The sequence below is a fragment of the Ischnura elegans genome, chromosome 4 (assembly GCF_921293095.1).
Source record: "Ischnura elegans chromosome 4, ioIscEleg1.1, whole genome shotgun sequence".
NCBI lineage: Eukaryota > Metazoa > Arthropoda > Insecta > Odonata > Coenagrionidae > Ischnura > Ischnura elegans.
In genome coordinates this window covers 8,899,018-9,014,003 of record NC_060249.1, presented here as the reverse complement: position 1 = coordinate 9,014,003, position 114,986 = coordinate 8,899,018, and the positions used below count along the sequence as shown (strand labels likewise).

Genomic DNA, 114,986 nt, shown 5'->3' with positions numbered 1-114,986 from the left:
AAGAAATGTATAATGCACTGCATGTTTAAAATATTTCATGTACATTGAAAATAAACCAAAGCCATGCTAATTTTAACATTATTTTAACCAAACTTTGCACTAATTTTCTCCTAAACTAAGTGCGTTCGACAGATCATTATTCTATGGTCAATTTATTGCTAATTTTTTATAGAGTCTGGCATTAACTCGTCAGGGTAGCCAGAGGAGTCAGAAAGAAATGAATTGCAGTCAGGTCTGCATTGAAAATTGTTAGAAAGGTACTCATTCATGATGAGGGTATAGACATAATTCAATGGAGTGATTCACTCAGACTCCTATGTTGCAATTCATTTTAAGACAGTGAAAAGATATGATGGCAAAAAAGAAATCCTCTGAATTTAGTCACACTGTTGTAAATAAAAAAGCAAGATTTACTGCCCCCGTTTTTCATGAGTTGGTTAGCTAATAGAACTCTGGTCCATTAACTAGGTAGTTGAGGGAGAATCTTTCACTAAGGTGAGGATCACTCTCTCGAGAGCACACAACAATGAACCACACAAGACCCTTGCAGAGGGATGAGGAGCAGGTGAGTAGTGTGCATCCACTCAGCATGAATTCCTTATTTCATCAACTTATCAGTCAAAAGGTTTAATTAAGGCTGCTTATTTTTCGTGGGCTTGAGAAGTAGGCGACAGATCGTAGAATGTAAAAATACACGTCTCTTTATTTTACAAATATTTAGACAATTGACAACAATGAAATATTTAATGACAGGTCTACTCCACTGAAATAATCGCTGTCATGCCATACCCAAGTTGTAGCTGTCTTCAGGGTAGAAGTAACAGAGACCCCATCCTATAGTATGTACCTAACTGACTGGAAAATCACGCGAGGAATAAGGAAATGATATTTTTATGAACAGAGGAAATATTGGAAAATTGGAGAAATAACACTGAACAACTGTAGGGACTTCTCCAAATTCATGGGCAACACTAAAAGACAAGGTTATACCAAGTAACTTGAGACAATATTCAGAGAAATAGTAAAATGTATTAACAAACTTTAAAAATTCATAAAAAATTGGAGATTGCATTTTAATTTTAAACATCTCTCAATAAAAAGATAACAGCAACAATTTTTTCATAGCATGAAATGCATGTAGATTAATCTGATACATATCATCAACATGGAATACTGTTTAAAGCTCATAATTAACAAATTACATGCATAATGCATATGATAGTATATGTATAAGCATTCTTGTACACCTAAACAAGAGGAGATAAATTCATACAAAATTTGAAAAACCCTATACAAAAGTTTAAAGATGATTTAATTAGGTACCTATGCATCAGCAGAAATACTTCTTCAATGAATGCCTGGACTCATAACAGAAAGCTTGCTTTATAATTGCCTTGATATAAGTTCACTTATAAATATAAAGTAGCTTGCATTGATAAACTTAAGTGAGATTCATTCATGGAGTGTGGATTGCCAAGAGAGAAAAAAACAAAAATGGTGGAATGCAAAGAGGAGATAAGGAAGAAACGCGAGTGAGACAACTGCAGCTGCCACAAATAAATACCATGTTGTCCACTTGAGGATGCCACTGCGCACGTTTTGACACATTTGTATGGCTGTGTACACTTGTGCCTGATCACGCAAACACATTTGAGTACATATACACACTATTAAATAATTTACAGATCATTATACAAAGATCTCTTTCCCTCCTATATATAATATAAATGGACATATTCAGCTTTGTGCAGCTTTAATGAGTAAGTGGGACTAGATATTTTGGTTAAACAACGCCTTGAAACCAATACAAGCCACCAGCATATGAATAAAATAAAGCTGATAATAAATAACACTATATACCATGAAAATACCTCACCTGATGCAGCTTCTACTACCAAATATATCCCTTACTTTGGCTAAACACAGTCGAAGGTCAAAATAACCCTTCGGCATCTCTGACACTCCTCAAACTGCACACATACATATTTGGCTGGAATGTACACACACAACAACACAGGTGATGCATAGTGATAGTAGCTCTCCCACACAAAGCTGGCCTCCACCACCCAATCATTTCCTCAAAAAATATAGAAATAAAAGAGCAGCCAACAAAATGACTTTCACTTGAGATCCTGCTATGCAATTGTTCCGAGTTTTAACTAGACAGTAGCAAACAAATGCCTTCAGCTTAAAGCCCCCGACAGTAGGGGGCTGAGGCCCACAAACATAAGAACATGAAAGACACGCAATATAAATTTTGTAGCGTGCGCACATCACAGCCCTTCCACTATCCATACCACAGCTCGTACATACATACACACACTCTTAGGTGAAACATAACAACAACATCGGCACGCACAAGCCGCAGGCAAGATACAAATCAGCCACAAGTGTATCCCCTCCAGACCGTACGCACTGACCCAACTCCTCCCCATGGTAACTCCCGCCAGGCCACCGAACCACAGCGCAATCAAAACAACAACAATGACAGAGAGAGATAGAGGGAGAGAGCAGCAACTCCCGTGTCCAATACAACCGCGCGCACAGCCCAGGAAGCAATAGCTAGAGCGATGTGAGGTTGAGGAACTTAGGGGTTTTGCTGATGCCTCCTTTGGAACCGGCTGCCTCCCAAATCACCACACAACCATCGGCAGACGATGCGTACAGGTGCTGCGAGTCATGAGAATACGCAATGCTGCAAAGAGAAGCCCAGCACATTCAGTCAAACAAGGGAGTCCAACAGCTTGAAATTTGAGAATTTCCTGAGATTACTATGTCTTTAAGGCATGATTTTCATTAGTTGTAACAACCAATATATTCACCACTGGTAACTTCTCGAAAGACATTACTACATTGCGTTGCCACATTCCTGATGAACTGCAAGTGGCTGACATATCACATCTTGAGTCTCACTAGAATTGGCAAGGGAATCAAGGAACCTGGATAGCATAGTGGCCTGGAAAGCCTAAGGTCCATGGCTCCACCCATAGTATTTTTATTCCCACAGCTATTACTGTGAATTACTCTACCATTCACACGGCAGGCTTGAAATATTACACAGTAGACCCAAAATTCTTCAACCAATTTGATTCATCTTTCAAGGCTTCAACTGATGCATTAAATCCAGAGAACACACTTGTAGCAGAGAGGAGGCTGATGGAATATGTGAAGGGTGCAAAGGTGATGGGATATGTGGTGAGGAGTAGGAAGAGGGAACTCGAGGGACGAATTCTGCAATAAGAAACCCATGGAAATGCCATAGCCATAGTGCCATGCCTAATGGGCCAATCAACTATCCACCAAAATATGAAATAATAGATGTGGTTGGAAAGCAAAAATTACCCTTCCTCCACACTAAAGCATCTTATTTCAGCTGAACTCACCTCTGCTCCTGAGCCATTGGAAATTTTAATTGGGACTAGGAAATTCAAAAGGAAACCTGATGAGGTTTATTGAAGTTTTGATCTAGAAGGATACTAGCTAGTTCAAAAAAGTGTGAACATGTTGTTGACGTCCTCGTAGAATCAAAAAGTGCAAATGTACAGAATGCTACATAGATATATGAGTATAGTCAATAAAAATTCATTGCAGTCAAAATTAATTTATGGGAGCAATTTTTTTAGAAGCCATCTCATTAAATATTGACGGAATTAATCAAAATCTTTCCAGACAACATCAAGAAATCATGGAAATCTCATGTGCTCAATCAGATTTATTCACAAGATCACCCTTCAAGGCTTTGGTTGATGGGCACTAGGTGTCATACTCATAGATTTGAATCCTTGAATAGTACCTAAACGTTCATATGAGCACCAGGCATTGGGATGGATTTGATGCATTTTCAAACTACCACAAGGATGGCAGCAACATTCGCAATCATTGCAATGAAAAAAATTCCCCAGAAATGGGAATCAAGGACTCTGGATCGCAGAGTGGAATGCCCATTGGCCCACCCAGAAAGCAGTAGGGTACACGGCCAGGTCCAGGGGAATTTTTCCACATAGAAATTATTGTGATTTGAGCAAGGTAATGCATTACTCACCTGATTATTGGCTTAGTCAGCATATCACAGGCTATTTCCCGAATTAAACATAAGTCCCATGTGCTCCACAGCCTGTAAGGAAAGAGAGAATGTAACACATAAATAAATGAACGCACTTCTTGACCACTTATTCCATAGGAAATGCTATAATTTCTCTTTAGTGTTGGCCAAAATAAGGAATATACTAATTCCCCTTGAACGTTTTGACAATTATACAGTAACCCTCAGCGATTGGACCTAAATTATGAAACTGAAGAGACAATATCAATTATTTATTACTATAGAAAGTACATAAAAATTAAAAATTTCATAACTACTCAGTTCTGACATTGGTCACGTCTGGAAAAGACATGGAATTGTAGCTCCAGATCTGAAACATACTCAGCAGTCCCTCACTTTATGATATCAATCCTGTCAAGTGGACTGATTAAAGTGCATTTTGTCGTACGTTAACCCTGTAATATTTCTGGACAAGGAATAAGTTGAAAAGTATTAGCATAGGTCATTGCTGATACGTTAACATGTATTTCTCTAACAAATTACACATTTAAATATTAAAATTGATGATACTTCCTGTGAGTGGAGACTAAAATAAGCAAAATTTGATATTTTAAAAAGCACTACAGAGATTTTACCCTGAATCTATTATTAGTCGAAACCATCATAAAACAAGGGTCTACTGTACAGAACTTAGGTTCCTGATCTGGAATTTATGGGTAAAAGGAAAAACTGGTTATTTGTTCAACTCCAGTTCCAGATTGTTTCCATGAAAACGATGTTCCATATTGTGCAATTACCGGTCTGAAATTTATTTTATTAAAGATATAGAGATGAAGCCGCTATCTTCAAGTTTCTATCCAAACTCGATTTTTTCAACTTCAATCTCGAACATTCCTTTTTCACTTCCGGCCTATAATAGCGTCATCTGTCCTGTGTGGGAGGCTTTTCTCTAAGGCCGGTAAATGGGCCTCAATCATCAATAAAGCATCTCACTCAGTTGATCTTATTAGAAAATTTAAGGAAAGCCAAATGGTTCCAAGCAGTGATTCCAAAACTTTTATGTGCAACCATTTGTAAATTTTTACTACTACAGTAAACTCTTGATTTTACGAAGCAGGATTTTACGAAGTTTTCGATTATACGAAGTGATATTGCGGTCCCGGTGAAAAGCCTATGCTAAATACATGGCGCTATTCGATTATACGAAGTTTTGATTATACGAAATTTTTTGAATTTACGAACCTCGGCTCGGTCCCTAGTAACAAATGGCATTCGTTTATACGAACTACGGCGAAAAATTTGTCAACAAAACTAGTTACGCCGGCGTAAGTAGCTAAAAAATCAGCGCTTCCAACTGTGGTCCATCAAAAGTGCGAAATCTTAAATGATAATGCAACTTTGGAGAGAAATGGGTCGCCAAAAAACTCACTGTGGGAATTTAGGGGGAGTAGGAGTTCAGTTAAAATATCGCGGCTGACATTATGCCCCTATTTACGTGCCTGTTCGTAAACATAGCATCGACAATAATTCGTAGTTTAACATGTCAGGAAGGTCGCGCGGAGTATTTCGTACACCCCTAATTAACCCTTTGCACTGCTGTGAACGTACTTCGAAGACTACTTGACTACTTTTCGCCGAAGCACTTCGAAGGGTCCCTAATCCGGGACCCTTTCCTCGACGAGCTTACCCTCGCTTGCCCCTGAAACTGGGCTATTTTTTAATGCATTACCTGACGCAACCCTGGGTTTCAAAGGGCAAAGGTGCCGTGGGGGGGAAAAGAGTAAAGTGCGTGTTACTGTGGGGCTGTGCGTCAACCAAACGGGCACGGACAAAATAAGCCCGTTGTCATTGGGAAATTTGAAAGGCCACGGTGCTTAAAACATGTAAAATTGGAAGCCCTCCCCGTTTTTTACCATGCAAATGAAAACAGCTGGATGACCCGAGAAATTTTCCAGCAAACGGTTATACGTCTACAGAGAAAAATTGCTGGAGAGAACAGCAAAATTGTTTTAATAATGGATAATGCCACCGTTCATAAATACGTGGAAGATCTAAAATTGGCTAATGTTGGAGTCCTCTTTTTACCCCCGAACTCGACTAGCAAGTCCCAGCCCTTGGACCAAGGAATTATCCAAGATTTTAAAGTCCTGTACCGGAAGAAGCTTGAGCGGCATTACTTGCGATGGATCGGTATGTATATACATTCATCTATTTTGCTCATGTGCGTTTGGATATCGATTTAGATATTTTTATTCATGATTACCATTCTTTTAAATCTATTTGCTACTTTTATAAATGGGAACAGAAATTAATAACATCCCGAAATGGACGTTGATACATGCAATCCGCGCCATAATATCTTTTCGTGTATATATTGGCCTTTGTGAATGAACAACTTAAATATCTTAAGTATTGGGATCTATTTACCGCCAATTTATATTTCAGGCTTCTCGTAATGAAGACGCACTTCCAAGTCTAACCATGAAATTTCTTCTCACGCGCTTCCCCGTTCTCCCATGCTGGGGTTCTGTCTTTCAAAAGCCTTTGTCCCTTCCCTCCTGCCGCCTTTGGCTGATCTTGCTGACACCCACCTTACGCATCCCAAACCCCTCCTTTCCCAGCATTTCCCATTCACTCCCTCCCTAAGGTGACTGAGCTTGTGTGAGTCGAAAAAAAATACGGCCCCCAAAAGTAGACTGAGGCAGAGCTGAAGGCCATTTCCCCACCCTTCTTTGTCCTGCCCCCTTCACCAGTCCTTGTGATGACCACACTTCTTCCCTCAGGCAATCCCCATCCCACTCTTATTCACCCCACCCACTGGGAACGTTCCCCGATTGTGGAGAAGGGCATGGTTCATCTTTACCTGCAACGGGGGGAAGTTATTAACCGGAGAGAGGCGGAAGAAGTATCTTCCACTATCGGGAAAATGGTGCCGCGCTTATAATTGTCTCTCTTCTTCTCAGCTGACTTTTCAATTGAAATTATTTTCTTTGCTCTTTCCACACTATATTTATTTACGATTATGGCGCGACTATTTTTTAGTGCTAAAACTAAGAAAATCTTTTCTCTATGTCAATGATCCTTTGCCTAACTTTCAATACGGCGGAGAAAGGAACACGAAAACTAAATGAGGTGACGGTACAGGTTTTTGCGTGCCATTTTTTGGGAATTCACGCTAGTGAACCAATACTTAACCACGTTGAGAAATGATAAAACGTCTCTTGTAGGAAAACAATCAATGTGGATAATAACGTTTCTATCTATCTTTCTCCGATACTGTAAGATGTTTCTCCTGTCGTTTTCCGGTTGGAACCTTGCCCCTGTTGGCATAAAAGGAGAGAAACATACTACAGTAAAACTTTGATTTTACGCAGTTGGAGGGACCAAAATATGGGCACTGTGTAAAATCAAAGTGTGTAAAATCAAGAGTTGGTATTGAGGAGGAGTATAGTTTTCAGGATAACACTAGCTCCTTATTGCTCAGAAAATGAAGCCTAGTAATCTTATTTACTCAAAAGCAACACCACAGATGACGTGTTACCTTAAGAGAAACAACTTTGCATTCCTGAACAGTGTTTCGGATGGTTGAACAAAATGGTTGAAATGCTTTCTGACACTAAGATTACTTCTGTTACCCAGGAGAAATTTCGGAATGGTGATACTAAATGGTCGCAGAGAAGCTAATTTTCGAAAATATTCTCATTAGAAGCAGTTTTCAGGATATCCGTTTAACCACCAGCAGATAAACAAAGATTGGAGATTGAAGAAATGAGATACCTGAGGATAGTCATCCAAATTAACCCCATTAACAGGGTGCAAAATTTTGGTAATACATCACAAAGGCTTTACACCCTGTGGGCCTGGGTTCAAGTCCTGGCAGTAGCAGAGACTTATCAGAGATGGCCCTATCCCTACTTGAGTCTAATGTGGAGGGCACTTCCAGTGCACCACTCTGTCCATCAGATGGGAAGTTAAGTCCTGGTCCCTTTTGAGCTTATCATTACAACCTGGCTAATGCCAACATAGGGTACCTATCCCCCCAGCCCTTACTTCATGGCGCTAATGACCCAAGTTGTTGGTTACCTCCAAATAGCATACCATAGATAATACGGAGCACACAGGACCCGGGATATTCGGAAATTCAGATTTTTCCGGTGCTTAGATCACTTTTTTTAAGTGAGCTATTTAAATGACCACGCAACTGCCGTCATGCCGCCCGTGATGAATAAAAAATGACTAATAGTCCTGAAAAATGTTCCTTCTTTATAATTTATATGCATTAAAAAAGCATTTCCCCATGAAATTTTAGCATTAGTAGATTGACTCTTCCGGGAATAGCTTCTCTGTCGGCATTCTTCCGCGAATTCAGCGCCGGGACCTTCGACTCACAAGCCGTGTGACTCAGCTTCACGTAATATTTTGCTTCCCCATATCTGATAACAACACCGGACACTTTTTGTATTTCGATTTAATGGTACTAAGCCATTCCTGAGTTTAAAGGGACTGCCTTATCTCTCACGTCTTGAATTTGAATTCAATGATTACATGACGATTGACGACGCGAGTTATTTTCCGAGGGCATTAACTCCCGTTCCGTTAAAACGCTTGCCACCAGCGGAGTTAAGCTAATAGCTATTTAAGTTCCAACCATGTTTAACTTAAACTGTCTGACAATGAGATACAAGTTGAGTCGGTTCTGATAAGCGCGCAGCGCAAGCAATTTTCCCTCGCCTCCATTTGTCCCGCAGATGTGGGGTTAGCCTGGGAATGAGACAATGCAGGCTGCTTTTACCATCGTGTTGAATCACCATCGACTTACGTCCATACTAGAAGTACGACTATCTTTTCTGGATCACCTTGGAAGCCAAAATTTTGGCACGGGAGTATTTTTAACGACTCGAGTGATCATTTCGCGGTTATATTTCGCAGGGGCGACGGAAAACATAGCGTTGGCAAAATTCTAGAAAGCCTTGCGTTGGGGATAGATATTCCGTAGCTCATAATTGTGGATATAGACAGCGTCGATCAATAAGTCGAATAATAAACGAAAGGTGATAATGTTAATATATCCAGCGATCATGTCTTAATCAAAAGTAGTTACGCATACACGGCGATTGCCGTGTGTTTTAGGTTTCGATATCCTTCTACGGCGAATTTGAACTAAGAGCGACATTCGCGTTCGTAATGGAGCCTGAAATATTACTGAGAGGGCTCACGGGGAAGCAATAATTAGATTCGCGATGTATTTAGTTTCACGCTCAACAGCGCGATGTCATTTCAACGGTTCCTGTATTCATTTTTGCAACTCATTGAGACGAAATAATAACCTAACTGCATATTGATCTAGTCGGATTTTCAAAACAAGCCGAAAGACAACTGCGTAAAATCAAGATTAGCGACCTCTTAGGGGTTGGGGTTATGCTGCACAAAATCGAAAAACTGCGTAAAATCAAGAAAAGATGTAAAATCGAAGTTTCACCATTGCAATTCCCTATGCTTTCCGGCCGGACTTGAGTGCCGCTGCGTAAAAACGAGACTTGATGTAAAATCGAAGTGCGTAAAATCGAAGTTTTACTGTATATGAACAGGTCACCTCACACCCGGTATGAAGAATACAGTCCTGATGAAGAATTAAGTCTTTTATGGCAACGTCTGCGAAGATGTTGGAACACAGTAGTCGGACGGAGAACTCAAACAGAATTTACTTCAAATATTCGCCAGAAGATAATCACATCCTACGTTATTTATGATCGTAATTGAATCTCAGTGAAAATAGAGCACATTCTGCTGAAAATACGAAGTAACTCGAAATATTAACTTACGAAGGTTATTTTGGAAACGGGCTAAGACCCTTGTTTTTCTTTTTTTTCTCGTCACTGAACGATAGAGGGCGACATAAATGGCGGTTAGGCCGGCTGCCGCTAAAATTCCGTGGGTGTCAGAAACAAATATCTATCGTTTGCATACTTAATAGTAGCTATTGGCTCCTAACCACAAATTTATTGCTGTAAATTCTTATAATAAACATTGCAATTCATTATTTGATTACGTTTTCTAAACTGGTCGGGAATTTCTTTAGCGATCGTTGATGTTGAAGTATGAACAAGAAATGGGAATTTTATGGTGGTATAGTTATTTAACGATTTTTCACATCATAAATCGATAGCAAAAAGCCTTTTCTATGAATTATACCGAGAATAACCACCGAAAACATTTAAATAAGACCACTAAAGACAAAAAACGGCGGAAGAAACAAAAACGAACATTTTTTTCGTGACTTATGAAAAAGGTTTGAATTTACGAAACTCGATTTTACGAAGTGCCAATTTTCCGGTCCCACTGACTTCGTAAAATCAAGAGTTTACTGTAATAATTCAAGAATTCATTTTAAGTTGATTTTTTCTACAACCCAAATGTGTATTTCGAGTGTTTTCCGAATGAACAATAAACATATTTTGTACCAACTTTTTCTTAGAAATAACTGAAGAGTTTTTAGGTAAATCAATCTTTCGGTTCAAATTTTGATTCTTTTTCAAAACGTCTATCTTTTTTTATTTTAATTAAAAATCCATTGCCAGAAAAATCGATCGAAATTTTTCCAATCACTAGTCTTGGAGTGAGGTCATGTAATACATGGAATGTTTGCATTTCATGCAAAATTGCATACCAATAGGTTTTCTTTGATGGTAAGTGGTGGGCCAAGTTACGAATGGACGGTCATTTCCTGTGGCACCAAATGTGTGGTGGTCCGGTTCGAGATTAACCAATCAACCAATATGCCCTCAAATGGTGTGGGGGACTAGTGGATGCACCAGTGGGTCATGGTGCAGAGAAAACGTGTTAAATATGTATACGGGATGGAGGAGAGTGGAAAGGAAGGACCGCTGCCGTTGTTACCTGATGATGCCACTGGACAGCCCTGCCACCACTGCATTCACCGAGATGCCCTCTGGAGCCGTTGAGAAGCACAAGGAGGTCACCTGCAGCCCCTTGCCCACTTCCACTCTGCCGAGGGGCCTGGCATTCACCGAGTACAATCGAATGCAGCTGGAGCCCCCTGGCGCATCACTCACGGTTGCTATGTCACCCAGCGTCTCGCTCACGCTCACCAACTTCACCGGCACCCCTTCGCCAGGAATGTCTCGAACGTATGCGAGGCTGCAATGACACCAACATGCTTATTACATCGCAATTCTTCAACAGAAATAAACTACACATTCAGGCCTACACTGAACTATTCTTACTCCCAATGTTACACAGAATTACTCATAATAGTCAAATTTTACTGTGCATATTCTACTTGCAATTTCTTTTTGTTCTAAGAGGATATAGAGGACATGCTGCTTGAGCAATTAATTCTCTTCAAATACATAACTCAAGGCACTGAAATGAATCAAACGGAGAAACAACTTTGCGATTTTCCACACTCTTGTTTCTTCGCAACCCATTCTGATGTACTTGATGTCAATCTCAAGAGCTGTCTTGAAAATGACCTGAAGACGAACGACTTGAAGTATGCTGAAACTAATTTACGAAAAGATATTGTGGAAAATTACAAATTCGTCTCTCTATTTGTAGTGATTAATTTCCACAGCATAAACTCCTTGAATATCAATTTGAACAAAAAGATAACTTATCGTAATGATAAGTAATTTTAATAGTAAAAAAATTTAGTAAACCAAAGTTTCAATGTGGATATGCATCATCATCAGGCCTAGAAAAATAGGAAAGTTAAGGAGTTCTTATAAGTGCTGGTTTGTTTTGTGAATTGTCACACTATTTGGGAGAATAGAAACAGCAATTTGCCATTCAAATTCTTTTTCTTTCTAAAAAAATAAAGAGAAACAAATGTATGTTTATTTACCAGCTATAACTTGAAGGCAACACTTAATTAAATACTGAGCCAACCAGTAACCAACCAACAAAGGTTGGAGCAATCCACATACTTGTTCAGATCCCAGATGATGGCTGTTCCATCTTGCGAGGCTGTGACAACAATGCTGAAGCTTCGGTTGATGCACAGACTGAGCACCCCAGCAGAATGACCTTGGAGGATGACGGGCGGCCTGCCAAAGTCAAGTTGGCCTTTCAGCGGGCTGAAGTTGTACTTGTAAACAACCACCTTTCCAGAGGAGTGGCCAACCCATAGCTGACAGCAATCGGGCACACTGCCACATATCCAAATCTAAAGAGCAAGATGTGAGTCCAATCATTATGAGACATGAAATATCTAAAACTATCACCAAAAATCCACACTAACACTAATATTCCACAATAAATATACATTTATTACACAAATTCCAAAGCAGAAATACCATTTGCCTAGACCAGAATGTGTACTTGTGTGTAGCTCAAAAAAGGCAATTCTTGATTGGAGATTTTGGAGCTCATGAATTAGATAATCGAATGTACGCAGAGTGATGCATCAGGATATTTGGTTAAACTTTTCATGACACACTGTTGTGGGATCCAACTCGTTAAACATAAATAGTGCCTCTTATGGTGAGTGCTAATTTAATTTTCGACAGTTTTTCTTGACAATTATTTTCATTGCACTCAATCCTGCTCACAAGTAAACAATTGGAACGGCTATAAAAGTAAGCATGAGGGAGTGAGGAGGGGGAGAGGATAAACATACCGGGTCAAGATTTGACGAGCGTATCACAGGCCACGGGGGCTGCTCCTTGCGCAGCTTGATGCGCACGATGCCATCTGAGTGACCCCATGTGACAAGGGCTGCTCCCTGCACGCACGGCGTGTTCAGCATTGACATGCCTAGTTTACGTGAAAAGAAAAATAAAATATTCACTCAATGAATTCACACACCTCTGGGTATGTTCATAGTCATGTTACTTTTTCAAAAAAGTATTTTTCAACTCGAAACGTTCTTAATGATCAAGCAATCTCTGAAAAATCTCTACCATTGCCTGGATTGGAACCCAGGCCCACAGAGAGGTGAGCCAGGACTCAAGCCAACCCAACTACATCCAGACTTGGGAAGTATGGAATACGAATAGGTAATGCATTAAAAATGTTTGTTGCCGTTTCCACAGAATTTTAATTAAACAACCAGTTACATCACGCACCCGACATCATCAGGCCTTGATGAAGTCGTCCACGCCACGAAATTAGTCTGAGAATAAAAATTCTAGGGAAAAAGTACCAAATAGTTTGAATACATCACAATGGATTTCCACCAGGATAAGCCTCAAACCACCAAGTTAAAGTATGGAATGTGTTGAGATACTCACTCTTTGACTTTCCATAGCAGAGCAAGATTGAGGTGAGAGGTGCCAAGCCAAAGACATCGTTGGTGATGAGTGGAATGAGGGTGGCCACTGTGTTCCGATGCTGCTGACGCCATACAACCCTGGGAGGAGGGTCGGCTGGTGAACCAACATAGCTGCCCCATTGCAAGCCTCGCACGAATGGCAAGACATTTGGCTGAAAGGATATTGAGAATAATAATAACGATGATAACATCACCTCCTTGGACAAGATAAGTTTATAACAAATAGGGAATTTTACAACTGAGGTTCGGAACAGTCTCCAAAAGAGTATTAAGAGGACCTATGCCTCCCGTTTGACCATTCTTTTCGGTGAAGGAGGATAAATTGCTTAAAACATACTCTATCGATTTGAAATTTTCATGGTAAAAAGAGTAGACCCAGGGTAAAAATTAGCCAATAACTCAAATTCAAAAATGTTACCTTTTACCAAGTAAGTATTTTCCCTGATATAATTTTTTAATATTTGAGATACAGGCAAATGTTGAACATACTCTGCTTACTCTGAAAATTCAAGATCAAAACATAAGTTTAACGGGAGTCATTCATCACAAAAATGGACCAGTCAAGAGGGAGGTATGCTTAAGGAAAAAGGCTCACTTGAGCTGAATTGGGAGTTGAGAAAGCTAACCACTACACCACGACGACTCAATATCAATATATTTGCTCAGCTAGTTTAATATGCAGGAGAGTAACTGGATAAAGGACAACCAAATCAACCTTTGAGTGGGGAAAACTTACCGTGTTGATGGATGAAGCCTTGGAAAGAAGCGTTTGGACGACCATGGGGTGGGCAGATCGAAAGAGCTGTCGTGGAGTCTGTCCATACGTATTGATCATTGTCTCCCACGCCTCTCTCTCCAGGGGATCCAGGATCGATTCCACGTCAAAACCATAGTACGTCTGAAAACAAATGAGATCCACAGAAGTCAAAGAAATGGTAGAGTAATAGGGTTGTTCCCCAAGACCAGTAATCACTATGGGCTTCATTTACTGATAACTTTTTTAAATCAAAGACTGCAATAGAGTTTGCTAAATAACCACAACTTATATTTTAAGGCTTTACATCCGTTGCCTAATTCCTGAGCTATTACGGTCAATAAATTGGAGGCCTTAACCCTTTTGCAGATAAGTTGATGACATATCAAATTCAGGGGTCTTCAATTTACTAGGCCACGAGGGCTACATTCCAAGTTCCGAATCGTCCCGCGGGCCGGATAGCAAATTTACCGATGACTGAAGTGTTCCATTCCAATGTCTACTGAAGTATCCGGTGGCGTATTTCTTATTTATGAACAGTTGAAGGCAACTTTGATGTGTAGTACAGCGCTGCAATGCTCCTAGCGGCGTCTCACAGAGTTAAACGAGCGAGAATCGTGCTCCTTGAAATGAGTGTGCGGGCTGGATCCGGCCTGTGGGCTGTATTTTGGAGACCCCTGATCTAATTCATATCTAGCATGTCACCATGACTGTAATATTGCTCAGTCTTGTGAATGGGAAAACAATACCGACCTCGTGTCAACTACAGTCACACGGTTTGCATGGATGAAGATGCCCAAGGATGGGGTGACTAAGGAAATATATACACAGGGTTAATTATTGAGTGATAATTTCTTTATAAATATTTTTAATTCAAAAGATTCTGCCATCAAGTAATAAGCTTAATTCCTGTTGAATCAAGGTGACCCACTAATTACCAAACGTAAATTGGCCGTATGATAAGTACTCTTTAGAATTTCAGAGATACGAACGTTCGAAAAATTCATGTGTGCCTGAAATTTAATGCATGCAACATTTTATAAAATCATAAAATATTAACAACAAAAAAATTCTGTGTCAGAGTGAATGATGCCATTTATTTAAAAAATTCAGTGCATGGAAGGGAAAAGTTGTGCCATAAAGTATCTTCTTTCACCCATATGTTTTAAACATGAGAGAATGGGTGAAAAAATAAGAAAAACAAAAAAACCTTTAGTACCCCTATGACATGGTATTGACAACATGAAATATAATAAGAGTTTGGGCTCAGTAACACTAGCTGGCGGGACTAGGCCAACCCCCTTCAACTGCCGAGGGGAACAAATTGATTCCCTCTTTGTTAGCTGCTCATACATGCTGTAAGCAACAATGATGTTTCTGAGGAACTACTCCAAACCGGAGAGCCAAAAACTTTAATTTGCAAAAGAAATTACTTCATATTAACCTTCTTCTCTTCAAAATAAAATCTTTCTAGAAGACAGATCAAATTTACGTTGTGTCCTTCTAAGGTAAATTTGACACTTCCGTTCAAAGTAGTCCTGCTTTTACGAATGAACTACAAAATAATAGAAAACCACAAAATAAAATGACTCCAAGGCCCACCATTTCCAAATGGCTTTCATCTCAAATTGAAAAAGACCACATTGATGCCCCTAGCAGTTCTAGCTTTAACTCATTCAAATACATTCATTCAATGATGCAAGGAATCTCTCCTGAGAAAGAACAATGAACCCCAAATGAGAATCAAGCACGACGCCGAAAAGTAGCTGAGAAGCAGCAACTTGCTCGGCAGGAGTCATCAACTTATAAACCATCACATTATTTGCAAATGGATTAAGGCCATCAATTTTTTACTACAAACGGCTGAAAATGTAGGTGACAGATCAAAAAATCGACAAATACATGTCTATTTAATTCTCCAACTCCATTGCTATAGACAATAAAATAAAGTTGGTGAACAAGCCCACTGTCCCATACAAGTAGAAGCCAATGGAGTACACTTGAAGTTTAAATTCTATTTCAAACAAAATACTAATGAAGATGAGAGATGCATGAGGATGAAAGTGGCCTTCATTTTTGAAAACGTAACCAGAATGTTTAAAAGGGTAATGAATTGCCTACACTACCTAGATGAGTGAGCCATATATACATAAAAAATTCTCCATGGCACTATCAGGATTGCCACCCTGGCTTTATAAAATAAAACATATGGAAAAATGGACCCCTGCATGGATTTCTCATAGCAAGCTTTTGTCACTAAATACAGTAAAACCTCTCTTAAACGAAACTCAAGGGACCGAAATTTTGCCGTTTCGTTGATCGGGAGTTCGTTCCCCGGAGGTGATACGCACGTTGCATCATCCCAGGGGCACGGAAATTGAAGCAAGTCTGCATGCGTTATCTTCATTCTACCTTCGTATACTTCAAAACAGTGCTTATTTCTTCAGCTGCAATGCAAATCGCGGGCAATAGACCACATTTAGGAAGCCTCAGTTCGTATTATTCAATCACTTCGCATGCTTTTTCATCAGTTTTCAAAAATGCATGCAACGTAGCGGTGAGTGCGAGGCCATCCCTTTATTCTCAATATTTGAAATAGAGTACATGTATTCGCGAAGTTTACACTGAAAAATTAAGAATTCGATAGATTTGACCATTACTAATACAAAGTTAAAGTAACAGCGCCAATTATAGCTTCATCATGAAATTAAGATCGCTCTACCATAACGGCGCGAGTGCGACTTTCGTCGACCCATTAAAGCTCAGTGGGTGGCAGCATTTCTTTATAGTAGTCGAATCCAGAATACTCCATAGCAATATTTGCGGTCGCGGGCTTCGTAAATAATTCATTGTACTAGCATCATTTCCATCGCATTCCGGATAGACAACTGCCGATAAGAACACATCTTGAAAGGCCCTATGCAGGAGTTCTCGAAGTAAAATACGTCACCATTTTGAAAAATGAGTTTTCGAGAAATTATATTCTGCAACCCTCAGTTCGCTGACTTCGCGGATTATGAAATTTGAGTCTATTCTAGTGAACTCATCAAACGACCCTTCAATATTCATGACTTTTGAGAGACCCTGCCAGGATTCACGGCTTTCGTCATCACTCTCCATCGCGTGGTCGCAGTTGACTGCAAACCGGATTGACAACTCCCGATAAGAAAACAGCTTGGAAGGCCTCATGCAGGAGTTCTTGAAGTAAAATAAGTCACGATAATGATGCTGTTGACTGCAAACCCGGTTTTTGCAAAATAACTAAATATGGTGACAGGTGCGACACGCTTCCAAGCTTTGCAAAGCCCTTGCATTACCTGCAAAATGGTCCTCTTCAATTTCGCCGATCCCTTACATCCATTCGACAAACCAAAAACTCCACAAAAATCCGACGGTAATGCCGCTTTGCCGCAGAAATGACCCCTCGGTCGAGAGGTCGCAACTTAGCTATTGCAGTTGGGGGGAAGAAAATAACACGCACATTTTTTATTGTTAGTCCTATGTTTGGGCCCGTGCAGCGATCGAGGAAGAAATCTACTTTCCCCATGAGTGCATCAACTCCCGCCAACCACTGCTGAATTAATCCCGCTGTCATTCATGAATTTTTGCTGCTACCACAGGGGTGAGGCATCACCATTGGCCCAGTCTAAACATGGCATGTTTAGACTGTCGTCTTCTTCATGCAACAATTGACGGCCGTCGCAAACCTTTTTCTCAGGAGAAAATCAACACCGCTTCACATCACGTTAGGACATCGCTACAATCGCCGACAGACAGACACTGTCCTTTAGTATAAAGCACTCAATTCAAGTAACGTCTAGATCAATGGGAAATGTTGGCTTTCGTGTCTTAAGTGCGAATATTTTTTATCCAAGATTGCGGCAAATGCAAAAGTTTCTCCTATTTTTTAGATGATGTTGAAATAAACAATGTGAATGAAACAAGAGTAACTACTGAGTCATATATTAAAGATAATTAAGAGATGCAAATTTTGGCTTTCATCTTCTAGCGCGCACATTGTATCTTCCGTAATTTAGTTAAATTTTAAAGAAGTTATCCAAGATGGCGGCGAGTGAAAAAAAATGCTTCTCGGAATTTACGCGTTGTAATTCTGTAAAGTATCTTAAACAACCGTCAAAACAATGCGATCGAAGTACATAGCTCTAGATATCATATCTTTGAGCGTGTAAATATTGGGACATTGAGTTATTTACGAAAGTCAGCATTAACATTTTTTGCAATTCGCCGCGAGCCGCGAGTTGGGGTCGGCGGAAACACACGACGGAAGGCTATGGTTACGGTTAATAATGATGATTCTGATTGGCTTATTCAGTGGAAGTCTCTGATTTGCCCTCCAACGCTACGAATATTAAATTATTCATATGAAAATAAAAATTTTACCGTAAAAATTAGTTATTGGGAGGTGAATTTCACTCGATCGCGCCGAAATTTCATTTCGTTGATCGAGAGTTTTCGTAAAAGAGGAGTTCGTTCATCGGGGTTTTTCACTAATGTGTTTACATAGGCAATTGGCCGGACCAATAGCATTTGTTCGTTGAACGGAGTTCTTCGTTTAGCGGGAGTTCGTTAAGGTGAGGTTTTACTGTATGCAGTTTAAGGATTGATTGTTGCCATTGTTCAGCTAAAGTGATTGTATGTACGTGACTTAAGTGGCTATACACTATGACTATTATGCACCTCTGCTGCAAATACAAAATTCCATTATAATAGAGCTTTTTCATAATTTAAAATTAATACTTAGGAATACCAGAATATAATTTAAAAAATTATTAAAATTTGTTAAGAATATGGTAAAAAGCATTTGTTTAAAAAAAGTGCTATCAGAATCATCAAGTTGACATAAAAAATTCTTGTAGATGATTATTTAGGACTAATCACATTTTCATGCAAATACATTTATAAATCATGTATTTCAATTAAGGTTAACCTTCACATATCTAAGGTTGATAGAGACATTAATAAATACTTGACTGAAGTGGACATGTCACTCTTCATGGAAACAAAATTACCTCAAGGAGCCCCATATTGCAATACTCTAAATTTACTCCCATGATATTAAAGATGTATCATTCCATCAAATAAGTTCAAAGCTAAAAGTAAATAAAACAACATTTTGCAAGATGAAACTGCAACAGCTCAAATGAGTTAGATGATATTATTATTATCACCCCACCTCAATTTTTCATTATTTTGTGATTTATTATTTGTGAAGTATTTTTTCTTTACTAGTTGAAAAATATTACAGTGAAACCTCGATCTGTCGTTTTTCAGGGGGATGGATGAAAAGAACGATGAATGCGGGAAAACGATAAATGCGGGAATGTTTGCCCGGGTTGCCTATGTCCCAGGATCCGCTGGATTTTTGCGAATTATGACATTCATTAATGGATTCAAACGAGATTTCAGATGATTTCAGGAATATTATTACTTTATCGAAAAACTTAGGTCATATTGTTGATTCGACTTATCTCTCTTTCTAATATCCTAAGGGAACAAGCCGCCTTGCTAAAAAATTTTTGAACTCAACTCGGAATTTTCACTGCTATTTCACTGTAAACATTCTTATCCATCAAATGCCATTTCAAGTACACGTATTTACGCGAGAAATGTGCGTGTTATGCCTCAAACAACTGATTTCGCCGTCGCAGTGATTGGTTATGAGATGGATCAAGAAGGCCAAAAATAGTTTATTATTGGAAATGTTCCTTTCTAGCAATGAAATTTTTATTATGATTGAGGCAATGTGGCGTTAATCGTCAGCGGCACGCCCACCTGATCCTCGGCTTCATCCCACTTCTTGTTTTCACCTGGGATCTCGCTCTACCCCCCCACCCCTGCCGTGATGTGCTACCGGACAAACCGAGGCGTTCTGCAATATTAACGCATTCTAGCCCGGATTTTTTTCTTCATCATCAATTATTTTGAGTCCATCTTTTAAAGTTCTCACTTGTATCTTCGGAAGGGCCATGGTCCGAAGACGAATAAGAATAAAACTAATAAATATGAAACCGGACTCCATTGAACCCACACGGAAAACACTCGCTAGTTTTAAGTCAACCCACCCCGGAAAGTACGGAACCACTCGTACGAGGTGAAGTTCGGCACTAATGCTATCGCGTACGGCATAGGCAGAGCTTACTGCAGAGGGTGAAGCATGACCATATGACTGCGCAATTAAATTTTTTATCCTATAGAGAAGGCAACTTACCCACTCATTTCTAACAATAAGTAGCGTAGCTCTAGATGAGCAGATGAATTCAGATTGCTAGTCGAGAGAAACAAAATATCCTGAGAAGACATCGCTTCGTTAGCAACTCAGACAAGTGAAACTTGTAGCATAACTCGTAAATTGTAACCAGACTCGTAATTGTTTTCGAAAAAAATCGCATCAACTTCCGTGAAGCTCACTATCAGCTGCGAGGATATCGGTACATATTCGCCAGAAATCACCATCGTATTATTCCAACTATTTCCTTGCTTAAAATGCTTAAATAACGTTAGAAATACGTCGTGTTTGGTATCAATCTTTACTAAATTATGTGCACATCACTAATATCTCAATATAATAAAAGTATAATACCAATTGCCGAAATTCATTTTTAGATACCTTTTGGGCTAATAGGTGATTCATGCAGCAGTTGACCTCCCACCTTTGAAGCGAGTCGGCTAAAAAAAAGTTAGCGGTCGAGAGAGGGGGAGGCGTGAAAAAGGTTTCTTTTGTTCTCGAGTAACTTGATATTTTCTTTCGAAGCTAAGGTCGTCGTAATACGATCCCTGATCGAGCTGGGACCTTTTTTTTCGGAGAAGAAGAAAGCTTCAACCGGGGAGGGGGGATACCGAATCTTGGGAAATGCGCTTATGTAACTATCCCACGGCACTCTGCTTCTCCCTATCGCATTTCAATGTCCTGGGGAAGATTCAAACTATGTGTCTGTCGTAATTAGCCATAAATAACACGTAGTAAACACTTCGTCTCATTTTTATCAAACGATGAATGCGGGAAAATTATTCGACGGGACCGCGATCTTCAAACGATAAATGCGGGAAAACGATACTTCGGGGAACGATAGATGCGGGAAAAAATTACATTGTCTTTATGGAACTTAATTTGGGACCAGGAGCGGCGAACGATGAATGCGGGAAAACGATGAATGCGGGAACGATAAATCGGGGTTCCACTGTATATTTTGATCATTTCACTTTTGATAAGTCTTCTTTCAATGCAATGGGTACCCACTCTGTCATACGATCCTTGGATAAATAAAATGATAATAATTATTATTATTATTACCATGTTACAAAGTAGTTTGTTCCATTGTGGTTCCACTATAATTTTACAATGTCAATAGATTGTGAGGCGGGTGGTAAGAGAGGGGTGGTTGGGAACTCACGGCAGGATGGAAGACATTGATGGCATCCACGGCAGCCCTCCCCGTCTGCTTGTAACCAAAGACAAGGTCGATCCAGTGATGGATGTGCTCCCGTACATGGTCCGACTCCAGCGCCTGACGATTGACCAGCACAAACTTACGTGGGTCACCCTCACACCACGGTGGCAAGTACACATCGTCCACTCTCTCACCACACTGGCGGATGCCAAAGTTGAATCCTGAAGTAGAGAATCAAAAGTTAGGAGAGGGAAATGTGACAGGAGAAGAGGCAATCCATCACAAACGGATAGAAAGTGCAGAGTTGGGTGAATAATGATAAAAAAACCATATAAGGACAATGTAACACATATTTCATTATTTACTGTACGACATGGATCTTCATCATCATAAATCAACAATCCAAAGATAATTTCGAAGCAACTCTCCGCTCCACTGTCTCATCAGGTAACCTTTTCATACTTATATTAGTTCTCTTTTACATCCTTAATAACTCGTCCACGAACTGTTGAAGGAATTTCAATTTTCAACTTTTTTGAATCAATTTACTGAGACATCTAATTTTGATTCACAGAATCATTTAAAAACTTTGAACAAAATATGCACTTGTAGGTGACCTAAAAACATTGGTTTGTCAGTGGTCATTTCCATGAATGATGAAATTCATAAGTATTTCATAAATGCAGATACTACACAAAGCATGCAAACATAATAGGTTTCCAGGAATATTGATCGAAACTTATGAATACAGTCATATCTTTGTTTTAAACATTATGATTCTTTACCCTTCTCTTTTCCACTATCCCAGTGATGATAGTTGGGCCTACAATGAACATTGAACTTAATCAATTGAGTTTTTTTTTCATCTCTCGACCTCTATATATAATGTTCATTATCAATATTATTTTGTCATTAAAAAAACACCAAATTCAGAGTAAAATAATGCCACCCATTGCATATATCTCGACTTATAAGGACTGGAAAATATGAGAGTGAGATACATTCACTTCAAGTCCCGAGTGGCACAAATTGCGGATAACATAAAATCTTGCAGACACACAGGGAGAAGACATCGGGACTTAAGTTAGAAGATGCTACATGGTAGGAAAAATGATGAGTGCAGAATTTACAGGAAAGAAAAATGGAATACCATACCTTCCGAGTTACGAAGAAATTCTGGCAAGAAGAAAAATTCTGGGATTAATTCCTTAACATCGGAGGTTGAATCAGTGCTTGTTAATCTCCAAGTGGTTTGAAGAGAATGGAATGTCCGATCAGGAATGTCAAAGTTTTTATCTGGAAATAAGTGAGATTTAATTATGCAGTACGAAAAAATTGCACAGACTAAAAATGACAATAAAACAAAAAACTGATGACTCTTGACACTAAACAACCTGAGAAAGTCATAAGTTTTAATTTATGACTGAAATTTCGTTCAAAATTAATTTACACACAAGGATGGACTGTTCTAGTATTTTTTCAGATCCTTCATTTTAGGTGTCAGGTCTAGAGATATTTAAAGGCCCATGCTAGATTTTAATAGCCTGATAGAACAAGAATCTATTAAAGAAATCAAGTTTCTTTTGGGCTTAAAACACTAAAACAACGCCACAGTAAGGAATGTGAGAGAGCACTATTATTTATTTATCAGGCTATACAAGCACAAAAATGTGTAAGACAACTATGTACACTGTTTCATAATGAAAAGTGATTTCATGGCTTCGTAATGAAAAAAAAGAAAGCGATTAGGCTTTCTTTACCACTTCACGGACATTAAAGACCCCATTGCACTCCACCTCTACTTTTCAACCACATATTGTCCTTCCTATTGTTTCATAATGCTCCCTAATTTGGCCCATGTCAGCCCTGACTAATCCTTTGCCAAAATATTTAGATATAGAGTCCCAACGTTTACGCAATACGTCCTCTGATGCTGTGCTGTCTTCTCTCTCCTTATCCAACCTGCAGACTTAAAATGGATTTAAAATTAGCACTTCATTTTATCTTAAACTCGACTTCTGACTGCCCTGAACTTCTTTCTCTGTTGAATTTTAGGATTCTAACTTGTTCCATCCGCTCGCTCTCCCTACTCCATCCACCTTTTTCCCATTACCACCCTAACAAAGTGCTCACCTTTCTATCGACGGTCACAGGGAAAAACTTGGTAAGTCATTGAAACCAAATTTTAAAAGGGAGCAATTTCAGGGTTCCCACTCTGACTACATCATAAAATTCACAGTTTTTTCCTGGTTTTCACGGTCTAAATGTAATCAAATTTACGGTTTATAGATAAGGCATTTTAGGCAGAAATATTTATCATGTAACAATCATCAGCTGCACGTTAATTAAAAATGTAACAAACGCAACAGATGTCTTGAATGCAAACGCAGCAATGAAACTGCTACCTCTCATGACGTCAACTATCGTTAGAAAAATTCAGGTCCGGCTAAAGGTTGTGTGTGGGAAAATAGAGAGAGCAGGGTGGCAGGGAAGTGAAGAAGCGCCTGATTTTTTTTCAGGGTCAATTTCTTCCAATCACAGGCTTAAGGCCGATGTGCTGCCATGACACAAGGACCAATTAATAATTGTGCTTTGAAATCACGTGTGCAGGTAAATGCGTGGACAGCGTCTGCACGTGACTCAGCCTTGAAACATGATCCAAAAATCAATTCTTCTTTTAATCTGTCAATCGTAGTCCTACAATCAAGTTTGAGAGATTTTTAAGGTTTTAATGATGAAATCCACGGCTTTTTCTAGGTTTTTTAATGGTAGACGAAATTCACAGCTTATTCACGGGTTTAAGGTTTTCAGAGGTTGAGTGGGAACCCTGAATTTTAAACTTTGAAGACTTCATCGAAAATAGTCCACCCTTTACCATAGTTAGTTTATATATACCACATAGAGTAAGTATGTATATACAGGCGGTCCCCGACTTTCGTACACAATGCGTTCCCGAAAACTTGTACGAAAGTCGAATGTACGAAAGTCGAACCATTGACTTCCATACTAATTAGGGCTTACGTTCCAAAAGAGCGGAATATACGTACTAAAACCTTTTTTTTCACGGAATTCATTTCAATTGACTTAATTTTAATAATATGTTAATAAAACTCCTCAAATCATATAATTTCTTTCGAAAATATGCAGAAAATGCAAATAAAAGTTTAAAAAACAAGAACTCCGTTGGCTATCGAGTGAAACTTCCTCTTGGCGTTTAAGTTGACATTCCACTTATTACGTCCACTATAAATAAAAGGACATATCAAGAAGCATAACAAAATGTATTTGTTGAACCCGCACTCTGGATACCTTTTAATTTTTACACCAAAATTCGATATTTGGCAGGTGACATTCGTGATCGCGTATATTCCGCATGTTATTCAAAAAAGACAAAAGACAAACGGAATTCGGGTGATATTTCGTGCAATATCGTTGCTGAAGGTTTACATGAATTAAACAGCACTCAAACGAAAAAACACAATTAGAAAGAAGGTCTTACTAGTTTTATTGAAAGCTATTCGATGATGTCTAGTCAACTTCTTTTGAAAAATATCTTCAATGAAGGCTTTCTTCTTCTCTTGATAAAGGAGCATATAGCAGGCAGTCTCTCTCCCAAATAAATCACCTAGATTAGAGTCAATTACCAACAATTCCCTTCATTATATACGTTCGTATTGTTCGCATATACTGCCGATACTGCCATTTGAAACAATTGAATGTTGGGATGCGCAATAAACATCGCGGGAATTTTTAAAAAATTACAGACCAGCGTCCGAAAGTCCGAATTTAGCGTACGAAAGTCGAGTAAAAGGTGTCAATTTTGAACGTACGAAAGTGCGAATTGTACGAAAGTCGAGTGTACGAAAGTCGAGTGTACGAAAGTCGAGGACCGCCTGTACTCACTCTATGGTAAAGGTTAGACGATTTTTGATACGTCTTTGAAGTTTAAAATTGCTTCCCTGTAAAATTTGGTTTCAATGACCTGCCAAGTTTTTCCCCGTGACTGTCGATATCTCCTCTCCTCCCTTCCAAACTCACCCACACCCTCCCTCCCTCCATCAATCCTTTCCACTTGTCATGCAAGAATTTTGCAATACAATTGATGTGTACTATTTTCCTCTCTCCTCTGGATTACTTTTTCTTAGTTTTTATACTGGTATTGTATTTTGCCTCATTCATGTTTTGCCAAAACTTTCACTGCAAATTGGCATCACGGCTGTACTTAAAAAATTATTTATATCAAATAAAAAAATAACACTGTTAGCATCAAATGTAAGTTTTCAGTCCCAGATATTTTCACATACTGATTACAGGCATCCCCCGAGTTACGTATGTCTCGACTTACGTAAATCCGTACTTACCTAAGCGATAACCGTATTTCAAATGATTACGTTAATTTTTGAATGCGAGCGCGAAGAAGTAGATATTCGCTCGTACAACCTATGGTAGAAAAAATATCGAATAGTTATTGAGCTTTTTACGTGCTAAAAATAACAAAGTGACCCATTTTTGAAATTCCGCGAAGGAATTTTCATTAATTTCTGTAGAAAAATCGCTTATAAATCCCAAGTCAGCAATCAACATGAAAATTTGCAGTTCTAGCGATGGATGTGGTTGCGCTCATTCCTGTACGATACAACTTGTTATACAGCATGCACACCCGAACTCCGACTTTCAACTATTTAAAAATTGTATCCTTAAGTTTGGACATTTCCATCTGTGGAATTAAAAGAAAATGAAGTTCAAGCAGAAATCTTTATTGTGGAAAAGAATTGTTTAGTACCCACGTAACAGTATTGAAATTTTGAGTGTTGGCAATGAACGCCACGAAAAAGTTAAGAAAAAGTTGACACACGATATTAATTGCGTAATTGTTTACATGTTTCTGGCAGAAAATTTTATTAAGCTGCATTTTCTCGTTCTCTCGTATTGTGTGCAACTATAAATGAATATTGCATCATTAAAAGCTTTTCCCCACTAACTTTGTTGCACGTTAATGACGGAGTTGGCTGAATAAAAGCTCACTTTTAATTAGCTTTGTGCTTTGGAAATACTCTTTTATGTTTCCAGCGAAGTAAATATTCAAATGATGATATTTTCACGTTATTTTATTGAGATATGAGAGAATGAAAGTATGTTTCCGTGCGTGAAAGATTGAGTGTATGTGTGTGTGAATGTATCTAAGAATATAGTAATTTACTGGTATTTTTTTGTGTGTTATTTGCTCGTAATCCTAGACACTCCTCCTCCGTGTATTCACTGTGACAGTGAAACCACCAGATTCATCGATCAACGTAATATATAAAATGCAGAAGATATAATGATTATAGGTAGGTAGACGATGCATTCTTTGAGCCCTTATATCGCAGTATAACATAATGAATCAAATTATTACGGAGGCTTCCACGGTGAGTTGATTGGTGATAGTTTTCCGGGTTGTTGATTCATGTTTTTTGCGGACAAAAAAACATGAATCAACAGGGTGTGAACCCGGAAAACTATCACCATAATGAATCAATTGAAGTATTCAGTTTAGTAATGTAGCGTTGAGATACCGTACTTTCCCGAATCCACGCGATCGGTTAACTCTGAGAATAATATTACGCATTTTGATTGGCAATGCTCGAGATGCAACTCTCAGACTATATTATTGTTTATCGATTTTGTAACTAATAACGTAAGAATACGCGGTAGAGTTCATGAATATTGCAGTGAATTGAATGAAACTTCACCGAGAATTTACCGCGCATTTCTCCGCTGAGAATTTCACTGCGCCGATCGCAATCTCTGAAGCACTAACGCAAAGGTTCGACTTATGCAGAGTCTGCCGGAACGCATCTCTTACGTAACTCGGGGGATGCCTGTATTACTACATTTTTCTCCAAGTAGTTTTCTGCTATGAACCAATAAGTTTGGCTGATGAAAACCGCCAATCTCTTGTAATGTGAAACGAACAATATGTTGTCATCAAAAACAGGAATGAACTCGGAGGCAACTCACCTTGATAATTGAGAAACATTCCAGTGAAGGGTGGCAAGCGAACAAGGAAGTGCAGGACAGTTCCCGAGTTGGAATAGTGTGAGCCATAGTGGTACGGCTCCTGGTTGAGGCTGATGGAGTTGAACACATCTTGCAATTCCTCCTTCAGATACTTTAATATAGAATGGCAAGAACATATGATGACTCGACAACACAAATTGCCACGAGGGATATCTTGAGGATAAATCATCACGATTCAAAACAAATATGTGCCAACAGAAGTGTGAAAATTCCAGGGAAAAAAATCATTTGCTAAGACTGGGATTCACACAGGAAATAGATGCTTCGGTGGTTCAAATGGAGATGGTGCAAATGGGGAAGATCCCAATTCCAATAGCAGTGAAGACAAATTACAATTCTCTCTGGAATTTTTGCCCTTAATGTCAAGGTACAAAGGTGTGGCTAGTCTATTGGTATTTTCTCAAACCTTTAATAACAAAGAAATCATACGAATTTATAGTAAGAATGGGTCGATTCAGTTCTTTGGTTCCTGGTCCCAAATTAAAAATTCAAAGTTCTGGGAACACATTAATTCTGTACTAATTATTCTATCATTCATATAATAGAAATGTATTAATATATAGGGACTAGAGTGTCTATAGTCAAGCATGCAGGTACAAAGTGATCGTTGGATGCTAAACAAAAATATGGATGGTCATTGAAATGGTTGCTTCTTAAATTACTAGTTCCAATATACTATGGAGATGTAACTAATTTTCCCAATGACAGATATTAGCATGGCTAGGCTTTTTTCACAGTACCACAGGGTAAGTCATGCAACTAAGAGTCGTACAATTGAGAGTGACTTCCCAAGGAGATACATGTATTTATGCTGGGCAAATCCACTTTTGCCATTTAACTCGGGTTCCAAAGTATTTCATGAAAATAACTATCACATACTTGGTAACCGAGTGAAATCACTTTTAAGTAAGATATTATTATAGCAATTGTTTAACCCTATAATCAATACTTACATTGTAGTGGCGCACGTAGTGCTGCTCATTTTTCTTCTCTTGCACGGCCATCGGCTTTTTCAAGTTACTACAAATGAAATGGAGTCAATGAAGTCAGGGTGCTTACATCACATCATTCCACAAACAATCATCATGACCTTACTACACACAATCAAATTAAGAAATTAAAGACTGCTGGGTAAAATGAGTAACCTGTATATGGTAATAGGTAGGCTTCTGATGTTAAAATTAATCATTGCACTAGCTCCGTCCTCAGAGTGTGGCTGCAGTACAGTGATAGTAAACAGTGACAATTTGACGTGGCTTCACCCTGATGACTGAGATAGTGTAATGATTAACATGTATACGGGTTTTCCAAATTCTATTCGACAAAAGTTTGGCCCAAGGGATCTCAGTTTTTTTATAAAATTTCTGTATAGGTGTGCATTCATTTGACACTAAATACTCCAAGACCAATAGCATTAAAAAACACTGAGGGATTTGGACATTTCAGTTTTTTTTACGTAAAAGCCCTAATATTCCAAATGTAAAATTTATAGTCAATTCATGCATAGATCTTTCTAAAATATCTAAAAATTTACATTTCTCTACCACAAGATGTTATGGTTCACCCACAAGATATGAATACAGTAGGCTAAGTCCATGACTTTGATAATTGTTCCAAACTGCAGTAATATGATCAATGACTTAAATGATAAACAATCAATGCAACCAATAAGGGCGGTCCTCGACTTTCGTACACTCGACTTTCGTACAATTCGCACTTTCGTACGTTCCAAATTGATACCTTTTACTTGACTTTCGTACCATAAATTCGGACTTTCGAACGTTTGTCTACAAGCAATTTTTTAAAGTCCCACGATGTTTACTGCGCATCTCAACTTTCAAATGTTTCATAAAGCAGTATATGCTGATAATACGAACGTGGGAAGTGTTGGTTTTACTTAAGGCGATTTTTTTGTATCTCCTCAATTTCTCTATTTGAAGTGATGAAAATTGCGTGAAAAATGTAAGACTGAGGAGGTAGACATCAGTGGAAGTAAGCGAAGGTTGCATAAACTGACACCATCGAGCAAAAGTTAAACATTATTACACGTGCCGAAAGTGGGGAATCATTTGCTGCAATCGGACGTTCTTTGAAAATAAGCCGTTCCACAGAGTGCTCGATTGTGAAGGAGAAAGAAAATATTAGAGAACATGTTAGAAATGCTGGGAACATATCGTCGACCATTGTCAGCAGGCGGCGAGGTGTAGTGATGGAAGAGATGGAAAAATCGCTGATAGTTTGGATCGAAGATCAACATCAAAAAAATCTACCTCTTAGCATTGCAGTAATTCAAGCAAAGGCTCGCAGTCTGTATGAGGATTGGAAGCTGCAATTGAGAGAAGAAGATGCTGATACACCCGAATTTCAGGCGAGCAAAGGGTAGTTCGACCGCTTCAAGAAAAGGGCGTGCTAGCACAATGTAAAATTCACAGGTGAATCTGCAAGTGCTAATAAAGAAGCAGCAACAGAATTTGTTTAAGTTTTTTCCGAAATTGTCGAAGAAGAAGGCTATTCTGCTCATCAAATATTTAATGTTGACGAAACGGGATTATTTTGGAAGAAAATGCCTGATAGAACATATTTGGCGAAAGAAGAAAAAGTTGCTCTCGGGCATAAGGCATCCAAGGTCAGGCTCACATTGCTTCTTGGAGGCAATGCATCCGGAGACATGAAGTTAAAGCCGATGGTTGTCTATCACTCGGAAAACCCAAGAGTACTGAAGGGGAAGAACAAGGGATTGCTGCCAGTAATTTGGAAGTAGAATTCAAATGCATGGGTGACCGCAACGATTTTTCAAGATTGGTTTACCAGTTATTTTGTACCAACAGTCAGGCAGTATTGCCAAAAAAATGGTTTACCTTTCAAAATACTGCTAATTTTGGATAATGCTCCGGAACATCTGAAATCATTGCAAGATCTTTAACCCGAAATTAAAATAATGTTCCTGCCTCCGAACACCACGAGCAAAATCCAGCCCATGGATCAAACTGTTATAGCCACTTTCAAGCGGTACTACATGAGGAGAACCATCAGCCAGGCTATCCGAATGACTAAAAAGGAAGATGGACCTACCTTAAAAGAATTCTGGAAAGGTTATAGCATCTGGAACGCAATCAATAATATTAACAAATCTTGGGCAGAAATCAAGGAATCTACTATGATAGGCTACTGGAATAAGTTATGTCCTGAGTTTGCACCAAATTTTAAAAGCTTCGACAAGACACCTGAAGTGGCCACGGAGGAAGTTGTTGAGCTAATGAATCAACTGGGCCTAGACGTAAACACGGAGGACGTAGATGAATTGATTGATTCTCATGGACAGACAATGTCAAACGAAGACCTTATCACCATCCAAGCAGAGGAGGAAAAAGAAAAAGATGATGAACAACCAGAAGATGGTCAGAGTCAACCAGCCCAAACTTTGACGGCGAAGAAAATGAGTGAAGCATTCACTCATCTTGAGAAATTTTTTAACATAATGGAGGAATGTGATCCAAACACGGAGAGAAGTTCACAGGTCCGAAGAGCCGTCGAGAGAGACACTGCTTGCTATAGGCTTTTATATCAAGAGAAAAAGAAAGCTGTAGTTCAGCCTTCATTGCATAGATTTTTTTTTTAATGCTGACTAGACATTTATTATAAAGACATTAATATTGTTATAAACAGATTTAAATACAATTAATATATAAAAGTGATTCCTTCCGATGGTGATTTTTCATTGTGCTGTTTAATTCATGTATGAGATTCACACTAGCAGCAATGATGTTGGACGAAATATCATCCGAATTCCGTATGTCTTTTGTCTTTATTGTAGTGATCACGAGATGCGCTGTGACGAGGTGTTACCAGTGTTACCAGCAGAAGAATTATGATGTAAAAATTTAAAGGCATCAATGAAAGTCAGGGTTCAAAATTGCATTTTGTTTTGCTTCTTTGAATGTTTTGTTTTAGTCATAGAGAAAATTATTTGTGGAATGTCAACTTAATCACCGAGAGGAAGTTTCGGCACTCATCGGAATTCCTGTTTTTTTTAACTTCTATTTACACTTTTCTGCGTATTTTAAAAAGAAATTGCATACTGTGAGGAATGGTATTAATTCATTATTAAAATTAATGCACGAAAATAAAATCTGTGTATAAAATGAGGTTTTAGCATGTATATTTCGCTCTTTTGGAACGTAACCCCTAATTAGTATGGAACTCAATGGTTCGACTTTTGTGCATTTGACTATTGTACACGTTTTCAGGAACGCATTGTGTATGAAAGTCGGGGACCGCCTGTATTTGTTATTTACAATTAAAACTGATTTTTTGGAAATTTTTGGAAGAAGAAAACTGAAAAAAGGGGTTGGCTATGAGCTTGAATACAAACAGAAAATATAAAACTCCTTCTGTATCCTTGCATTAAAATCTGATTATACAGGCAGTCCTCGACTGTCGTTCAATTCACACTTTCGTACGTTCCAAATTGGCACCTTTTACTTGACTTTCATACACTAACTTTGGACTTTCGAATGTTTGTCAGCAAGTAATTTTTGTTGGTATTCCTGCAATGTTTACTCCACATCCCAACATTCAACTGTTTCATATGGCAGTACAGTGGAACCCCGATTTGTCGTTCCCGCATTGATCGTTTTCCCGCATTCATCGTTTTTTTCATCCATCCCCCTGAAAAACGATAGATCGAGGTTCCACTGTATATGCGGACAATACAAACGTATACGATTGAGGGCAGTGTTGCCTTTAATGAAGGTGATTTTTTTTTTGAGAAAGAAACTGCCTGCTACAGGCTCCTTTATCGAGAAAAGAAGAAAGCTGTACTTCAGCCTTCATTGCAGAGATTTTTCAAAAAAGTTGACAAGACACCATGAAACAGCTTTTAATATAATTATAAGTTGCTTGTTTCTGTGTTTCTCCGTTTGAGTGCTGTTTAATCCATGAACGACATTTATACCTTTGGCAACGATATTGCACGAAATATCATCTGAAAACTGTATGTCCTTTGTCTTTTTTGAATTCAAAAAACATTCAAAATATACGTCACCACGAAATACTCTGTGATGAGATGTCACCCGCTGAGGAATTTTGACATAAAAATTTAAAGGTATCAAGAGTGAGAGTTCAACAATGCATTTTGTTATGCTTCTTTATATGTCTTTTTATTTATAGTGGACGTTGTAAGTGGATTGTCAATTTAGAGGAAGTTTCACTCGGTACCCAAAAGAATGTTCCTGTTTTTTTTTAACTTTTACGGCAGACTCCCGATTATCTGGATTGAGTTTCATGCTAATTAGGGGTTAAGTTCCAAAAGAGCAAAATATACATACTAAAACCTTATTTCATGCACGGATTCTATTTTTTATAGACTAATTTTTAATAATAAATTAATAAAGTTCCTCACATTATTTAATTTCTTTTGAAAATAAGCAGAAAATGTGAATACAGTACACTTATCCCGATCATCCAAATGGGCTGATAATGGTGGGGGAGAGATGGAAAATACGGATAACTCAAACTTTCACTTTAATGTCCTGTAATGTCCATAATTTACCTAAAACAAACAATATATTATTATATAAGCAGTTTGTTCTGTTATTTTAGAGTGCTTCCCGGACTAAATGAGAGCTTTCTTTGCAAGTTCGCGACGTTTTTAGCGGCAATAACATGGTTGTACTCATATCATTAATGCTCCATGTAAGGCCTGGTTTCGAGAACCACACATCCATGGCAGTGAGTTCACGGATACAGTAAAGTGGTTTGCCCAAGTGCTTCAAAACCACTGCTCGACGTCGGAAACTACATTCTCAGGCACCACGCCACGTAGTCGCGTCTCGCACAAGTTGCCCAGGTTGCAACTGCTGCGGGACGTGTATCCGTGATTACGGAGTGCGGTTACGCAATGCGAGGCTTGGAAAACAGGAACATGGTGCTCCCGCGAATGCAGCTAGCGCGCGATCGCTTACAAAGGGGATTCTAACGGAAATAATAAGCCCGGTTTTTATCCTAGCATTAATGCCGTGATTCCGATGATTTTGCATCCGATTTCATTTTTTTATAAAGATCGAGGAGAATATTGAGCAACAGTGAAAATCACGCACGGAAAATCCGCAACGGAACGGATAATCTGTGCACGAATAATTGGGAGTTTATTGTGATCCGATTTCCCAGCCATCTTCCATGACTTCCTGTCGCAATTTTTATTTCCCCAATTGCCATGGACCCTGTTTAGTAAAAAATTACTCAAAGACATTTGTTGGACAAGGAATCATATTTTCTTAATTATTAACAACATAACAAGGAGGAAGGCATGCCTACCGATAAACTTTGGTATCCTGCAGATCCAGGGTCTGACTTGTGTAATCAGCTAATATGAATGGGAAGACAGGATACTGCATGAGGTCATTGAAAGACCTGCCAGACATCTTGTTGAGCTGAGTCAGATACTCATAATTTGTGATGAGTCCCTCACGCCACATCTGCATCACACTGCTCAGGTTGTCGCTCGGCAGCTGATTGGGCAGCTGGCACCGTGACAACTCGGCCACAAATGAGTCTCGTTCCTGATGACACAAATAAACGATGATAAAGCTTCAGCAAACATACAAACAGGAGGAGATGACGAGGGGATTAGAAGCAGCACAGGCATAATCACATTATCCTGAACTTTCTACATAACACCATAATAATATTTGTGTTTTTTGGTGAATTTCTCATGTCCATATTTTGAGGTCATAAGTACAATTAAATATTGATAATCACCTTGGTTGATGTCTAAGACAAATGATTCTTCCTTGGGGGAATGTTTTTGAAATTTGATGGGCACTTGCAGATGACTACATGAAGTTATACTACTGGCTATCATCCCCCACAAGGGTGGAATGCCCACAATTGCCAGGAATCCTCACCAGGGCCCCAAGGCCTCTTACCCACATTATACAATTATGCTGACCCGTGAGCCCAAGTGTCTAGTGAAGGGGGTTTTTAACTCAGGAAACTAATATTCAGGTTGTACAAATCTTTGTCTCACAAAAAGTGTGATCCCATAGTTTTTATGAGTGATGAATTACGTTTAGCTTTTTAGGCAGACAAAAATAAAATTGTGGACAAATTTACTCAAACACAAGAACTGACAACACATTACTTTTAAATGTTTAATTGAACTCTTTTGTAGGGATGAGTCGATTCCAAATGTCGATTCTCGATTCCACCGATTCTCGGGCACGGAATCGGAATCGAGAATCGATCGCCTAAAGTCGATTCCGATTCCATCGATTCCAGGAAGATAAATGTTTTGAGCATAGACTATAAGTTTGGGGCACAAAGGCTGCCACACATCTAAGCGGCCGCGGTGTCAGCCTTGCCCGCGCGGAGGATACGCCCGGCACGCGGGTGCTGCGACTAGCATACCTAAGCGGCCTCGGAAACATGAAAATGTCGGCAAGAGCGACAAACCGACGAACCCTGAAATGGCGCGTGATCATGAGCAACTCTAAGAGAAAAAAAAATTGGAAACCTCGGGATCGGGAAGCAATGCATGCGTTTTCCGTTCTTTTATTAGCCGCTGGTCACGGCAAATCAAAGTATTGCGATTATGAATCACATTCGGAGAATTCATCTCGACCACCAATTTTAAAGCATAATAGATCGAAATATATTTTTTTTATTTTCGAATGATATTTGAAGTCTGATGATAATAAAAACGTGCAGAGAGCGAGTTTTCCTGTGAAAAAAGTTTCTTATAAATACGCGCTGAGAGCGGGTTTTTTTATATACGTAACTTTTTTAGAATAACACGCGTCTGCGTCAATAATAAAAAAATTAGACACATTCGCGTTTGTATAGCCCAGTTTCATCAATGCAACCCTTGAGGAAGTTGATACTTGCTTGGCATAAGCCGCCGTGGACTCGACAGGTTGCGTTCGGCCGCCACCGCGCACCCGCCAGGCTGCTCTAGTGTGCATGGACGCAATGAACGCTACATTCTTGTTTAGCCACCGCGGCCAAACGAGAATGTAGCCACCACGGCTATTGTTATTTTTAGGGATGGTCGGATCGGATACCTCGGATCCAAATATACGAGGATATTGCCCTACATCGGATCCAAAGTCGCGGAAGACATCGGATTGGATCCGAAATTTTAAATAATAGATTCAGTGAATGCAACGCCCCATCAGGGTGGAAAGAGTTCCGATTCTCTCTTCGAATGCCTCGTCGCATGCGATTCTTGTCCTACTCATCAACCGTTTTGTTTGAAAGCTCTCGCAGAGGTTGCGAGTAGAATTTCAGCCGTGGCCAGGATTTTCAGCCAGAAAATAAAAAAGGCAAAATACGACTGGCACATAGTGTAACTTCTTCCCAAGAGATTGAACAATCATCGGAGGAATTTCAGCGCCGTAGGATAATAACCACGTCAAAAGTAACTACGTCGCAGATTTCAGAAAACCACCCTCGGCCGTCCACCAGCCCTTGCCTCTGTTGTTTTTTTTTGTATCCGAAATCACACGGTCCAAAAATCATTGTCTTCTAAGGAAAATATCAAATCACACGAAAACAATTGAAGCATGTTTCATCCCTAACTCGCCTCACCAACTGACCTTTTTTGGCCTACCTGCTTCAATTCTGTTTCTAGACGACAAATGCTAGGAGAGTGACTTTTTGGGCCCGAAGATATCTTGATAGCTTCGACAATTAGATGATATGCACGGGATTTAAAAAAGAATTAGACCAAACGAGACGCATTCCTGACGATATTTCTGTTTATTTTTCAGCTCTAATTGATCGCCAATAAGTTTTCTATCTACAATTCTACAATTACACTTTACCGATTGTCCAAACAGCATAATTTTCAAAGAAACAAGCGCAGCATTAACCCCTCAAACAATTAGAGACGGATTGGAAACGCCAACTATATATATATCACGTAGCGCACCCGGCTTCGCTTTGAAGGCAACGACGTCACTGAAGCAAGATCTGATTTCTTCGTCCGACTCCCTCATTTGTAGCCTTGTTGTTTGAAATACGGAGGGAGCGCGCTCCTTCCTCTCCACCTCTCCTTCATGTGCTCCTTCCCAGTGGCGTAGCCATGGGGATGGTCCGGACCTCACCCCCCGAAATATAAAAACACAGTTATTGTCCTTCACAAAAGAAAACAAAATATTGAAAAATCAGGAATTTACAAAATTTTTCTTTAACAAATTAAGTTTTTCGATTATAAAAAGTGTTAAAATTAGTTTAAAACCCATTATTTAGTGCCCGGTTTTTTTTTTTAATTTCCCCCCTGGTTTTGAATCCCCCCCGAACGAAAATCCTGGCTAAGCCACCTCTCCTTTACGTGCTTCTGCTGCCCACTTCTTCCTCATGCTAAGCGGTTGAGCACCTCGTCACACATGACGTTAATGCTGTTTTAAATACTGTTAATTGTGTTGCTAACTGCACAGTTGCAATTCAATTTAATGATACGCCGATAAAAATGTCTTGCGTGTAAACATTTCCACTGAGATAAGGAGAACCAATGAATGCCATGTGCGTGCACTGTGGCGTAAGTTATCCCGAGGATGTGCTAAATCCACCTCACCATACTGAAGCATTTTCGGATGAAACACAAGTCCGTAAGTGATGAGAAAGTAAAATTCGGGGGAAACGTGCATGAGGAAAATTGGAATTAAGTCGATGGCAGGGGGGTACCCAGGAATTTTGTTAAGGGGGGATCCAAAACCAGGGGGAAAATTTTTAAACAACAGGGTACAAAGGAGAGGGTTTCAAACTAATTTTAACGCCCTTCATAATAGAAAAACTTCATTTTTCAAAGATTCATTTTTTTCATTTTTGTAAATTCATGATTTTTAAATATTTTGTTTCCTTTTATGAAGGAAAGTAATTGTGTTTTTTATATTTATATTCCTCTCGCTACACCACTGGTCAGTGGTTCATCCTAAGATTTTTCCTATTTTCATTTCCAAACCCAAGCGTAACAGTATAGGCCCTGAGTGTGTGAATATGTTTTTAAAAAACAACTTGAAAGCCCATAAAATAATTTTTAATTTATAAAAATATTAGAATGTGAATGAAAATCTAAGAAGCATTCCATTGATTGTATGTACCCACAATAAACTTGAATAATGACTTTGTTTAATGGCAGGAATTTGAAAATGCATTTGGATTCGAAAATATCCGATTCGAAAGATCTGGCTCCAAAAATCCTGGATCCGTCCATCCCTAGTTATTTTATTCCATTCAATTCTTAAAGTTTAATGACGGCGATGCTACAGATAAATCAAAATCCCACCAGTTAGAATGAACAAGAATCGATGGAATCGGAATCGAGAATCGGGAATCGATTTGAAGGAATCGAAATTGGAATCGGAATCGAAAAAAAAGTGGAATCGACTCATCCCTACTCTTTTGTTTAAGTCTTAAATAATGCTCATATCTAAATGTTTCATCCCACTCTACGAGGGAGGGTTTGCCTTTTGGGTTCCTAGGATAACCACTTCCCTCAAACGCATTTAAAATTTACACAAACATGTGGCTCAACTCACTTGGGATGAAGCAAAAGCGATGAGGTAGGTCTTGCCATTGATGAGGAATATCTCAAGGGCCCTCTCCTGGAGACGGAATCGGCGGTTATAGACTCCGAGGACGTCCTCAAGTGGCCACACCATGGACGAGGATGACAAGGGGGGGTGGACAGAGTCAGGACCCAAACTGGAACTTGCACGCTTCCTGTCACTGCCTTTACCACTACCGCGTTTCTTGTCAGCCCCTTTGCCACCAGCAGTGCTGCCACCTTCATCCGCCACAAAGTACAGACTGCTCTCCCCAACCAGAATTTCGCCTGGGATTTCCACTGCCGGAGCCACAATGCATGCCGGGCAGTTGTGGCGGATCTTCTCGTCCATCAAGAGGCGCTCAATGAGGACGGAGGAGCCGTGGGGGCGGCAGGACTTCTTCTCTTGCACAAACAGGTAAGACAACGGAGGAGGCTGGCTGAATGCATCTGCAGAGGGAGGAGGACATTCATGACCAAGATGTTAGCATGTCAGAAGAGCATTATGTCAAGGGGATTGATTGGCAAGCATACAGTAGTAACTATGTCAAATACACAAATAAAAAGGCTGCCGCAAGTGAAAAAACAAACAAACACATGTGCTTATATGTAGATTCTAATTAATATGAACAAAGTTATTATGAAGTTCTTGTTTTTACGAAGAAAATCGTTGGTCCTGCTTAAAATTCTAATCCAATCCATAGTAAAAGAAACGTTATTACAAAATTTTCTATATTATGAAATTATGAAACTCCCCAGCGGTTATTAAATTAATTTTATCACGAAGTTCCACCGAGTTACCCAATATTGTAATGCAGTATTGCATTCAGCAGGATAACTACACTTTTCGATGTCTAACTTAGATTTATCAACTAAGAAACAACGTCTAGGCATGCATTTTCTTTGTATGCTGAGGTCTTACTGTATTTGTGCATAATTTCATCATTTTTTTCAACACATAACTATGAAGCTTTCCGCAGCACGACTATATGTACAGGAAATTGAAGAGTGTAGGAATTTTGGCAAGGTAGGTATATTCTTTTGCAATGATTTCTGAAAGATACATTCTTACAAATTTCGTTATTGCAAACAGCCAGTTTTTCGATCCTGTGAACTTCGTAATAACAAGAGTTTACAGTATAAGTTGAAACAAAGAGATAGGAGAGAAACACCCTCCCCCCCTCTTTTCACTTCTCAAGTCCCACCCCTTTCCTCCCATGCACTTGGCGCATGACTAAGCCAAGGATAAACAAGCATCAAAACAAAAAAAATATTGAAAAATTTCAGCATGTTAAATACAATATTAGTCAGTAATGAGCATACTATATGGTGCTGACAGTACTTTAAAATACCCATTATGCATTCAAATAAAAAGAACAGCAGAGTATTCTTCAGCAACAATTTTTGGCACAAATACAATTATAAAAAAAGTACTGCTCTCGGACATCCACTGTCTGCTTTCACAAGGTTTGGACTCTTGATTGAATTAATGCTTCGAAAAGTGTTTGAAAAATAAGTGTTAGAAGAGCAACCATTTTCTTAGTACCAAAAACTGTGCCTTTTTTAATACAAAGCTGAATAAAAAAATACTTAAATTATGATGAGTAGCTTGCAGCATTGAGGAAATGTAAAACTAGGATTCCAGCTCATTTCAATGCAACACATTGAGTATTTATCAACTTTGAACTTAGGTAATGGGGACTTTTCACAAGGAAAAGCACGTAGTGAGAAACTTTCAAGCTCTTGGTGTTAATGGACAACAGGGATGAGGGGGAACTAAAAATAGACACCTGAGCAATCACATACTTTGTCTTGAATGGCATGATATTCCCTTCTTGCCACAATGCTCAACATAAATGTACATTTGATCATGTTCTCTGTAGTCGTCAAGGCCTTACCCAGCTTGTCCTGGTGGTCCTTCATCAGAAACTTCTTCTGAATGGCCAAGTGGCACCTCTGCAGGCGAATTCGCATCCTTCCAGGGCCCTCTGTTGGATCCAGCTGCCACGACCTGCAACACACCCCTCGCATACTTAAATGGTACATAATGGACTGAACGATGAGAACAAAAAATAAGAAAAAAAAACAACTGAATTTCATGATTAGTACAACAACTTTTGCTTTTTAAAGCATCGTCCGAGATATGCCCAAAATACAGGCCTTTACTAAAGTGACTCAATAGCTACCCAGGTTGTGAATACAGGTTGTGCTAGTAGCCTATGGAAAATTTCCTTAGGATTGCCTCACTGAGTTTTTCAAGCATAATATGTAGTGACACTGAAAAAAGGTAAAAATTACCATGAGAAAAGCTGTATAAAAATAACACAGGCCTTGCACCTGATGATGCTGTAAAAGCAAAAAAAGTGGCATTCAACATTTTTAAAATTGGAAGTTGTCTATAGATCATTCCTTGACAACTCTGACTTGACTCTACACCTTTCAGATTCTGTGCACAAGATACACAATATATAAGAAGCACTTTGCAAATATTTTAGTTTCTTTCTGGAATAAATTTAAATATCCATAATAATAATATGAGGCAGATATCAGAACCAATTTTCATAAAATTCTGTAAGGTCATGGTTCAACTGCAGCCCAAGATGGCACGGAATGACTCCTTTTCTCACCCACACTCTCACCAAAGTTTCAACTTGTGTCGAAATTACTAGAGGAAGCCCAAACCCAAGATAGAGGATAAATCAAACCTTGGATATGATTTGGGGAAGAACCAGACTGCTCTTTCGTGGGTGAACTGCCGCACGATATCCTGCCACTTGGTCTTGATTTGAATGTCAGTGCTGTACACCAGCTTCACATGCTCCATGAAAGTCTTCCGCTCCACATTCTGTGCATCCACTACAATCCTCGTGACGTCCAATGCAGACTCTGTTATGCTCTTGGCTAGGCCCTCAAACTTGTGAACACTCCTGCGACACGGATGGAAATGTTGGGATTGGAAATTAATGCACTAAATCATACTCAGTTTTGAGGTTAGGTAAACAAAACATCACTTCAGCTTTACTAGATTGGTATCACGAAGCCAATTATCCAGCCCACTCAAGACTAACCTTACAACACATAAAAAACAGTAGCTAACTCCTTAACAGTTGCAGAATAAATTCTTGTTTTGAAGCAGGATGTGAAGGAGTTTGGTTATCAAATTTAATAACTGAATTGGGTTCCACAAAAACTATTAACTATAATCACCACCTTAGCTCATCAAAAACATATGCTCTCAGCCACATGACAGTGTGTGATTAATATGATTTTTTATTCGTGGCATGAATTTTCCCTGACAGCATGGATGAGATTTCTGGACTTCTCCCTGATTTCCCTCACCCATCCACAATCTCTTGACTTCGCCCTGAATTCTCTGGTCTATAACAACCCTGGATAAAAGAAACAAGCAGGGCTGGGAAAAATACAGCCTGAAGAATATTTGAAATACAAAATACCGCTCCAAATGTATTTGAAATGAAAAATACAAATTATCTCTGACTTGTGTATTTGAAAAAAAACTACAAAATATGTAGTATTTTAAATACCTTTAAAAAAAAAAAAATACATTTGTATGGAAAGTAAGAGATCTTAAAAAAATATAATACCTTGACATGTTATGGATGGTTCCAAATAAGAAGAAAACGATTCTAATGAAAACAGATTATTTCTGAAGCATAATTTTACAGAAGTGTTTTCAGAGCCACTTCAAAAGTATTTTACAAATGTATTTATTATTTTGGAATGAGAAAATACCAAATACCTGTATTTGAAATACCAAATAAAAGTTACAAATGTATTTCAAATATGTATTTTAAAATACTTGTACTTGAAATATTGCCCAGCTGCGGACACAAGAAAGAAGAGCATCAGGGGGCTGAAGCAACTGGCTGGAGAGACATTCAGGGCACCACGCAATACGTACAAGGGATAGAAGAGGGCATGTGAGGGCTCACCTGAGCTGCGCTCCCTCGTTCTGCTTCTGCCACTGCACCCTCTGCTTGTGCATCTCTTCCTGCAAGAGCGACACCTCCTCATCCCACAGGGGATGGCCGGGGCCAATTGGCTGACACGGACCGTTGCCAGGGGTGCCGTTGGCTGCGGGCAGTACGGAGGCTGCCGGAATGCCCAGAGCCTCTGCCCTCTCCGCCACATCCCCCCCTCCGCCGCTGCGTGCGTGGTGGACCACGTCCTGACAGAACACGGTCAGTCTGTGCTCCACCTGGCAATCAAAAGTGACACTTCTTCACATACAGGTTATCACCATGTTTCGGATGACTTAAGTCTACCTGAACCCCCAAGAGAATGATCATACATCAGATTTTTGCATAACTTGGATTCTAATGAGCAGTGAAAGAGGATAATTTTAACATAATCAGTATTTTTCAAAAATGTCTACTGTGTAATTTGAAAAAAATTAGCATGAAAACAACGTCGTACAGAAAGCTAGACAGGAAAAATTCACAATGATAATAAATGCATAGTTATCTAATGCTGTACCTGAGGCTTTTTCAGTTCCACTTTTTACAGTTTTACTTTCGTTCCTGACTTCAGTTCTCGGTTCCAGTCCTTAATTTTGTATTTAACCGCTCAATTTTCGATAGCATACAGAGTGTTTTGCCTGATTAGTTACATTAATTGCAACTTTGAGAAAGTTTTCCTTTTCTTTAGCTGAAACCATACTAAAGTATCATATTTCAATGAGTTCACAGGGTTCAAACAGGTTTTCTCACCATTTGTTTCCGTACCAGTTCTTTTTAGTATCAGTTCCAGTTCCAACCTCAACAAAAGGTGGAATTGAGAACCAAACCAAACAGAGCTTCGTTATATCCATAGTTTGCTTACAGAGAGTAAAGTGCTAAACCTGGGTCTCAGGTGATATGCTAATTTATCATTGTTGGACAATTCACACAAACCACGAGGATACTACAGGCAGCGAAATTATCAAAAAACACCAAAATAATTTTTGTGAGTCCTTTGATTAGTACTGCATAAACTCGTGTAAGAAATGCACCTTTTTTCCCAGAAATTGCAGCCGAAAATGGGGGTGCGTCTCTTTCAGGAATTTCTTACCTGCCCATCGGTAGCAAGTCCAAAGGAGAACTGAAAGGCCTTGGTTTTCAGCGTGAGTCATTCATCTAAAAACCTAGGTCAAAAACAAGCAGGAGGCAGGGGATTTTCTCCCTTGGAGGCATATTTTTACAATGCTCCTGTTTGTGTTTCTAACTCGTAAGTATGCTCATAAGCATCATGCCCTCGCATCAATACCTCAGAGGTGAGCAAAAGATCCCGTGGGGTTTTTCACTAATCCTTCAGTGGGTGCACTAAATTTTCTGCCATGACTGGGCATCCCACAGCATATACATATACCACAAATAGTAATCGCACATCAAAATTAGAGAAAAATGTAGTTTTGAAGGACAATAGCTAGTTAATAGTCAGCATCTGTCTGGCCGAGTAATTTTCATTACGCGAAAGGCCTTATTTTTCCAAAACCATCTTCAGATGCTATCACAAGGATGATAGCAATTGAAAATTATATTGGTGTTAAAACTTGCAGTTTAAAAAATTCACATGAGTGTGTTTAATGTTGGACTCAATGATGGTTAGAGGAAATCAAGTATGTTTCTAATTGAAGACCGCTTGCAAATTCTCTAATCCGGTAAATTAAACACCAAGCCTACAGCACAGAAGCTGAACTTTGCCGTAGGCACCTACTGAAAGATTTCCATTATGCTTCCACTTACGCTAGCATTTCTTAACATGAACATTTATCCCTTAAAGGAGAGATAGAGGGGAAGGAGCGAGCTCACTCAATCTTTCAATCAACAAAGGAGCAAGGGACGAACACATCCGACCTTGCAAGTGACGTCGCTGCTACAAAGAGAAGATGAAAACTCCTTCCACTCCCTCATATAGGACCCTGCTATCACGAAAGCATTCATTTAAAATTTCAGATTCAATTTCTTCAGCAAATTTGGATCCGAAGCATCCAGTGCAGAGAACTATTTGCAGGAATTTGAATCCGAAGTATCCGGTGTAGGGATATTTATCCACGTATATTCAGATCCGATTCGACCATCCCTCATACGCATCACTAGGTTAAGACTACCAGTAATTACCAATTTATCTGCGGGCACCATATCTATCACATTAATTTAGCTGTAAAATGCTGTGTAAATTTTTAGCATTGAAAGTGAAAAATTTGATAATTGTACTATGTCCAGGCATACGTCTGCAACACCTCGCGATGAGAGAAAGAAAAATGGCATAAAAATGATTTTACTTAAGCTCTGACGCTCAAAATAGGGGTGCATGTCTTACACGAGTTAATACGGTAAGTTGCATGCCACATCATTGGCAATCATGTAATAAGTTTTAACTGCCGAGGTAAGTCATATCATAGCTGAATATGATATGCTTGAGAATCTTAACGAAAATAAATGTTGACAACCTGTGTCAATAATTTCATAGGCCTATTCCCTTTTTTTTATTGGTGTGATTTTTGCTGTTTTCAAATTTTTTGATACCTTTCCTTCAAGACTTAATGAAATATTTTGGAGAGCTGAGAGGATGGGCTTCAATGTTTATCCTATTTATCTAATTTTGTGATGTAAAGGAAGTAGAGTTATATTTAGGTGAATTATTCTTGGGTTGGTGACCAGTTTGAAGTCTGCATGATGGATGACCACATTTTGTTGAAGACATACACATCATTGGTCCTGAGGTTGTTAGGAAAGTCTTCCGATGAAAGATAGCCTCCATCACTTATAGGGCCGGACTGACCAGAGTGGGCAGCGGGATGACCCCTCCAGGGCCCCCTACCTGGTGAGGGCCAAGGGCCTGTATCTGTGCATAAAATGCATTTGTGCAGACTTTGCTGGGTCATTCCATGTCAGTTCACCCAGGCATGGCACCCACCGACTCGGATTTTAATGAATTTTTTGTCACTGGCTACTATCACCTATCTAATAACCCATGTAAAATATTTCCACTCTCACTCTCATAGTTTGCAAGATATGAGGAGTCAAAGTTTGAGATGTTTGCTCAGAAGTGGCGCTAGTGGGAGTCAAATTCCAGAGTGCAGGGCACAGGGTAAAAATTCATAACTCAGAAACCACATAATATATTTGAATGAAATTTTGACCCCCTGTCTATCCAAGTGCATAGCTTCCATAGTAATGTCTTTTATTCCCCTTGCATTGTTATGTTAGCCAAAATGATGTCAACAGTGATTAATTAACCGATTTTTTTAGCTCAAAAACATTACTTCATATTTTCAGAATTATCACCAAAAGGCAGAGCAGTTAACTCATCCAATTTTTTTTTAAATTGATGGTTAATATATGCTCCAATATACTGTGAAATAAAAATGGTGGTGTTTTGACTGCCACTATGAGTATTTCAGGTTTTACTTTTTTTTTCTGCCCCCGTGAGAGGGATTTTGGACACGTACTGTAAGATAATAAGTATAAGTGTATCCATACCTTCATGAGGATATATTTGAAAAAATGGGTAAATTCCAGGAAAAAGCATCATTTCACATTTCTGAGCCATTTGGACTCTTTTCCCCTCCGCTGCCACAAGCCAAGTATTGTTATTTAAAAAAATTGTATGAACAAGATCCACATTCACTAGACTACATGTTTGGTCTTAGATTTACTGACCAATATTTCAAATATATCCTCATGAAGGTATGGATACACTTATACTTATTATCTTACAGTACGTGTCCAAAATCCCTCTCACGGGGGCAGAAAAAAAAAGTAAAACCTGAAATACTCATAGTGGCAGTCAAAACACCACCATTTTTATTTCACAGTATATTGGAGCATATATTAACCTTCAATTTAAAAAAAAATTGGATGAGTTAACTGCTCTGCCTTTTGGTGATAATTCTGAAAATATGAAGTAATGTTTTTGAGCTAAAAAAATCGGTTAATTAATCACTGTTGACATCATTTTGGCTAACATAACAATGCAAGGGGAATAAAAGACATTACTATGGAAGCTATGCACTTGGATAGACAGGGGGTCAAAATTTCATTCAAATATATTATGTGGTTTCTGAGTTATGAATTTTTACCCTGTGCCCTGCACTCTGGAATTTGACTCCCACTAGCGCCACTTCTGAGCAAACATCTCAAACTTTGACTCCTCATATCTTGCAAACTATGAGAGTGAGAGTGGAAATATTTTACATGGGTTATTAGATAGGTGATAGTAGCTAGTGACAAAAATTTCATTAAAATCCGAGTCGGTGGGTGTCATTTTGAAAATTTTTGGGTGATTTGACGTGGAATGACCCTGCTGTGCACCTGAGCAACATGAGGGCTAATATCCTTCAAGTTCAAGATACCATCTTGTGTCCATGTTTACTTAGACATCAGAAGAACTAAAAAAAAATGTTCCTTTCAATTTTAAATTAGTGATGGGTCGATTCCAAAATTTTATCGATTCCGATCCCGATTCCGATTCTGACATTTCGATTCCGATTCTACCGATACCGATTCCATCGATTCTGATGCCATAGGCTCCAAGAAAAATACCACTTAATTCCAGGCAACAAGAAAACCACTTTAAAAAATATTACTCTGTGAAAGAGTCAGTTGACAAAAGCATCTTTCATATCATCACTATGTAATTAAAATATAATAGCTAAATTTCAAAACAGAACATACCTGAAAAGTGGTGTTACATGATAGGTATTACTTTAGAATATTGGCACTCATAATATGTCGACCATATCTATGTATCCAAACTACAAGGGAGAGCCCTGAGTACAGAAATTTTCATAGCTGTAATAAAGATTACATATTACGCATATGAATTATGAAATATTTTCCCTTTCAAATTCTCAAGCAGAAAAACCAATTATTCTACATGCTCAGCCAGCAGGTTTTGACGTCTCCATGTTACAGTATTACTGCCTGCAGAAAATTGCCTTTGCTACACACTTGTGTGATTGGGAAAGTACTTTCCTACCAAAATTGCAAGATTTCTGAGACTTTGGAATTTTTATTACAAATTATATCAACGATTTTTTTTGGATCTTGAATCCTCATGGAATTCAAGTGGACGAAGCGAACGAACTATAGAACTAAAACTTTAGTTTTGTAGAGCCAAAAAAATTCTATACTTCTCATATCATTTAATCAACCTTAAAATCTCTTGCTTTTTATGAGTTCAAGAAAGAAACTAAACGCTGCGAATGAATATCACATCGGACGGACGCAGTAATAAAAAGGCTAAAAGAGCCTTGTGGTGTGAAAACTCCCCCTTCCGCGCGACTCACCTCGGCAAAGGTGGAAAGGGAAAAAGGGAATCGGTTGTTGCCTTTCACGGAAACAGTTCATTTTTCTCTCTCCTAAGAATGCTCACTTAATCTCTTCACTTTACTTCAATACCCGAGGCATATTCCTTATGCGTGGGATGGTTCCGAAAAATATCCAATCCTTAGTATTTTCACTCGAGTAATGCGCTGAATGTTCTAGTCGATCTATACATAATCCTTTTTAGCATCCTCAGTTTAGTGTTTGAAGTCAATGAAGACGATTATCCATGCTTTAAATGACGACTAATGTTTTTAAAAACTTGAAAAATCGGCCTCAGTTACTGAGCCTCAGAGTTCCGCGGCGTGTAGCTGAGCCTTGACGCGCGATTGAAAAATCGCTCTTATTTCCTTCGTCGCACTTTTTTTTCCCAAGATTTCTAATAAGTACTCTTTATAAATCTCTACTTTATATTGTGGTTCAAAGTTTCCGAGTTATATTTTTCGTAAACGAAAGATAATATCTACTTTATGTCAAATTTCACGTGAAAAACGGGTCGGCCATTTTGCGTTGTATAACCAGACAGATGAGAGCCAAAATCTTCATAAGTCATTGAAAGTATAGGCTATAAGCACCAGATCAAAGGAATATTGCGTTTTTTATGCCATAAAACTCATACCAACGCAAAACCACTGGATAAATTCAAAGATTTTTTGAGGAAAAACGATATCTCGCGTGGCATTGAAAAATTGGTCATGCTTTGGCCTCTGTATCTCTCTTAAGGTTCGTATTTATTTAAAATGGCATATACATCTCTGTAAGGTAATGATTTAAGAGTATTTACGCTAAGTTTCAAGTCTCTATCCCCAAAAAGGTCATTTTGGACTTTATTCCAGCTTTTTCCGATTTCGGACCAGTGTGCGCCGGGTAGGAAGACGATCGGCCGCCGCGGCTGGCGTAAAGGTATTCAGCGCCCACGTCGACAACTATAGTGTATACAGCAAGCTGAAACTACCAGGCCAAGGCATTAGAATGACTTATAGGCTTTAAAAACTGCATTATTACATGAGTTTCATGATAGTGCTTCCTGTCGGCAGATTCCTGGACCTACTAGCCTCGAAAGCTCTGTAACCTTAACTACTCGACTCGACATTTGTAATGCTACTCGAAACGCTTGAGTCGAGTACCAACTACTCGATCAACTTGAATTTTCGAGTACTCACACATCCCTAAAAGATATGTGTTTTGTTATTACGGTTACGTGGCACGAAAATTCAAATGACTGTTGGAAACGCGGTCGTATATTTTGTTGTTTGAAGTACTACTGGAATTGGAATCGATTTTTCACCTTGGCAAGTACTCGTTTTCGATTCCGGTTCTTGGCCGAGAATCGAGGAATCGAACTGACCCATCACTATTTTAAATAGAATTTTGCAGTTTGAATTCCAAAAATTCTCATGAAAATTTTTTTTTTCACATTTTTAATGGGAAAATTTATCTTCTCAGACCCCTTCACCATGTCTCCGTCAGGATTAGCTGGCACCGCAAAAGCACAAAAAAGTCAACTTTCATAGTTTGGCATGAAGATTAACGACATCACATACATTTGTTTCAATGTATTTTTATAGACTCCCTGAAAATCCTAGTTTTTTCCCATTTCTTGCTAGAAGTGTACTTATAAACAAATTGAAATTACAAATGAATCACATTGTTCCCAGCTTGTCATTATTAGTCACTCTAGCTTCACTCTTCCAGCATGTAAGGGAAGGGAGGGAAGATCTTGAGGAATGTTGTGCGAATCAAGCTACGCATGGCACGGCAGGTGGCAGGATGCATGTTTGCAGGCGCATTTGAGTCAGCATTTTGGCATGAAGTGATAAAAATATGACAAAACGGTTGAAATTTTTAGCACATAGAATTCTATAAGTCATCTTTACCTCAGAAAATGTTTTATCTGGGTCGAAAACCTCAACATTCAAAATAACTGCAATTAGACCCTTTAGGCACGGCTATCCAATGTCGCACGAGCCAGCGGCATTCCTCGTATTTTTCTCATCGGTTCATCATACATTTTGAGACCAGGAATTCTTCAATGGTTAATTTTTGAAATATAAATGCCGTCCTACCACCAGGGCCCTTGAGTGACCACTTCTCCACCAATCATTCAGACTCTAACCAGGGGCCGTATTCTGTAACTCCAAACCGATCGCTGCGGCACCGATTCGTCGGGTGCGACGTCACACCGACTCCCGGTAAGAAGTCGTGCGATTCTGTACGAACCCGATCGGTGCGGCACCGACGTGAGGGCGAGAGATCGTCGGTAGCCGTACCGACAGCAAAAAGGTGTCGGTACGGCCACCGACTAGTGGGTTTCATCAACTCCCCGGTGCGCATTGTACGTTTTATTTTGTTTTTATCTCATCACCGAGTAAATAATAAGGTTTGCTGCAATGTTATCTTTTTCTGCCCCTTCGAATAGGCCTCTATAATTCACTGTGTCAACATCTATATTGATTACCTTGACATAAATATAAGATATTGGTTAATAAACATTAGGTTTGCCACTATATAATGACTTTCTCTCATTTATGTTACCACTTTCACTCGCTTGTAATAGGATTTCTTTCACTCTATCATCATTTATTTGCTCCTTTGACATAAAAAAGATATTTTTGATTAAATATGAGTTTTGCCGCAATGTTATCACTTTATCTCACTCTGAATAGGCAACTATTATTTCACTCAATCATCATTTGGCGTTTCTCTCGGCAAAGAAATAAGATCTTTTTATTTAAGTATGAAGTTTGCCACAACGGTATCAGTTTCTTTCATCTGTAACAGGCAACTATATTTCATTTTATCGTCAGCCATTGATTCCCTTGACGATGAAAGAAGATATTTGTTAATAAGTATGAGGTTTACCGCAATATTATAATTTTCTCTCACTTGGATTGCGCAACTTAAACATATGTATTTCACCCAATCACAATTTCTTTACTTCCTCGTCATTACACTTCTTTTAATTACACCCAGTTCCATATTTTTATAACAATTTCATAACTTGTTCCTCTAATATGACATTTACATTTGCTTTTGAATCCTACGTTCACGTTCCATGGAATTTTCGTCTGCTACGGTGCCAATGGCATAACCTTCCGTTGATAACATTTAGACGGAACTTACTTAATGACAACTATATTACCAAATCATGAATAAATAGCAATATACGGAACCAATATTTAAAAAAAGAAACTACGATCTCAAGGATAGTTTCAATAATTCATTCCAGCAACAACAATCTCCATCACATACAAACTTTATTGTGATGTTGTAATATTGTTTCCTTCGATTCTGTATGTACAGCATTACTACCACACATTATATAAGCATTGTTAACAACTTATTCAATATCTTTTATCTTAATCTAGCAATAAGTCGTAATTTCCGCAAATAAAAAGATTGAGAATGACGACAACAAACTGTGCCAATGAGTCTTCACTTGTTTTTACCCTTCTTTCATTGGTGGAGACACGTTAGATGACTTCTAACTTCGGATATATTCGGATTTTCCCTGTTTGAGAAGGAGGGGGATCCGTACAGACTGGTTTGATACCGACGACCATACTGAATCGCTGAATTAGCCGTCGTCGGTATGGAAACCATCGTCGGTACGGAATGATGTGCTGTCGGTGGGCTGGGAAGGGAAACCGACCGATGCGGTACCGACGAAATACAGAATACGGCCCCAGGTTGAAAACACAAGAATATGTAATTCATCCTAATCATTTACTGGGGAATCCTTAGATCCTAGTTATATTCAGAATAGTTATTCGATTCAGTCAACACAGACACTTCCATTGCAATTTCTTCAGTGAGAGATAATTTTTGACTCCAGGGCTTCAAAAATCAAAACAGCAAAGCGTACCTGGGGGTGTGTCTGTAGAACCATGGCAAGTATTTCGCGTCCGTTGTGCTCCTCACTCAGGGCATACAACGTGTGGATTCTCTGTGCAATGGGCTGGCATGGTGAGAGGAGAAAGGCAAGCAGACGACCCGCCTGTATACGCAGGCAATCTCTGGATGCCCAAGCAAAGTGCCACATGCTACTCTCACCGCTTGCCGAAGAAGAGGACCTTGGGTATTGGGATCCATGCCTGCAAAGTCAAAGGTCATTAGATGTGACCAGGGACGACCACATGCACCAACATTTCAATGTCCCATTTTGATTCTCACCACGTCCCACTGCCAATGATGTTCCTATTTTTGCCTCGGGTTGTTTTCTCCAACACGGTTGCCAAGCCTTGAATGATGAGAGACAGGACAAACCTCGAGAAATTTAATTCACTCTTGCTCACTTCGTAGCGGCCATCAGTGGGCTCTGCAAGGAAAGGAAAATGATGGAAACTGAAATCTTTACCAGGGAAAACAAGTAACAAAATCTAACACAAATGAAGTGTTACCCAAAAAGAACACATGTAAATTGAAACATGAATAGCTATCCGCTTCAGGTGAACTATGCAAAAATACTGCGCAAGTAAAAGACTCCCCACAGCAGACAGAGTTCAAAGGGGCTGAAGTCATCAATGAATTCCCATCAAACCATTGTAGTGGCTGTAGTCGGAAAATAACTCATATTGTCAGTCGTTAGGTAATAATTTCAGTCTAATTTAAAAAGAATGAAGCAAAAGAAGGTAGCCTCTCCTGTTCAAAGATGATTAAGCACCATTGGATGGAATTAAAAAAAAACTAACTGCCATTACAATCAGGAGGGGGAGAATGATGTACAGTGGAACCATGTTAAAGTGAGTATGGGCTATTGCAAGACCCCCGTCATTATAATAGATAGCCAAGGCACCATCAATTGACCCTATGATTAGCATGTAAAAAAAATTTCTTTTTTACAAGGCCCTTTTGGTGTTGGAACTCGCCATAGCAAGAGTTTCCATCACCGGAAAACCATCACCAATAGTCCCTAATCTCAGTAATTGTTGGCGATCTGTTGGAAATGAAGTTGACATGGTGTGCTTAGTCTCAAATTCATGTGTTAAACTGTCATTCGATAAGTGAGTAGTTCATTTTAGTGAAAATATTGTGGCATTAACATTTGCGAATGCTCAATCTTCTTTTGTTCTTTGGGTGGCAGAAAGCAGCCGACAGAATACCCACACTTCCGTGTGTCGCGTGAATATAAAGCATTTGAGAGTAGACAGCATGGCCAAAAAAAGGTAAGATTTAAGTAATATGACGTAACATATAAGTAATTGAAATTAACAAGAGCTATACATATTTGAAGTTTGCATTAAGTGAAGACTTACCAGTGTTGATCAAGAAGTCCACCGACTTCTGCAAAAGCAAGCGGAATCTTTCGTTGATTTCGCTCTTGGGTAAGTCCTTGGAGGGACCAGGTGGTTTGGAGTAGCTCAAGTTGGTATCACTGATGGCATATGGTGAGGAGTAAGCACCGCTCGTCAGGCTGCTACTGCTCAATGTTGTATGGCCCTCCATCAGGTGGCAGTCATCGTAACTGGTGGACAGCACTGTTTCAATGAAGTCTAAGCATGAATTTGCCAGAAGTCCAGAGATGAACACAATCAAGAGACTCTCCAGTGTAGTAATGGCATTCTATCCAGGGATTCAATAATTCAAGGTACAAATGTATCTTTTTATTGCACATTAAAAGGAAGTGGGAGTCTCGGATTACCGTATATCTCCGAATATAGTCCCCCTCTGAATATAGTCCCCCCCCCCCCCAATTTTGAGACCTCAATTTTGGGAAAAAATTTAAAATGCAAAGGAAGGCAATTTTTCTGTGGTTAGCAAGTTAAGATTCTAGAGTCGATAAAAACTATTATTTTCTGTGAAGATTAAGAACAAATCTGTTCACATATTTTCCATCACAACAAAATAACTATACCTAAAACATGTTGTGATCCATTGCATGTATCAGTAATTTATAGTTCCTTAACCAGATGTAATGAAGAAATGAGAAAATTTTTTAAGTATCCAAGGCTATTGTATTTTTTAAACATTCACAAATTATTAATATTTTTGATTTCCAAATGACTACAAACAATGTCAATATATAAGCTTTAACTTAAATCCCATAAACAGTATTGCGTTTGGCCCTGAAACTTCCATAGATCCAGTGTAACACACCCATCAAGTCATCACAAATCCACGTGACCTGAAGAATTTAGGAAATCTAAATAAAATTGTGTTAAATAAATTATAAACATTATGAAAATATTGCCATCAAATGCCTGCTAAGCAAAATAATTAAACTACAGGACTTACAAATATCAAAGTAATAAAATTAAGAAATAAACTTTTTCCAACAAACATTAAAACTAAAAAAAATATTATATCAATTTTCAATGCCTCGTCGCGAATCATTGCATAAGTTACACAAAGAGCTTTTGCTCTGCATTTGCGCACAAATTCGACGATATTTTCCTCTAATTCTTTGAATCTGCCGCATCGAGACCCCCGAAATGACTTCCGCGATGTTCTAGCGCTTTGCAAGCGCTGTGAATACTATGATTTACGGCGTATTCTGCAACGGCTATTTTTAAATTGGCATCGAAACTCCGTCTTTGATGGCCTATAATCTGCCGCAGGATTGATCCTCATCTTTCTACTTGATTCATCACCTCACTGTTGAACGTAAAATTATTTTTAATGAAGAAAATATCGCTGAAATAATTGCAAAACGTTATGTGACGTAATTTATCGATCCTACTTACCCTGGGGAATTGAATATATTCCTCAATAAATTGATCACACTTTCGATGCTGAGTCGCTGGATTCCGATCAAATGAAATAATGCCGGCGCTTCTGGTTTAAAGTCGTCGATTATTGCGCCTTTTCAGAAACAAATGCATCACCTATCGCGCATTCTTGCTCTGTGAAGGCGGTAAAGGCAGTGGTTGTAAACACGAACCGCACGGACGTATAGCAGCTACGGACGCAATGAAATGCTAAATCGTCACGAAAGGTTCACTTTCTCTGTTTATTTTTCGCAATTATTTAAATCGTGTAACTATTAAATGAGCGACGGGTACATATACTATTGATTCAATTCAAGTGTTCGATTGATGTAATGATAGTGTGTGTTTAGTTTTCATTTTAATTATTTACTGTTTTGCGTCATTAAGTGATCAGTGTCGATTGAATCATTCTAACAATACTTTTCCAAGAAAAATTAACGGCTACCTGATGGATTCCGTGAAAACGCATATTCGATATGCTATTTGAATCGGAAGAATCGTATCTTTACAACATTTGTGGTAAAAATTGTCTAAATTTCCGGTAAAATGTGGCAGTACTTACTAATATCTCTGATTATAATCCTCATAAATATACTCAAATAGAAAGACTACGAGAACATTAGCCATTATGCCGTTATTTATAATTTTATGGTCACCTTTAGTATGCTAAACTCGATTACACTCGATTATAGTCCCCCCCCCTTACTTTTCCGCGGCCATTTTTGGAAAAAAAGGGGGGACTATATTCGGAGATATACGGTAATTAACTCATAATAAATAAGAAAAGTCTTGGAACACACGTTATGATATATCTGTGAGGTAAACCTGCATGGGTAGAGCACACACATGCCAAAGTAAACAGGAATTATTTTTAACTCAGACAACAGAAGGCAACCACACAAGAAGACGATGAGATTGCTTAAGTGTGTTTGCTAGTGATCATTGAGTTTGAAAAGAAGCAAAAATGCTAGTGAAAAGCTTGGCTTAAAAAGAGAAAGGAATGCACACCTAAAAGATTATAAACGGAGTTAAGTTCAGATCTAGAAGACAACTTCAATTACTAACAAATGAATGAAGAAGGCACAAAAATACAAATATGACTGATGCTTTCTACTAAAAGAACACAACAGATATAAATAAAAAACAGTACAGGTGTGCAGGAGTAACTCACACCAACACACACTCACGTCCACATGCCTACAAAGGTAAAAAGGAGTGGATTTTGATTCTTCTCTGGTCACCTTCACAGGTTGCCTGCTACAGATTGTTACACATGCTCTCATTTTACCTGTTCAGGTGACCTGTGCAGGCAAGCCCCACTGATATTCGGGAGCATGTGTGCCGGGCTGAACTTAAAAATACAGTGTTATTTGGGGCCTTAAGTCAACAAAATATCTGCATCATAAGTCATCATGTATCACCTGAGGAGAGGGCGGAAGAGATGCTCCTCTGCACTTTGAATTGTGCATGATGCTGATGGTGCTGCTGAGCGACACCCTGTGACGATGCCATCCGAACCTGTATGGCGTCAATTGCCCCATTCAGCACAGCCAGGTGGGCCTCATGCAAAACCTGCACGCACAGCGCCTTTGGTCCACAAGATCCCTTCTCCAGAGATTCAACAAAATTCAGGAGGTGCTGGATATCGTTCATTATCTAACAAAGATAAAAATAAGAGAGAATATTTGATGAAGTAACCGTCGAAATCATACGAGCTAATGTTAATGCTTGAGCGGTTGGGCCTCCTGGTGAAACATAAGCAATTGCTCGGTACAAAGGGTGCACCAACAATAATTTTGAAACATGTTTCTTGAAAGCAACTAATTCCTGCACTTTTTGCGGTCACATTAGTTTGAAATCTATTTTTTTCATTTCTTATTCAATATATTTTTACTGATACATAAATAGAAAAAAATCAGGATTATTTACTTGAAAATTATGTCCAAAAGTAGCTAGATGATATTCTGCAAAATTATATCTTTAGTTTTATGGTTGGAAGGAAATTACTTAGCTTTTCTACACAAAAACACACACTTTATTGCAGACTAGTTTCGGTTACACTGTACCATTTTCAAGACTAGTGATACACATAAGAATTTGCCGGTATATATACTCTGTGGTCGGGTGATTGGAGGGGAAGGGGAGAGGTAAGTGACGGGAAGGGTGACGGTAGGAAGGGATAGGGGAAAAACCAGAGGTAGTTACAAAGAAGAGCGTGGGTTGGCGTCACAAGGATTTTTTGGGGTGTAATAGTGGAATGTCTAGGAGGGGGGAGTGGAAAGGGAAAAGGTGGTCATTAGCAATGGTTTCTTTCCTCTTTAAAATTTTTAAAATTTCCAACTGTTCTCTGATATCCAGCTGTGTTCCTTTTTTGACTCGGTGCAGCAATTCCGGGGTAAAATCCGCTTGGTGACCTTCCTCCCGAAGATGGGTAGCGAATTGGGACATCCCCGTGTTGTTGTAGTAATCGCGCCGGTGTTCCTCCGCTCGTACGGTCAGACTTCTTCCTGTTTGTCCTATGTATTTGGAGTCACAATCACCACACCTTAATTGGTAGACCCCGCTCTTGAGGGCTGAGTCAATGGGGTCTTTGACTGAAGGTAGCATGCTCCTCAGGTTAGAATTATTGTAAAAGGCCGGTTTTATGTTGATTACTTTGAGTAATTTTTCCAATTTAATAGAAGGTTGGCCTAAATATTTTATGCGTCGCCATGACTGTTGATCCGTGGGGGTGGTAGAGTAAATACCTCTGAGTAAGAATTTTCTCTTTTTGCTTTCAAACAAATCGTTGATCAATTTTTCGGTGTAACCATTGGCTATCGTGATTTTTTTGATCGTGGTAATTTCTGAAAGGAGATCTGAGGGTTCTAAAGGGATCGACAAAGCTCTATGCAGCATGCAATGAAAGGCTGACAATTTTTGGGTTATGGCATGCTTGGAAGTTGCGTGGATGACTTGGTCTGTATAAGTTGACTTTCGGTAAATGGAGAACTTATGCTCGCCGTCTTTAATGGAAATATTATATATATATCTATATTGTACCGTATTTGCACGAATCTAAGGCGAACACGATTCTAAGACGACCCCCCCTTTTTTGGAACTCCACTATGGGAAAAAAGTTTTCTAGGGGAAAAAAATCAATGCGCGAATGTTTGGCTATGTTGCCTATGTCCCAGGAAACGCATGATTTTTGGCGCGTGATGAAAGGAATAGTGGTACTTAATCGAGACACTTAGGTCTTATTGTTGATTCGACTAATAGTTTCTTCGGAGGGGCCATGGTCCGAAGACGAATAAAATTAAACTAGTGAAAATGAAACCTGACTTTATTAAACCCACACGGAAAACACTCCGTGGTATGAAGGCAAGCCACCCTGGAAAGTATGTAACCACTCGTATGAGCTATGCTATCGCGTTCGGCGTACACAGAGCATACTGCAGGGGGTGAAGCATGACCATATGACTGCGCCATGAAATTTTTGTCCATTACTTACCCATTACTCTCTAATTAGCGTAGCGTCAGATGGGCGGATGAATTCGGATTGTTAGTAGGGAGGAACAAAATATCCTGAGAAGATATCCCTTCCTCAGTAACTCTGACAAGTGAGACTTATGGTATAACTCGTAAATTGATAACTGATAATAACCTGATATCCTGTTTTCGGAAAAAATGCCGCATTAACTGCCGAGAAGCTCAGCAACGAGGATATCGAGTTTCGCCATAAATCACCTTCGTATTTTTCCAAATAGTTCCTTGCTTAAAAATGCTTAAATAACGTTAGAAATACGTCGTGTTTGGTCTCGTTCTTTTTTGAATTACTAGCACATTGCAAATATTCCAGCCTAATAAAAGTATAATACCAATTGCCGAAATTCATTGTTAAACACCTTTTGAGCTAATACGTTATTGGATGCAGCGGTTGACCTCCAGAAACCGGGAACTTTAACCAAGTAGGCTGAAAAAGGTCAGTGGGTGAGAAAAGGGGGGCGTGAAACGCGTTTCTATTGTTCTCGTGTAACTTGATATTTTTTTCGAAGCTAAGGTCTTCGTAATACGATCCCTGCGCTAGCTGGGACCTTTTGTTTGATTTTGGAAAAGAGGAAAGCGTCAGAGGGGGGAGGCGAGAGATGTATGGAGGTGGATAGCGGATCTTGGGAAATGCGCTTATGCTACTACCCCAAGGCTTTTAGCTTCTCTCAATGGTAATTTCATTTCGTGGGGAATATTTAATCTATGTGCCTGTAGTTATTAGCCATAAATGACACATTGTATTTATTTCGTCTCATTTTCGTCAAAAGATTGATGTGGGAATATTATACGTCGGGACCACGATCTTTACACGATCAATGCGTAAAAACGATACTTTTGAGATGCGGGAAAAAATTACATCGTCTATATGGAACCTTATTTGTGACCAGAAACGGCGAACGATGAATGCAGGAAAATGATCAATACGGGTACGATAGATCGGAGTTCCACTTAATACCTTTTCTTTTGAAAGCGGCAGTGTAATAATTACTTTTCTCTGCCATCGTAATACTCTGAAAGGCACGGAATCACAACTAAATTGATTTCTCTAATCAGAGGCAAATCATGTTGCCATCTTACCGTTGCTCTGAGAAAAATGCGACGACTTTGTAGCAGTTTATGCCACTACGGCATTGAGGCTTTAACGTTACAATTTAGGTAAATTGTAACCGATCACACGAACATTTTGTGAGTTGATCAAGCTTTAACTTGAATGGAGCCGAACCCAGGGTAAAGCAGGCAATCTCGCGGACTCGGCAGAAGTGCACCCGGCGACTGATCGGCACGCGCCGAATCTTTGCCTGCTGCCCAAAAATGAATTTCTTTTTACTTGAACGCAAAATTAAATATGCTAAATTACTGTTAATCTATTTTTGACGTTGATTTTTCGTTGTATTGCAATCAGGTGGCAACCTCAGGTGTCCATAATTTTTCCGGCGTGAATTATGCAACCCGCTTGACGTCAAAAATTTTGCATCCGATTCTAAGACGAACCCTCTTTTCCGCAGGAGTTGCGAGGGCAAAAAACCTCGTCTTAGATTCGTGCAAATACAGTATATATATATAACATTTCCATAATATTTGGTCCTATATTATATATAATATAGATCCAAATAATTTAGAGTGCTGCCCTTTTGTAACTCCATAGTGAACTTGATATTTGAATTTAAACCATTGATAAGGTGTAAAAAAATTTTTATTTAAGAAATATAAAAGAAATTTTTTATTTATTTACAGATTTATTAAAAATTTTAATGATGATAGTAATAATAATTTTATTTTGCAGTGAGTAAAGTAATTCATGGTTTCATCAAAATTTAATGACAGGGCATTACAAAAAAATACAAAGAATCATACCTAAAATACCTAAGTCATAGTTTCACACAGACCAACAACATCATAATATAAAAAGACACAGTTGAACAAGAAATACAATCATATTGAGAATTCTATCACATTGCAGAAGCCTTTCTAGGCAAAATCTTTGACTCTTCTCTCATTTGTAATTGAAGAGTTAATAGTAGAGATGCTGTTGGCAATTTATTGTATACCATTGAGACCTAATGATTAGTTCCTTTTGCAAAAAAAACATGAATATTGACTAGAATGTCTGATTGAATTGGAGTGGGTGTAGAAGTCATGTAGTTCAAGAAGAGTTCAGTAGAAATTTATCCTTGACAAAGAAAACACATGATGAGATGTTAACAGAGAGCATTTTAGCACATTAATTAGAGAGCTACATAATGTTGCTGCACCGACACAAGACTAATGTTCAAAATTTTTTCTCTGAAAATACAACATCACTGAAAAAGCGTCATGGAACAAGATCCTGTTGGATGAAGCCTCAGGCATTGCAAGAACATCTGTACATTATCCACAGCTAATTACAGAGGTAGTCAAGATATCTAAATGGCATTTGAATTTTAATAGGTGTAATGGCTACCGACAGAGCAGCGTGTGGAAAAGATAACTTTCCAAAAGCGTGGATATGGCAATCAACACTTAATAAATTTCTATTTTCTTTTCTATACTTGATTTTTAATGAGTAGGGTTTACTTTTGCTCATATTTTTAATCCAAGAAAGGAAAACTCAAGAAAGGTGCAAGATTGAAGGATACAATGGTTTGGACATGTTTCAAGATGGGATGAGGAGCGTGTGAGGAACAGACTTCTGAATTTGCCAATACAGGGGAAGAGATCGTGGGTAAGGACTCACGGAAGATGGAGGGACTGTATCGAGAATGATTTGTGGGAGAAGTGTTTGAATGAAAGGGATGCCCAGAATCTACTGACTTGGAGGCGAATAATTAAGAACAATGACCCCTAATGGAAGTTAAGCTGCAGAAAAAGAAGAAGATTTCGAATCCAACACGGCAATGGATGCTATTCCAACAGTCTGTGAAATGAAAATGGATAAATCTTATTCAATCTCCTTTCAATTTTCCGAGCCAGAGGGACAAAAATAAAGCATTTATAGGTCACTCCACCCAGCAGTACGCCCGAAAATGGCTTAAGCAGCAGTGCATGAAAACTGAAATTTTCCATAACATTTCCAAACTATCGGATTAGTGACGACTGTAAATGTACCACTCACCTGCATGTTGTGTGCTCCAGTGCTGGACACAGAGTGGGACACAACAGTGACCAGGAACAAGTGGACGTCATTAACGAGGAGATCCAGGTCTGAGTGTTGGGAGGCCATCTTCTCCACAGGATCTTCACATTGCGAGTAAGAGTGGGCGATCGCAACCAACGTCTTGGCCAACGCCTCCAGTAAACCACTTTCCAGAAGTGGCCTCGATGCATGAGGAACCTTTGGTCATAGACAGAGCACACATCTCAACAACATAATTACGGTAAAACTTCTCTAAATTGAAGCTGTAATGTCACATTAAGAGGTAGCACAGACTGGCATTTTTAAATAATATTTTGAATAAGTTTGGCAAAAAAAGTCATTATGTATCCATGAATGGCACAACAACACCCAATACACCCATGTCTCGTATAGCGCAAGGGATGCGTTCCTTGGGGTCTTTGCGCTATACGAATTTGCGTTATACGAGAGCGTTTTAACATAGGGAAGATAGGGATGCGTTCCTGGTAGCATAGGTCTTGGGTATTGAATTTCCTCTAAAACATCTATATTCCCATAAAAAGCCTTAGAAAGCATTATTTCTATAAATATTTATAATTTAAAACATCTTTAAAGATAGTATTCACGCATTCAAAGACTTTTATTCACGTTAAAAAAAATTATTACGTGCTTTCGAAATTCCATCCTGTCGTGCGGGTGGGCTAACATCTGCTATCTCAGGGGATCGTAATGCGTTGCCGGCAGTTGATGATTTTTCAAACTAGTCTAAAAACAACTATTGTGTCACCCAGGCCCTTTTGTCGCTCATCGAAATGACAGGAAAATGCTACTTTAAATGCCATTTCATAGCTAGCGGAGTTTATGAATGATAAATCATTTTAATTTGAAGTCCTCCGAGTCATTAGCAGCTACGTGAAACAGTCTTTAAATGCCTTGAAACCTGACCCAGGTTTTCCTTCCCTGAAAATGAATGAACGAGAATGCATTCTTTTCCAAAAGAATATCGTCTCATCAACACTAAAAACTAGTTGAGGGGGAAAGGAGCCACTTTCAATAACAGCTTGGAGTTCATCAGAAAATGTTGTGGTGGCTGCGCTATCAACACTTGCAGATTCACCTGATATCGCCGCACTGAAAATACCTGCTTGCCGTTTAAATTCTGGAACCAACTGGAGCTTTCACTTAATGTCTCGGAGCGATTACCACTCTCGTCTTTTTGTACTGATTCACCATGAACTTTCCGTATGTGTAGACCGCTTGGTTGAAGTTGGTGCGGCTGAGGTCACTGATATTTTAGCTTCGTCTTTATTCAGAATAAGGCATCGTGAGTTTAAACTTCCGCGCAATATCGCTTTGACGCTCTCCATTTTCAAAGCAATTGACCTCTCTCAAGTCCTCTTCTAGGTTAATGGTTTTTCTTGATAAATTCTTGATTTTTCTACACGCATTCCTATTTTTTGCCATATTCTTTTGGTTTTTACTCTGACGTATGGCTCTATCTAAATCACCTTCTTCTGCTGAACTGTATTCCTGAGACGCAGAAGGGCTATGACTGCGGGGAGGGAACGAAGCCATTGTGTTTGAGACTCTATAGCGGACCCTTTTATGTGTTGATGCTATTCATGCGCAACTCGGTCACCGCTCCATTTCTCCCCCGTGAATACCGATGACCTTGAAGGCTTAAGCGTAGACTCTCTACCTGAAAGTCAATCGCCCGGTAACCTACGACGGCAAAAATACGTCTCAAACCGTATTGCTGAAAAAAAACTCATTTCCACTAGCCCCACGCTTAATTAAGGATCTAAATTATTTATTATCATTCTGTTAAGGAGACGAGATAAAATACTTCGGTAGGCCGGCTATCTGGACCCATTGACGAGTAATACTTTTGGCCATTGCACAGCAATGAATTTCGATTAATATATAAACAAAAAAGAAGATTTGAGGCTAGCAATAATATTAATGTGCGTAAAATGATAGAAATTTCGTGTGTACTTAGCGCAAGTTCACGTTTTATCACGAGAGCGTTTAAGATTTTTGATTAGGCTACACTGCGTTGCAATGTTTTCCCGAGGAACGAATTTGCGCTATATCGAAATTGCGCTATACGAGACATGGGTGTATTCTTATTGACTTGGATTGCTGACTAATGACAATGTTGATGACATAAAGTATTATGTCACCATCCAAATTCCTCTCTAAAAAAAGTCTCCACCTGAGCACTTATGAAATTTAAACACGGCATCAGCTATTCAAGATGAATTTGCTTATACATAATCACATATTTAGGTAAATAAGGAGGCTATTTACCAAATCCAACTCACATATAATTCGAATTATTTCAATTTACTAAAGAAAAATTTACACAGCCTTTTCCCATCATCTATTCACTCTTCTCATACAGGCTCTTTTTTCATCAATGAGGGGAAACAATAGAGACTCAGAGTGGTGACATAATAAGGCTACTTCACGCCCAGGGGCGAACTAGATGCTAGCCCACCCCAAACACTGAAAGGTTCAACGAGTTTCAAGGCTCCATTTTGGTACCCCCACTTTAGGGTACCCACAGAAGTGGTCACCCTAGTGATTCAGAGAGTCAGTTCTCACCTTGGCGTATGTTTCTCGCAGGAAGAGCATGAGATTGTGTGGGAGCAGAGCGTCACCCTTGATGGCCTTGGGCAGGAGGGCAAGGAGTGGAGGGAATGCAGCCAGCTGCAGGCACCCGAGGGAGGTCCGCGCCTGGCCGTCAGCACCCTCACCCTTCACCTTGCCCGTCGCCGCAGATGAGAGCGAGGTCAACAGGTGCTGCTGCTCCACCTGCTCCTCAAGGCTTGCGCTGCAACGCGTCACCAGGGAGATGCACGCAACGACCAGGTCTGGAGTGGCCTCAAACTGCCCTAGCTGATTGGCTAGCAAGTGGAAGCCACGGGCTCGCAGGAAATGATTAGCCTCTTCATCACCAGCACGCAGCAAATAGGCCGAGATGACCTGCAAGGACGACCATGAAAAGAAAACTTTGAGCTCTCAACAAGTATGAATGAATGAATGCATATTTTAATGTTTCTTTACATCCCTCTTGTCTTTAATTCTTACAAACAATCTTAAGGCCTGAGGAATCAGGGATTTTTTCAGTTGAGCAATAAATTGAAAGCAATCTTGGATCTTGAGTGAGATTTGAGCTTGAGATTCATGATTTTCTTCACAGCTCAAGATTTTTTTCATATAGAGGTCTGATTGTTTCTCTTTCTTAATAAAATATATTCTATGCAAACAGTTTGCCATTCATTAGTGGTATCCCCAGGGCATAGACAGTTTCAGCATTTAGAATTTTATGATAAAATTTTAAAGGGTATGAAAAATATTTGAGGGTACCACCAAGAATACAAACTATACAATGTTGAACGGATTAATGAATATATGTTATTATAAAGAAATATAAAATGTCCATGCATTCAGGGAAAAGGCCTAAAGATGAACAAAACACTTGGAGCAGAAAACATCTATGAAATAAAGCCAAGGAAACCCTCTATGACAAAGTAAAAGATAGCTAACCAAAGCTGAAGACTTCCAGAGGACTTTCGTAGGAGTGTGATGATTGTAATACTGAAGACCACAAATACTGAGAAATGTGAGGAGCACTGAACATTGAGCCTAGTGGTCACATGCATTAAAAATACGTGCGCAAATAATAAGCCTAAGGATGGAAAAGAAAATTGAAGATATCCTCTCAGAAAACTAATTTGGATTTAGAGAGATCAGAGGAACCAGGGAAGTAATAGTTAAGAATAATTCGGCTAGATTGGGACTATTTTCATCATTTCACCACTCAGTTGACCATCACTCTGCTGATGACAGCAGTGAAATTCACTATTGATTTGCAATATATTTTTGCTTTCACTTTGCTTAAGGCAGTAATTTTAATAGGAATAACTAAGTTTTATCTCATTTATCAAATTTTAGGCTAAATAGAAAAATAGTTGGCAACTTTGCATGCAATTATTCATTCAGTGATAATGTTAATAATGTAATAACAGAGTACAGTAAATTCCGGTTATTACGCGCCTCACTTTACCGCGGTTTCGGATATACCGCGGGTCTCACCATGTCCCCCGAGATGATTACATTGACCTTTTTTTTGAGGTAGGTAACTTTGTGGCGAATTTTATCTTGGCGTGACTACCGACGCATCGCAACTTCAAGCGACTGTATTAACTCGGTTGGCGACGTATTCCATACATTGTTTCGTAGCCATAAAAAAACTCGGTAATGCCTGATCGGTCATTGTGTCTTGCGAACTCGAGCTGAAAAGTGTGTTGCACGGCCATAATAATTTTCGAGATTCTGGGAGATTGAGATAATTCTCATTCGTACGTTCGCACCGCGGCGCTCAAACCAAGGTAGGTACTCAATGCTCACAGGCTTCGAGCATTTAATAATGAATGGGCTGTTTTACCTTTGTCTTAATATGAATATGAAAATTACTTTTTTACGAAAATTTTCATTGATTTTAGGGTTAAAACGATGTCTGCCAAAAGGAAAACTTACACAATAAAAGAAAAGTTGGGCATAATCGACAGAGTGAAACGCGGTGATTCAAAATCAAGTTTATTCAGGGAGTTTGGTGTTCCTGAAGGAACTATTCGTGGTTGGATGAAAGAAGAAGTTAAATTACGATCATTCGTTGATCAAGTGGATGACGAAATAGGACTTGATAGAAAAAAGGCCAGATTGAGTGCTGCTGGTGATGTGGATGAATGTTTGTTCACGTGGTTTGTTCAGAAGCGCAGTGAAGGTGTTCCATTATCTGGTCCACTTTTACAAGCACAGGCAATTAAATTAAATAAACAAATAGGTGGTGCACATGATTTTGTTGCTTCTGCTGGCTGGCTATCGAGGTGGAAAATTCGCCACGGGGTAGCGCAAGTTAACATGCAAGGAGAATCTCGTTCCAGTGACAGTGAAGCAGCTAGAGAATTCTGTGGGACTTTACGCAAGATGATTGATGAGGGTGAGTACACTGAAGAGCAATTGTATAACTGCGATGAAACCGCTCTCTACTACAGATTGCTTCCAACAAAATCACTTGATATTAAGAAGTCGGCAAATAAATCCGGAATAAAAATGAGCAAAGAAAGAGCGACTTTATTACTGTGCGCGAACAAATCAGGAAGTCACAAGTTAAAACCTCTGTGTATTGGTAAAAATCGAAGTCCTCGGTGCTTCAAGCACGTTAATATGACAGCACTACCCATAAATTACAAAAACAGTCAGAATGCCTGGACGACTCGAGACATTTTTTTATCTTGGTTCAATGAAGATTTTGTTCCGTCGGTTAAGAGCCACTTAAGATCAAAAAAGTTAGAAGAGAAGGATCTACTTCTGTTAGATAACTGTCCGGCCCATCCGTCTTCTGAGCTCTTGATATCGAGGGATGGCAAAATAGTGGCTTCGTTTTTACCAAAAAATACGACAGCTCTTATTCAGCCCATGGATCAAGGGATAATTAGAGCATTTAAAGCCCATTATCGGCGGGAATTGCTCACTAGTGTCATAAATTCAGAACTGCAGGTACAAGAATATCTGAAAACAGTCACCCTGAAGAATATGGCTTATAATATTGGATTGGCATGGAAGAAAATAACTTCAGCTACAATCCTAAATTGCTGGTCAAAGTGCGAGTATACAGCGGGCGATACCATGGAAGACGAAGACGAGTTTTTGGGTTTCACGGAAGAGGACGCACGTGAAGCTTCAGATGTTCTTTCTAATAAACTATTTGTGAGTGATCTCGAGGCCTGGGTTCGCGAAGACGAGGAAACTCCTGTATCTGCTTATAAGAGTGACGAAGAAATTGTGGCTGCAGTCCAGAGCCGCGCAAAAACAGCTGCATCATCGGAAGATGAGAGCGAGAATGGAGAAGACGAATGTGAGGTCGAGATGCCAAAAATTGGCCATTTATTACATAATAATAGTGAATTGATGAATTGATTGGAGGGACAAAGTGATTGCGATAGTATTCATCTGTTGCACTTGCAAAGCATAAAAAATTACGTGACAAAGAAAAGCCATCAACTATCGCGGCAAAAGAAAATATCCGAGTATTTTAGTAACTCCCGTTAAAGTAGAGCGTCTAAATCATAAAATAAATATTTTAATAATGTATTACGCAAATAAATTGGCTATAAAAATTACCTTTAAGGGTTTTTTTTATTGCTTCCCACGTATTTCCCGTTATAACGCGGTTGTCCGATAACGCGGGTGTAAACTATGTCCCCCTAGACCCGCGTTATAACCGAATTTTACTGTATTATGAAAAATAATTTATTTGTAACTGTAAGCGTTACAAAGCAAATAGGTCTGATGTGCTACAATTTTCTTTCCTTTTTTTAGTAGCAATTGCAAATGCATTTCCTCATGCACTCACACCTGATGATGCTGTAATCGTGAAACTATTTGTATTAAAGCCTTCATCAGCTGCCTTTTGTTTTCCTAAGAGCACTGCAAAATCAACAGACACAGAATGCACATTCATTTACCTTGACAACAGCCGTTCTCACTCTCGAATCTGCATGGTTGGCCATGACAAGAAGGGATTCTGCTTGCACCACATAGTTGAGCACCTGATGGCTCATCGAGTCTGGCAAAACGAGCACAGTGTCCCTGAGGAGCAGCAGAAGGCCCTCAATGATGATTGGCTGGGGAGCCACGACATCGCTCACGCTCGGGGTCTGGCCTGAAGAGCCCACTTCGCCAATCTTCCCATCACTCTGCTGCTCCTGCTCCATGCCAGAACTGCTGTCCCCTTCCTGCGACGCATTGGCAAGAAAAGGAAAGTGAGGCACTTGTGTGTGCAGCAGGGAAAATGCATCCATTTCAACACGTGAATACATCTCAGGCTTTGCATAAACTTCAGGGCACACCGACATTTGCTCCCTTGCTCGGCGAGGGGTCAGGCTTCAGGAGGGTGACAATTTGGGGCACCAGTAAGGCAGAAAAGGGCTACGGGGAAGTTTCCACCGATACTCGGCAACGGAATATTGTTAGGTGAAAGCAGAAGAGAGACAAACCAAAACAAATCTCGCTCAATAAAATAAAACAAAAGCAATACGCAAAATTTTCAAACCTAACCAAAACCCCACAGTCAAGGAATCACTTCCTTGGCTTCACTCTGACTGCCAACCCATCTCTGGCTAACTATATGCTTTCCCTCACCTCTGTGCAGGCCACAACCTCCACGGTCACGGAAGGAATCAAATCACAAACAGCGGTTGATACAGCATAAGCAAAGCAATGCACCACAGTAGATAATAAAATATAAATTTGTCAGAAGGTCCCAGCATTTTTTCCGAATATAAGGTGCTTGAGGTTGCCATTATGACACTATTATCTTAATTCACATTCATGCTTTCTCCACAATATTTGATGTTTTAAGATGCAATGCTTACATTATTAATGCAGAAGCTGCACAGTGACTAATTTGCTAATTATTATGTAGGATTCACAGAAATAATTTTGCCTAGCTGCGACATTTTAAAAAAATGCTTCACTGGAATGGGTGTCCAATTGGAGAGAGTAAAAAGATAAAGAGTTCCATTTCTCCCTTCACATACAACTAGCATGATGTTGCTAGTCCTAGTCACACAATGATTCAATACTTTCGATCTATTACTATGTATGTGCTTGGTTTTTTGCCAATGTATTTCAATTGCCATGTCTTGGTGTGTTTTACATCTTGTGCGCATCACCTTTGAAAAAATAAAACATCATCATTACTACAATTATCATGACTCACACTTGATGTCTTTTCCTCTTCCCATTCAGTCTTAATCGGCAACGTCTTTGGCACATCCTTTTCCTCACAATGCTCAAAGTTGACATCACTATCAGAGATGATCTTGTTGTCGTGACTATCCAGTGTCTTGACCAAATTGACAGCATTATCTTGTGAAGCCCCCTTGTCTGGACTGCCAACAAAATTTTCAGAGATGGTCTTAGCCTCTCTAGCTTCCCGATTTTCTTCCCCCATCTTCTCAACAATCATAGGGTTGCGTCCACTGCTGGGTGACACTCCAGACGATCCATCATCTGCTACTTTATTGCTGTCAACAATCAGGTCACAATCAGGAGAGAGGGCTTTCATTGACCCATCCCCTCCGTCCCCAATCTGCTTGATCTGAAATGATGATAATAATAATATAATTTATCGTCCACAGATTGTTACATCCAATTTGAAAATTTTTTTATAAACAGTTTAATGAATGGCAAAGAGTCAGCTTATACAAACACAAGGATAAACACAACTTCTCAATAGAAAAGCCACAAATTAGTAGGTGAATAAATATGAAGAGTGGTCAGCAAACACTTGATTCTCGAAGTTAGATCAAATATTAATGAACATGAGCAGGGTGACAGAGACAATTTATCGATGAATATCAGAATAATTAAGCAGAGCCACTATAGTGGAGGTTCAGTTAAACGAGTACTCATGATTCCCAAAAAATGCCTCGCTATACTTACTCACTCGACTATCTAATGGACAGCTTTTGGAGATATTTTTCCACCCGCCTTAAATTGGAATAAGAATTCACTCTTTGGCAAAATTCCAATCCACTCCACAGTACAACACTAGGATTTCTTCAATTTTTCCACTTTTCAGATAAGACAACACATTTTTCGACTTTGTGCAGCTGGTATGGCAGAAGATGTTAAACGGACCTATACCAGCTTTACTACAGAAACATGGCGGACACATGCCAACTCTACGGCCATATTATATTTTCTTATAATATTGTGTTATGAACACCTGGAGTATGCTCCTATACGGAAGTGAGGCATGGACAATGACCGCAGCGGAGAAAGCAAGGATAGAGGCCTTTGAAATGTGGTGCTACAGAAGAATGATGAAAATTAAATGGATCGACCGAGTTAGTAACGAGGAAGTCCTTAGAAGGGTAGGAGAGAAGAGAAGCCTCATGAAAACCTTAATAAGAAGACGGAACAACCTTATAGGCCACATCTTGAGACATGATGGCCTGAGGAAGACAATCGTCGAAGGACAAGTGGAAGGCAAGAATGGAAAAGGAAGACCCCGAATAAAATATATGGAACAAGTAAAGAGAGATGTGAAAAGATTAGCTGATAGGAGAACAGAGTGGAGAGCAGCGTCAAACCAATCCTAGGATTGTTGACCAGTGATGATGATGATGATGATGAACACTAACTACACTGTGATGCTAAAAACGTTTTTAAACATAAGATTTGTATTTAAAAGCCTCATATAAAAAACTTGTCACCTTATTTTTCAAATGAGAGCTTTCAAAATTTTCATCTATGAATATGATGTTTCAGTTAAATTACATGCATTTGTTCATGTTCAAACTCAGATGACATTTGAAAATAGAGTTTCAAAATTAAAGTGGGATTAGATTTGACTAGGATTTCTGATTTTGAATGCATTAACAATGTACGCACCGTAACATGGTACATCAAAATTGAAGTTCCGCATCCACACATTCCATCCTTTATTCGCTTTAAAAGAAACAACTGCTGATCAGTCAGCAGCATACTTCTGAAGAGTCACCGACAGGTGCACTGTCAGTGCAAAAATTCAACATAAAAGAAACAAAGAGGTTTGTTTGCACCAATGGAGGTAGGGATTGCCGTTACCTGAAGATTAGCGAGGGCCTTGCTCAGCTTCTGAGGGTCCACCGGCTGAGCCAAATGAGTCTCCTTCTCACTCCATCCCTCCCTCGCTGACAACCCACTCGCAGGCTCTGTCTTCAGTCCATGATTCAGTCGATAGATTGCTGAAAATTTCAATACAGAAGAAGGATACAGATGCAGAAGAAGGCAAATACAATACAGGAGGGTTTTGAAAACGGCATATGATGGCCAAATGCAGATGTGCCCACCGCACAGTAAAAGTAACATTTTGGAAGCACAAAATACAGTTCTTTACTCTGACCAAAAATTGCAATTGGTTAGAAGAATCCAGGAGCAGGTGGAAGGGAAAGATAAGCTATGACAAATAAAAAAATCTTCCTCATTCAGTCATTCTCTTGTAAAATAGTTGATAAGTAGATAACAAATCAAGAAAGGGAAAAATGGGACTCTTTTTTTTTTTTCTTATTTCATCAAAGTTGAAAATAAAATAAAATTGGTGAACAAGCCCATTCCCAAATTGCAACGTTTTCAAGGGCCTTAGGACACCCTGTCACCTCCCACACGCCCTCACCTGCCGTATTCACAGCCGAAACACTGCTTGCGACAGTCGTCTGAGGCATCGAGCTTCCCCTTCCTCCCCCGGCATTTGCAGGGATGCTGCCATTGGTGGCTGTTGGCGCTTTGGGTGATGGCAGGAAGTAGAATGAGGAGCGAGCGTGGGACACAAAGGTGGCGCTCGCCCTGTGCACCAGGATGAGGAAATCGGACAGCGCTACAATGTGGGAGAACTCGGGAGGTGCCCCCATCAGGGAGCGGATCACCTCAACGAGCGAGCAGCACACAGACGGCGAGCCCAAGGAACATGGCGAGTCGTCGAGCAGGAAGCGCTCCTGTTACGAATGATCAAAGAGAATAACCCTTGAACAAACACCTAGGTACCCCAATAGAAAATAATCAAAACATTTTTGCCTCAAAAACTATTCCTTCTTGAGCTCCCAGAACCTTTTCATTTAGCATTTTAACAAAATAAAGATACCTCTAATACTCAGTTAACATGATGATTGAGAATTTGTCAGGAGTTTGTAAAGGCTGAAATATACTCATTGAATTTTATCCCTCATATCTATGACAAATTTCTACAAAATTATACCTTAATTAATTTTGTTCCTCCTTACCTTGCAAAAGAGCAATATTGCCTCCACCATGCCAACGCGATTCAGTTGTGCTGCATTGAACTCTCTGTGTGGGTGGTCATCTCGAAGCAAGGTCAACAATATTCCAAAGAACAAACCAAGGCCACACTCATCATCGTCAGGTACGGATCCACCTCGTGACGCTTTGGCAGCCTGTATTTGCTCCTGGCTGTAACGCTCCCACCCTCTCCACGCCTGCAGGATGGCCACCATGAGAACAGGCTGCGTGATGATAGCGTTCGACTGCGACACTATGTGAAACTTGCATGAAGCTGAGTGGTAATGGAGGACCGACTTGTCGCAGCTGGCATCCAACAGCACCTGATTATTGAAACATAAAAATAACCAAATCAACAATTACAATAGATAAAAATGACAGCACTTACTCAAATAGATGTAACCTCCTCAGCAAACCACAACATAAACGCACACGCCACCACACTAAATAACTTGGTAGAACTTATGCTAACATGAAAGATATGTGAAGGATAAAGTTTGTGGATAAGTGTCCAGCGGTTATATTTATGACAGCAATTATATCAAGAGAAGCAATTGAACAGTTGAAAACACTCAACCAATAAGGGACAAACAAAATAATAAGAGATGTGCGAATAGTATCCGCGAATACTCGAATATCTCGAATACTAGAAAGTATTCGATATTCGAGGTCTCCAATAGTTATGCGAAAAGTACCGCCTCGAATACTTTGAATTTCGCATCGTACACTGTCGCACGCACGTCGTTGGTAGTTGACTCGGAAAAATGTACAGAACTCTAGTCTTTTAGTGCATGCAGCGCCGTTATAGGCAAGTTGACGAACTACATCAAATTCGCGGGTCAGAGCAGTGAAAAGAGTTCGACGTGGGGAACCTAAATTGATCCGGGTGAAAAAATCCGAAAATCCCCGGTTTCTCCCACCAAGAAACTCCAGGGCCGTAGGATAGTAACATCGGCGCATTTCCCACGATCTGCTATCCCCCTCCATTCAGCACTCACCTCACCCACTCTGACGCTTTCATCTTCTCCAAAATCAAACAAAAGGTCTCGCTCGGGCAGGGGTCGTATTACGAAGACCTTAGCTTCGAAAAAAATATCAAGTTACACGAGAACAATAAAGACATGTCTCACGCCCCCCTTTTCTAGCCCACTGACCTTTTTCTACCTACCTGCTTCGAAGTTCCCCATTTCTGGAGCTCAACTGCTGCATGAGTACCGTGGGATAGTAACATTAGCGCATTTCCCAAGATCCGCTATCCCCCTCTGAGGCTTTCCTCTTCTCCGAAATAAAAAAAGGCCCCAGCTCGCGCAGGGATCATATTACGAAGACCTTAGCTTAGAAAAAGATATCAAGTTACGCGAGAAAAATAAAAGCGTGTCTCGCGCCCATCCCCTTTTCTCACCCACTGACTTTTTTTACCTACCTGCTTCAAATTACCCCTTTCTGGAGGTCAACTGCTGCATGAGCCATCTACTAGCCCGAAAGGTGTCTAACTATGACTTTCGGCAATTATTATTACACCTTTATTAAAAGAACAAGACCAAACACGACGCATTTCTGACTTTATTTAAGCATTTTACGCGAGGAAATAAATGTCAAAATAGGACGGAGGCTTGGCATTCTGGCGAGACTCGATATGAGCAGCAGAGCTTCTCGGAAGTTGATGAGGTATTTTTTTCCGAAAACATATATCATGTTACAATTTATGAGTGGTGCTATAAATCTTTATTGTTACAGTCCCAGACGAAGGGATATTTTCTCAGGATATTTGGTTTCTCCCTGATAGCAATTCCAATTCATCTACTTATCTCGTGAGAACTCCCAAAGATGGACTGAAAATAATTGAAGAAAATCCGGTGGAGAAGAGCTTGTATTTTACAAAATGCCTCAGATTGTCAGCTAGCACTTGGCAGCAGGAGTGGGGGTAAAGCAATGTTAGTTGAATTAATTATATGCCCAATTGTTTCCATAAAATTAAAATATTCCATTAATCAGCTAAATTCCTGTTCGAATCCTTTAAAGGAAATCAGAATTACTCCCCAAAATCTTGTGTTGCCTGCTGTATAGGCAACCAAGTCAAACATTCCAGCATTCATCATTGAGTATTCGAGGTATTCGAAATTCGAGGTATTCGAATATTCGATCAATGATTTAATATTCGAATTCGATATTCGAGTTCGAGAAATCTGCTATTCGACCCATCTCTAAAAATAATTAAAACCCTTGATACGGTACACCTGCCATGTTGTGCAACAGTTCCTCTCCATACAATAATAATAAAAGAATGCAGGTGAACTTGACTTGATCTTTTAGCTGTGAAAAAACCATGCAAAACACACGAGATGTAATAACATAATAATAATAGCAATAATTTCATCTTAATTTTCAAGTGAATTTAAGACTACATAGTCCTCTCTCACAATTAACTCGATCAACATAAATATTTACTTGGTTCTGGATGAGGAAAAATGCACCCAATCAGGATTTGAACCCATGACCCTGGATTAGCAGGAGAGGACTAAACCCTGTCACTAGGCCCAGCTAATGAGATCAATGCCAGGGAGTGACAACATGGGTCATTACCAGGTTCTTGAAACTACACAACTACTCATTCACTAAATAGCCAGATGCATGAACAAACAAAGCTGAAATAATAAGGGTAACTTCAAGGTGGCTAAAAATTCTGAATGGCATAGAATAAATATGGTATTTGAGGGAGGTAACCAACAGGCTAGGTCTTTTGTGCCATTAGAGAAGGGTTGGGAAGGAATGGTGGAGAGAAACCTGCATTCAGCATTAGTCTACTCTTATCAAAAGTGCCAAGGCTTAGCGTCCCATCCGATGGACAGAGTGCTCTACTTAAAGTGCCGACCACAAAGCACTCAAGCAGGGAACAGGTAATCTCTGAAATTCTGCCAACGCTGGGGTTTCAACCTGAACCCACTCAGTGGGAAGCCGAGACACTAACCACCACACCAACCTGATCCCCTTCTGTAAGGCCCTATTGTTAAATTAACATTATGAAAGTAGACGAATGGTAAAACGGTTCATTGACCTTTGCTGGTTTCAATCCAAGAAAAATTCCAATGAGATGTTTTGTCAGTAACTTGCCTTGAGCACGTGGTTTCCCGCCTTGCAGAGGGAGGACGAGAGGACCCTAATGATGAGTTTGGCGCAGTCATCGTTCACAAACTGAGAGTAGAAGTCTCCATCGCTGTGCATGAGATCCAGGAGGAGGGAAAGCGCTTTCGCCTGACTCTCCTCATCCGCACCCACCTCCACCATCTGAAATACATATGTACACATTTCATTACCACAGTAAACCCCAGATTATCCATGCTAATAATGATGGGGAGAGGCAGCATGACACATGGCTATCCTTCCACTTTCATTTCTTAAAATGTTCATAATTTTTGAAAATAAAAGAATATACCATCATAAGACACAGTCTCCGGCATTACTTTGTGGAACTGCTTCATCATAAAATAAAAATACTTTGTTCTATTCCACACTTTATTTCAAATAGTATGACCCGGGTTTCTGCATATCATGCTATCATCACGCTGATATCATCATACCATCATTTATGCTCATAGTCTGTTATTTTACATTGCTTCAAAGACTCAATGAGAATTTTCTTTGCCAGACTGTGGATCTTTATGGGGGCAATGATGTCCTTGTACTCATATTTCCATGGTTCCATACACTCCTCCAAACTGTCTATGGAGGTGAGTGCAGGGTGGTGACTTACACCACTGACTTCATATGCTTCACCCCCTCTCATGTTTGACCTTGACTGGCCGCAACGAAAAACATACCTGAGTGCAACAAAATCTCCAGTTCCCTTGGGCTGCATTCAACCACACGAAGGGCTCATAAATACCCTCGTGGGGTTCATAGCCATTCCATGTTACCACTCTGACCACTCCAAACAACTACTCCTTGAATCTATTGGAAGAAACAAGATGGCTTACTCACCCTTGCAAAGAGGAAGAGAAATAGATGAAATCCTCCAAGGGGAGAGGCTGCGGCAACCAGACCACGATACTGCTGCAAGTTGAGGGAGGAGAGGCATAACGGCTGGAGGCCAAGGGGGAGCTGCTGGCTGGCGCGCTGGTCCATCGTCACCACTCGGAATCCAGGCTGCCCCGGAAACAGAGAGCTGACCACTCCTAAGGTGGCAATACGTAGAAGTTGTGTAGTTTCTATATTTGAACATCTTCAAAATAAGCAATTTGAAAAGCACACCTCACTCTTAGTAGGTTCAAGAAATTCCACAATTACAGACTGTCCCAAGGGTCGTGTGCCATTTTTGACCTCTAATTTGAGTAACTTCCCCTCGAGCAATATTCTTGAAAATTGGCATACTTATGGGGAAAGGTCCAGAGTTTTGTTGAGTGTAAACAAAATTTTATAATTTTGACCTTTTGACCTCACAACGTGGGTCCAAACCAAAATTTTGAATTTGCCTTAAGGGGTTTCATTGTTAAAACATTCGAGGTAGAAAAAAGTCTGAATTTCATTGACCAAGATGTCAATTCTTAGGTTTTCGAATGCGAGGAAACCAAAAATAACACTTTTATTTATGAAAATTCAACCTTTGGCCCAGTAAGGTCACAGTAAAAGTCATAAGGGTGGCAAAAAGAATAGGGTACCAACAAAAGTGTTGATCCATGAGTTTTAAAGGGTGCCCAAGTCATTGGTGTTGTCCAAATACTCGTCTTATCCACTATTTGACCTCATATACTTTTTATTTTTTACATATTTATACTCATCATAGCTAACAAAACATTTTAGATACCACTCCAGTCAGCTCCCTAAACTCAGAAGTTATTACTTATAGACTGATAAGTTCATTTTTTTTATTCTCTTTTTTGGGCCTTCATGTTGCTATCCATGTAAAACTTACACCGAAGCACCACAGAGAAATTTAAAACCTTCAAAACATTTTCTTTGTTTCAAAACTATTGATTTTTACTATTTTAAATTGTTCTCTCCTGGCTCAAATTACAATAGAAAAACTTGACCAAACAGTAAAATTTTCAAAATATAATAGTGGAATTAAGGGTTTAATTTGAATTGAGTCACAATTTCACCAAGTAAGCAATTCAAAAAAATGATTCAATGCTACTCTGGTGATAAATCTAAGAAAGAAGTGAGATTGCTCAAAAACATGACAGAGTAAGAACTGCATTAGCAGAATAAAAACTTTAATCTTTTCCATTAACCTGAAAAAGCAGACATGTACACATGCAAAATATGCTTATTTCTGCACAACAGACCCAGGAAGACCTGAAATCATGTTGTCCAGGCCTCCACTCTGTCAATTTATTGCATCTTTTCCGTGAAAATCCCACTTGCATCTTCAGGGCAGAAGTGGAGTTTAATGCAGAATGCCTGCATTTACATTGCAGTGGTGGCAGTTGTAGTTGTTCTTCAGTCAGGCCTGTTCTGATAGCGTGAGGTATTATGAGTAGAGGAATATTAAATACAGTAGAATCCTAATTTAACGTTTTTCAGGGGGGACAAAATTTAAAACACTAAATGCGGAAAAACACTAAATAAGGACCTGCCATTTTTTTTCAGGTTTTAGGGTCTGTAATGATTGGAATGGCTTTCTATGAATAAAAAATAATATTTTAAGAAATTAATAGGTGCTGCATGCAGCAAAAAATTCATTGATTAATTGTTTTCTGCCCAATGAAGGTTGGATAATACTTTTCAGGAATCAGCTAAAAAAATGGATAGCAAAAGTAAGTAATGAGATGATGACAATTGTTTTAATGAAATATTATTAGAAAATTATAATATACATCAACTTATAAGCATTCACACACCGCATATTATTGTGGACATTAGTGATTCTATTTTTACGCATATTTTAGTGGTCTCGACGAAACTTTAATTTTTTTTGTAAAAGTGACATGTAGGTGACTATAGCATTTCTAATATAATAACAAAAGGCGTAAGTAGGTACTCGAAAAATTGTCATTGCATCAATAAAGATGAGTGAAATAAAGGGACATGATAGGGGAAACACTTCCTTGGTTCTTTCGCTGTTCCTCCATGGAAACTGACCTTGGAATGGATTATAGAAAGAATCTTCTAGTGAGCTGCGCAAATGATATTGGGCCTCCTCTTTTGAAAAGAGAAAGTAGCAGACTGGAAAAATATTGCGCTAACAATGGACTGCCCGTGGAGAGTAGAGTTGGCAGGGGCATAAGCCATCATTTGAAAACATTACGAGAAAACCATTATTGTAGCAGCCCTTGGAGGATAACTCGTGTCATCAGTCGTGACCTATCATCGAAGTCAAGTTCAAGAAGTGAAGGATAAGGTAGTTAGAGGTTATTACGGGATGACTTTGCTCCATTAGATTGGATCTGATACAAAAAGTGCCTTGTGTTTGGATCAGAAGGGGAGCGAAACATTACGAGAAGACAAATCATCCAGCTTGCGAGTTGAAGGTCCCAGCGCTGCGTTCGCGGAAGAAAGCAGTTGAAGAAGCGTTCCTCGGTAGATTCTATCGACTCTTGGTAAACTTTCATGAGACTCTTCTTGTTGATGAGCAGAAATTCGAAGATTTGGATAATCATTTGCATGAACCGTCATGAAAAAACATTAAATCGGGTAAAAAATCTTGTGCGGGAAAAATTTTTACGACCATTAATGCGGAAAAAAACAAAATGTGGAATCACTAAATATGGATAATTTTTACATTGTCCTAATAGGGAATGAATCGGGACCAAAAAAAATAAACGCTAAATGCGGAAAAACGTTAAATGCTAAGACGTTAAATCCGGATCCGACTGTAATTCTTTCATTAAAAACCATTACAATTCCACCACCCAAACAACAATTAATTTTAAATAACCACTACCACTACGACACAATAATAAGCCTGTGATGCATCAAACTCCACTTCAAACCTGAAGATGCTACTGTTGTCATCAGACAACAAACAATGAATTTGAAGCCCTGAATGCATAATAGAATCAACTATTCACAACAGAAGCCTTTACAGGGATTTTTTTCACTCAAGCCACACCATAGAAGCCTTCTTCAAACATTGGTGAATAGCAGAACATTTGTTAAACAAACAACAGCACACTGTCAGGTAAAACTCACCTCCAGGGCTGGTGACAATCAAAGGGTACACGTTCACAAACTTGGGATTCTCGGCAGAATAGGCCAGCAGGAGGTTGTCCTGCAGCACCTTCAAGTTTCCGGCCCCGGCATCAAAGAGAGCATCCCAGTTGATGCCAGCCGACAGCAGACTGGTGGACGTGAGCAGAGGTGCAAAGTTGGGGTGCGACCTCTCCGCATCGCAGTCCGTGAGGTGGGTGAAGTTGGGTCCCATCGCCATGAGGCACAAGGCCCTCTCCATGGTGAAAACCTTGCCGCGGAACAGCACCAAATTGCCAAAGAACCAAGAGCTGTTCATGCTGTGCTTTGGCGGCTTGCTGAGACGGTGCCCAATCAACAAGCAGGTGGGCACGGCTCTTCGCATCACGAGTCCACTGAAGCTCATCTGAACTTTGACCTCACGGCAGCCATTGATGAACAGCGTGACCTGAGCGAAAATACCTCATAGTTAGCAGAAGCCAGAAATTGATACACCCCCTTAGGACACCAATTAGGGAAATAAAGTTCTCATTATCAAAAATATGCAAAATAAAGTATAATGTGGTCATTCACTTAGGCCTGAAATTGAAATTCATTAAAAAAATTAGGTACACGGATTGGAAAGATAAGTAAAGATGAAAAAATGGTCTTCCTAATTGAGCTATCCTCTTGATATCATAAAATGGAAAACCACGGAAGTTACTGCTAAAGAAAGTTGGCGATGTCATTAGTAGTGACTAGGGTTGTGTAAGACTCTCGACCACACAAGATTCATGTGGGTTATGGCGAGACTTGAATTTCTTGGCATTATCGGGATGAGAGTCTTGACGCCAATAGTATCATCCCGACAAGTTTTGGCGAGACTCGAGAAGTCTCGCCCTGTGAGATTTCTCAACTCCTGAAACTAAGAATGAATCACTCTTGCGAGTTAACAACAATGATCCAACCAAGGAGCATGCACAAGGCTGAGCGGTAGACAGGAACTATTTACCCACAGAGCATGATTTAGCGGCATCATCGGCTGATTGCATTAATGCTGCTAATTTTTCCTCATGAATAACTCCAATAGTAGGAAATGAATAAGTTCAAAGACTGGAAATAAAAATAAAAATTTGAGTTAAAAGGAAAAAAAATCTTATTTTTCGTACTTATTCCATTTTTCCCGTTAGTAGCTCAACTTTGTTGTTACAAGTAAGAGATGGATCAAAAAAGATAGAAGTATGGGTCTATTAATTTTTGAAACCCAACTGATAATAACAAAAATAATAGGTGAATGAGCCAATCACCTATTACAAGCCCATTGAATTTGAAATGGTATGGAATATGATGTGTAAATTAGACTATCCTTGACTAATCTGTACGTAATGAAAGAAATCACCATTGATGTATAGAACTGGTGTTAAAATTGTCACTGAGGGGAAGCCCTCACCCTCCTACACAAGTTATGCGTTCAGCTCCAGATAACATGGGTACACCCATGTCTCGTATAGCGCAATTTCGATTAGCGCAATTTTGATATAGCGCAAATTTGCGGGGAAACATTGCTACGCAGTGTAGCCTAATCAAAAATCTTAAACGCTCTCATGATAAAACGTGAACTTGCGCTAATTACACACGAAATTTCTACCATTTTATGCATATTAATATTATTGTTTGCCTCAAATCTTCTTTTTTTTTATAAATTAATCGAAATCCATTGCTGTGCAATGGCCAAAAGTATTACTCGTCATTGGGTCCAGATAGCCGGCCTATCGAAGTAATTTATCCCGTCTCCTTAACAGAATGATAATAAATAATTTAGATCGTTAATTATGCGAGGGGCTAGTGGAAATGATTTTTTTCAGCAATACGTTTTGAGACGTATTTTTTCCGTCATAGGGTATTGGGCGGTTGACTTCCAGGTAGAGAGTCTACGCTAAAGCCTTCAAGGTCATCGGTATTCACGGGGGAGAAATGGAGCGGTGGCCGAGTTGCGCATGAATAGCATCAACACATAAAAGGGTCTGCTCTAGTGTCTCAATCACAATGGCTTCGTTCCCTCCCCGCAGTCCTAGGCCTTTTGCGTCTCAGGAATACAGTTCAGCAGTGGAAGGTGATTTAGATAGAGCCAAACAGAGTAAAAACCAAGAGAGTATGGCAAAAAATAGGAATGCGTGTAGAAAAATCAAGAATTTATCAAGGAAAACTATAAACCTAGAAGAGGAATTGAAAGAGGTCAATTGCTTTGAAGTGGAGAGCGTCAAAGCGATATTGCGCGGAAGTTTAAACACACGATGCCTTATTCTGAATAAAGACGAAGTTAAGACATCAGTGACCTCAGCCGCACCAACTTCAACCAAGCGGTCTACACATACGGAAAGTTCGTAGTGAATCAGTTCAAAAAGACGAGAGTGGTAATCGCTCAGAGACATTTAGTGAAAGCTCCGGTTGGTTCCAGAATTTAAACGGCAAGCAGGTATTTTCAGTGCGGCGATATCAGGTGAATCTGCAAGTGTTGATAGCGCAGCCACCACATTTTCTGATGAACTCCAAGCTGTGATTGAAAGTGTCTCCTTTCCCCCTCAACAAGTTTTTAGTGTTGACGAGACGATATTCTTTTGGAAAAGAATACATTCTCGTTCATTCATTTTCAGGGAAGGAAAACCTGGTTCAGGTTTCAAGGCATTTAAAGACTGTTTCACGTAGCTGCTAATGACTCGGAGGACTTCAAATTAAAATGATTCATCATTCATAAACTCAGCTAGCTATGAAATGGCATTCAAGTAGCATTTTCCTGTCATTTCGATGAGCAACAAAAGGGCCTGGGTGACGCAATAGTTGTTTTTAGACTAGTTTGAAAAATCGTCAACTGCCGGCAACGCATTACGATCCCCTGAGATAGCAGATGTTAGCCCACCCGCACGACAGGAGGGAATTTCAAAATCACGTAAGAATTTTTTTCAACGTGAATAAAAGTCTTCGAATGCGGGCATACTATCTTTAAAGATGTTTTAAACTATAACAATTTATATAAATAATATTTTCCAAGGCTTTTTATGGGAATATAGATGTTTTAGAGGGAATTCAATACCCAAGACCTATGCTACCAGGAACGCATCCCTATCTTCCCAATGTTAAAACGCTCTCGTATAACGCAAATTCGTATAGCGCAAAGACCCCAAGGAACGCATCCCTTGCGCTATACGAGACATGGGTGTACTAATTTCAAGAGGCAACCTTGCTGAGGAAAAAGTTAAAGACAGATGAGTTTTTCCTACTTACAATGTCGCAATCTATCACCAACTCATGAAAAGTGAGAAGGTACTTTCACTGTATCGAATTTTGAACTTACGATAGAATGGCTGAATGGAGAAGATTTTCTTTTAATCGTAGCATTTTTCCCCTTCCATTTACCAAATTCTTTTAACGAAACATGATTTTAGGCTTGACTGAATAACTCCACTGTGATAATCCACTTTATTATCATGAGTGGAAATTTTTATGGCTATATAACACTTTTTTCCAAAAATGGAAAACTGCCATTCATTCAATAGTATATGATTGATATGCACACCTGTATTCAGAGCCTATTAGAGTATTAACTTAAGCACAACCTCTGTTATAAGGAGAGATACTTACTTCAACTACCGTCTTCCTCCTGAGCATATAATCCTTTACGTTGACTGCCAGGTGATGCCAACTGCCAACAGGCAAGCAGCTCTCAACGGTTGACTCACAAAGTGTATCAAACTTCTTCCCATCCATCCTAGTTAGCTTTAGTGACAGGAAGTCTGGAAAAAAAGATTTCACCACTCTTTAAAAAAGTCCAACATTAAAACTCTTGAGTTCAGTCACACAAAAAAGGATGACCCAGGCTATTTTAATCGAACCTTCTGATGCCGATTACTCCAAATATGCGGCCAGGTCAGAAGGAGGTTGGCCGGCACCATTGGTGAAGAGGTATTCGGCACCCACATTGACAGCTATAGTAATTGACTGCTACGTATAAAGCAAACTGAAACTCCCAGGCCGAAGATATAAAACCATTCATTGACTTTACAAATGACAGTTTACATGAGATGAGTTTGATAACAGTGCTTCATGTCGGCAGATTTCTGAACTTACTGGTCTTGATAGCTCTGATTCCGAAACTACTCCACTCGCTTGACATTTGAAATGGTACTCACAGCACCAAATTCAAGTGCCAACTACATACCTGAGTCAACTCTAATTCGCAACTACTCGCACATTCTTAATTAAATCATTATCTTGATAATGACATAGGTGTCAAAACCATTGTCAGAAATCAAGAGTCCAGGTGGAACATACTAAGAGAACTTTCTTTTCCTATTCCAATGCAAAATATGGCACTTTTCATCAATTTCACCAATGAAAAAGCATTGCCGAAGCATTTAAACAGAAATGCAGTGAAAGACGTACATCTCATAATTGAGATGAATCAAATGATTGAGAGAGAGTGTGATGATGAAGGTGTGCTGAGCAATTGTCCTACCTGAACTGGGATTGACCCACGCCTCCAAAGTGAGCACTTCGCTGCCAATGGAGAACAAGTGCAGGGAGCCTTGGTGCTGGGCCATGGGCTTCCACGACATGCTGCTGCCAGCAGCGCCATCGGCAGCACTGAGAGGGGGAGAGGTGGCAGCACTGGATGGGGGGCCTGGAAAAAAATGGACGGATGCCGAGGTCAACGGAAGGGGAGGCACAGTCCATTCAAGAGGACATTCGATAAATGTTTGAAAATACCCCATGAATAATGAAGTATCAATAATTCATGAAATTGACAGCATGAGGCAAGATGTGGAGGAACATAAAGATACATGATAACACTAAAAAGATTTCCTCTACGTCCACTTCAACAACTTCACCGCATGTCTTTACCCAGTTCACAATAACTCTATGACTGTGAATGTTTCTAAGTAAGAGGGGGAAGAAGCCTTTCACAAGAGCCATGATGCTGTCAAAGGACTAGGCTGATGGTCAAAGGGGAGGAAACGAGAGAGAGGGAAGGGGCGAACTTGGCATTGCCGAATGTATGTAGCCACCCTCGCTTCGTCACAGAACATGAGTGAGTCATGGGTGGACACGGGCATTTTAGGCCTGGCACTGAGACAGTGCACCCACTTAGTTGGAAAAGATTTTAGGAAAATCCCTTCAAAGATGCTGAGGAAAGGAATAGAAAGCTACCACACTGAATTCTGTGCTGATGGTGAAAGGCATACCTTCACAACACATTGCCTCATGAAAGGTGAGTGGTAGGGAATTTGTGAGTTGAAAGATAGAGCCTGAATCACACGATCATTTTTTCCATCACTTTCAAGGGACCTGATCACTCCAATGATGGTGAAAAAAATGACAGTTTCTTGCAATCATTTTCCACGATGGCTGGAGGGATGGAAATTCCATCCCTTTATCCATCATTCGGCACTTCACTTTTTCAGACGCAGAAACCATCGCTTGTACTGTCCTTCAGCTAAATAGAAAGCACGACTGCTAACAGCAATTGCAATGTCACTCTTGGCTTTTTGATTTAATGAGAGTTACAAATATGGAAAGCGATGAAAAAAATGGATGATCGTGTGATTCCGAAAATAATAGGTCGCACAATCATTTCTCTGGTCCCTGAAGAGCCGTTGCAAAAGCTATCACACTGAGGGATGGAGAATATAATTGTATGGTTCAGGTTTCAGAGAAAGGTTTGGCTATACCGCTAGCATATCCACAATGTTAACACAACTGAAGCCTGAAAGAGACTAAATTTCCCAAAAGCTATGCATTTATTCACCTTTGACTGTGTAATGAGTAAAATATCACAAAAAACTGATTCAATCTAGTTTGCCTTTTTACAAAAACAATTTTGAGAGTGATACAATCACTTTATTCTGCATCACTCCGACAACTTCTCCTTAGAAGCACTCAATTATCTCACCTTTATCTTCATACACTCGCATTTGACTTTCTCATTCTTTAAATGAACTACAGTGGAACTTGGTTAGTACGTTCCTCCTTAGTACGACGATTTCTCTCGGTCCCGGTACCATCGGAACAAAATACAGGCAAAAGTATTTGGTTAGTACGTTTGAAAAAATTGCGCTACCCTGGTTAGTACGCTCAATTGCTAGCCGTGACGCAACCCGCAATTCGTTCTCCAGTATCTTCTTAAGGGTCGTAAAGCTCCGAATTCATGATTTAATTTATTATTACTAGCCATTAACATTCTTGCATTCATTCTACATATCTTTCTTCGACCGTGATTTATCCAAATGCATTTCTCAATTCTAATGACGTGATGAATTTATCAGGAATGTCTGACTATGCAAAACTGCAGCCAATGAGAAGCCCCAATTTTCCCCACCCCGAGCTCCTCACCTTCTGTTGACTCTAGAGTAACCACTGCACACAAATTTCACGAGGGGGCATTTGTTGCTATTGCACGAGTTATCATGATGAAGAAATGAGTCTTATCTAAAGCAGCACTGCACGACGTCAATGCTACGGGGTGCGTGCATATTTGACTACTGCTGCGGGAGCAGACGATGCTCTGGATCTCCACGCAAAGCTTAGCTTAAAAATACTTGATCTCGGCACGAAAGCAGACGACATTAAACTAATTTTTAAAGTAAATTTCAACATTATAATATAAAATCTTCTTGTAATTACGTCGTAATATAATTATCTTGCGTGTTATTATTCGATATATTGATCGATATAACAATCGATATGGCTTTATTCCAGAAGCGAATGTGTACGGTTGTTGCCGTATTTTAAGGTTAATATAATTTTTTCCAATTTTTATGATGTTTAAAAACAACCCGTTGACATACTCAGGGTTGTTGTTATATTCTCCGAGTATCCTGTGACAAAAAAGAAATGACTTAGCTTTACTTGTACTCTTTCTATAAATACATATAGGATAAATCACGGGAGAAAGACGCCGTTATCATGTAATTGTCTTCGGGAAATCTATGAAACATTGTGATTTTTATTCACATGGTATTGTTTTTCAATGCAGCGCCCATTTTCGTTGTTTAAAAAGGTGAAAAGAGTTCAGGAAGGCAATCCTACGAGAACTACCGATAGTAATTGTAATTATGACGACTTTTCCACAGATTGCAATTACCCAAACTGCTATTTTTTACTTTCCTCGTTAGCACGTTTTCCTCGTTAGTACGTTCATTTTTTGTGGTCCCTTCAGAAACTTACTAAACAAGTTCCACTGTACTTTGTACAATTTTTCATGGATGCTCTTAAATACGTAGTATAGGACTTCAATTGCGACTTCTATTATCAACTTAGGGTAGTCCTTACACCGTTTCATTGGCAACTGATGCATTATTTTAAAAAATGGACACAGCAGAAAGATTTACAACTGATTCAACTCAATGAAGCAATAAATTCGGTGGTGTAATATGGTGGAACTCCTTCATGATCCACGAAAGGTAATGAAAAGACTTTGCTGTTCCACAAAATAAAGTATATTTGCGACCGGTTTCTATATGGCGTATCATCATCTGGCAATTTCACATATTTGTACATAGACTTTATACCCATTTAAATTTATAACTTCTTCAAGAGTATAAATTCTACGTGCAAATATGTGAAATTGCCAGATGATGATACGCCGTATTGAAACCGGTCGCAAATTTATTTTATTTTTTGGAAAAGCAAAGTCTTTTTCTTACCGTTTGTGCATCAATGAAGCAACAAAAAATCAATCACTCACTGCAGTCCAATGAGACAGGGAGTGGATCTGGAATGACGGCCCACTCGCTGGTGATGGAGGCGTTGGCCGATCGGCATCGGGATGACGAAGAAGAGGATGAGAGAGAGGACACAGAGGCAGCAGAGCCATGGGCCAGGGAGAGGCTGCCAGACTGGGTGCGATTCTGGCTCTTGGTCTTGGGCTCCGTGCAGCCCAGCTGCAGCCACATGGAGAGGGAGAAGCCATGAGCCCATGGAGACCAGCCAATGTCCGTATCAATCGGAAGCACAACGCCACTGAGCACCCAAACGGAAGACAGCATTCCTAGGCGGAAGGTACAAGCAAAATTACATGTTTATTACAACAGCCCCAAATTCATATTCCCTCCCTGTTCCCTGGCTTTTCCCTAGCAAAAATTTTCATTACCCAAGCCTTTTTCACACTCTCCTTTCGATCACCACCAAACATTTCCACTCAGCCCAGCTAATCATGGCAAATTTTACCTGTGATTCAAGTTTGCCCGTGAAATACACATTTCATAGTTGCTCACATTCAGTTATATTTTACATTAGAGAAGCATGGTGAAGCTGAGAGTGGAGGAGAGGAACTTTCTTTCCAAAATATTTGGGATGTAGGAAAACAAATGATTGGCGATAAAGAATAAACTGGAGCCTCTGAGATAAATAGGCAAAAACATTATCTCCTCCACTTTTATTTAGAAGGCCTACATTAAGGACATAATTTGTGCTTCTTAAGGCATTCTCATGGGAAAGTTCAACAAATTTTAACTTTTTTATCTTGATAGGTGCCTGATTTTATGAGATAATTCAAATTCAATTTAAATACTTACATAATAGGGAAAGTATTAGCATGATTTAAAGTGGAATTTTGCGCAATTGTAAACAGAGAATGCGAAAAATCCACAGAGGAAAAATCATTCGCCTTGACCGGGATTCGAACCCGGATCCCTCGATTTCCGGCCGAGTGCTTTAGCCAGTTAAGCTACCGAGGCGTCATTCTCCCCTGTGGAAATTTGTGGACTATACCGGACAAGGTGGTATGGACTGCTGAGCATATGATGCGACTAGCAGTCCAGGTCGTGCGCATGGCGCCACAGCCGGAGAGCAAAGCCCGAACTTCGAACACTAGAGGTGTTCGCTCTGGACTTATGAATGAGAATGACGCCTCGGTAGCTTAACTGGCTAAAGCACTCGGCCAGAAATCGAGGGATCCCGGTTCGAACCCCGGTCAAGACGAATGATTTTTCCTCTGTGGATTTTTCGCACTATTTGTGCATTGCGGGTGACTCCGTAAAAAGTTATCACCGTGGCTAGTCCCGGTATACTTAAAGTCCAGAGCGAACACCTCTAGTGTTCAAAGTTCGGGCTTTGCTCTCCGGCTGTGGCGCCATGCGCACGACCTGGACTGCTAGTTGCATCATATGCTCAGCAGTCCATACCACCTTGTCCGGTATAGTCCACAAATTTCCACAGGGGAGAATGACGCCTCGGTAGCTTAACTGGCTAAAGCACTCGGCCGGAAATCGAGGGATCCGGGTTCGAATCCCGGTCAAGGCGAATGATTTTTCCTCTGTGGATTTTTCGCACTATTTGTGCATTGCGGGTGACTCCGTAAAAAGTTATTCTTTCAAATCTATTTGCTATTTTTATAAATGGGAACAGAAATTAATAACATCCCGAAATGGACGTTGATACATGCAATCCGCGCCATAATATCTTTTCGTGTATATATTGGCCTTTGTGAATGAACAACTTAAATATCTTAAGTACTGGGCTCTATTTACCGCCAATTTATATTTCAGGCTTCTCATAATGAAGACGCACTTCCAAGTCTAACCATGAACTTTCTTCTCACGCGCTTCCCCGTTCTCCCATGCTGGGGTTCTGTCTTTCCAAAGCCGTCCCTTCCCTCCTGCCGCCTTTGGCTGATCTTGCTGACACCCACCTTACGCACCCCAAACCCCTCCTTCCCCAGCATTTCCCATTCACTGCCTCCCTAAGGAGACTGAGCTTGTGTGTTCTACAAAAAAATACGGCCCCCAAAAGTAGACTGAGGCAGAGCTGAAGGCCATTTCCCCACCCTTCTTTGTCCTGCCCCCTTCACCAGTCCTTGTGCTGACCACAATTCTTCCCTCAGGCAATCCCCATCCCACTCTTATTCACCCCACCCACTGGGAACGTTCCCCGATTGTGGAGAAGGGCATGGTTCATCTTTACCTGCAACGGGGGGAAGTTATTAACCGGAGAGAGGCGGAAGAAGTATCTTCCACTATCGGGAAAATGGTGCCGTGCTTATAATTGTCTCTCTTCTTCTCAGCTGACTTTTCAATTGAAATTAATTTCTTTGCTCTTTCCACACTATATTTATTTACGATTATGGCGCGACTATTTTTTAGTGCTAAAACTAAGAAAATCTTTTCTCTATGTCAATGATCCTTTGCCTAACTTTCAATACGGCGGAGAAAGGAACACAAAAACTAAATGAGGTGACGGTACAGGTTTTTGCGTGTCATTTTTTGGGAATTCACGCTAGCGAACCAATACTTAACCACGTTGAGAAATGATAAAACGTCTCTTGGTGGAAAACAATCAATGTGGATAATAACGTTTCTATCTATATTTCTCCGATACTGTAAGATGTTTCTCCTGTTGTTTTCCGGTTGGAACCTTGCTCCTGTCGGCATAAAAGGAGAGAAACATAGTATATGAACAGGTCCCCTCACACCCGGTATGAAGAATACAGTCCTGATGAAGAATTAAGTCTTTTATGACAACGTCTGCGAAGATGATGGAACACAGTAGTCGGACGGATAACTCAAACAGAATTTACTTCAAATATTCGCCAGAAGATAATCACATCCTACGTTATTTATGATCGTAATTGAATCTCAGTGAAAATAGAGCACATTCTGCTGAAAATACGAAGTAACTCGAAATATTAACTTACGAAGGTTATTTTGGAAACGGGCTAAGACCCTTGTTTTTCTTTTTTTCTCGTCACTGAGCGATAGAGGGCGACATAAATGGCGGTTAGGCCGGCTGCCGCTAAAATTCCGTGGGTGTCAGAAACAAATATCTATCTTTTGCATACTTAATAGTAGCTATTGGCTCCTAACCACAAATTTATTACTGTTAATTCTTATAATAAACATTGCAATTCATTATTTGATTACGTTTTCTAAACTGGTCGGGAATTTCTTTAGCGATCGTTGATGTTAAAGTATGAACAAGAAATGGGAATTTTATGGTGGTACATATAATTATTTAACGATTTTTCACATCATAAATCGATAGCAAAAAGCCTTTTCTATGAATTATACCCAGAATAACCACCGAAAACATTTAAATAAGACCACTAAAGACAAAAAACGGCGGAAGAAATAAAAGCGAACATTTTTTTCGTGACTTATGAAAAAGGTTTGAATTTACGAAACTCGATTTTACGAAGTGCCAATTTTCCGGTCCCACTGACTTCGTAAAATCAAGAGTTTACTGTATAAAGAACTCTGCAGTACTAACACAAATTTAGCAACTCAAATAAATGTCTGATAAAAATGTCCATAATCCCCATTAAAAGGATACACTCACAAATAGGCAAACTAATCTCAAACAGATGACAATGGAAATTTTGATGCTCCTGCCAGTACTTCTCGGGGGCTCCAAATAAACAATTCAGTGCAATGCAATATAGCCAGAACCGAAATTTTCTTATAACAGGAATTAAAAGAATTTCATTCAGAATCAAGCAATTTCCAACTGAAAATTTACTGCATCTTTCCATGTCAATGACACAAGCCAACAGAGTGGAGGTTATTTTGATTTGTATTTCATGAAACCTTTGTGTGATGCCATGGACAAGATTTCCAGACTTTTCCCTGGTTTCTCAAAACAAATTCAAGAGCCATGATTTTTGGCTTTAAAAACCATGATTTACTACACAAGGGCAATAACGAAAGAGAACCCATTCGTTAGATGAATGCCACAAATAACATCGTTTTAACCTTCAAATGATAAAAATCTACACTAAGTTAAATTCCACCGATGAATCCACATACTTTAATGATTATATCGATGGAAAAATTATTAAGAATCAAGATCAAAAATTCCACAGAGGAACAATCATTGGCCTTAATCGGGATTCAAACCTGAGTCCCCTAAATTGTGCCGAGTGTTCTATCACTTAAACTAATGAGGTATCTTCCTCTGACAGGCTTTATTGACTTTTTAAGTCAAGAAGGTTTGTTTAGCTCTAAAACCAACAATAAAGAGGAAGAGGATACATTGGTACTTAAGGAAAAATAACAAATTCTTAACTTAAGGAAGAACAGGAAAGAGGGATGAGGGCCGGTAACAAAATTAGATGTCACATAAACTATCTTCTTGATAAACCAAACACATTAACCAACTAACATCGTTATCGGATGACTGAGTGTATTTTAGAACAAACAGACATGCATTCACTTTTATACCTACAGAGATATTATAATTTCACTATATTATGAACAGAAATGAGGTCATCTGTCATGAGATTACGATCTCATGATATAGCTTACCTGACCTCACGTGCTCGTTGTGGAGATTTTTTGCCAGAATGATGGCAGCATTCTCTTCGTTACTTGAAGCATGAGGAAGCGTGTGTTTCACAATTGGCAGGAGACCAATCGAGGTGACCTTCCGGTTGGGCGGTGGAGCTGGTGCAGATCCGGTTGGGGTGGTGGCTGGACTACCTCCAGCCCCTGCTTCAGCCTCATTGCCCTTGCCGCCCTCGACGGGGAAACACATGATGAAATGTGGCTGCGCTCTGGTGCCAGCCATCAACGCACTCAGGGGAGCGAGCAGTGCACCCTACAGGGGAAAAGACCTCATGACGGCACTCAGAATCAACTGTATTTCCCATCATTGTGGCACAACCCCTCAGGAACAAACCTCCCAATTACCCACATTTTATAAAAACCTAACAAAGAAGTCATAGTTGCAGTCCCAGGTTCATACCATACACAACGCGCAGATGAAAACCTCCCGTAACAAAATTGTAAAATTATGAAACCTCCCCATAATCAAGTCTGCAAATGGTCTCCAGTTAAGAAAATGATCTCAATAGAGAAAATATTTTATCATGAAATAATACAGTAAACTCTGCTAATACGATATCCACGGGACCAAAACCGGAGGTTCTTAATAACGAACTTTGTAAGTGTTTATTTTAGGAAAAAAAAAAAAAAAACTCGCCAAAATTCCTCCTCTCTTCCATCTCCCGTACTTATAGTCGCACTGCAAAATAGCTTCAGAGTCACGTGTATGATATATGCGATTAAATTATGAATAAATAAAGTAAATTCTCGATATACGAATAAGATGCATTCCAAGGCCTTGGTCATAAGTTGAAAAACCCATGCAAGGCAACGAAAAGAGTGGTTATCCTGCAGAATGCAGCACTACATAACAATTTTGAGTTAATTCAGGATAGCGACGAAATGATCCAACAGCGTGTGTGACACTGCTGGAGCCTTTGCTGTCCACTGGAAAGAAGAACAGGTGAAATACTGAACAGTTCCTGACTTCACAACGTATTAATTGATACTTTGTTCAAACTGCGCCCAAAGTGCAAGTTCCTCTACGCCACACTGCGTCGCATTGGCCAACTACACAGGTGCCAAATTTTAAATTTCGACAACGCTGGTATTTTTCAAATATGTATTCATATCTCTGAAAGTCTAACGTTTGTCAGAGGACTTATCATATGGCCAATTTACAATCGGTAATTAGTTGGTCACCATGACTCCACAAGAATGAAGTTTATTATATGATGCTGCGTAAATACTAATATTCATATATCCCGCTGAAGAAAGAAGAATAATTGATGCTATTGCACAAAGTGCATGAGGAGAACTTGAACTAAGCGCAATGATTATAACATAGCATAGTGTACATCCATTTAAATGCTGTCGCTTATCCGTGGAACTTCGTAATAAAGTTTTTATTGTACATGCCGGGATCGGGATTGAAATTTGTAATTTTGTAGAAAGAAAACATTGTAACGATATTTCCTATATTATAGATTAGATTGGCCTTTTCATTCATTTTTCATTGACTTTTTCATGAGCCCATTGAAATTAATTATACCAAGGTTTTACTATCAGACAGTAAGCATTACAATTTTAAAATGAAGATAATTGGTCTTAAATACTCAATGAGAAAAAATTATTGACTTACCACAGGAGGAGCAGTAGTCTTGAAAAATCCCAGGTAGGTAGACAAATCCATGGAAGATAGACTGTAGCGGGCAAGATGAGTGAATAGATCGAGGACCACCTGCTGAATGCCTACAAAACAGACAACGAAAAGGTAAATATACCATTGAGAGGTGCATTACCAAAGAGTATCAGATATACTCAACATGTCTGCAGAGGCAAAATAAATAATTCAGGCGTAATTCTAGATTTTAATTTTTTATACTTCTATTATTCATATTTATTGAACCTCATGTTCCCCAATTTCTTCATGACAGGTATTATGCCTGTTCTAACATACTTAGAGAACCAGAGTGCCTATTATTATAACAGCAGACCCCCGATTATCTGGCTGCGGTATATCTGTGTTGCGGATTATCCATGCATGATTTTCACTCTAGCTCAATATTTTCTGCGATCTTTGTAAAAAATAAAATTGGACACAAAATCATCGGAATTACGGCATTATTGCTAGGATACACAGGGCTTATTATTTCCGTAGCAATAGCCTTTGTAAAACGGAAGCAATCCTGCTCTAGCTATATTCACGGGAGCACCGTGTTCCTGTTTTCCAAGTCTCGCAGTGCGAGACTGCACTCTGTGATCACGGATACACGTCCCTCAGCAGTTGCATCCCAGGAAACTTGTGTGAGACGCGACTACGTGGCATAGTGCCTGACAGTGTTGTTTCCGACATTTTTGTACCACTCTTCCGTACCCGTGATCACAAAGCCAGGAATGTGTGGTTTTCTAAACCAGGCTTTACATGGAGTATTAATAATACGATTACAACCATGTTATCGCCGCCAAAAAGATCGCGAACTGGTTAGGATAGCTCTCAATGAATCCGGGAAGCACTCTAAAACAACAGAATAACGGAATAAATAATAATATGTTTCTTGTTTTACGTAAATCATTAACATTGCAAGACATTAAAGTGAAAGTTTGGGTTATTTGTGTTTTCCGATCGTTCGTGCCGTCTCTCCCCATCGCATCATTCGCCCATTTGGATAATCGGGAGTGTAGTGCACTTCACTTCTTCTCAGTACAGAGGCTGGGTAACATTCACTTCTAGAACAACAGTGTTGGTACACTAATTTTTTCACCACTTTTTCAACACTATCATGCTCACCAGTATCATCGTCTCCCTCGAGAGACTGTGAGAAGCCTTGGAGCAGTCGAGAAATCACGCCCTGCTTCGACAAGGCAATGCAGTTGACAGGGTTCTCTCGACACAGGGCAGCAAGTCTCTGCAGACACTGTGTGATGCCCTCGACGAATGGCTTGTCCCCGCCACTCACCGCAGCTGCAAAGGGAGATTATACATGAGCAGGAGGCAAGTGACAGGACATGGTTACATTGAGCCTCACTGTACACTCTCCAACACATGCTCTTCCCGTCAATTTTAGGGTTATCAATGGAGAGCCTAGTTTTTCCACATTTAATAGAGCAAATGAGCTCACCATATTGTGATCACTAATTATCCCTTGACATTACCCAAATACTCTCTGTATTAAGCATGATAAAAAAATTCCAAATGGATTGCATACCCTGCGTTCATTAGCTAGTCTGAAACTCCAAAGAGGTCAGACAGGAAAAGGTAAAGTTGCACTTGTTTTCATCCTCATCTTTCCATATCTACAGACAAGCACCTTCTACCATTCCTAACTTGGATCAATATTTACGTGCATCAAAGCAAAAAGTAATTTGAGGGGCTTGTGAGAAAATGATTCCTTACATTGGCAATAGGAAAAATTTACAATTTCTTTCTTATTGCTAACTGCGATAGAATTTGAAAATAAGGAGACACATATTTTTCCTTTTTCCAATTCTTCGCCTAATTTTTGTGGTATTTACGACAAAACTCAATGATTTTAATCACCCCTTTTGCAGTAAAATTGATGATGTTACAGTTAATGCTGAGTGTGTCTTTGCATCTCAGCTACCCCTTAACATTGGTCTTTTATCGTTCCTTCCTGTTTACACTCATTGCAGCCATTGTATCACTTAGTGATGGGTTCACCCTGACAGCATAAGTGAACCAAAACTCTAATGATATCATCAACTTATGAGAGGTGGATAGAAAATTTTTTAAATTTTAAACTTAAAGAGAATGACAGAACGGAGAAGTTTATTTTGCAATAAATTGTGTTCCATCATACAATTTCTTTTGAAGAATTGTGATTGAAGGTCTCTCTCCATTTCAAACTTTAAGGCAGAAATGTAAGCAAAAGCTAGAAGTAAAACAGAAGAAGCAAAGATTCACTCCATGATGAAAGCGGTAAAACAAGGCACCACGGTGGTCCCTCTGAGTCATTCATACCGGAGGATTCCCCGGCAACACTCTTTGAGGCCAGCTGATGGGCGTGCACAAGAAGATCAACCGCTAGGCAGCACAGCTCTGGATGCACAATGCAGCGCATGCACCAACGCCTTCCCACTCCACCAACGCCGCCCCCTTGCATCGACCAGCTCGACACGAGCTCGGTTGCCCAGGGAGAGCCAGGGGTGCAAGGGACTGAGGCGGGGGACAGCAAGGGCGGCTGCTGCTGGAGGCTGGGGTCGCCCTCCCTGCCGCCCTCCCAGCCCTCTGCATCCTCATCCTCGGGCACCTCCACATCCCCATCGTAGCCCTCGTCAGCCGTCACGTAGCCCCTCGTCTCGCCACAGCCCAACAGCGTGCTCCCTCCCCCCTCGTCCTCCTCATCCAGCAGCGAGTCGAGGGCCTCGTCGGCAGCGACCACCCTCATGCACGGCAACTGCGCAAATATAACAACACCAAGGCATGAAAAATCTGTCAATTTCATGGAAATTACAAAATATTCTCTGCTGACAATCCTTCATTCACTGTTGGCCAAAGAAAAAAGGCATTTCATGCTATATTTGCAATAAATTAGGATTGAAATTCCTAAGTTTCACACAGGCTCTTTCAGAGATGAAGGGACCTATAGTTCAGCACACACAGTAATTCATACGGTTTCTCCAAGATCAGGATTTACCATGTCAGGAGTGATAACCAATCACTGAACATCCAAAACACGCAAATAAAATTTACTAAAACATTGAACGATGCAATAACAGCTATATCCATGATTGAAGTTCTTAAAAATGTATGGTATATTTGACGAATAATATTTGACAAATATAGTTGAATTTTGGAGTTAGTACCTGCAATGGTGGCCCCATATGTAGAGCGAAGTGGTTAGGGCAATCGACAGTGTGAAGTCCCAAATAAAAGCAACATTATTATTTTATATGCATGTATCATTGTCTAAAACCTTACAAATGAGAAAATCATTCTCATAAACATTTATAAATTGATCGTATTTAGCAACACATCCTCATACTACAAAACTCATAATACAAAACTGACCAAATAAATTTAAGGTATAAAATTTTTTGGCACATGTATAGTTAAATTCATTGACCTCAAAACATGGGTAACAGTAGGGAAAGGTGAAGGGTGGTACACTTGCACCCCTACGGCTCATGAAGAATTTGGGGAAAATATTGAACCCAGAGTATTTAGAAAAGGCAAATATTACAAATAAGAACAACTAAAATAAAGTCCCTTATAACAAAACTACTATTAATTTACAGTTAAGACAAAAGCTTCATTGCCACAGCCAGCTACATAACACACAAGGCACACCCCTGACAATTTTTCTGCAGGCAGCCATGCCTCTGAAAGAGGAGGATATTTAGAATATTTTAACCGGACACTGCACTGCTAACATATTTGAGGATGCATCCATAATTTTCCATATGTCTAATAACCCAAAATTTTCATCTCTCTCTAAATATTCACTGAAAGATGGTTGCAAAAAATTGACTTTTTGTATACTATGACTTTTCGAGGCCGTTGGCAACTCTTTCCCAGATCTTTAAAAAAAAATAGTCTGTAAAGCACCAAAATTATGTAACAATATTTAACTAGTAGGGACGAGATTTCTTAATGCAAGAACCAACTTTTCCACCACATACATATACGTATCAGTTTATTTGAAAATTATGGGGTGTTTTAGAGGAATACTAATATCAAAAGAACATATAAATGAATGGTGACATTCCTCTTTGTTAAATTACAACAGCCCACGTGGGATGCCCCATTTTCAAGCACTAGTCACTTTCCTTCTGGAAGCCATCATCTTTCACACCATTCCCTGATTCTGCGAAATCTTACTCTCACTGACGCTTGAGCTGATATGTAACCTTAGTTAAGGAGAGCCTACCGAGCCTATCATGAGTAGAATATAATTCGCAACATTGTGCATATTTCCATCATCCCCTTCTCAACAAAAATGTTTGGTTGATTTTGATTGATATACACTAACTGCATATGAGGTGTCAGAAGGTGCATCAGAGGGCAGAGGAAATGAAAGGAGGGGAAAGGAAGACCATCAAAAGGAGAGAGACTGCTTTTGAAATTAAATTACTTTCATGAAGATGACATTACTTCACAGAAGGGAGGAAAGATTTAGACAACCCTAGTCAATGAAGGGGAAGAAAAGGTTAAAAAAAACATTAAAAACAGTATAGAAGTAATGCATAACCCCTAAAACCCCATTTTTCAAGAACCACATATCTGTGGATGCAGGATGGTTGGCAAAGTGATCAAAGATACGATCACAGTTTACAAGGATGCCTCAAGCCATTCAGCCATGGCACAAACCATATCCCAGATGCCGCACTAAGAATACCACATTGTCTTAGAAAGTAGAACGGCAGATTTTTCTAGATCAGGGGTGCAAAGCTAACTTGTGGACCATGAGGAATGACAAAAATGTTCACACCAACCTCTGGTTTCCGAGCGAGCATGAGGGCTGGTCGTCCCCTGCAGTCATCCGTGGCACATCGAATCAACACTTCGCACAAATGGCACAGTTTCACATTGGGTTCCGTCTCGAGACTGAAAACCAAAGATCGAAGTTTCTCCAGCACTCCCGGGCTCCTCTTCGCCACCTGCCATCCCACGGCTGTGCATACAGGTGAGAATTGAGTGAGAAATAAATACACACTCGGTGTGCAAAAATATGACAAGAATTTTTGCAATTAAACACATTAAAATTGCTTCAAACTGAAATGATGGTATAGGAAAAATATCAGATAAGACATTAAAATCAGTTTGGCACATATATTTTGCATGTATATGAACATGTTTCCCACACACATATGCATTCTTCCTTTCGCATCCATGAGAAAAGAGTCAAAAATAATATGTATAATAAAAGTATTTTTTCAACGTTAAAATATACATATTTTGTCCAGCCTATCGGAATGAAAATATGTAGAGGAAACACAGTTCTTTTTGGAGGTAATAAGTATTTATTTTGCCTGAGTCCCTTTATTACGTGAGGCATGAGGAGGACAAGGAGTCAAGTAGAATCTCACGAGGAGAAGAGGAGGGGTTTCCAACAAATATGTATCTCATAATTTTTTTCCGAAAGAAACAATTTCAAATTGCAAGAAAGTCCTAATAACCATAAATGCTTCATTACTCACCACCTAGTCAATAGTGTCACTCATTCCCAAGAGTCATCATGATTATAATGAGACAAATGAGAGAAGAGAAGTCCACAATGAATAGCTGCCAGGAAGAAGTGAAAAGGTTTTCAAAAGCAGAGGTTTCCAAAAAGGAAGGCTTGGTGGTGCAAGTTCAGTTAGAGATCAAATCCACTTATAGCAGTCTAAAATAATCATATTCATTAGTCTTGAATAAAATAATGCTGCAAATTACATTAATTTTAATCCAATGATATGATGAATAGATTAATGTACTTAGATGAAAATTACGAAATATGAAAAATCTTATTTCAGATTAGGCGAAGTTAAATCTACGGGGACAGGGGGATTGACAAATGACCAAATAGAATTAATGGATGGCCATAGAAAGAATTATTGAGGGTAAGTACCACATACGTACATGTATCTTGTTCACCTCGAAGGCATTTTAAACTGACAATAAGAACAGCTTCAACCAGCCTTATGCATGGATTCAAGGGAAACTGAAGACCTGAAAAAAAAGGATCACTTCAGTAAAACTTTTCATTTGATTATAGAAAATTTCCAAATACCTCTACAGTCATTAGCATCCTTACCTCCCGCCACCCCACAGCCACCAACTATATTCAGAACCATGACTTGAAGGAGTAGAAAACCCTTGCTGCAAACTACAGACGATGAAAATATTTCCTTGAACAGCTCACTTTTCAACACCAAATTTGCACAGGAATTCCAAAACATGGCTGCATATTTCACAACGTCAGTGCACGACTCACTCCCCATGGCGACACTTTCAAGGATTTTTCCCAAGTTAGTGGACGTGGAGGGCGTGGTCTCTTGGCCACCCACTTGTGTTTTTGTGGCTTCTTCATCAGCCACACTACTTTTTTTCCCCAAATTGGCTGCATACTCTTTGGATATTCTCTGAAAAAGAACACTGATGGACATACCCTCTGAACCCTCAAATTTGGCCCCTTTTAAAGGCAAGACCAATTTGTCAGAGAAAACCTCGATCGTTCTGGTGAGTACCAGATAGGAATGTGTTTCCTGCATAGATGCACTGAGCATGGGCCTCAGTACCTTGGAATCTTCCTGCATTTTCTGCATACCAATCAGAACTATCTCTTCCAAAACATTACAGCAAGGCTGTGAAAACTCCGGAATAAATATGAGATCCATGACATGTTCCAGCCCCAATCCGGTATCAAAAAAGGCCATGGTAAAGTCTGGGCACTTGCTGAGGTAGCAAGAGAACACCGTCAGACAAGAGAGGAGGCGGAACTTGGCAACATCACACTTTGAACGGAGATAATCTCCCTTGGCTGTCACAAACGTTGGGAAAATCACCATGTCCAACAACTCACGGAGGATCTTAGGGGAGGCAATGGCAGCGACCCGCATCAAGTGGGCAAGAGTGGAACGACAGAGCTTGAAGTCTTGAGACTCGATGAGCTGCCGGTAGAATCTAAGCCTGAACCACTGAGAGCGATCCTCAACCAATCCAAAACTTTTTGTTGTTGTTTGTGCGAGCAGAGAAGAGAATGTGATTCCCAGATCACTGACGGGCTCCTCGGGTGAAGAAGAGGCATGCCTCCAGTTCATGTTGCCGAGGGAGAGGAGAGACTGGGACGATGCATCCGTGTAGTTGAGGCAGCAGAGGTGGGTGGGCGGGGGGACAAGGGACTGACTGAGGGAGAGGACGCAACCCCACAGTTGAGGGTACAAGACCCTCTCAAGTAGGGCAAAGCACACCGCTTGCAGGCCCTTTGAGGGCTCACCCTGCTTGTGCCCCTCCAGCAGGGCACCTGATACGGCATCTAGTAGCTGTGATGATGGGAAGCAGCAGCAGGAGCCACAGCCCAGTGCCACTTGGGCAGCCCTGATCCTCAGCTCCACGCCCAGGTCGTCTCTTGCCAGGAGGCGCACCAGTTTGCCAAACAAGAGAGAGGCGATACAAGGTGTCTGCATTGCATGCTCCTTCCCAGACTTCTGTAGGATCAACCCGGGGATGCCAAACACGTCCGTCTTGTGGTGGTGCATCAGGTGGTGGTGGTGGCTGGAGCTCACCTTCGAGGAGGCCTGGCCCCCACCCACTGACTGGCGTCGACGGGCCGAGCGCCGTCGTCTCAGCTGCTGAGGTGTCTGCTGCTGCTGCCCGAGGGTGCCTTCCTTGAGCGCCACCGTGAGGCGCACCTGCTTCACTCGTGCAACCAGCGATCCCATCTCCTCAACCACCAGACATGCCAGTCGTGATGACTTTGAGTCATCCCCAGTCTCGCCAAAGCCCTTGCCACTAGTCCCCTGTACGGCAGATAGGTACAGCACCACCCTCTCCATGAGAGATCCTGATAAGCTTTTCTCCATGATGCAGAACATGTCAACAAACAACTCCAAAACCTCATCGCCTCCCGGCTTGTGAGAGTCCAGCAGGGAGTGTAGGAAGAGGAAGGCACAGTTGAGCAAACCAAACACGTAGTCTTGCGTTGTGCCCTTTGCATCATCTCCTTGATGGCCTCCATGACTGGTCTCCACACTTGTCAATCCTTCTTCAGTCTTCAACACATCTTCTAGAAGTCGGAGCACAGTCGAGAGTGTACGGTCATGAGGGACAGAAAGCAGTGTTCCACATTTGAGAGACATAGACAGAGCAGACTGGAGAAGAGAGCACAGATCCACTCTGAGGCGGGACGCAACATGGGGCTCCAACGTGGGGCCAGGCGCATCTGATCCAAACTGCAGGGTTCGCAGATTTTCCAGGACGAAGACGACAACCTGCAGGGCTATCTTTTCACACCGATCCAGCTGGCCATTATCAGCCCGACCATTGCAATCGCAAAGTGTCTGCAGCAGTCTCATGGACAGCACAGAGAACTCCAGCACCGACACCTCGCTCTCCAGAGCTGCCTTGATCTTCTCATTGACGTAGTCATCAGGCCCCTTTCGCTCCCTCCCACACTGAGAATCCAACTCATCCAAATACTTCCTCAGTTCGGGATGACCATGGTAAGCTTCATCCTCGCTCCGTACTATCGAGGTGAAGTAATCAAAGTCCATGGGATTTGGGCGGAACTTGACAATAGGATGAGATGACGGCTTACCCCCTCCAAGTGAGACATCCTCCAGGAATTCTGATTCGCTCGTTGCACTGCAGTCTGTGATGGACGGTTGCTGTAATGATGGAGAGTGGCCTAGCAGGTTGCTTTGGGGCCCTAATGGATCGATTCCCTTGTCTGAGGTGATTGAATCCAGCTTTCGGCTGTTACGCTTGTGCAAGACCTTTGATTGTAGTACATTGCTGTGATCCCTCAAGCTGTGTGAAAATATGAACGGATTTTCCTTAGTGGAGGATGAACATTTATACCTCAGGCATACTGGGTACAGCGAGATGAGTAAATTAGCTAGCTCTTCAGAGCATGACAGACCCTGGAAATACAATAAAACAGAAATATTGTTTACTCTCACAACAGAAAATATTACTTCACACAATTTTCACCATACAAAAAAGGTAAACATCCTTGCATTTCTGAAACTCCTACAAACTTTAAAATCTATACATATCAATTGTGTCAATTAAAAATAATGGGAAACTTTGCAACCAGGATTAACATAACTGTTCTGTCAATGAATGTCTATTAACACCAAAATTTCAATTCCAACATTTTTTACTGCATTCAAATATGTATTATCCATGTCCCTCATTGTAAATATATCTTTCATATATTCTTCTATATATTTAAAAAAAACTTATTTAGTTGTTCAAAACCAAGCAATAAAAATGAAACACTTGATTGAGAACCAGAATTAAGAACCAATGCCAGGAACCAAACACAAATAGGGGAAAAAAAAGGTATCGATGCATCATCAGGTCTTACTATAACAATTATTTAAGTGTACCAGGACTAGCCACAGTGATAACTTTACAGAATCACGGTCAAGGCGAATGATTTTTTCCGAGGATTTTTCGCACAATAATAATTATTGTTCACAAAGACCTGTGAGTGAAAGTGATCATTGAAAAGGCTAACCTTGACATCCAGGACATCCAAAATTACAAGGCTCCTCCATCCGCGGCCTTTCATCAGATAATTCTGAAGGGGAGACAAATCCTCCCCATCTCCAGCAAAAGAGCAAATGCGGTGCACATCCGCAAAGAGCTCACAGCCAATAAAAGTGCAAATGTCACTGGGTAAACTGAAATAAATAGTAAATAATTAATTCATTTGAAACAAGTATCGTGCAAGCAAATTGTTATTTCTTTCCCACCGGTCTGAAGTTTCGGACTCAGAGAAAATTCCACCATTTCGGGCCCAAACTCACACGTTAAAAAGTCATTTTAATAATATCAAGTAAATCTGTAATATTTTTAATAACATATTCCTAGTTGGACAGCTTTTCACATAATTTGCATATATTTCCATACCCTTGTTGATATGATCTTCACAGATGAATCACAGTTTTTTTTTTTAAACATCCCAGATTTCTGCGAATGGCTCGGAGCCACAGGCTTCTACTTCTTGCGTTTTTATGCAAACTAATAAATGGTTTATCAGCCACCTTGGTTGACGTATTTCTATAGCCAGCTACTAAACAATACTTATACCTCGAACTCATCTCGCTGGCTAATTACAATGATAGGGAGCTGAGTGGATGTATGGAGAGGGCACTACAAAAGCAAGGTGAAAGTTTGGGATTTAAACAATCTTGCCAGCGTATTTATCATTATTGAAGATAAATATATACTGCATACCATTAAATGATCGGCTACTCTACTAAAAATCATCAGTGGACTCCTTATGGGTTGATTAGGTACACTTGAATCATCCGTATTGGCACACTATTAGCCCAGTGGTGGACTGCTTTGGGTGACGGTTCGGCACAGATGATGTTATTAAGGCTTCTCCAGCAGTGCCTTGGGGGAGGGAGTTTTCGCTGCACTTTAAAATTCATTACTTTTATAAATGAATATCTCGCAAATGAAAACTCAGTTTTACATGAAGTTTTCTTTGTTGAATTCAGAAAATAATTTTCAGTCCGCCAGTGAAATACAAAAATTCAAGCAAGTTCCCCATTGCACTTGATTTTTGGAAGTAAACATAATCCAAATTTGGTGTCCAGGTAAAAATATCCAGTGCTACACAAAATATTGCAGAAATGTTGCGCTTGTGTTGACAAATGTACTTAAAACGTCTGTTAAAACCAATTAAGGGATAAATATCTATTGAAATCTAAATGATTATGACTAACTTTCATGAATCCTCTGGGTAGAACTATCCCTCATCATCCGCTAGTATTGAAATTTATATGATTTTCCTCACAGTGCATTACTTGTCGAGCATGAGAACATGATTAGGTTCAAGATACGGGACACCGAAACAGAGATGGTGCTTCACTCAATATCACACACCACTAGATGCATTCAGAGTTAGAAAACTAGGCTTGGACTATCTTTTAAAGTCATTGTGACTCTCAAGACTATCTTTTGTAAGTGACTTTCAACCATGTATAAGAAGTGTTTTTCACCACCGGCTCGCTGAGGAAGACCACCCATTATGTGCCAAAATACACATTTGAGCTGCTCCTTGTTCTATTCTGACTATCGACACACTTCTTGGAGCTTATTTCTCCTGAAGTGTTGAAGCCATCCATGTGTGAGTGAATTTGTGTGTGTGTACACCCATCAACAACTAGACATTTTTAGCAGGGTCTCTTAAGTCTCTCAGTTGTCAACCAATATTCCTTAGTTTAGGTTCCTTTAGCACTCGCCCCAAAGGATCTTGTATACGTGCTTGTGTGTGCTTCCTGCACACCAGCACATCAATTTGATTCATGTTTGCGAGGAGGACAAGTGTTGAGAGATACAATTGAGTTTTTCATTTCATGAGGAATAATGCAATTTACCTGGCAATTTCCATATCTATGGTATTGTAGCAATAAGACACTGTGAACAGTAAATTTCATTCCTACAGTCCTCTGACCCAGTATCGAGCCTAGGCTAGCATGACATTTAGGGGTTTATCTGATACAATTATCATTATTTTTCGCACAAAACCTCTGATAGTATTCAAAGTAGCTTTCAATATTACCTTTTAATCTATAATATTGACTTCCGAACAGTTTCATTAATGGTGTAGATAAATCCAAGGAACAAAAAAATTACTCTCTTTTTCCTTGTGAAAATAAAAACAACAGTCACTGGCTACTAAGCCATTAATATGCACATGTTGATACAAAATTGTAAATGTACTCCAAGTCACAACAACAAGAGCACTGATGTACCTTCTATTGGTAGTACCTTGCAGTTAGTTCAAAATAATTCTAAAGGCCTTCAAATAAGGTTAAAAAATATTCATCCATAGCAAAATTATATTCACTGGGTAATAATTTTTTCCAAGGCTACAAATATTTTATTAACATTTATTTTCAAAGTATTTGAATAATTAAAACCTAATTTTTTGTGAGCTTCAAGCTTTTGTTGCTTGACCCCTGCCTTACATTTGCAAATAAATGTACAAAACTTATCCACCATGCATATATTATGTAATATAATTTTATGTAATTTACATCTATGCCCCACAATTCCTCCCATAATTGTTTCTTAACAACAAAAATTACAAATTATATCTATATTTTCATTTCAACAAAAATTACATCAATTAGCGCAATTAACTCAATAGAGGATCACCCAGACAATGCTGCACATATTATATACACACTAAAATTTGTAAGAAGGAGAAGCCATTAATTAAGATTTCCAAAATGTTAACTAACACTCACCAATATGATAGGATGTCATTGATTTTGTTGCCTTCTCGAGTTTCGGCTAGCATTGCAGCTAGGAATACATCCAGCCATGCTGCTCGCTGCTTATTGAGAGAAAAAGACATTGAAATTAAGTAAGGAAATGTATAGATGTAAGATAAATCAATTTGAATTTTGAGCAATGAACACCACCAAGATAGTGAATATATCAATAATACATATACACAGATGGGTCATTCCATGTCAGTTCATCCAGGCATGACACCCACCGACTCGGATTTTGATGAAACTTGCCAATTTTCATCCTTCCATGTAGGAATGAAACAGTGTAAAATATTTCTTGGCTATCTCTAATAGTTTTTTTTTCACGACCATTTGAAGTTTGAGTGAAACTGCAGTTTCTCAATGAATGCGGTCTCCAGAGGCACTTGTACCTCTAGAGGGAAATAATTTGTCTCATCCATAGTTTTCATCCAATTCTTATGAAAATTTGCAGGTTTACTATAGAAGTCATGAGGATTCCAAATACTAATTGAAAAATATCCTAAGGGATATTGGAAATTCTCTAAACTCATATGTTTCATAAGATTTTAGAAAATTTTGCGTCAAAAACATGATTCTATAAAACATCAAATTTTGACCTGAGGCAATATCTGAATCAAGCTAAATTATTTTTTCTAATATTCCTTAAGGTATGAACCACCACCTGTAAAAATAAAATTCATGGCTTTTTGCTTGCTTTGTTGTTTAAAAAAATTTTATGTAAAAAAAATCCCTTTTCACGACTCTGGTAGTCAGTGTTGGGGCCTCCTTCAAGTATGATGAAATGCTTGTGTTAACTGTTTTCTCTATGTAAGCAAATATTTACAACATGAATCTAGTACACAATAAGTTCAAAAATTAAAACATTTTTAATGTGCAGGTTGTTTTTCTCCCGATAAGAAAAATATATTTTTGAAATAGAATATTTTAAGGAATTCATAGCACTTACTCATCATTGCTGGGGATAACTTGATTGTTGCTTTATAAAACATATCAAAATACAGGATATCTATATCCCTTTCTTAACAGCTAAGATTTGTTACAGAAACGTGCTTGATTAAGCAATATATATATTGAGAGCTATTTTTTAAAATATTAATATATTACCTAGTATCTGCAAGATACAGTAAACTCCTGACTGTCCAGGCTTGTGATGGCAAGAGGTGACATGAATAATTGGAAAACACTGATAATCCGAACATTTACTTTTTTTTCTTACAATGTTCATAATTTACGTAAATCAAACTATATACTAATATTTATGTAAGTATATAAGTCTATCAACTTACATTGCTTCAAGGACTTCTTGTGAGCTTTCTCAACCTGACTGCATATCTATTTTAGTCCCACCCAACGGACAGAATGCTGTACCTGAAGCACCCTCCACGCAATCTCAATGAAACTACTGTCACATAAGGCTAGATTCACAGTGACACAGAGAACAACATCTCAGAATCTCAATATGTTTTAACGGCCAACATAAAGGATAAAATATGAGATATTTTCCAAATCTATCGGCATTTGGAATCTCTTTTTTCCCAATAAAGGACTTTAATAAATGTAAGATGAGAGTGGTCACAAATCTCCAATAAACACCATTTATTTTTTGTTAACGGCATGTTTCCTAACCAACACACCCACTGAGGTGGCTTGAAGGGAACTAAGTAAATGAAGAAGTTGGTCAAAAATCTGTTTTATTATTATTAAAAAATTATTTTATCTGTCATCAGTAGATGAGTTCAGCAAAAAGAAGCCAACTGTCCAATTAACACAGGTTTCACAGGGAATGCAACAGTACTGAGCAGGTTCATATAAAGTATTAAGCAAATGATCATTTTCCAAACTTCCTCAGTTCAATCAGACACTGGGATCACTTCTGCTAATGTTTTAAATGAAAAAAAGACTGCAAAAATCATTTTTCAAATAATAGGTGTTCGGTATTGCAAGAGCATTTTATTTTTCCGGACCTGGAAATCGATGCACATTCTCTCACCCATTTTTAGGGTGAGAATTCCATTTCAAGTAAATGCAAAGGGGGCAGAGACCCATTGTCGTAAGATATTAGAGAATAAAATGAAAAAGTGAGAAAATTAGGATTTCCCACGCAACTACAAATAAAAAAACCGCACTAAACTCTGTCGACAAGCCCGATCCATTCGCAATTCTTCAGCTCCATGTATAAATGCCTGCATATCTTTGCATGAGTAATAACTCCAAAGTACCTACAAAATGAATACTTTCGCGAGGATGCAAAGCTTCATGGTCTTTTGCCTATTGCGGATCGTATGACAATCACCACGGAAAAACTACCACGGTTGATAGGAAAATCCTGCTCTCCAAACCATTTCATGCATACAATTTGAAGTTAAGAAACCAATATTATAATTAAATGAAGATAACAATGACAATTTATATCACAGACGCACTGCTATCGAGACTTACCTCTGGAGTGGAGCTCTCAGCTGTGATGAAGGACTCCCAAATTTCTTGAATATCTTCGGCAGGAATCATTTTGATTTGTCTCCCGCTAGCAAATGGCAAAACTAAATTCAAAACAGGGCATCTACATAGAACAAAAGAAATAGTTATTTAAATCAATTATTCCACACGCTTATAACAGCAAAAATTGAAAGATTAAATCACTTCAGTTACCGCTGTTCGATATTTGAGGTCAATAGAATGCTTAATACTATGAAACACCAATAAAACAAGAGGTTATGTAATTTGCAACCACCACCATAGGAGAAAGTGTTTTACAACTTACCGTTAAACATTTACATAACGAGGCTGACGAAGAACTGCCTTCCATTCATGCTTCATATCTGATACCTGGATTTTAATACTTGAATCACAAGTGCATGCGCCTTAATCGACCCTTAATAACCTAATACAGCAGATATTTGACACCATAACCAACCATAATTAGCAAACTGCGAAAACAAATCACCACAATAATGCGCAGAAATAGGGCGTCAAAATCAACACAATTCACTCAATTTACACCATTATTTCACTTTTAGTGATATAAACAACATTTCAGACACTCATTGGCCCTAAAACTGCTAAAACATCACACAACTAGAACTGTCACAATCACAAATTCTTCCCCACCCCTGTTTTGTTCCAACAAGGTCGCAGTGGCTGCTGGGCGAATTCGGCAAATGCTCCTGCTCCTCCTGCTGATCCCGTGCATCCCGTGCGCTTTGCCGATGTTCATTTGTCACCCGCGCTTTTCTTTTCAGTCAAGTGTAAGTCGTTGATATATTAATTTTATATTAGACCATTTCAATCAGTCGTGGAACCAATGGACTATCGTAAGTCATATTTTACCCTATCCTCATATTTTTAAAATCTAAATCCATAATCTAAAATACACTTAACTTTTTAAAGCCGTGAAAAGAATAAAATCTATAGTGGGCATTTACCGCGTGGGCTAAGTTTAATCACGTTCTTTCCTGGCATTGCTACCTTCTAAACTTGCCTAGGAAAGGGAGAATTCACTGAAAAAATGAATGTGGAGGGTGATTCTTTATGATTTTTACGTATGAACTCAGAAATATGGCCCCTATTTCAGGATATAACCATGTCAAATTACGTGCACACGCACGTGATTTTATAGTTCAGTGAATGGCTGTGTTGCTTCTTTTCAATTGTTTTATTTGCCCCTATTCTGTGCTCATTTGCTTTATATATATCGTGGAATTTTGGGATGCCTCCTAAATACAGAGTTGAGTGTGAAAGTAATTCTAATTCATGGAATACATGCCATGGAGAGCATTCATAATTGTGGTTGCGTTCCGAAACATTCATGCGTCAGCGCATCAGTAGACTATCGTAAATCTTGTAATGTCGATTTAACCTTTCCATAATTGGATGGAAAGGGATTTGAAAAATATTTTAGAGATGCTGTGGAGTGTACTCCCTCCTCATACGAACCCCTGAAATGTTCACCATCCATTAAATAATGCACCCCTAGGAAAAAATGATTGCCTAGCCGCAGTAATAGGGTAGTTTCCTTCATCAAAGAAAAAAAGGCAATAATTGCGATTCGTTACCCACCATTAGTGTATTCATAATATACAAATTATTTCGTTTTATAAATGCCGGTTTAGACGAATGGCAATGGTCCATTTTTATCCTCATTTGAAAAGGGCCAGATTGGCGCCCATGCGATGCCACTCCACGTGACGTCACAGGGACCTAGTTTCTATAGGAGAAGATAGGAGTTATACATCGTCTGAGGTTACCAATGCATGCATGAGTCACAGATCTCAGGGAAACATGTCTTAAAAATCACTTATTAAAACTGGCTAAGGTCGGAAAGTTTTCCTCGTTTGATAAGGTATTAATAATCCTTATTTAAGCCAAGCGCTACCAGGCGGCAGGGCACTAGGCTACCCGCTGGCAGCCTGCGACGTATCAGCGCTAAGCCTCGCCTCAAGGTCACCTCACCGGGCGGAGGGGGAACCAGAAATACGACGTACGGAGAGATTTCCCATCATTCCTACTTACGCGTCGCGTTTTCGCGCGCTTGTAAGTTTTCACTTTTCATTTAATCGCGAAAAATAGATATTGTCATTTAAAAATCTAAAAGCGTGAAATACGTACTCCAGGAGTAATAATCTTTCGATTTAGGCAATAAAAAAATAATAGGAAACCACCCTATTGTTTAACTATATATTACTAAAAAGAGCATCCTTTTATTTACTTTATATTTTCAGTGGCTAATTTAAATTTACTGCTATCAATTAAAAAATTTAGTATTTTTATTCTTTTTGTTTTAAGGCAACTCAAAGTGAGAAATGTTTTTGACCTAACGCCCTCCTTTTATACACCAGGAATGCATACCTTAGAGGGAAAAAATGAAGATTCATTCTACTTAGCATGCATAATGGATAAAAATTTAATACCTGATGAATCATTGGTTACATCCACGTACTGGCTTAATGCAAGTTCAATATTGTGTACTTCCATTGCATCAAATGTGTGCTAATGCCCACAGCTACAGCTATAGCTGTGGGTGTTTTCACACAATTAGTTAGCTAACTGGAAACAGGGAAGCAATTTGCACGGCGAATTTTTCAATGGCAAATCACATAATTGTTTTAATTTAGGCTACTGACTTTTAGTTACTTTTACTTAGGCTAATTTAGACTATGTGCATGCATATTTATACAGTATACTTTTACTTACTATTCCGATAAGCAGTGAGTGCATCCACATGATCGGCTGCCCATCCATTTCTGTGCAGATATAGATAGTAATTGTCTCAGACTAGCTTTTCTCAACACTGGGCTGTAAATTTACCAATAATCAATCCCATGAATTTGATTGTATCCTTGAGCTTCTAGTCTGGCTTTGTTTCTCTGAGTATTACCACTTTTACTTATTTTTAAACTAAACACCCATTTAAATGAATAACATTAATATTCTTAGGTTTCTTTAATTCTTTCATGGTCTGATTTTATTCTAAATTGTCATTCTCTTGTCTCATTGCAGCTGTCTACTTTTCCCTATCATCTCTACACATTGATTCTTTTACAGTTTGAGGTTATGAGAATATATCACCTGGATCTCTGTCCTCACAAACACAATTAGCCTTACAACATCAACACTCCCTTAACTTTCTCTTTCTCTTGCTCTCAGTGGCCTATGCATTGGTTTGGTCTCTGATTCATCCATATCCAATTCGACACCAATTTAACTTATGCCTGTTGTATCCATTAAGTCAACAACAATGTCCTCATCAGTTCCCCCTGATTGGACATGAGGTACCCAATTCAAAAGAATCTTACGTACAAAGGTATCGATGAGATGAGAGAATTTGGCTGCGCACAAAATAATTTTGTTATTTTGCTCTCCCCCTTAGAAAATGGCAAAGAGGTTTTGGCATGGATTTTGGGCCAATAGGAGAAAATACTCTCCTTAAACTTCATGTCCGTGGACAAGTGGATCTTCTTTTCATGCTAACTATTCAGCATGTGTTTCTTCACTCCCATGCAGTGGCGCTGCGAGGGGGGGGTTTTTGGGGATAAAACCCCTCCAGAGCTCACAGAAATTTTTAAGTTAAATCTATTTTACTTAATTGAATTAATATTGCTTATAGAATAGTGTGAGGACAAATAAAATATCCCTCAGAATACTGTAAAAATCACCATTTTGAACAACCATTTATCTTAATTTTTTCTGGCAAAAGGCCTCCGCAACTCCCACTTACCATGCTGGGTATGCAATACCCCCAAGCCCCCCAGTATTAGTTGCGCCTGAAACCCCCCTAGCCTTAATTCCTAGCTGTGCCGCTGCTCCCATGTACACTAGGGCGGATCGCAAAAATCGATTTTTTTCAAATCCATCGAGCCCAATGAAAAAAGTTGAGGGACCGATCAAAAAAAAGGCCTGAAAATTTTGAGACCTCTACGTGAACCCCTGACCCTCGCTCAGATGCAATTTAGGGGGGGAGGGTCAAAATTCGAAAAATATAATATTTTATGGTCATTCCCTTTAGATTTTGCTGAGTTTCTAACCTTCTAGGTGTAGGACAAAATTTTCGTGCATTTTGACGTATCTGCCACCGTTTAGGCACAAAATGCATAATTTGAGTCCGCGCCCGCGAAGAAAATATTCCAACGCCCACGCAGCGTCGCGGATACAAGAGCAGCAAGCCGATCCCGTCCCCTCCCCGCTCGCTTCTCCCCCTCCAACGCCTCGAATGCAGCAAAATTCATCCCGCGTGTGCGGCTAGGAGGGCGTTCATCTTTGATGATATAAATCGGAAGATGGTGGAAGGTAAAAAAGGATGCGTAGTGAGACGACTTGTCCTTTATTTGGCGCCTCGTCGGCGTCAAACCAATCAATGTTACCAACTTATAGAGAAGTGATGAAATATTTTAGATCTGCGAACGCAGGAAAGGAGCCTACGGTCTATGAAGACGCCTCTCGAGTGGCTATGATGGTGTGGGAACTTAGGTTATGCACTTGTATTCCGGTATTGTCCGACAGCTGGAGATCATCCCTTTCTACAAGGGGTTATTCCATATTCGCCAGACCCATGTCATGAATTTGATGCTAAATCAAATCAATTGCCCCCCCCCCCCCCAAAGATGCTAAATCTGCCCTTCTAGAAAACATAATGGCAGCGATGGGAAGCATCTGTGCTTTTGTTGATGCCATAGGAACAGAGATGGTCTGACTAGGTCGGCTGATCGGCGATCGACGCAGGCCCCGAACTTAGGGGTCCCCCACAAAGCTCCCGTCTATTGTGAAGGGTATGTGAGAGGTGTGCTTAAAAAAAGCTTCGGATTGCTTGAACCATAGTTTTTTTCGGCAATGATAAAATTCTATGGTACATTAGTTTCGTTATTTGCAAAATACTCAGCGTAAAAAGATTGTGTAAAAATGAATGAAATAAAGGTGTTAGTAGATAAAAGATATCTTGATGCTTTTTTGAAAGGGTTATTATTCTAAAAGATTATTTTTGATTTTTTTGTATAGATTTCAATACAGTTTTAATCAAGCAACAACTTCACTAAATAGATAATAGAACCATTATACATTATAAACTTTTATAAGGTGTGAACTTTTCAGTGTTTTTTCTTGCGAAAGTGAAATTTTTTATTATCCATTTTATCTCGTTTTTAAGAATAAGAATTGCGTCAAATCCATTTCCGGGCATACCACTTCCTAAAATATTCCGGTGGAGGACCCTCGTAAGGAGGGCCCAATCGTTATCCCCAGCCGAGGGCCCCCAGATCGCTCGCCCCTGCACAGGAAAGGTCATTTTATACGAAGTTAAAAGTTGCTGGCGCTGTACTTCCGCGTCTTCCTCATGCTTTAATGGCGAATTTGTTGAGCGATCGGAGATTGAAAAAAAACAGCCCGCGTATTACGCATGCGGCAGATACCTAAAATTGCGAGAGAGATTAGCAAGTAACATTTCACAACCATAAGACCATACGCGGTTGCGGCAGCAATTACGTTGGAAAGCTCATGTGACTTCAGCTACCTAGTCATTTTTGCTATCATATAGTTTTTTTGTAATAAATACAACGAGTGGGGATAGGCTGTATTTAAATAAGTGATATGCTGATACGCTATTACGTGGCGTGAGATCCTCTATTATACCTTTTGATCTCTTAGTGGAGACCGTCTTGCTGTCGGAAGTTTTTCGGATGAAAATGAAAGGCGCTAATTCGCACTCGACCGGCCGCATCTCGAATATATCGGTAGCACATAGGATCCGGCGCAAAATATTAAATCCTTGAACTTGATGAAATACCAAGGAAGGCTGCGCGAACTATAAAAACTGCTAATCCCATGATAACCCAATGTTGCTTCTAATTGTAATTAACATAAAAAATTATGCATTTTCAGCTCCATTCAGGAAAGATTTAAACTACGCAATCTTTTGTGCTGTAAAGTTTATTGCCGAAATATGTAGCTGCCACAATAATTAATATGATTAAGCACAGAATTTTCACTTTTCTAAAATGAGAAATCTTGAAAATAAATTCATCCCAGAAGAGGCTCTGGATTAGAAAGGGTTATAAGTTTACTCAGCTTTTAAACAGGCTGGGAGCCGCTAAATACTCGGAGTCTTTCATGCTTAAGGAGTATTTTTAGATTTCTTGAGCTATTAGGAACGGACATATTTCAGAACGTCACAGAAAAAACCATCTTAGTACTTAACTATTTTTCCGGATCCGGCTGGAAGGATATAATGAGAGAGATATGGTTTGTAGATAAAAATAACTTTTACTGATATGCACCACATGCATTGTAAAGGAGGTGACCCGGTAAGCCGGTGCTCGTATTTGAAATAATGATCCGATTTAAGAATTCGAGCTCTCCAAATGTGCGAATCGGCGAGAGAATTGAGTGAATTGAAAATTGATCGGATCATTTTTTAAATATAAGCGCCGTCCTAGCGACGCAGGTTTCAGTGAGAAATCATCCAGATGTTGGGATCTTTTGTGATCAAATCCCCATAAAAGTTTTGTGCGTATTGACAGCGATAATTCGCTGAAACCCGGGTCGCCTACTTTGAAAGTGGTATTAGGAAAAGTTATTTTATCAACTAAATATTTAATTACAAACCTTTGAGTGGAATATCAAGTTAAAGAAGGAATGAAGAATGTTGGAGAGAGATATTTTGGTGAACTATTTAGGTGTAGGTATTTGTTTTTCCCAGAACTATAAAGGCATGAACATATTACATATTCTTGAGCTATTAAGACCGGGTGTCTTTCAAAGAGACGTAGAAATCATCACGTTAGCACTTTATTCATGAGCACACATTAATTTGTGTTCACAGGGGCGGTCTGGCGGCAGGTTGGCTGGTCGGCGATCGCGGAGGGCCCCGAGCTTAGGGGGCCTCCACAACACTCGCGTCTATCGTGAAGTGTGTATGAAAGGCGTAATAAAATAGACGATTACTCGAGCCAATTTTTTTATTATTATAAGATTCTACGTTTTCGTCGGTTGCTTCATTTATGACATACTCAGCGTAAAACGTATGTACAAAAAGAAATTAAATAAAGGTGTTGGAAGATAAAAGAGAACCTGATGATTTTTTGAAAGTGTTATTCGAAAGTTTATTTTAGAGAATTTTTAGATTTCAGTGCAGTTTCAAGGAGAAAATTCACTAAATAGATAATTATAATACGTTATTAAATTTTTTAAGCTGGAAAATCATCACTTTTCGTGGTATTTTTTTAGGAAATTGCTACTTTTTATTCACTTTTATCTAGTTTTTTAGAGCCAGAATAGCATCATAACCCACTTCCGGGAATGCAATTTCCTAAAGTTTTCCATGTGAGGACTCCATAGGCCCCATAATGAGCTCCAGCTGAGGGCCCCCAATCACCCCAGACCGCCCCTCTGTGTTCAAGGAAAAAGCACGTAAATATATAAATGGAAAGGGGGAACTCGGTAGTCACATGTCTCCAACTAACATAGCCATTTTTTCTATTTTTTTGTTAACGGCTGGTGTCCAAAC

General features: G+C 39.5%; 1 protein-coding gene across 3 annotated transcripts; it reads right to left on the bottom strand.

Annotated features, from left to right (window-relative positions):
• Window positions 1-678: 678 nt before the first annotated feature.
• On the bottom strand, window positions 679-108,154 carry LOC124157044 (lysosomal-trafficking regulator). 3 transcript variants are annotated; one of them, XM_046531516.1, is made up of 44 exons: window positions 107,757-108,154; window positions 107,435-107,555; window positions 104,966-105,054; window positions 102,217-102,382; window positions 98,788-101,614; window positions 98,613-98,702; window positions 97,487-97,665; window positions 95,013-95,448; window positions 93,822-93,995; window positions 92,673-92,782; window positions 91,013-91,304; window positions 86,461-86,763; window positions 83,233-83,397; window positions 82,359-82,510; window positions 78,744-79,188; window positions 75,594-75,787; window positions 74,727-74,900; window positions 71,600-71,938; window positions 70,996-71,314; window positions 70,428-70,567; window positions 68,554-68,934; window positions 67,298-67,567; window positions 63,369-63,749; window positions 60,762-60,980; window positions 55,561-55,795; window positions 52,688-52,924; window positions 51,606-51,750; window positions 51,298-51,526; window positions 42,057-42,322; window positions 40,809-41,030; window positions 40,002-40,114; window positions 38,096-38,553; window positions 33,873-34,117; window positions 28,511-28,577; window positions 27,498-27,648; window positions 22,653-22,793; window positions 21,501-21,718; window positions 14,071-14,232; window positions 13,294-13,486; window positions 12,681-12,817; window positions 11,989-12,227; window positions 10,940-11,200; window positions 4,043-4,114; window positions 679-2,695 (listed from the first exon to the last, which is right to left on the bottom strand). In XM_046531516.1, exons 2-44 carry the CDS (start codon window positions 107,501-107,503, stop codon window positions 2,563-2,565), a joined length of 11,838 nt encoding a protein of 3,945 aa, XP_046387472.1. In that variant the 5' UTR covers window positions 107,504-107,555; window positions 107,757-108,154; the 3' UTR covers window positions 679-2,562. The 3 variants fall into 3 exon arrangements, with proteins under 3 accessions (XP_046387472.1, XP_046387474.1, XP_046387473.1); XM_046531518.1 differs by having other exon boundaries at window positions 52,688-52,909; XM_046531517.1 differs by having other exon boundaries at window positions 104,966-105,051.
• Window positions 108,155-114,986: the final 6,832 nt, after the last annotated feature.

Coding starts and splice junctions, on each gene's coding strand:
- LOC124157044 (XM_046531516.1), bottom strand. CDS start 107,503: ATGATTCCTGCCGAAGATATTCAAGAAATTTGGGAGTCCTTCATCACA. Junction 98,703..98,787: donor TGGCTGTGGGGTGGCGGGAG/GTAAGGATGCTA, acceptor CTTTTTTTTCAG/GTCTTCAGTTTCCCTTGAAT. Junction 34,118..38,095: donor TCGCTTTTGCTTCATCCCAA/GTGAGTTGAGCC, acceptor TTGTGTCATCAG/GAACGAGACTCATTTGTGGC.